Source organism: Nomia melanderi, chromosome 1 (assembly GCF_051020985.1).
Source record: "Nomia melanderi isolate GNS246 chromosome 1, iyNomMela1, whole genome shotgun sequence".
NCBI lineage: Eukaryota > Metazoa > Arthropoda > Insecta > Hymenoptera > Halictidae > Nomia > Nomia melanderi.
The window spans coordinates 2427235-2561027 of record NC_134999.1 but is presented as its reverse complement, the minus strand read 5'-3'; the positions used below and the strand labels follow the sequence as shown (position 1 = coordinate 2561027).

Genomic DNA, 133793 nt, shown 5'->3' with positions numbered 1-133793 from the left:
GAACCAACAAATTTTTTACAGACAAGATTCATTAACATTTATATATTCTATTTCTCGATATAAAATTTGCAAACAGTTAGTGTAACGTGAAAGCAATGTATGCATTGCAGTTGCAATAATTAATGATTTTTCCACATCATGTTAAGATTTCTGTCGTCACATTAATAACTTTCTTCCACTTGTTTTCAAATGTTTTATACTAATTAAGAATTGATTAAAGTTTCGTTTCATTATTAATACGATATGAAATAAGAATAACTAGTGAAAGTTGCTTATTTTATATCAGAATCAATGTCGCAACAAAAATGATTAATTAGTGATTGATCTTTGTACACCATTACGTATTTAGTTTGAAAACCATGGAAAACATTATAATAGCATTACTTGTGTTTAGATATTTTCTCCTTTGCATAACACGCACAACATTGCATCAGGTCATTTTATCATTTTATATTTCTAAGGCACGTGTACGCGAGATACTGTATGCGATAATTAATTCACCATTTGTGAAATATCATGACACAGTAGTACGTTGTTCTAATCTTGCATGGATAAAGAAATTTGCCGATAAAAGTATTCTTGATATCGTGAGTTTCAAGATCATTAATTGCTAGTTAGAATCATATTATTATGAAGTAACGGAACTGTGCAACAAAGAGTTGATTTTAAAAATTTGCTTTGTTAAAGCGGAAAATAAACTTTCATGATAAAATAATTGAATAATGATAAAATAATTCATATTTTTACACTCGGAAAATAAATGAAGATTTTTTAATTCCACTTTCAAAAAATAATTCGTATAAATTTGATTCTCTTTTCAAGATATAAAAGTATATTTTAAGTAATGGGTACTGGTATTCAAAAAATTATTTACATTTTGAAAAATTCGTATGCAAATAAATATATATATAGAAATTTTTTAATTTACAGACACTTATTTAGCCTTTATTGCTAATCCTTTTTGCTGAACCAATTTGCAGCTCCTTATGGTGACTCATTGAACTTACGATGACAAGTATTACCGATAGCGTCACTGATATTACCACAAGTGTAAATATGTTGCGTCAAGAGAACAAAATTTGTTCAGTAGTTGTGCAGAAGTGGCTTGTTAAGTTACTGAAACAAACATGGAATCATAGTCATCATAGTGAAAGTGATTTTATCGTCGAGCATGTTCTTACCGTTCCCTTATAATTTGTTTTTCGTCAAAGATAGTGTTTTATGATTTGTCACTACAAAATTGCATGATGTGTTAAGAATTTTAGTTTTGAAAAGTGAGAATGGTTTATGATACTGCAGTTGAAGAATTAATTTTTGCGTTTTTACTTTTCCATGATTAGAGAAATTTAACATTAATCTTAAAGGAAAATTACATGCTCACAAGAACGTCTGACAAGCATCTTTAAAGTTAGCTAGCTGTTAGAGTGGCAAACACCAGATACTCGGACAATTCTATTATTATAGTTGGAACCAACACAAATTTAATCAACATGCATTGCTGATTTTTTTGGATACACATATTTTGAAACGAATATCATCTCGTATTACTGAAATTAATTTCGTTCATATATCTTAAAAATAATTTACTTGATTTTGAAAAATCATCTAATTCAATTCATCAATATATAAACTTTTTGTGATATTATTCCAATAATTCTAATCTTTTTTAATTAAGAGATAGAACATGTTGAGCTGAATAATAATTGATAAATGATAATTACTGATTTTACGATATTAATTAAAATTTAAAGGGTATTATTTTTAGGCTTAAAATATTTCATTATTATTTTAAATATCTTTCTGTAATAACTCTTAATATTCATAATTGACGAAAAACCATATCAAAGGAGCAAGAATGTTTTCCTAATTTTTTTCAACAATTCATAATATACACAATTCAAAGTGTTAATTTTCTAAAAAACGAGTAAGAAGCCATTACAATTTTATAACGATGTTATAAAATATCAAATTGCTATAATATAATATCGAATAGGAATAAAAATTCTACAATACAAATCACATTTCAATACTATACGTATGTATGTATTTAAAAATCGGGGATATAGAATCAGTAATATGTTTATTTATACATACACTTAATACATTTCGGTTATTCAACTGTAATCGTGAAATATACATTTTTTACTAAAATTTTGCTATACAAAATTTATATCATAAAATTCATTGTCAAAAATGAAATATTAAATTATAAGTAAAGTATATTCTTTTATTTGTATGCTTAACATATTACTATGAATAAAAAATTGTTTTGAAAGTATCTCTTGAACAGTATAAAATTGAATTCACTTGTAAATTTGGTGTTCCTTAAGAATTTGTATGGAGTTTCTATTATGTTATACTTAAAATATCGTATATTCTTCAGCTTCCAAATATTTTGGTAGTCAAATCTGTTTCTAATATATTATACATTCAGAATTCGAGTACCGAAACGACACTTTTTTATTCGTTACCAAATATACCTATACATTGAGAGAAGATGAAGCTATCTTACTTTAAAATTTAAACGGTGCCAAACCTTTCTTAAAGACTTATTGACTTTTCAACTTCGAATGATAGATACATAACATCGTGAAAAGTTTTTTTTTTGTTATTGTTTGCGTATGTTGGTAAAAAGGTTACATATCTACTGTTAAACGTATGCTATTGTGTGAAAGTATAAAATTTAACCTGTATTTGTAGTACAATAGAGTTATTTCAAATGATATGGATACAAGAAGTGTTTAAATAAACAAATTGTTGAATAGTAGAAGAATTATTGTATTGATACAAAATTTCGTTTTTGTAAACAGAAATCGTGAAAATTAACTATATATTAAAATATTTATAAATGTCATGTTTGTGTGGCTACTGAATTATATAAAGTTTTCAGTTTATCTGAATATTTGTACTACATCGATATGATTACAATTTATTTGATCAAGCCATTTATTACTTTGAATTATGAAATATTGAGATTGTTGAAAATTTGGATTTTAAATATTATTTGTACAACAGCAGCAGCAATAACAACAACAACAACAACAACAACAACAACAACAACAACGATTTAACGTTACTTTTAATCCAATTTTCCATCAATTTGAAATTGAATATTGATTACAAAATGAAGAGTAGGATTACAGAAAAGTAAAAGTGTATAAATGTTTCGAGTGCATCGATATTTCGTTGAACAATTAGGTGAACGTAATACCGTATAACAACAAGATAATGTTTAAATAGTGTTTTCACTTAATTGATTTATTCTTCTTAGAAACTGTTTTGACTGTACGTATATCATACTTTTGGTATTTCCCAAGAAAACACAAAGAATCTGAATACAAATGCCCACATTGTTCACAACCGGCAGGAAAGTTCAAATGTTTTTGTAAATTGGAAGTTCAGTGACCCTTGACACTGTGCTCGTGTACGACATCAGTAAGATGACAGTTAGTCTTAACCATGACCTCTGACAAACTCCTAGTCCTATCATCTTTGTTCCTTCTAGAAAATATGAATTCACATATTTTTACTTTCCACTTTCTTACAATCGATTCCCTCGTTTTCTCTGTTTATTGTCATAATCTTTAATATCATCCGTTTTAAACATTGCTGAGAATGAATATCAAGTAATTCACATATACATATAATTCACAAGGAAATAGTTCTTTTAATTTTCAATCAAGTTTTCAACAATTTATCCTTGATTACTGTATTTTCAAACAATATGTTTTCTGAGTATAATTTGTTCAAGTCTGAACAGTATTTTTGAAGATACATATATGCTTTCACACGGAGAGTCCGACTACTAGCGATCGATGATCCTCGAGGAACGAGCAGCTTGAAACAGAAGAGGAGAAGCTTCTAAATGTTAAAGAAGCCTTTGCTCTGGCTTTGTTGGATTCCGCAGGACTTCTGCGAATTTATTTTGAAATCTTATTATGATACAATGTACTTTGGACATGGATGTAAAATAATTGAGTACAACATTGAATTTAATATTAGAACTACCAAGCATTTGATATGATTAATATGTACTTCTGTTAAAAATTAAGGGTACATTTGTCTTAATTTCTGTTGATATTCATTGCGTTACGGTACGGTAGTTCCAGCGTTATAGTTGTCCCCTCGATTTGATACATTTCTCGAAACATTTTTCTCCTGTTAGTATTTCTTTCAGTTGAGGAAGATTCGTTGCAGTGATGGTAGATATGACTAATGTTGAGAATGAATCGCTACACAACAGGAAAATGTTTAGATATTATTCTTGGAGTTCGAAGTTTTTGAGGAAAATCTGTAATATGATGCTGTTTCGCTGACTCATCGAATCTACATTTTGTGAAAGATACTTCGTAGTAGACAAGCATTTCAACTTACATTTTGGGACGGACAGACAAATCGTCAAAAATTAAATTAGAGATTAGTAATTTATTTAGTACGTAGAATTCTTTATTATTATCATTGTTTTAATTATTTGTTTAATAATTATTCATTTATTTTAATCGTTATCTTTATTATTATTGTTTATTATTACAAATCCAATTTCTGGATAATACAAGTTGATGAATTTAATAGAAATTATAACCGGAGGAAATTCTTGCAACAGTATTACAATAAAGAACACGATAGGTGCAAGAACAAATTTAACAGTGCAACCGAATTTTACTTTACGTATAAATTATGTATAATTAATTATTATACATTAATTACGTATAATTTTATTTTATAAGTCAGAATTAAAATAAGATAAAAATCGGAAGTATTGAAATTGCAGTTTCGACTCTGTTTTTAAATTGTTGACGATTCAAATCCATCAGTAGGTTTCTGTCTTTGTTTCTCGCGTCACCGTTGACACTCGTACTGACCTACCTCGCGTTCTCGTCATTAGTGAAATTCTTTATTTCTCACAATCTGAAAAGAAAACTGAAACCGCAATTTCATCGTTCCTGATTCCCGTTTTGTTTTTGTTTGTAGAGTCATCGCTTAAGATATCTACTGTACATAATCGAACACCCTGTATAAGACAAAAGTCCCCTCGCATGAAAGAAACGCAAACAAAGGAAGATATATTATCTTAAATTTAGGAAGGAAAATAGTGAAAGAAATAGAGAAAACAGATTTCCATTGACTATTGCACTTTAAAACAACGGAAAGCTATGAAAAGCAACAAATACTAAAAAAATCTACTTATGTTTAACAATTACATACACTAAAATCTGTTTTCTTATATTTAAAATTTTTGTTTTTCTAAAATTTGATGCAAGAATGCGACACGATGCAAAAATAATATTTTTTAAAAATAATTTATATTAATGCACTGAAATTTTTTATATTTCTGTAATAAAAGTTATTTCAAATATTAGAATTAATGTCATTTGTTAAAAATGTCATATTTTAAGGACTAAATTGTTTTATTTAAAGTTAAAACTTTGATGTGAAATTTTTCAAATTATAAAATAGGAATTATTTATTGGGCACCTTATAAATTTTGTTTTTCCTTTCCTGAGAATCTGTAGTCGATACCGGTTGTCGTGTGGAGCAAAAATATTTATAATTAATTGCAATAGCAACAAGTGACCTTCGCAGATTTGAATCAGGCAATACCGATAGAAAAGGTACATCAAAATAAGACTTTATTTTTTAGTCATTTTAAAGAGATAGAAGAACGGTATGTTTTATGTCCATTCTTATTATTTTGATATAACGCACGTGGTTCTGTACACTTTTGTTTTTTGTCTTCATTGATATAATATCGGTAAAATATTGTTAACGCGTCATCACGTGTATTTATTGACATTGAATGAAAAAAATCGAGTACATTACGAAATGAGAGACAAATTTCTCGCGGCTCACGTTTTCTGGAATCCTTTCTTATCAAACGATAAACAACATGCTGAACTGTTCGATGTTTCTCAATAGCTTCACAATGTTAGTACTATATTTCAATCTTCTATATAAAAGTCAATCTGTATTGTGCAATTACTCCGTCAATCTTAGTTTCAAGTTCCGGTATTGTTGAATTACGATAGTTATTGATTTATGACGTTCCAGAGTTATCAGTATTATTGATATAAAAAGAGTTTATACGGTTTAGGTGTATTTTATTAATACTTTTTATTATTAGTGTTATTAATTAATTCCATAATTTTTGGTTCATGTGACATTATTAAAAGTAATTTTGATTGTTCAAAGAAATCAAAATTGAAAGACACTGTAGTTCATTCTTTTATGATTGTTACTTTATTGTTTCTCATTAATTACATGTATTAACGTTAGTTATGTAAAAGCGTAAGTATACGTTTGTATGCTGTATGACTGCAATAAAAAATTTTTATTTTTTATCAATTATATAAGTTATGAAATATTTTCAAATGGTAGTCTTTTTGTAATTTTATTGCTTACTAATATCTGTTGTATATAATTTTAAGTTAACAAAAGTAATAAATTTTGATAGTAATAAATGAATTACGATAGCCTACATAATTTAAATTGATTGTAAACTTAATTATTATTACGTGTGAAAAAATATTATAATTTAATATTTATATGTACCTATAGTGTTTTATCCATCAATCAGTAAATACATTTGCGATTTAAGTTATACTGTTTTATCGACTTGGAAAGTCACGACTGATCATAGCGTCCTCTTCTTATGAAGAGTCGATAAATTGTTACCACCGACGAGAAACGGGATAGAATGGACAGCTTATGAAACTTTGTGTCTGGTAGTCTGATATACCGATGGCGTAAAAACAAGCAGCTTTTTGATATCGCCTCTATGATTAACAATAGCGAGTTTAAGAATCACATTCTTAAGTCCCTCTCTCTTCTCTAACTGTCATAGTTGACCAATTTCGACTTTCCCGTTCTCTAGACCTGCATTTCATAGGTTGGCTCTAGTCAAGACTAAAAGTTCTCCGATTTACCCATTAGTTGGCCACTTGGACACTTATCCCCGATGAGATCTCGGCCCTAGCATCCCACAACAGACATGCCAATTTCGACCTCTGCCACCCCCAACATTCAGTCGTAAATTTCAGTGTGTCAACTTGATGCTTTTGAATTTGAACCATTTGTATCTCAAAGAGCATAATTCGAGCGTTAACTGCATGTACTGAAAGAGTGAAAAGCTTTAAATTGCTCTTAACTTGACAGGTCAATTCTGTATGTAATTGTTAAAATCAGTTATGATTTTCAGTATCTCGGAATAAATTCAATTTAAGCGATACTGAAACTTTAACGCTTTCTGCTAAGAAAAATCACAATGAATAGAATACATTATGATAAAAAATGTGACCTTGTAAAGCAAAGTCAAGATCAGTCGTGCCTGGATTTTTTGTTTACAAAGTCTTATATATAATTTCATTATACATAATTAATCTATAATTTTATTAAGGAGGTATGCTTAGTATTTAATAATAAGAAGAATTGTTTATTAATGAACTGACTGTATGACTAATAATTGAAATTTTTTTTACTTATAATATGAAGTATTATTATATTATTATATTATTATATATTTTTGGGAAATATTTTAACGTCTCTAACAGTAAAAATAATAAATTATACAGTAACATCACAGTAAAGGTTTTTCATTTTCTTTTCTAATTGAATTGAAAGAAAAGACTTACTACTTTCTTTTAAGCGTAAAAGGGAAGGACGAATAAACAGGTTTTGCGAAAATCGAATGGCACAACACCTTGGCGCGGTCAATGCAAACAAGATCTTTAAATCTGTAACGAGTGGAGTGATCACAGTGCAACTAACAAGAGAACCTTTTGAACCAGCACACGCCAATTTTGATGAAATTCATGTGAAACATAGTTTTCAAAAAAGCCTTTGACACATATTTTTTCCTATCGACCAACATCCATTTCGAACGGCCGCAAACACCCCTCAAAACTGAGGGTTGAAAGTGTATTTTTTACAATATCTCTGAAACTAGGGAGGTGTAGAAGAGAAATTGTTTCTTTAAATAATTCGCACTGAACTGAACAATTTAGATTTCTTTACTACACCCTCTAGTTTCAGAGATATTGTAAAAAATACACTTTCAACCCTCAACTGTGACATATTCAAAGTGGATATTGGCCGATAAAAAAAAATACGTATCAAATATTTTCTTAAGAACTGTATTTCACATAAGTTTCATCAAAATCGATGTGTGCTGGTTGAAAAAGTTCCCCTGCAAGTGCGAGATAAACACAGCAATTGTAACTATGTATTGACCTCTTGCTTTATGATTTCTTTCTGTACTGTGATCGACCTAACTACTGTGTTATTAATAATTTATTAAAAATAAAAAGAAATTCCAGTCTTATTCTATGTCAACGTGTGCTCTAAGGTATAATCAGTGATAACAGAGGAATATTATGTAATTTACATTTAAACAAATTGAATAATATTTATGTTTGTCAAATTCTATTTGAAATCTTCACCACGAATCTGACACGATATTGTAGGGCAAGGAGTTAATCTTCCAAACAATGTTGCAGAACAAATTTTGGTGCGTTCGTAACAAGAACAATCACTTTTTACCTATATAATTTTATCCTCAAAGAACATTAATGACACTTTCTAACCTTGCTAAAAAGATTTCATAAACTATCACTCATCATTTTTTTCATTGAGTTTAATTGCATTTAAATTATGTGACATTTAATGCGTTAAATAAGTGCATAACGTTTATCTTCGTCTACTGCAATTAATATTGGTTGAAATTATAATCGAAAGTTAAGAATTTTATAATTTTAACTTAAATGTAAATTGACTCTATCGTAAAAATCGTAACTGTCATCAAAGTAACTACTAAGAAACGATGAAGAGTTTTATACTTCCGTGCAAGTTGTAATTCGAATAATACGATTGTTGTTAAAAGAATTCTAAAGTACGACCACTATCGGTTAATTCCGATTAATTACAAGCCCTTTGAAGGCTTCTTGAATTCGTCGCAAATAATTTTTATGTCTTCCGTCGTACTTCGCATGTATTCGTAGCAAAACGCTTGGTCATCTGAAACCATTCAACCGTCTAATATACTCAAACGTCTCGTGTAAATATTCAGTCCTTTACTTTTACACTCAGGTCTCGAATAAGGAATGTTCAAAAACATCTACCCACTCGTTGTCAGATCATTCACCCTGAAAGGCAGAGGCGATGAACTTTTTCGTGTCGGATTCGCGAGTGATCCACCATCAGTTAGCGAGTTCTTTCAGTTGTCAATTGACTTTTCACCCCGTTACGTTGCAGTTGAAATTAGTATACAGAGTATTTTCTAAACTATAGAATTAGCTTTCTCGGTGACTTGTCACAAGTGACTTTGTATGGAAAAATTAATGAAAAATATAGAATAATATATTTTTGAAAATTTTTTTCAGTAAAAGTTTATCGAAAACTGAACGCGGTTTGAAGCTTTTTAACCCGTTAACTATGGAATTTAGTTTGAAAAATCTCTCGTTTTGCGCGCAATAAAATAAAAAAATAAAGTGTCTACTCATCAAACGCAGGACGAATCCACCTAGGGTATATTTTAATGAAAAACCAAAGCAAAACAAAGAAGGATTACATGTTTATCTAAAAAAAATAAATAATTCGTCGTTTAGGATAATGTTTCTATTTGTCAAGCGCAGTTATCTGGTTAAAGAGAAAATTTTTTTCATATCTTCTTTTGTCTTTAAACTAAGAACATTTCTTAATCAAAGTTCACATGGCCGTGACATGAAATGCAGATTGTTCTTTAACTTCTTTTGAACACTGTGTAGTAATTGAGTTGATATGCTTAAGGAACGAGGAAGTAGAGGAGGAAACTGCATGTGGTTTGAAGATTCTCAATATATTAGCTATGACGTAAGGTGTAAAGGTCAACAGTAGCTGGACATATTCTACGTACCCATATTAATTCTTTGTTGTACAATACCGAAATGGAAGTTGCAAAAATGGAATGTCATCATTTTGAGTTCCAACTGAATACTATTTTCTTATCATTAATTGTTGCGTTCTGAAATAACGGTGAATGTAAATGAATTTGTTATGAAAGAAATTATAGAGTGAAGTAAAATTCTTTTTAATCTAATATTGTTAGAACAGGACAATCGGATAACTGAGTCATATAGAAAATGGATCATGTGCAGATAAAAATAATTAATTCCACATTTTTAATGTTTTCGAAAGTTGGCATCAAAATGGTTCAAATATAATCAAGTACAATCATTGTTTATTCGTTCGCATGATAGAACCTGACAATTATATAATTAAATTTCTACTCACGTACACTGCAATCGATTCACAAATTCCTTTATAACAGCTTGAAACGTGTTTAATTAAATTTCTAGGTTTATAGGCTGGGGGAAGTCATTTTTTAATCTAAAACACGTTTGGGCTTTTAGCAGTTGCGGAAGATTCGACGTTCGATTAAAAGTGTTCGACAGTAATAATTGTCATTCCATTTTTGAATTCAGGTGATTTATAGTTGTGCCTGTCATTGTTAGAAAAATATCATGGGTAAACTCGATATATCTCGTTTTAAACGTGTAAACTGTACTATACACGGTGTGTGTTCAATTATTCAAATATATTTGCATTCGTCGTTTCCTATGTAGCATCATTAATTTGAAGAATTACGTAGAGGTACCGTGATCGTAATGTTAATTATAAAGACAAAAGACAAAGTATTTATTCTATTTATATGGAGAAGAAAATAGCTTTGAAAATAACAAAACTATCAGCGTAAGGAAAAATATTTCCAGTTTAGATTCTCATAGTTCAAACGAGACCTTCTGAATAAGTGGAATGTTGTTTGAATTTATCATGTACGCTTTTAAACTTCACTTAGTGGCACGAATTGGTTTGTTTTGGACTTTGCAATCAAACGTTTATATCCCCATTAGTAACTGTATATGCATATGTACATTTAACTCCCACGTTCTTTAACGTACTTTGTTTCCGATTCAATGATAATTAACGCGATTAATTTATTTTATACAAATATATAATTCAACTAATCTGTTGTAAATATTGTAAGAGTTATATCAATTATTATAGACACTGAAAAGAAATGTACATATTTTATGTTTTAATTGAAGTGCGAACAACTTAAGATAACATTACGCAAGCTTTTTATCTTTACTAATACAGACCCCAGAAGTGTTAATTGCACATCAAATTTTAATAATAAGTGACTCTAAATTATCTGTGTTTACAAGTGGAATAATGGTTTCATTGTTAAATACTTTTATTTTAATGCTCAATCAAATTTAGCACTTATAAGAAACGATGCAATATTCTCTGAAAGAATATTTAATTGCATAGTTCTGTTGCAACTATGTTAATTATGGTATATTGCGTAATTACCACAGTAGAATGCTAATTCTTTTAAGTTACAGGTGCTGAGGAGTAAGAAACTTTATTTTCGTCTCTATTCTTGAAACTTGCTCCAGTTTGAGGTGTACTTTCTATTTGATTGTATTCTAAGTCCTACCAATGTTTTCCGTACATTTAGCCAATATTTTGTTGTTTTATAAGTGAGGTGCGCCTAACTAAAAAATTATCGACTGTTAAGTGTTGAACATAACCATAACATTTCAATGTTACATCAATATTTATACTTATATAATTTATATATTTCCGAAATATTAAATAATCTGTTTTAAGGAACATAACAAAATATCGTGTTTTATCATTCATGTAGAGTTTACACTTCATTTTAATACGATATAGATAAAGTTTACGTTTCGCTGTAGTGACATAGTACATAGAGATATCGTAAGATACAGAAACAGCTGCACATTTCAGAAGATGAAATAATACTGAAGGAATTTCTTAAGGGGTCAAAACTGAGCGATAAGGATTTATATATTTTTTTTACCGTCATAAAACCGCTCCGCAAGGACATCGCGTACCTACGCGTTTGCAAGAAGGTTGAAAAAATGAACGAAGAGAAGGCTCGGGATTATCAAAATTTGTATGCAGATTTGAAGAGTATAATCAAATTTTAAATATATATAAAGTAAGAAAACTTTTAGAAAATGTAAAGAGAAATTTCATGTTTTTACGGTCACATCCTGTGCAACAATAAATGTGTGTGTGTGTGTGTGTGTGTGACCGAATTTCTTTTTAAATTTTCTAAAAGTTTTTTTGCAGGAAGTTTTGTTAAATTAGAAACTGAACAGATTATTGAATTGTTTATAACTGTAATATTATATGTTATATATTGTAACATTATACTTTATAGTATTGAACTGTAACTTCCTTAATAGTTCTGAAAAGTATGCATTCTAACAATCAAAATATCCTATGTAATAAGATTATTAAATTACTAATTAATAAATCGCTAAATTGATGATAAGTCAGTAGCACCTTTAATAATAAGCTTAAAGTTTCGGTATTGTATTGGTCCGAACAGCGACTTCAACTGAACCTGTCGGGTGTATTGTTATTCGGGCCAAAACTGGCGCTTAACAGCTTAAGTAAATTTCAGTCGATAAAAATAAGTAGCTATAATAATATTGTCATATCCTTCCTATTCAGAGGATAATATTTTTTCGAACTCAAAGTCATTGTATTTATTTAAATGGATTTAAAATACTCCTTAAGATATATTAATAATATGTTTCTCGTATATAATATTATTTATAAATTATATGTAAATCGATTTTAAGTATATCAATTTTAAATATATTAATATTAGTGTAAATCGACATGTATATAAATTCGAAGTGGAAATTATAATATTTTATTATCGAAAAATATTCATTTGTATTCCATTAAAAAAAAAGGGAAGAAAGTAAGAAGAGCATAAAAATTCAATATTTCTCATACTATAGTTACTTCGAATGGAAATTGTTTCATTGGAATGCGTTCGTTTCGGAAGAACGTTGAAATAAAGGTAAACCGAGTTTAGGAAAATTCGGAGATTCATTTAAATGTAGTCGATTGTGATTCATACACACGTCGCGGGTTTCTTGGTGGCATATTTTACCGTACCTGGAACATCTGCCATTTAGTCACGTTTCACGATTTCCTCGACCGTACGATGAATAAAAAAATCCGATCAAACATACGTCACCACCGTTACTAACGCCAAACCGTAATACAATGAGCTCTACCGGATTTCCATGATTATGAATTCGTAAGTTCAAAGGGGAATCTCTCACGAAGAAAATATATTTAAACCCTCTATAGCCCATGCGACTTTGAAGTCCTATACCAGTATATTGGTATCTTGTTGATTTTGATGAGGAGATAAACTTTGTTAAGTGAATCATCTGTTAAGTGGACAAAATATATTTAACAAAACGAGATTACACATTCTACGATCGACCATGCGACCATACGATTACAAGAAGAAACGCGTACATAACAATTGAATAACGAAACAAAAACGCGGGAATGGACGGGTCGAAGATGTCGCTCGATGTCCAGCGCGTGCTTATTGCCGCGGATTCTATGAACGGCTCAAGAGATTTATTTCATTTTGCCTAACAAAGTGACGAATGAAATTAAGTAATTAATTAACTTTTATACGTTCAGGCGTGAACGTTCAACGTCATTGTAATTTCAAAATTACATGGTATATTCGTTTTAATACAATTATTCGGACGATTGAATACATTGTTAATTTGTATTTATAGTTTGATATTTGTTAATTTTATACTACATAGCACCTCCAATGTTCCAAAACTTCAAAAAAAGTATCATGTTCAAAGATCTTGAATCTGTTACGTTTAATTTAAATTGAAAAATTCATTTCCCATTCTATTAATAAGAAATTCAATTGAATTGATAAATTTGTTGTTGAATATTACTACTCTTAAATATTATTTCTTAATTTAATAAAAATTAAATAAATATTGAATAAATTGATCAATTTAAGATAAATTTTATACATTTTTTGTAGTCACGAATAACAATTCGGTTTATAGAGGGTTAAGTATACACCTACCTCCCGATTTACACGGTACTTTATTTACACGATTTCTATTTTACACGGTTTATTTCTATAATAAATTACTAATTCCATTCGATTGGTAATACTGGCATTAAATCTAGAAATGATAACTCCATTTTTTGTATGTACACAAGAACTATTCATGTGAATTAGCGTAGTAAAGCTCAGTAAATGTTTACTAGTAGAAAGTGTGTGTCGTTGTACTTTTTCAAACGTCATATTTATTGGTCAGTGACAAATAATTATAGTTTCTATAACATTTTTATAATTTACTTAAAATTGTATAGGCTTGCTTTCTTGGTTCAACTATTAGTTGCACTTTTTATGGATTTTATATGTCTCGTTTCTATAAAAAGAATTATGTACTTTATATATTTGTCATTTCATGAATGAACTGATACTTTTATGTTTCCTATGGTATATTACTATCTAATCAAATATGTAACCGACTATATTATGCATGTTTTGGTTTGTTTTCGATTTACACGGTTTTACATACAAAAATCCACGATTTCGACTTATACTATGTAACTCGGAGGATAGGCTTATATTATTATATGGGTAAGGGAACTAAACTGAAGGAGAAAGGGCAGTGAGGAAAGAAGTGCCATAGGATAGAAAATAAAAGTTAAACCAAAGATAGGATTAAGGCAGAGAATTTAAAATAAACTTAAGAAATGTAGGGTAAGAAATAAATGGAATGTATGAAAGGAGAGAATGAATGAATCTAGGGTACAATTGTAAACAATTTTCTTGGCTGTGAGGCCGCGAAAATAAAGGTCTATATATATTATTATTAATACTAGGTTTATGGATGTTTATTGTACAATTTATTCTATTGTTGCTAGCGAAGTTGAAATTTGTTAACTTGGATCGTGGAAATTGGGAATTTAAAAACAAACAAATAAGATATATATTCATGCAAATGCATCAACCGAAATTATATGAATATTTACTAAATAATATTTATAAAATTTAATATGTAATATATATTTAATATCTTTATTTCGGCCTCGTTAGTCCAGAAATAGGACTTTGGCTTATAATTTTCTATACTTCCATATTTCGTTTCTTGTATTCCACAGCTCCTACCCATTAACAGTTAACTAGTTTATCTTAGCTAATCTATTATAACTAATATTCTCGTAAAGAAAATATATTTAAACTGTTAAAGTTTATTTGCAACATTCTTAACTTCTTATCTCTTAACACGAGTTTTTTACCGTATTCACACTTTTTTTTATAATCGTTAGATGTCCACGAGAACTTAATACATACTCATGCAGCTAACGCTATTGCTTATTAGCTAAAACTAATTTGTTACGAGTCACGAATGAAATGACACAAAGCTATTTGTGTATGTATAATAAATCAGAATCTGTTTATAAAACGTAGTTTAAGGAATTGGAATTCGTGAGTTCGATAATCTCTGCGTTAATGACTAATAAAATTTCTCGAAAAAAATGTCCGGGTTATATTTGGCACGTATCTGTCATGTGAAATATTAACTTCTGTGTGTATAAAAATGTATCCGAATTTGGTACTTGAAACGTACATAACGGAATTGGTTAAACCTTCTGGCGCCACGCTGAAGTTTGGAAACGTATAATATACATTTGATTGCGTTTGTGAAAGAGAAATGTCAAATGTATATCAAATTATTAAATAAATTTTTCCTGTACTGTTCGAATATTTCATAAAACTACATTTTGTACAAATGTAAAACTCGATAAATAGAATGATGAAGCTGATATTTTTTAGTTTTATTAAAAAATAGTATTTCATGTTAAAAACTGATGACAATAAAGTTAATGTTTCTTTACTTTTTAACGGGAAAATGCATTTTTTATTCAATTTTATTTTTACACGTACTAAGTAGAAGTATAACTGTATACGAAGAAATATGAAAAAATAAGAAAGATGATGAAAGTTCCACTTACAATATTAAAATTAGACATTTTCTAATTAATGAGTTTTTAAGAGATTTTTTAATAACTAAATGACATGCCTTGATTATTTCATTTATATACCTAAAATTATGTATGACTTAATTTGTAAGTCAATGATGAATTTGAAATTTCGCAAAGGAGTGATTCTGAAAAAAATATTTATTATTATATGTACTTCTAAATATAATGTAATTTACAATATTTATTATTATTGTTATGCAATTCAATTCTTATTATTATTGAATTGTTATGTAATAATTTTGTATAGAGTGATACGAAATTTGTGAATGACTCAATAAAAGTCGCTCTAACATATTATAATAATTGAGTTTGATTTTTACGAGCAAAGAAACTATGAAAGCTTCAGATCATAATAACCACTACACATGTATAGTAACCGATCAAATAACCGGTTTTTAAATGTGATTGAAAATTCTGCGTTATCTCTCGTTCATTCAACTTTGTATCAATTCCTATATTGTTTGATTAATGAGTTTTCAATTTTTATGTTTCCTTTTATTTCCGTGTTCACCAAGAAAAATTGATCTTCTAATTTGCTTAAGTACCGTTATCTTGCAACTAGTTATTTGATTGGTTAAAGAAGAGATAAGTATATACAAAGTGTTGGTGCGTTTAGTGTAATTTAAAAACCACTTATGTAGTGGGAATATTAATTAGACACATTTTATTCTTTATATGAATATTCATCATGATTTATAATACAACGCTTCCTCTAACTACTATTCTTTATGGTGATTAGATGATCACAGAAACATCACGACGTCGTGAAGATTTGTGGAACACATTGTTTCCTGAAATATGTTTTTGTCTCCAATGGCAGTTTCACGAACTCGAACGACAGTTTCTATTCCTTTGTTTTTAGCATTCTTCATATACGAAATAAAACCTCATTTATTTTAATGATTCAGTTCAAAAGAAGCACGTATGTTACATTTCATGCAAGTTACAATGTCACGTGAAAACAATCCACTGTTAATTGCAGCAATTAATTCATTAATCGTGAATACAAAATCAGGTATAAAAATAATTGTTTTTGATCATTTTTAAATATTCGATTCATAAAAGAAATCTTCCGTAAAATTTGTAATGTACGTCCTACTTCTAGACACTTATTTTTCGATTGCATGCGCCGTATTTTTCGTCTTGGACAAGTAAATTTTGGACGAAATATGAAAGAAACGTTGTAGATAATGAAGGAAAATGTATTTTATTAAAAAAAAGTTCAATTTTTAAAAATAAAAGAAATATTAAAAAATCCTATTATTTGTGGTCTGACCAAATACAATGAAATTGTAATTAAACTTCAGATAAGTTTTGCCTCTTAATATAACAGTTATGTGCAAAATATAATATTATACAAACTCGGACAAAATTCAAATTCAAACAAACATTCGTTTGTTCGTGATGAATTTCGTTGAATACGGATTGTATTAAAACGTTCCGCAGAGAATGCTCTCGTTTACATTACACAGCCATAAATTCGTTGGAGTGAGAAACTAATGAGTATAAGAAGTCAAGGAATATTTTTTTAATATTTTTTCTAATATTATCATTTTCTCAATCACATATAGATAAGTTTTTCAAGTAGTATTTGTGAAAACAGAATTCTTTAGAAGCTAAGAATTATTTGATCAGAAAAAGATCAAAAGCGAAAAACTAAAATTATTAAAAAGTAAACCGATTTTCAATGCATCGTAAACACTTAATTATGCTACTAACCTTGCACTCGTTTTTTCTTGTTGCATTAATTTACTGTCAAATGAAAGAAAAAGCGAACGCGTGTGCGTTATCGAAATTGCAAAGTTTGGGACTAAACATTCAAGCCTTTTGGAATTTATATTCACTCCAGTCGTCTGAAATTTTCTTGACCCATAATCTTGTCCTTTAATATTATTAGTTTTGTAATATTTTTAAAAATATTAGTATGTTTTAAATGATATATAAGATATAATAATATCTTATTAAGATAATAAATAAATATGTAAATATATATCTATATTCTATATTTTTTCTTACGAAATTTATTATTTTCTTCTTAGCATTCATTATTGTCACAAATTCTATACCCTTATCATATTAAACATCGAAATAAAATGTATAACTAGTAGCCTATTATTACTAGAACTACCGCAGATGTTAAATTACTGGGTTTTAGATTTCTTATTTCGTAATTATTGAAATTTTAAAACCATCAAATATTCGAAGTGATTTTGAAAATAAATAGTTTCATTGACATACTATGACAAATGTCTGAAGCAATCGAAGAAAAATGTATTGTTACAATCTTTGTGAAGATTACATATCAACCCCAATAAACGCTCGGTTTTTCTAGAGCCAATTGTTTCAATGAAATAACGGTCCATGTCACCATAAAACGTCCGAACCACGTGCACAACGTACCGAACAGTATTATAACTTACGGTAACTACTGAAACAATTGGTTAGACACCAAAGGTAAACAAGTTAATATAAGAATTACTATAAAGTTCAATGAACGAAAGAAAAAGCGGAATTTTAAATCAAATTTCAAAACCGATCATTTGACCCGTACGTTTAGTATTAAAACTGTTGTATAATGGAACACATAAGAGAAAACAAAATACTGGAAAGAAAAGCTGGTATAAGTTTTAGAAATAGACATTTATTTCACATAGTCAAACAAAAGAAATAATAATAATCACTTTTGAGAAAACAAAAGTACATTTTACTGGGTGTTACGTATAGAAACAATCTTCAACAACCGGTGTTTATCGATTTACCCAATGAGCAGCTCATGAAACACACCCCTTAATTCACGGTCGCCATTCGATTCACCCAAGTGTTCGGCAACTTTTTCTCAATCACGGGTGGCAGTAACGAGCATCCTTCGCAACGATCATTGAAACTCAGTACCGGTTGTGGCACTATCAAGGTCGATGATACGTGTACGCAGCAGCCGGCGCGGAGGTTTCGTATTGTCCTGTGAATATTTCGATCTCAGATCACGGCCAGAACCTCTGAAAGGCAGACGGTACTGCCATTTCAGATTCGTTCGGTGCCGCGTGAAGGAAAGCTCGCATCATCGTCTCCAGTACGCCGTCCGCGACGCGCGCTTGCGATGAGCCAGCTAATAAAGTTCCTATCGGTCTTGCAGTTTTGTGTCCTGATCGCGGCTCAAAGGACGGCACTGGATAGTCCGGGGAATTTAATGCTTTACGGACAAGTTCGTCGTCTCCTCTTCCGCGCTTTTGGTACGTAGATGAAGAATTTCGATGGTCTTTGTGTGCGGCTGCTTCGAAGTTTTCGATGAAACTCGATTCGGAATTTTCTCTGACAAGTTTATTTTGATTGGAGTGGATCGATGATCACTGGACTTTAGTTTTGACGTGAAACTGTAGATTCGTTTTTTCGAAGGTACTGCGTGTGGTTTCCTTTTGAATGCTGCGTAAGCTTAACTCTGCAGACGAAAGTGTTTCACTAGAAATATTCTACCTTTTTCAATGAGATACAAGCGACATTCTTTGAAACTAACTAATGAGGAAACGTATAGAAATTATGAAGCAAAGTTGTTTTCTTTCAATACTTCCCATATCGATGCATTATACGAAGTATAGCATTATATGTAAGCCTATAATTTTGTTATATGAAATCCAGTGATCGAGAGTCACCTTCCATGCAAAGGGTTAATTTGAATGTTACAATTAGATTCTTCTCTGCGTTTTTGGTATGTACAGGAAAGACTTCGAGTATCTTTGACGTTTGCATGGTGGCGCGAAACGGTGCACGTGCGGTGGGTATTAACGGATTGTACTCGAGAGGCGACACTCAGCTGCCACGAGATTGGTTACAGCAAAGTTATAAAGTATAATATTTAATATTGAGATTTGTATAATGCACTGATACGTGAGATATTGAGATAAAATAGCTTTTTTCCTTAATTTATGTGTATGTTTTTTGTTGAGTTAGTTTCAAAAAGTGTCGTTTATATCTCATTAAAGAATGTTAAATATTTATAGTGAAAAACTTTTGAATCCAAAGGGTTAAACCTGTGCCAGATAAAAAGTTTAAAGAATCTTTTAAATTTTCAATGAATCTCTAGCAGAGTTTTCGGGCACAAGTTTATTTTGAAATCCAGTTTTAATTCTTTGAAATCGAAAGATTTGAGAAATTTCAATTGAATTCATTGTATTGTATTGTTTTATACGGAAAATAAACCAAACGTGCACTCAAACAGGTTTCTTGTACGTATATTTTTAGTTTGAATGTTAAAATAAAGAAAGTTATTCAAATAGAATCATATTTGGATCATATTTTCAACACTTAACAGTGTTTCCGTTTAATTAACACTAAAACTATCGAGCATTTAATACGATTAATATGTAATCCCTACAAAAATTGTAACAATAGATTATTGCCGCTTCTTCAGACATTCAAGTGAAACTATTTATTTTCAAAATCATTTCATCGAGTATTCTATGCTTTTAAGATATCAATAATTGCGAAATAAAAAATATAAACCAATCATTTTGACTGATACGGTAGTTCTAGTGTTTTTGTTCAGTGTTCTATTAGATTTCAAAGGATAAATAGATTTAATGATGTTTAACAGTTTAGTAAGTGTTTAAATTAAATGCTTAAATATTCGACATCAATTTTTATGCAAGTGTTTGAAGACATATTTTAAAAGAATCATTTAACTTTCATTTCGTGTCAATAGCGCCCTTTCGTAATCTACGAAATGAAAGTTTACTTAAATTGACTTGTTGCTTCTGATTAAAACGGATTCTTACTTATTAATGAATAAACAATAGCGCCGTTTTTATTAATGAATAAATGATGCAGCCATTTTTATTGACGAATAAAGATTAGAGCCAAAATCATTATTCTTCAATTGTTGATTTTCGTCTCATTGTTACTGACAATTCAATCCCTTGCAGTTGATAGGACATCAAACAGAAGAAGCAGTGGGGACAATATACTTCCGAATACCCAAGAAGAAATTCCTGCAAATGTTCCTTTTCCATGTAACGTGACAGGTAATTTGAGATTCAGTTATTTTAATATTAAATTTCAGTTGCAATAAAGTATAATGGGAGATTATTTTACATGTTCGATTACTATGTTTAAATCAACGTGTGCATTACCTTACCTTCCTTGCACTTAAAAATTAGATGATCGATCCTTCGGAAATACTTGAAAACAATTATAATATAAAAGATGACTCATATCAAATAAAAATGATTAATTACGTAAGTAAGTTGATAATAGTGTAATGCAAAATAATTAATGATCGTTCCTACTTATCTTTAGTGCAAAAGAATAACTGTTACGTTAAGCTCTCAAGATTTTTATGGCACTTAACTTGCTAACCCCTTGCCCTACGATGTATTTTTGCACTGTGATCGATATAACTACTTTGCCATTAATAATTTTTTGAAAAAATAGAACAATTTTAGGAGTATTTGATGTCTGTATTTGCTCTAACGTATAATTATTCATAACAGAAGAACAATGTTTAATTTGAGCTCAAGAAGGATTAAGTAATATTTATCTTTGTCAAATTCCCTTTAAAATCTTTACCACATCAATTCAATTAAGGAGGAACCAAAACAGTATGAAACAATCTAAAAAGTTCATAAATTCAAAAACTTACAAAAGTAAATTTCCAAGTGAGAAACATTCGGCTAGTAAAGTATGAGATTTCTTGTTCGTGATGTAACAAGTTTAATTTTGTTTATAACTTTCATGGATAGGCGGCAGATCTCCGCGAGTACCGACTTCTGTTCATCGTTTGAGGCCAGGAGACATAGATGTGATCGGATCGATAGGTGATTCGTTGACAGCGGGCAATGCAATATTTGCGACCAATCTCCTTGAAATAGCGATCGAAAACAGAGGTGTCTCGGGGAGCTCCGGTGGCCAGGGGAATTGGCGAACTTATTTGACACTTCCGAATATTCTTAAGGTACTTAACGATTTCTATTTACGATATCAACCCTTCGTTATCCGAAATATTCTTGGTTTTTAATCCTGAAATTGTGGCTACATGACCTGATTAAACTACAATTTAATATTGTACTTTACTAAACTATTTGAAAATATTGGAAAAGCACTAATATTGTACTTATATACGAAACAATTGCCACATTGCGAGTAATTGTTACGAAAGTTGGTAAAATTAATGGTTATTCCAATGAAATGGTATATGGATACTAATAGACCTAACGTGAAAATAGATTTTTAATACTAGAACTAACAGTAATAGTCAAAATGACGGGTTCCTGCTTTTTTATTTCGCAATTATTGATATCTTCAAAGCATTGAATATTCGAAACGATTTTGAAAATAAATAGTTTCACTAGAATACTATTATGAATGTCTAAAAAAAACTAAAAATACTCTATTGTTAGAATTTTTATAGGGATTACATATCAATTATATTAAAAGCTTGGTAGTTTTAGTGTTAAAGGAGCTTCGTGTAACATAAAATTTCATAGAATTAACTTAGAAAGTTCTACAATTACATTTTTTCCCAAAATTCTAATAGTTCTGGCATTACTCTTTCAAGTTAGGTTTTTAAACTGAATTTTTGTTTCTAATTTATAAAAATGATGCTATTTAATTACCTACTGTACAGAATATTGATTTATAATGGTTTTCTTCTTATACAGGAATTCAATCCAAAATTGTTTGGCTATGCACTCGGAGATTCGTATACTGCTCACTCGGCATCGCAATTCAATGTCGCCGAAATTGGTGCAATGTCCCGAGACATGCCTTTTATGGCACAATATCTAGTCAACAAAATAAAAAAGGATCCCAGGGTTGACATGAAAAACCATTGGAAGGTTGTATACTAAATAAGAATTTTAAATACAACGGTAATTAATAGAACGTTTAAGATTTATGAACAGATTAATGTGAACCAGATAACGTTATAATAAACACATTTTCCTCGAGATTGTAACTTTTTTTATATACAAAGATTAACTATTTAAAACAGTTGTATGTAGAAATCTTTTCAGATTCTGTTTGCGTGGAAGTTGTAAATTACTTTAAAATGTTAAATATATACATATTTATATTAATATATATATATGCAGATGTTATTCACGGTGCAAGAAAAACTACTTTCAATTAGTTCGAAATAATTCCTGAAAACAAGAACAATAAGCCCATGTTGAAAACAAGGTCACTTTTGTGTTCTTGTAAATAAATTTAATACAATAATGAATTATGTACCGAGTAAAATGAGTACACTGAGTAAAACGGGTAAACGGGTAAACGGGTAAACGGGTAAAACGGGTAAAACGAATAAAACGAGTAAATTTAGTAAATTTAGTAAATTTAATTAGTAAAATAAACATTTTTAGTTCTTTATAAGCTATTCCATTGTGTTCAAACTGAAGAGATTCCTCGTACATTTTAACTAGGAATAATCATGTTAAAGAGATACGTGTTTGCAGATGATTACATTTATGATTGGAAACAACGATTTTTGTACGAACATATGCAATATCCCTTCACCATGGTCTATCGTTGACGACCATAAAAAGGATCTAATTAAAACCCTTCGATACCTGAGGGACAATTTACCACGGACATACGTCTCTCTTATTCTACCTCCACATTTAAAAGTGCTTGTTGACACAACGCAAGGAAGAGGCATATTCAGATGTTACGTATTAACAACGGTGGAATGTCCTTGCCTGATTGGATTGAAAAATCTAAGTAAAAGACCTCTGTATTACGAAGTGATAAAAAGGTTTGTTTGATTCGACGAATATACAATAATTATTTGGAATATAACGTCTTTTTTTATATAATATTAAAAATGTCCGCTGTCGAGTAACTTAAATTAGTTCAAAATTACACACAAAATGGTATAATAAAATGTTACTAATGAAAATGTTCGATTGTAGGTAGCACTAATTTTGTAATAACAGTATAATTCATTTCTTTTCTCCTTTTAAACAAATAAGTCTATTTCTTTCAGTGTTTTCTTTTAATCATTTGAAGTCTATATATATATATATATATTTGAGAAACGATTTTTACATCAATAAATGTTTCTCGATAGGATTTTTAGGACGTAATTTTTGTGTACTATTTACGTAAATTATAAAAATTAAGTTTATTTCGGGTTGTCTACTATGTAATAGCCCGGTGACTACATATATTATTATTGACTTTACTACGAATTAATCGTGTTAATGAATACGAAAATCATACATTACAAAATAATAAGGTAACAAATTAAAAGCAGTAAATGACTATATAATGTTTTACATATCAATATATATTGATATATCTCACATATTAACATATCTTATAGTTGTAAAGTAAATCTAAAAAAATGTTATATGTGGGACCATTTTGATTATTTACAACCTAATATTATTCACATATTGACTAGTTTATTCTTCTGTTTCTTCAGTCATTTATTTTAATGTCTCGTTTGTAGTTGGCAGAAAATGGAAGCAGACGTTGCAGAGTATCCAGAGTTTCACACAGAAGACTTCACAGTTGAAGTTTTACCCGGTATTAAACAAGTAACTATACCACTAGCTGAGGATGGATACCCTGATCTTTCCTACATGGCTTATGACTGTTTCCATGTATCTCAAAAGGCAAACGCATTATGTAAGTATAGTGAAGCTCGCTTAAATTCCACAGAAATCTGCTCGGCTAAATTCCACAACACTAGCGCTACTCTTTCCCTACTCACTGTCTCGAGGTCAGTCTGACATGTTATCCCAGTAGACAGAAACAGAAAATGAATACAATGGACAGAAACAGGATAGACGTAAAGTGCGTTATTGACATGAACCCAGCCGGCCTGTGACTCAAAAGTAAAGAGCGACAAGTGGATTTGGCCGCATACACCACCTTAACTCGCGGCTCGGCCAGTAACAAAGTCGTGCCGAAACTAATTTCGCTATTACTATCGGGCCGAGCGCTCCAAGTGGACGTCACTCCTTGCCCTTCTTCACTTTTGAGCCATAGGTCGACTGGTATACAGGGTCGAGGCGTGGGACTTCAAAGCGACTCCGCACGCGTCAAATATACTCGTATAATGGGGAAAATTTCAATTACAGTAATTTTAACGTTACCTTCTCAAGTGTGGTACCGATAGATTGCTGACATTTTTCTGATTAAAATGAGTGCAAACACGACGCAAATCGGTCTAGTTTTATCGATTTGGGGGAAATGAACCTTTAAATTTGTTAATTACATTAAGTCCGTAAAACTAGTCCGATTTCCATCGTGTTTGGACTCATTTCAGTCGAAACAATTTCAGAAATTCACTGGTACTATATTTAAGGAGGGAAGATTAAAATTACTGCAATCGAAATTTTCTTCGTTGTATGTTTGTATTTCACGGGTGCGACGTCGCTTTGGAATCCGCGCCACGACTCTTGGTGCTCGAGGGACTGCGTGTCATCTGTTTCTACTCATTGTATTCATTTTCTGTCCCTGTTTACTGAGATCACATTACACTGAGTTCGAGGCAGTGGGTAGTCAGGGAAGAGTAGGGATGGTGTAGCGAAATTTAGCCGAGCAGATTTTGTGGAATTTAAACGAGCATCACTATAATGACCTCTTTCCAGCGCGATGGTAATTTGTGGATGGCTGCATTTCTGTTGAATGATTCATCTTTGGAAACTTGAGATGACATTATCGGACAGAACTTTCCGATATTCTATTTATCACCTAATATTCGTTGATTTTAACTTATTTGTTGCCAGATGGAAATATTCTGTGGAACAACTTGATGGAACCACATGGTAATAAGAGTACTGATTGGTATCCTATGATGAAGAAGTTCCTGTGTCCTACTGCAAAAAAACCATACCTAGTAACGCGTGAAAATTCACGGAGAAGTAACAATCTTACTTAATGTAACACTAGAACTACCGAGCGTGTAATAGGATTAATATGTAACTCTTATAAAAATTGTAACAGTAAATTTTTTCAATTTCGTCATATATTCATTATAATATTCAAGTGAAACTATTTATTTTTAAAATCATTTTGGATGTTTAACACTAAAACTACAGGACAGGTAAAATTGGCCCACTTCAAAATCTTTATTTTGCAAGTATTTAAATTATGAAGGCGTTTTTGCAAAATAGTGTTAATTAAATTTCTGTATTTGTACAGATACAAGACTAGGAGACTCTTCGAAACTCAAGAAACATATTGTTCTAATTTTTATAATAAATTGGAAACAAGTTATTCTAACTGCTCGGTAGTTTCAGTGTTAACACTTTTGAGATATCAGTAATTGCGAAATAAGAAAATTGAAAACCATCCATTTTAACGGGTGCAGTGGTTCTAATGTTAAGGCGAGCTTTTCTAACTATAAGATTCAACTGTAGAAAATATTTTCAGTGCGTAAAATAGTAGCGGAAAATATTACTAGACTGCGGATCTTTATGCATTTATGGGAAAATAGAAAGTGCAAAATTGTATTGAATGCATACAATATGAAGAAATGTATAAAATATCTGAATTGTAGTGCTTTTTATGACATTCGTTAGAAAGAACTATTTCCTATCGAAATTATGTTTCTTCAATTACATTTTTATAAATTTAAATTTGCATAAAAATCCACAGTCTAATCATTACGATATCTCCCACGAATGATGTAATCATACAAATTAATCATATAAAAGAAAGCATTATTGCATTCCAATATTTATGTACTTGGTACGTATACAAATAGAAAACGTCCACGTTAATTGAATGTAATGTCGAAATTAGCATTTGCAATATACAATTTGTTGAATTACGATTGTTACAATTTTCATACAATTGGGAACAGTTGATGTCGATATAAAAAATTTATTTGCTTTAAGTATCACCTCATTACACATCAGAATGTTGCATAAATTGTGGGACATATTAGTTTAACAAAATCGAAGTGCCATTCTAGTGACCTTACACTTATTATTTATTTGTAATTTTTAAGAATTTATTTGTACGACTGCTATAGGGCCAGTTTTATATAAAATCTAAGGAAACGATATAATATGTAATTGTATCATAAGAAGGATTGAATAATATATAAATATAAAAAATTTACAAAAATCTACATAATATAAAAAATTTAAATGTGTGCAAGCAGAGAATGTTATCGAAATTGAAGACTTATCACAAAAGTTGTGAACGGCATGGTAAGTTCTCACATCTATGTAACCCAATATAAATTAATAAACTGTATATAATTCTTATTTAATTTTCCTTGCATCTTCTACGCTTGTAAAAAAATCTCTGGAAAAGTTAATCTAATAATACTATGTGTCAATAGCAAATGACTATTAAATTTTTTCTTTGTTATGTGGTACGCAACGTAGGTCGGAAAGAGATGGTCCATTTTAAAAACAAAAACTATTACACCATAAATATCAATAATACCTAATCAAAGTATTTTAATTAATTTATTTTAAGTATTATATTTAATATCTTCTAACCAAGATGCAGTATATTGCAAAAACAATTGAAAATATAGATATTTGACAATCTAAATGCGATCGGACAATCTCTCCCACTAAGCCATTTCACCAAGAAGTACCCTATAGAGAAAAATGGAAAGTGTGTCCGGTTGCCAATGCACGCTCAATCTTCCTCGCAATTTTGTATGGAAAAATGTGATACGTTTATTTATTCATTTTTTAATATATTAGTGAGCAAAAGTGAGACAGATAATATGGAGAAAATGTGAAATCAGAAGAATCTTGTACTGATAGAGGTATATTTTCTAATGAACAGTACGTTCACTCAACATCGCAAGAAAGGCACTGGAATCAGAAAATGATGACACATTTTGTCGGTATTTTCAAGGTCACCAACGTTTTTTAAGTGAAACTGCATATTTTTTCCCGTGTATAATTGTAGCCGACATCTAAACAAATTCAGCCCTGTACACGATGTGACCTTTAAATAACCTTCAATTCAGAAAAATAGAATAAATAAAGTTAAACGTATAAGGTTTATTTGCTGCATTTCTGTTGCGCTAAATGTTTAAAATTATTTCCTTGAGCTGCGATCTTACGCCTCTTCATTTCCATCTGTGGAGAAAACTGAAAGACGAAGTTTATCATGAACAACCAACCACTCTAGAGAACATGAAAAAAAGAATCATTAGGGATTGTACATCGATTCCCTGGGAAATGAATTACAGAGCAGTAAATTCTATCACTTTACGGTTATATAACTGTGTTGCAAATGTCTCGCAGAACACATTCATGTTTATCTATCGATTAATCTTACCTATTTACCTAATCACCGATACCATTATCATGCATAGCTCGCTACAAAAACAGACTTGTTTTGTAAAAGTAAAATCAGTCTTCGATAATGTTCCGGCACGGTTTATTTGGTTGAGACACAGCCATCGGTACGTAAAGATTTATGGTATGACCAATTACACTCGGTCATGTCTAAACACAATCTAAGTAAATTTTGGAAGCGTTTTATTGCTAGCTGCATTTTTACATCGGGTGTCATAAATAACCAGCAGCTGACATATCATAAAAAAACGGCAGCTCAACCACTTAAACCCCGAGCGCATAGCCATCGGTACCCTTGCAGGTCAGAAGGACCGACGTACCCCCTACCTCCACTACAAGTAATGTGGGCGTAGGCTGAAAAACTGTAATCAGCAACACGCCGATCGTTTAGCCTTCTGATTTGACACTAAGGACACTGCCCTACATTACTACATATAAATATATATACTACATATATATATGTAGCGCGAGACAGCATGGAGAGAGACATATAGACAACACAAGTTCATTACTAATCACGCTGTACTCACTGGACAACAGACACACTTCAACTTTGTACACACGTACACACTCCTTTCACTCATTATCAATCAAGAAATACAGTCCACTTTCGACCGAAAAGAGGAGAAGTCTTTTTTCATCATTCCAACTATTTCACACAAGGTTAACTCGGCGTGTGAAAGTGTTACGCCACGTCCACTGATATTGCCTGGACAGCGTGCACGAACAGATAATATATATTAATCCCAGGAGACGAAACAGTCTCGTATTGCTTTGAAAATACTTCAAAGTGACGTTAGATCACGACGTGTAGCTTTGAAAGGTAGACGGTTATACAATTCAAAATTCGTTCGGCGTTATATGGAGGAAAGCTCACATTATCCTCTAATAGTAATTTCTCAACGCACGCTTGCGATGAGACAGTTGATAAAGTTTCTATCGATTTTGCAATTTTGTGCCCTCATCGCAGCTCAAAAGACGGAGTTGGACAGTTCAGCAAACTTGGAGCTTTACAGTCAACTTCGTCATGGTATCCTCCGCTCTTACGGTACGTGAACTAAAGACATCGACAAGTTTTATCGAGTTTACACGGTGACGCGAATACTATGCGTACGATAAATATATTTCTTTTAATTATCCCTTTTGTGAGTTACATTTTGTCGCTATGCATTAGAAGCTAGTTTTAATAAATGTTTATGGTCACACACTCAGTTTATTCTCATTTCCTCACGATCAATTTTAAATACGTGTGACTTCTTTGAAATTTTCAATAAAATTCGATTGGAATTATTATGGAATTATTATGGAATTATATTACATTGGTTGAACGACAGTTTATATATGTGCTTCAGTTTTGATACTTTTAAATGGGTAGATCTTTCACATGAAACTATTGTGCACCTATGATTTTCAACGATATTCTTTGAAACTAATTAAATTTAAATTAAATAAGAAAACATACATAAATTAAAAAAACAAATCTCTACTTCATGTCAATATTTTAAGTAATCAATTTATTTGAAAACTATTCATCACATGACAGTTAACAGAATATCAAACAAAGGAAGTGGGAGTGATGTATTTCCAAATACCCAGAAAGATGTTCCATCAACAGTACCTTTTCCATGTAACGTAACAGGTAAATTAAAGTTCAATTGTTTTAAGATAAATACAAAATTATCTGCAATAAAAAATATTAGGAACGACTGTATAACTATATGTTCTATTCCATTTTTAACCAAGGTGTCCTGCATGTTATTTTTGAAATTAATAAAATAAATAAAGTCTGGATATTTGTTTGTAAAACGATAGACATGATGCAAAAATTTATTTCGAACGAAATTTACAAAGACGAAGTATACCTAATAAAATACCATTGAAACATTTAACGCTCGATATAGAGTGAAATAACTCGTGATATAATATCCTGTTTTTTATGTTATAACAGTTATAATTTGGTTTATAACTTTTATGAGTAGATGGTAGATCTCCGCAAGTACCGACATCCGTTAATCACTTAAGACCAGGAGACATAGACGTGATTGGTGGGATGGGTGATTCATGGACAGCGGGCAATGCAATATTTGCGACAAATCCGTTGGAAGTACTGATCGAAAACAGGGGTGTCTCGGGGAGCTCCGGTGGCCAGGGGAATTGGCGAACTTATTTGACGCTTCCCAATATTCTCAAGGTTCTTGATGATTTCTATTTACGGCACCAACCCTTCATATCTAATGTAAACACTGATTCTTAAAGAAGTATCGTGTAATATAAAATTGCATATAATTAATCTAGAAATTTATATAATTAAATTTTATTATGAAATTTAACTTCCTACTGTACAGAGTATTGATTTTGAATTGGTTTTTTCTTGTACAGGAATTCAATCCAAAATTGTTTGGCTATGCACTCGGAGACTCATTTACTGCTCACCCGGTGTCGCAATTCAACGTTGCCGAAGCTTTCGCAATGTCTCGAGACATGCCTTTCATGGCACAATATCTAGTTGACAAAATAAAAAAGGATCCGAGAGTTGACATGAAAAATAATTGGAAGGTAATATACTAAATAAGAATTTTAAGAATAACGGTATTTGATATATCATTTAAGATTTATCAAGACTTAATGTGAATCATGCAACCTCATATTGAACACATTTTCCTCTTGTAGAGGATTCAGATCTTGTAGATGAAACTAAGTTTCTATTTTAATACACATGCATTACTAATGCATTGATAAAAACTAGTCTCAACTACTTTTAGCTAATTCCTGATAATACAAACAACAAATTGCTGTGCAAATACATTGCATGTTAATTGTTTGACGATTGATTTATTGTTGGAGTTATACGAACGTAGTTAATTACTTCCTGCATCGAACATACTAAAAATAAAATAATTTTTACGTTTTCGTGAATACATTGAATACAAACCGAACTAAAGAATTAATCGATTAATTATTAGTCAATTAATATATTAAGTGGGTGCATATGAAATGTCGGTTTTTCTTTACGTGTGAACTTTTGTCTCCCTGTTTTCGTTATGCTTTTGTTTTTGGCATAACCTAGTTTATAGTCGTACTGTCCATTGGCAGAGTCACATTTCAACAAAGAAAATTTTCTTAAAACTGTTCCCTTTTGTTATTTAGCTTGAATTTTATACCGATATGAATTCAACCGATATTCGTGTAACTTTTTTATATGAGTATAAACTTGGTAATAATGCTGCAAAAACTGCACGCAATATAAACCAGGATTTTGGGGAGAATACTGTTAATGACCGAAAAGTGCAGCGTTGGCTTGAAAATTTTCGGTCTGGTGATTTTTTCCTACAAAATGAACCGCGTAGAAGACCCAAAACGTCTGTGAAAAATGATGCTCTGAAAGCATCGGTGGAAACGAATCCAACTGTATCTACAAGGGAACTTGCTACCACCATGAAAGTTGACCATACAACAATATTCCGAAACCTTCCTGAAATTGGCAAGGTGAAAAAAAATAGATAAGTGGGTACCGCACGAACTAACCGAACGAAATAAGCTGAATCGGTTGAACATATGCTCATCATTACTAACCCGATTTCATCAAGTGCCATTTTTCGATCGGATTATTACTTGTGATGAAAAATGGGTTCTTTACGACAGTGGAAAAAGGTGTGCTCGGTGACTTGATGGGGATGAGGCTTGTGCTCATACTCCAAAGCCATCACTTCATCCACGGAAAATTTTAATAACAGTTTGGTGGAATGTGATTGGAGTAATTCACTACTCATTCCTTCGAACTGGGAAGACAATTACAGTCGAAAAGTTCTGCTAGTACATTGATGAAATGCATAAAAAATTGAAAATTATATGCCCATCACTTGTTAATCGGCATGGCCCAATACTTCATGACAACGCTCGGCCGCACACGCCGTACCAAACAATTGCGAAATTAAATGAATTAAAATATGACATTTTGCAGCACCCAGCTTATTGACCGGATCTTTCGCCATCCGACTTTCATTTTTTTAAATATTTAGAACAGTTTTTACGGGCTAAACAGTATGAAAATGAAGACGGCCTGAAAAATTCCGTATCAAAGTTTATTGATTCTAAAGATCAGAATTTCTTTAAGACAGGCATTTATGCATTAAAATCTCGTTGGGAAAAGTGTATTGAAGAAAATGGAGCATATTTTAATTAAATAAGCAGCTTTTAAAAAAAGATATGCAGTTTTATATATTCACTTAAAAATCCAACATTTCATATGCACCAACCTAATAGTTCGAAGATACCGACTGTATTAACATAAATTGCAAAGCACGCGGTGAATACTTGCACAAGTTGACAGGTTAAGTGTCACAAAAATCGTGAGTATTTCTTGTAACATTTATCAAGCTACTTAAGTTACTAATGAGTTTTATTCAACATTGACCGTCATACATATTATAAAACAATTAAGAAGCGACAGTCTTCAATTATTGTTTTGGCAGTCAACGTGTTAACAAAATATAATCATTTAAAACTGATATGTGTTTGCAGATGATTACGTTCATGATTGGCATCAACGATTTCTGCACGAATGTGTGCAATGTTTCTGCACCATGGTCTATCGTGGACGATCATGAAAAGGACTTAGTTAAAACCCTTCGAATCTTAAGGGACAATTTGCCACGAACATTCGTCTCTCTGATTCTGCCTCCACATTTAAAAGCACTTGTCGATACTCAGAATGGACGGAACATAATGAAGTGTTACTTTTCTACGGTATTTTCCTGTCCTTGTCTGTTTGCTTTAAAATATCTTGAAAACAGACCTCTATATTACGAAATAATGAAAAGGTTTGTTCTATTCAATGAATGTAATTATTTTCAATACAATGCTACTTTATTTATAACTGGGAGTGTTCGTTATCGTAAATGGTTTAATTTAGTTCAATATTACTTGTAGAATGATTTTTATGACTTTGACTGGCAAGTATTATTATTTGAATTGTTATTTATTTGCAATTTGCTGACCTAAGAAAAATCGCTGCTTGTGATTATGTTGAATTAATGTTGCAATTATAGGTGGCAGAAAACAGAAGAAGATATTGCACAATATTCAGAGTTTCACAAAGAAGACTTCACAGTTGAAGTTTTGTCCGGTATTAAAGATATGATTATACCACTTGCTGATGATAGGTATTCCGATCTTACCTTCATGTCTTACGATTGTTACCATTTATCTCAAAAGTCACACGCATTATGTGAGTATGACTTTAACAACATTTAGCATTTTATCAATTGGAATTAATGGAATACTATTTTCAAAAAATAGTAAGGAAAAATGATAATCAGTTATTTAAAAAAATATTTAGAAATCTGTACTGCAGTCTATATACTCATCCATGTAATTCAGAAAGGTATAGTTAAGTGAAAGTGGAAGCTATTTTAAACGATTTCTTACAGATAAATGAAAAATGAGAAATGTGCATATATTCTTCGATGATTCGCGGGGTTATGTATTGTTAAACGTAGAATGTATTTTACAATTCTTTATTATACTATTTAGTGAATGATCTATTATACTATATATTAACTAATAATCGTTGGTTTTAATTTATTTCTTGTCAGATGGGAATGTTTTGTGGAACAACTTGCTGGAACCGCACGATAATAAGAGTACTAATTGGTACGCGATGAGTGAAAAGTTTCTGTGTCATAGTCCAGAAAAACCGTACCTGGTGACGCGTGAGAATATACAAAAAAAAGATTGAATTTTGCAGACCAGTTTGACTGTGCATTCGGAGACTCATTTACTGCTCATCCGGCATCGCAATTCAGCGTTACCGAAGCTGGCGCAATGTCTCGAGACATGTCTTTCATGGCACAATATCTGGTGAACAGAATAAAAAAGGATCCCAGGGTTGATATGAAAAACCATTGGAAGGTTGTATATTAAATAAAAATTTTAAATACAATGGTGGTTAATAGAACGTTTAAGATTTATCAACACATTAATGTGAAACGCGTAACATTGTACAATACATGTTCTCTGCAAGACTGCATAATTTTTATACACTAAGATCAACTATTTAAAATAATTATATTCAGAGCGTGATGCATTACATAATGAAGTTGAAATGGTTATACGTTTTTATACATGAATTAAATACAGACAAAAATATTTAATTAATTGATTAATAACACTATGGAACAAATTTAAACTTTTTTCGTGTCTTGCAATAATCACTAGGCGATTCTTATAGAGTTCCTTGTCCTAAATATGAATCCGAAAACCAAATTGCTGCGTCACGTTCAATTTTTAAAAAAACGGGTTTTAGTAAAAACAGTCGAATTTTTCAGAAAAACAAGTGTTACTTTTAAAATGTTAGATGCGCGTACATTGTATGCACTTCTGTTACATTTCCACGAAAAGTGGGTTGGCTAGCACGAATTTGCTATGCACCGCAGAAAGCGTGAGAATGGTTTTTCTTAAAAAACCTTAAATTAAGGAAAGGTTAAAAAAATCTCTACAATAATTATGTAAAAATGACACGTGGTTACTGACGATTACAATTATGGTGGGAAACAAAGATTTCTGCAAGAATATCTGAACTGCTCCTTCACCATGGTGTATGGTGGGCGATCATGAAAAGGTCGAATCCTAAGGGACAAATTTCTACGAACACTCGTCGCTCCGATTCTGCCTCCACATTTAACACTAGAACTACCGAGCACTTAATATGATTTATATGTAATCTGTATAAAAATTGTAACAATGAATTATTTTAATTTTCTTCAGACATTTGTTAGATATTCTATTTATTTTCGAAATCATTTTGAATATTCGATGCTTTTAAGGCATTAATAACTGCGAAATAAAGAAACCGAAACCAGTCATTTTGAATGGAACGGTAGGTCTAGTGTTTACCGATGGTCAGAATGGAAGGAACATATTGAAATGTTACTTATTTAGAGTAGCGGAATGTATCTGTATGAATTCTTTGAAATATTTACGCAACAAATCTCTATATTACGATGTAATGAAAAGGTTTGTTCTATTCAACGAACATAATTATTTTGAATATAAAGTTCTTTTCTTAAATATTGCAAATGTCAGTAATGAAAATGTTCGATCATTTTTCACCGAAGTAAATTCACATTTTGTATATACAGTAGAATTAGTCTTTTTATTGTTCCAAGTATTCGATTAACATTTGGATCGAATACTCTTTATTTTTAACTATGTTGTAAGAATCGTTATTTTGTATAAATTTTTTACTTGCAGAAACGTGTTGAACTTTTTTATTTTCGACGATATTCATAAAAAGAAGTTGTTCCAAATATCGATTGCAGCGATCTATTTTAGAATTATTAAATCCGGTGACAGAGTAGTTAATATGTAAGATTGTTATAGACCATGTTTATTTCTTCGTGATTTGATACAGGTTTCATTGAAAAAGTGCATATTTCTCATTTTGGTAAGCTTTTCGAATCAGTTGTTCCATATTAGGTACCCGTTACCCTACATCTTATCGTTTGTGGGCTACAATTTAGAGACACCCTGTAGCAGCAGACGTGGCAGTCTCTTATTTTCCTGTAAATAAATGGATCATTCGTCACCTCACGACGTATTTCTTTAACAAATCAGGTAACCCTACCATTTCACAATCGCTTAGTACCGCGACGCGGTAAGCTCGCATTATCGTCTCTCAGTACGTCTTCTGGGTCACGCGCTTGCGATGGGACGATTAATAAGCATCCTCTGGACCCTGCAGCTCTGTGTCCTGGTCTCATGTCAAAGAACGGAATTGGATAGTCCAGCGAACTTGGAACTTTACAGCCAACTTCGTCGTGGTATCTTCCGCTCTTACGGTACTTGAACGAAAAATATCGACGATTTTTATCGATTTTTCACGGTAACACGGAATGCTGTGTGTATGATGAATAGTTATTTTTCAATTATCTCATTTGTTAGTTACATTTTGTCGCTAGACATTAGAAATTCGTTTTAATAGATGCTTACAGTCACATACTCTCAGTTCATTTTCATTCTCTCACGATAATATTAACATGTTAAGTGCCGCGTGTAGCGTTTTTGGTACGTGCTAATTTCTATAAGCAAACATTTTTTGTGTGACATGTTGGCATGGATAGCGATACGCGTTACGAAGCATCGGAAATGTAAAAAAAGGATATGAAAATATATGAAAATCATTAAAACTTTGAATATAATTTAATATATTATTAATAAAATGAGTGCGGTTTATAAGCAGAGTATAACCGAAATTTCCGGTGGCACGGAACGTGTTAAATCGTGCGTAATTGATTCGAAACATTAATGAAATTCGATCACAACTTTCGTTAAACAAGTTTGGTTGCTTATTTCTTGCTGTTCACACCTTTTTGTCAAGGTTGAAAAAAATAAACCATACATATCAGTTTATCTGTAGCTTCAAATAACATAGGATATGGGTGATAGAATTATGCTACGTTAAAAGCAAAAATAAGGAGAATTATAAGTAAAGAGCTTTTTGCGTTCACCATACACAATACTTCGTTTTCTTCTAATTTTCTTTGTCAAAAAGATTACTATGATTCACGAGAAAATATACGTGCTATATGCATGCGTTTCAAGAGGAAAGAAACATATTACATAATCGTGTAAAGCACTTTATTGTTTTTAAAATTGTTTTTCCAAGAACTGGTTATAACTGAATATTTTTAATCCACTTTTCGTACTAAAATTGGCAATAAAAGAGAAAGATTTCTGTTGATGTACTTTTAAGAATCATAAAATGACAAGAAAATGTATATTCTTTTTTTTGATACTTTTGACTGACGACATGGTTGCATTAACTTTGAATTAGTTATATCACGCGTTGATGTTTTTATACCCTATAATTTGAATACTATGTTAAGAACATGATATCTAATATGAAATGTAAATGTTTCCTGAGATGTAAATATTGATTGCAAAAAAACGTTATACATATACTGAACATTGAAAGATATTCAAATTATCTTTTTTTTTTTCAAAGGATTATTCTGACGGTTACAAGTTAAAAATAAGGTCTTAACATTGAGACTAAAAGTACTATTTTATAAGATACATGGTGAATTGATAAAATCTAAGAAAACGAGATAAATAAAATAAAGAAATAAGGAAATTCAAGAATTGTTTGTCTTTGTATAAGAAATAATTTGACGTGAATAGAATTTTGATATCAATAATCCAGTATCTGGATATCTACTTGATTTTTTGTTTTCCAGTGAAAATTTTTGAATTGTTGCCCGGATCATCACGATTTGAACCATCTTGAAGTGAAATACCTTTTCCATGTTTTCTTTTCGCCTCCAATCGAATTATTTTTTCAGTTAATATTCACATAATCTTTCTTAATACCAGGAATACTGACTGAATACCACAGGTGTGGAAGTTTTAACTGCCTATCGTTTTTAATTTTCACGTAACACATGTTTCTCTAAAAAATTCGACCGCTTTTACAGAAACCCATTTTTTTCGAAAACTGGCCGCGACCCCGCAATTTGGTTTTCGGATTCGTATTTGAATTCTATAAGAATACCTAGTGATTATTGCAAGACAAAAAAAGTTCAAATTTGTTCCACAGTGTAACTTCCACGTGGTAAACGTTGCGCCTTTTTGTGATCTACCAAACGTGCAGTCAAGCAAGCAGGGTCGTCGCTTCCATTTAAAACGGACTTTGGTTTAGCAATTTTGCTTTGTAGTAATGGTTATAGAATAAAATCAAAATCTGATAGTGTAATTCCTTAAAACTTCCTACTACTTATTCGATATATCGGTTTCGGTTCCGATTCTTCAGAACTGGTATTATGTCGGTTCTGATACGGTTATACAACTGTTATTTTATAGTTCTTCATTTTAGTTTTCGTAACTGTTTCAAAAACCGAAAAATAACGGTTATAGAACCATCATTATATCGGTTCTGAAAAACCGGAACCGAAACCGATGTACCTAATAACAGTTATATCTTTATATCGGTTCATAATACTTTAATAATTTAATAATTCGGTTATTTATAACTGTTTCGATCGGAACCAATATATAACAGTTTCAAACAGTTATTTTCGGAACCATTTCAATCCTTGCAGTATTCTTTTAATACGTTCAAGAATTAATATAATTTATTAATAAAACTATTTATTGCATGGCAGTTAATAGAATATCAAACAAAGGAAGTGGGAGTGATGTATTTCCAAATACCCAAAAAAGAGTTCCACCAACAGTACCATTTCCATGTAACGTAACAGGTAATTTAAAATTCAATTATTTTAAGATACACAGTTAGCTGCGATAAAAGATAATGAAAAACGATATTATATGTATTTCCATTTTACACCGAAGCGTCTATTACTCTATTTTTCGAAAAAATCAGATAAATGAAAATCAGATGCTTATATGTAAAATAAAACAGAACTGAAACAGACATTCATCTTGAAAAAATTTATCAAGTTAACACGTTGACTGCCACGAGAATTTCGAACGTTTTATTATAATAATATTTATTCCTTCGTAATAATGATAAATAGTATTAGAAATAATTATTAATGATTCGGTATTACAATATTCACATTACGCTATTATCTAGTCGCTTATGTTACTAAATATTTTTATTTGATATCAATTTTCTCATTGTAGTTGTTTTTAAGCAATTCGAAAGCTCCGGTCATCAGTGACCACTGTGGTATTCAACGTATTAAAGTATATCTGATAAAGTATCATTTTACCGTACATCGAGCGTCAAATATTTTAATAACTCGTAATATAATTCTTTTTTATTCATGTTGTAATAGATATAATTCTATTTATTATTTGTATGAATAGGCGGTAGATCTCCGCAAGTACCGACTTCCGTTAATCGTTTGAGACCAGGGGATATAGACATGATCGGGTCGATGGGCGATTCGTTGACAGCGGGAAATGCAATATTTGCGATAAAACCGCTAGAATTAATTGTTGAAAACAGAGGTGTCGCAGCTACATCCGGTGGCCAAGCGAATTGGCGAACTTATGCAACGCTTTCAAATTTTCTGAAGGTTCTCAATAATTTTTATTTATAATACCAATCCTTTGTCATCCGAGACAAACTCGGTTTTTTATCCCGATTTTCGATTATCGTAACTTAATTAAATTACAATTTAACATTGTACTTGACTAATTTATTTGAAAACATTACAGAAGCACTAAGACTGTACTTATGTATATGTATGAAACGATCGTGACATTACGATTAATTGTCTCAAAAGTTGGTAAAATTAGTGGTTATCGGAATCAAATTGAATATCGAGTATTTCAGGGCGTAATACCATGGAATATCAAATTAGTAAATGATATCTGTGTGACACAATACACCTAATGTGTCTATGAAAATTGATGCTTAAAGAAGCATCGTGTAACATAAAATTGCATACAATTAATTTCGAGAGTTTCATAATTAAATTTTCTTTTAAAATTCCAATAGTTCTGGCATTACTCGTTCAAGTTAGGTTTTTAAACCGAGTTTTTATCCTCGGAATTGATACAAAATAATGCTATTTAATTTCCTGTTGTACAGAATATTGATTTTAATTGTTTTTTTTTATGCAGGAATTCAATCCAAAATTGTTTGGCTATGCACTCGGAGACTCATTTACTGCTCACCCGGCCTCGCAATTCAGCGTTGCCGAAGCTGGTGCAATGTCTCGAGACATGCCTTTCATGGCACAATATTTGGTGAACAGAATAAAAAAGGATCCCAGAGTTGATATGAAAAACCATTGGAAGGTTGTATACTAAATAAAAATTTTAAATACAATGGTGGTTAATAGAACGTTTAAGATTTATCAACACATTAATGTGAAACGCGTAACATTGTACGATACATGTTCTCTGCAAGACTGCATAATTTTCATACACAAAGATCAACTATTTAAAATAATTATATTCAGAGCATGGTGTATTAAATAATAAAGTTGAAACAGGAATATGTTTTCCTAAATGAATTGAGTACAGACTGAAATATTTAATTAATCGATTACTATTTAATTCTTTGCACTCGAGAGACGGCTATCAGTCGACGTTTGATTCAACACAACAAAATTCTAAAATTCGAAATACAACGTCTGTATTTATGTAAAGTTATGCTTTACGTGTTGCATTAAGGTCTTTACAACTCTTTTCTTTAATTTGTTAAATAACTTTTATTAACTTGCGTCTTTCTCACTAAACATTCGTCGTTCGTTCGTTCGGATCCTCTTTATATATACATGCATTCTCTCTCTCTCTCTCTCTCTCTCTCATCCGCACTCACCTCATTCGCTTGGACATACACTCACTCAGTCGCGCTAATTTTGAACGGTCCTACATACATACGTTACTTGCAAAAAATATCATTGATATCTCATCAGAAAATAATAAATATTTATAAATAAGAAATATCATAGATTGCACAGAATTAATCAGTCAGTTAAATTAATTAGTTTGAACACATCGTTTAGTTTAACAGAAATTATAAAGTACGAAGTGAACATTTTTAGTTCTTTATGAGTTGTTTCACCGCGTTTAAAAGGACACTCCGTAGATAATAACTAAAATGATGATGTAAAAATGACACATGGTTACAGATGATTACAATCTTGGTGGGAAGCAACGATTTCTGCACGAACTTGTGCTCCGCTCCTTCACCGTGGTCTATCGTGGACGATCATGAAAGAGATTTAGTTAAAACCCTTCGAATCTTAAGGGACAATTTGCCACGAACATACGTCTCCCTGATTGTGACACCTCATTTAAAAGCGTTTGTCGATACTCGAAAAGGAAGGAGCGAAACGAAGTGTTACTTCTATACAATGCTGGAATGTACTTGTCTGCTTGGTTTGAAATATCTACGCAACAGACCTCTATATTACGAAGTAATGAGCAGGTTTGTTCTATTCAATGAAAATAATTGTTTTGAGTATCAGGTTCTTTTCTTTATTATTGAAAATGTCTGTAATGACAATATTCGATGATTTTGTTATCGTTAGTAAATGGACATTTTTTACGAACAGTAAAATTAGTATTTTTGTTGCTGTAAATGTATTTATTTGGTCAACATTTATAGCGTTATGAATAAGCTAAGTGATTTATAGATTCTTACTAGTTTATTTATTCGTTCATTCAGTTATTTACTTCAACATAACAGTTGTTTGATGATTAGGTTGCATTAATGTCGGAATAATAGGTTTCAGAAAGTGGAAGAAGATGTTGCAGGGTATCCAGAATTTCATAAAGAAGACTTCACAGTTGAAGTTTTACCAGGCATTAAAAGGGTAGTCGTACCATTAGCTAAAGATGGATATACCGATTTATCTTACATGGCTCATGATTGTTTCCATTTAGCTCAAAAGGCACACGCATTATGTGAGTATGATTTTAACAACACTTAGTATTTTATTAATTTTTAGTACTTAAGTCCACGCAATTCAAAAAGATACAGATAAGTGAAAATCGAAGCTTTGTTAACCCTCTGCACTCCAAAGTTTTTCTGTTAGAAGTATTCGACACATTTTCGGATGAAACGTAGGCAACATCTTTTAAAAGTAACTTAATGAGAAATTATACATAAATTAAGGAACAAAGCTGCTTTATTTTGATATTCCACATATTAGTGGATTACATAAAATTTAATATTAATTATCAAGCTTCATAACTTTTCTGTATGAAATCAAGTGCGACTGAGGAGCGCCTACGGAATGCAAAAGGTTAAACATTTTTTATAAATAAATGAATAATTAGAAAAGTGCATCTATTCTTTTTTAACGCTGAATTTATTTTAAAATTCTTTCCTATGCTATTTAGTGAATAATTTATTATACTATTTACTTATTAATATTCTGTGATTTTAATTTACTTGTTGTCAGTTGGGACTGTTTTGTGGAACAATTTGTTGGAACCGTACGGTAATAAGAGTACTAATTGGTATTGGATGAGTGAAAAGTTCCTGTGTCCTAGTCCAGAAAAACCGTACTTGGTTACACGTGAAAATTCACGAATGGGTAACAATCTTTCTTAATTTAAGACGAGTCTCTCAAGGTATATAATTCTGCTGTAGAGCATATTTTTAATACGTACTATAGTCACGTAAATTATTATTATAATATTTCTCACGAACGATGTTAGTGTACCAAAAAATCATATGAAAACAACATGTTTACTTATCAATATTAATATTTCTTAATATGTATGTAAATACATGCATTCATATTGTGGAAATGGATGTATTTGAATGTGTGTACAATAGATGAATGACGCGACTGTGTGTGTGAGCGCGTTTTGAATGAATGTTCAAAGCATTGGAATATTCTAGACTATATTGATTTTCTCTATATTGATTTTTATGTTAATAATGTTCGTTTTTTATGAATCTAGAATATTCTAAATATATGTGAAGTTAATGCATGGTAATGAAAAAATTTTCTAGAAAGTGTGCGAGTGAAACAAGAGCATCTGACTGTATAAATAGTGTGTGCGTTGTTTGATTTTGTTAGTGTTTTATCGTAAGTTGTCAAGAAATAATTATACTGTTTCTAATAAAATTCTCTCTATCTATTAATGATAGATAATATCGAAATCAGCACATGCAATTTTGTTGAATTAAATTTATTCACAATTTCCATAAAATTGTGAAGAAATTCACGCCAGGGTTGTTACATAAATTGTAAGATGCAGTATTATAGTAGAATTGGAGTGTCATTGTGATCAAAAATTTACGCTTATTGTATGTTTGTAATTTTTGTGAATTTATTTATGTGATTAAGATAAGATCAGTTTATATGTCAAATATTAAATTTTATCTATATATTATCAGAAATGATCACCAAAGTTGTAAAAGGTAAATATAACTAATGTAATTGAACTGTATATAATTTTTGTCATTAAATTTTATTTACATTTTCCTCGTTTGTAAAAAGATTACTCCGAAAGAAATATTTTTCAGTTCATTGTTAATAAAACATCAGTAAAAATCTTTTTTAAAACTATTTGGTAATTTTTTTTCGTTTCATTTCAGCAATGCTTTTCGATTTTATAATACTTTAACAATTTTGGAAGAATATTTTTTTATTTAAACTAATCTTTTACTTTCATTTAAACTAATAGTACTTGTAATAAAGTTAATAGTAAAACCCAGTATGAAAAGAATTGTTCATAACACACAATGGTAATTCTTTGAAAAAAATTACTAACTAACGAATTACCCGATGATGAATAAATTTTGGTTCGACTGACTCACATTGATAAATACTGTGTATTTAATCATTATCAAGAGTTTCATTTGCTAATTTTTGTTTTTTATCAATTATCGCATTAAAAGTTCACCTAATGCTGACGTCGACTATTTCGAGACAACAGATATCTTCTTAACGTGTGAAAAACTTAATGACCAATTCTGTTTTGTCGTCCTAGAATGGGACAGTTATATAATATCTTATAATCATTCGCGTAAGACCATATTATGCCAAACTATTTCCGTATATTGTACAAAAGAAACATAAAGCACCACTTTTTAATGAAACACCCACTATTAATTTTCTTGAATAAAATTAGATACATAAACATAAAATATTTATTATTTGAATTTATTTAAACAAAGTGTCTTTTACTATCATATAGTTGCATAAAAAGCTCTAAACACAAGGATTCGAAATTTATGTAGATTAATAGTCAAAAAGATACGGCCTTCATATATATTTAAGGAAGCTCATAATCTTCTACTTAAATGAATTACATTTACTAGCGAAGTGGTAATTGCTGTGTTATACAAAAATTTCTTTATCCAAATACTTTTGTCCTCCATTACCTCCACTATATACAGAAAATTACAAAAATACTATTTGTTAAATGTGTAAAATAAACTAATAAATCAAATAAAATAAAGTAATAGCAGAAACTATATAAACATTTCTTTTATTGAACAATTCTTCATATAGGTGTTCGTTAGTAACTACTGGTCGTATTTGTTATTTCTCTTCATGGTCTTTGAAGGTTTAATTGTAACGGAAGACCCTGGTGTAATGAAAAGGATTTAAATTAAATAATAGTTAGCTTAACAATAATAAAAGCTAGATTGGTTTCTTTTTGGTTAAAAGCTTACGTAACCAGCATTGAGATGTATGTTAAGCAATATACGATTAAAAAAGATATTTACATTCGGTTCTTACATATTACTTGATTTTTATCGCTCCTTTTCCTTGATCTTAAACTATGTGGTAACATCATATTCCGGTGTGGATCTAAAATACGCTAAAGCGTGATATATTTTGGACCTACTTTCACAATGTTTAAGTATACAAAATATTTTTTCAGGTTTACGGTGCTGCGGTAACTTTGAGGGTCAATGTACTGTGTGCAAAAAAAGGATTTGCTTCCTAGTATCGTAATATTTCGTGCCTCTCACAGCTAGGATCAAAACAGGTCGATCTGCGACATTTAAAAAATGACATTTGATTACTCTGTGTGAACACTTCCAGTTACCATTCCCATGATTTTTCGTTTCTATAATTAGTAGAGTACAATAAGCAGAGAAGTCGATTTAATTAATTGAGAATAAATGCATTTTTAAGCATTAATTTAGTAAATCAATAAAATGAAGGCTGTTTTGATGAAAATAGAGTTAATGTTATGGCTGGTATATGAGAGTACAAATTTTTATATATTTTTAGAAAATGTTACGGAATTAATGTTTATTTTAGCTACCAGTTAATAGTTCTGTTAACAAACGGTCTTTGTAATTACAATATTTTATTAAGTCAAATATACCATCTGTATGGGTCAAATTCAAATTATCTTGCACAAAATGCGGATGTGATTAATTTGGAAGAAACTAGAGAAACAAGATGATGCTAGAGAAATGAGAAAGTGATTAAGTCAAATAGACTGGAGAACGGCAACAGGGTTAAGATAATTAGCTTTTGGACATCTTCTGTAATAATTACAAAATTAATATGTACCATTATATTAGTTTTACTGTAAAATTAATATACACCGATAACCGGATCTTCCAAATTGCTTAAAAGCAACTTCAGAAAGAAAAAAAGATGTCAAGTCGAAACACGTCGTAACAGAAGTAACGAAATAACAGTGTAACTTAAGAACTATCATACCGATTCATTAATAATTAATTCTAATACCGTTTGCCCTCGTTACGAAAGAATAACTTTAATATTACACAAACCGCTAAAAATTCTCGCGATAGTGAATATGTTAAATGAATTTGATTATAAAATTAATACATACCGATAAATTAACTTTATAGGAAAAGTCGATAAGGTCAATTTAGGAAAACTGATTAAACGCGATGAAATAATTTTCAGTGTAAATTTTAAAAGGTATCTTAAGGTTATAATTAATCTTAAAGGTTTACGTAAAAGTAATTTACTTAGCTGTTTTTATAAAAAGTACGAAACAGTTGTCACGAATGTGCGACATAGGTAACAAACGTGTTAATCCGTTATACGACACTCTATTGCACCTTGTTGTTGATGTTTATGTACAATAAAGCCTCATTACCTGCCGTAGAAGAGACAACAAATATGATGGATGGTTTTTAGTGACAACATGACGCAAATACGTGTTAGCGCCACTAGAAGGGTAACACTTCGGCTTGGCCACTCTTACTCACGTACGATGGCTTTGTTACCGTAAAAGAATACGAAAGGACACAGGTATTCCGTTCAGAAAAGAAAAGTAGAGGGGCCATCGATGGACAAGCGTAAGTCTTCCCTTGGCGGTCTTCATTCATGTCCTGTGCCATACTCTGTGAGTATCAGGTGATTATCGATGAAAGGTGATCAAGTGTATCGTACGTGACCGGTAACATTTCTCGAACGACTAACGAAAATCAAACGACAAAGTGGCAAAAGAGTGTGTGCTGAACGTTCCAATGATGAAACTGGATTTTGCTGGTGAATAATACATCCTTGAAGTTTCTGCTGCACTTCAGGACCATGAAAAATGCGACAGAAACTGAAGTAACAAGTAATAAATAAATGACAACAAACACATGGAAATAGAAATGTTGATATTAGTGTAAACGTTAGCATTAAAGATTTTGAAGAAAATAATGAAAAAAGATTCTTGAGTGGGGATAATATCGACGTTTATTCTGTCGTCACTATATTAGTGAGAAGATGAATCGGGAGAGATTAAGAGATTATTTTTTTCAACACTGTTCAACATTCCTAGTGCCGTTGATACTTCATTTCTTTACCCTGGATCGATATACTTTTTTTCGAATTTGGGTTTTAAACTTTATTGACGGACGTCGAATATAATACTGCGAAGTAATGTTCTTTTTATAAACGCGGGTTTACTATAATTATTCTGTGATAATGCAAAAAAACACATTAGTTGCGTCAAGAAGATTATTGAAACGATTGACGAGATACAATGTATAGGTCGGTAGCAGCAAGGATGTCAGAGATGTATATGTAGATGCATAGTAATATCGAGAATTCTGAAAAAGAAAATATTTTCTTGATTTTTCGGCAGCATGGAAGAGAATAATTAAGAGATAGACGAGCAGCTTGACTAAGTGGTTTCTTAAATTGAAAAAGTAACCGTAAGAAATCAATACGTAATTCTGGTTCGTCATCTGTGATTAATGAAGGAGATACATATGTAATACAGCTTTTATGTTTTTTGTAGCTGAAATCATTTGCGGGAATCGTATGTCACCTTGATTCATATGACACATAAATAGATGAAAAATGTTTAAACAATTAGTCTGGTTGCAAAAAATGTGTTTATTACTTATTGAAATTTTAATAAAATCTGTATATTATTTTAACGTTCAAATATTTATCGCTTTGTTTAAACGAATATAATGTTTAAATTGAAATAACACTTTGATCTTTAAACAATAGAAAATATTATTGACAGAATTTTGCATTGTATTAATTCAAAATGTGAAAGATTTTAAAATTGGCGTGCTTCTGTAGGATATATTATATTCGGTGACTGACCTACTCAAATTACAATTTTTTGTTACGTAACCCGTGGTAGCATTAATCTTTTATATTCAGTTTGAAGGGAACTAGCCGAAAAAGAGTTACATAATGTGTGTCCTTTAAAAATAACTGATTTGTGAATATACCGTCAACATTCTTAGTGTCAACCATTGCTCATGATACTTGAATTGTTGACATTTTTTATCGGGTCTCAGGAAATATTTAACTTTCAATGATTTACTATTTATCTTTGTTTTATATTTTTTGTAAATACATTTGCAACATTGTTTCGGTAAAATAAAATAAATTGATTAATGACAATGTTAATTATAATACGTTTAGTTTCTATTAACGAACTGTTCACTAACGGCCTTGTTATTTTTATTTACATTAGAGATTCGTAAGAATACTACTTGATAACAATTTTTTTTATTCTACTTTTTTAGAATTCTTTAAGTTCTCAATAAGTAATTTACATCTTTGAAACGTAGATATTAAAATTCCATATAAACGTCAAGGTTAATAATTTCATCTTTGAATTATTAATATTATTTTTATTTAGTATAAAACAGTTAAGTAGCAAGATAAAGATAATAGTAAGGTAAAATCAACGTTTGCAACGAAAAAAGAGAGCATGTCAAGAAAATTACAAAAAATTTCCATTGGAATACACGTAAAAGTATTAATTGAATTAATTCAGCGAATATAAAAAGTTGTTGAAAATTGCTAAACAAGAATCAGTAAATAATTTTCTTACCAAGAAATACATACATACACTTTTTTACTGCATAAATCTTTGCAACATTCTGTATTTTGAAATTTATACTCGTTAAAAGATCTATAATTTGTTCCAAAATTATATAGATTATATATTTAATATATACACGGTGGCTAGGAAAGTAATATTAGTTTCTGACTTTCGCATATAAACAGATGCCAATGTCCCATACATCTTTCTATAAAAATGAAATCGTGGGAACCAATGAACATTACCCAACTGATTAAGTACCAGAGTAAATTATTGATTGTATATATTCATTAAATCTACATTACGTTTTTCTTAATATAATTTATAAGTGGAATTTAATTTAAGGGACCAACACTATACTTCACTTTTTCGAAGCAGCTTCTTCCGTCAGCAAAAGAACGGAAGAATTCCACCTGAATTAAAAATTCACCTGTGAACGACGTAAACTTTGTTTTAAATTTTGTTGCTGCCATTACGTATTCAGCACGTATATACGTACCTGCAAAAAGGATCCGGACTACTTGTGTAAAAGATTCACATTCGAACTTTTCGAATGCAGTGACTTTGATGGGAAGGAATAGTGGAGAAAGTTTTATTCGCTGAAATATATCCTCAAGAACAATGATTCTTTCAGAAACATGGAAAAAAGGCTACTTGTCAATTGAAGTAAAAGTGTCGTAAAAGAATTTTTCTTCACAATTTTCCCGGGAAGTTCGGAAACCTTCTCCACGTGGAAAAGGTTAGCAGGCACCATGGGGATGAAGAAGATGAATTTGCTGGTGATATTAGTCTTAGTGTCAACGGTGACAAGTTCCTTCACTGGTTTATTACGAAACGTGCTTCAATTGGGTAAGGTGAGTATTTCGGGTCAAGATTATTAAGAAATACTTCAGTTAAACAGCAATTGTTGATTTCTTGAAACCCATTATTCTTTTTATATCGCATTGTCTTTCGTAAAGAGAAATTACAGGTGATTTCTAATCTCTGAACGACAATATATAAATATGTAATCTGGAATGAAATATGTAATCTGGAATATTTCTTAAAGTTATGGTAATTCTGTTTTTATGTAGTAATATTCAGAAGTTCATATAATAATTTTAATAATAATTAATATAAGAATATTAATATAATATAATATAATATAATAACACATTAATAGTAATTTCGTGATTAATAATTACTTTGTACAGTAACAAGGATACTGTTAACTAAATGTTTTAACTTTCTGGGAAGATTTCTCTCGTTGTAAACATTTTAATTACGGTTGTTACCCTCGTAAATATATTTTGGTCGTGAATACTTCGATATAAGTGAAAGTTAATACATTGACGAATCGGATTCATCATTGTTGGCTAATTTGGTAACCCGGCTGACGAGTAGAAAAGTTGCTCGTAGAGATCGCCGGAAAAAAATGTTTTAGCATGCGAGGACTGAAACTATGCGAAGAACCGAACGTGATTGGAGAGCTAATTCCGATGCCGTTAATCAGATGGTTCATGGTGTCCTCCACCTTGGAATCTTCCATTTATAATAGTTTTTCTTTTTTTAATGATTTCAAGAAACACCGAGATCGAAATAATCTAAATGTGACTCATTCATTAAACGTTATTTATTGTGCTAATAAAGATTAGTTCTCGCTACTGGTTTAAAAACTTACTTAACGATTTTTCGGAAAGAATAACCTGAATAAATAATATCCGTTATGATAGTTTTAATAAATATTGAATTATCTTTTTCATTAGTAATTAATTAAAAGAAACTGTTCTTAGAGGTATTAAATATACTTAAATTAGTTTCGAATATTTTTGATTTCACATTATCGGGATATAAAGATAATAATCTCACAGTATTCATTATTCTTTAATAAAGATTTCAAATTCAATCATTTTTACTTAATTATAACAACGATAACACTAAACCGATGAAAGTGAAGAGCTTTACAAGAGCGATTAATTTGCGATTCATTTATCAAATTTTAAGGTCGTTAATGAGATAATTTCTAATGTAATAAGAGATAAGAATAAAATATAAAGTATAAGTTCTATATAACAAAGGATAAAATAATAAAAAAAAGTCCAATTGATAACGGGACAAATCGTGACGCGTTAATCTCACGAGCCTCGCTGCTCGCGTTATTATCAAACCGGAAGGACGACCAGGCGATCGAAAAGAAAAGTGCTTTGCATACGGAACAATTGGAGAAAGGCCAGAACTTTTCTTTTCGTTTGTCTGCGGACTCGATAGAATGGCTGGCCTCGGTCTGGCTTCAATTGAACTGGAGTCCCAATTTGACTGACACGCGTCACTGGTGATGGTTAACAAGCAGGTTAACAAATCCGACAAATAAGGAAAATATTTTAAAACATTTTACTGAAACACTAGCTGAATGTAAAACTAAAAAGATAATAATATTCGACGGATATTCTGACAAATAATATTTCTGACATAATTTGAAATGTTAGAAAAACAAACTTGACTTATTTTCAAATCGATTTTCAAAACATTTTCGAAACATTTTCGCCATTAATATATAAATATTTGCATTTTACACGGAAATAACGAAGAACACATTATTTAATATATTTCAATTTCAGGTAAGACAAATTATTTTTAACCATTTTCTCATGCATAATATCAGTTTCTAACAATACTATAAATAATTCAGAAATAATCAATTGTTTTTGACTTCACAATCTTTCAGAATATGAGGCAAGAAATGATCACTTTATTTAGATCAATTTAAAATAAACGTTTATAATTCGCAACGAACAGAGAAATAGTCAATAATTTTAATATTTATTTATTACAAGCAATATACGTATGTATCATTCATTTATTTAACAATATTTAAACAAAGAAACCGTGACACAATGCAAATAAAAGAAAGCAAAAGCAACTGCGTGAGTCGTGTGCCAAACTCAAATACTTCGGCGATCAGCAAAGGCTGAAACTGTGACGAAACATGCTAGCTAGTATACCGGACGTGGAAGTGTCGGTACCGGAAACAAGCATGCTTTGAAAGTTTCACGTTCTTTGTGGAGTATGTTGAGTCGTCGTAACATAAATAAATATTATAAAAAAGTGTTGTTTTCTTTTAAATCCTTCTCCTACAATATCGTGTCAGACTGGCGATACAAATTTTCAACCGATTCGACAAGAATATTATATCAGGTCAAGTTATAACGTATACATTATAATATAAACCTACTAATATATCAGGTCAGGCTATAATGTATGTATATTATAACTTGATCTGACATATATTCTTGTCGAATTCGGTTGAAAATATACATATGTAACAGATATATAAATAAGATATATAAAATATATCTTTTCGTAAAGTTAATAAATTACCCCAATTTATTTGAATACAATTAATTTCAATGTCGCATCCTACAGATTACATTTAATGAATATTTTAAGCTATGAAAGTTTGAAGTAGTGTGATTTAAGTATTACATATAGTTAAGAAGAATTTGAACAAAGTGGCATGATCATTTGAATTTACTGAACGTATAAAAGTAGAAATATAAAAGTGTTTAATGTTGGTAAAAAATGACTTATTCAACACGAGAACTTTAGTTTTATTTGACATGAGTTCATTAATCACCTGTTCTCTATTTTTATAGAGTCTATTTTTAAAGAGCACAGTAGTCAGTTTGTAAACACGAAACAGAATTACGAAAACAATTATTAACACTGAAACTACCGTACAATAGAATTGCTGTTTTGTAATTTCTTTTAATGAAAACGCTAAAAGTGCATCTATTGAGATTTCGACTGACTTATAATTCAGTTTCCGTATTATGAAAACAATTTTTCCAACAACTTCTCAGAGAATAATTTGTTATCATTTCAAAATTTGAAAAAGAAGAAATCGGGAGTAGGTCATTTTTTGCCCATCTGGTAGTTCTAGTGTTAAAATATTTTCAACTATAATTTGTAATAAGACCGACTAATGGTAGACGAATTAAGGTATTTTATCCTACTATTCCTCGCATTGGGTTGCGCTGAGTAATCTTGCAAAAATATTTATTGTAAAATATGTGTTCCAAATTGTCAAGATATACGTACGTCTTACATTCGGTTATAATAAATATTCATAGGCATTCATGCACAACTAGTAAAGGATCGTTAACAGCAAATCATTAAAATAATATTATTTATAAGGCTATCTAAAATTTATTTTATATAAATAAAAGCATATTTACAAGCTAAAACTACATACTTAAAAATAAAGTTTATATGCTTGTGTAACTTTTGAATAGAATTATTGTTTCAGGCTGAGACTGATAGCAAAGGGATTACTTATCCAATTCTACGCAGTGGAATAAGAAGTCAACCCCAAATTCCACATTATATTCCCTTTCCCTGCAACGTTACATTTGGAAGGTATATACGTAATTGAATTTCTCTCAATAGCTATTATAATAACGTGTTTATAATAAAACATAATATAAATATGATATTATATTTTATAAAATAGATTTATTGAAATTCTTATTAAATTTCTCAATAAAAGAAATTCATTACCATGTAACTTTTGTTTCTTTGAATTGGTTTGAGAAATTTTTATTTTTCATAAAGATCCGCTGTTTAATTATTATAGTTATACGTGGGGTGTTCAAGAAGTACCGAAAAATGTAAATAGAGAAACAACAATTAGAATTCTTTATATAAGATTTATATATCATTTTATATAAGTTTTATATAAGCTTTGTTTTCAACACATGTTCCATTTAAGTAAAATATAAATACCTACTGAAACAAATCTCAAAAGTTTACGCATATATTTTATTTATTATTGTAGTAAGTATTCTATTTTCAAATAATCATTGTCTGAGAACTTTTTGAATTCTTTTTGTACATAATGTAACCTCCTTCGTTATCTATTTATTTTGTTTATTTATTTTTATATTTATAAGAATATTCTTTATTTTTCTATAATCTTTTCTATAATAATATAATTTCTTTTATTTATTTATATACTTCTTACATTAATACAGTTCGTTCTTTCGTATTTAGGTCTCGCTCTGCTCCTGACAGTGTGCATCGTTTAAGACCAGGCGACATAGACATTGTCGGTGGTTTAGGCGATTCTTTGGTCGCAGGAAGCGGTGCTCTAGAGGAATACGCAATTGGAACGTTTATAGAAGCCCGCGGAGTTAGCTGGTGTGTGGGTGGACAAGGTGATTGGAGACGGTTCTTAACCGTTCCTAATTTATTAAAGGTATTAACCGCGTTAAGTGTGTAATCTCCGTAAAATCAACTTAAACGGAATAACATAGTTTCACGACCGTGACCGGCATGCCTTACAGTTAGAAGTTATTTCTGTGTTTACTACATCTTTATAGTTTACATAGCAACAATATTTTACTAAATTTAATTTATGTTCTTTACAAAATATTTAAAAAATATAATAAGGAGGAAATATCGATGCTTTAAATATTCGCCGATGTGTTGTGAATTTGATTAAAAACCTGTAGAAATATTTATTTTACTTTAATTTGTAACTTGTTAATTTGAAACTTTTATTTTCAATTTTAGAAAGTTTTACCTTTACTTTTCATTTTTCGAATAGGTGTTCAATCCCAATTTGTCAGGTTACTCGACGGGCACAGGCGAATTTATTTCAGGTAAAGCGAAACTGAACATCGCTTTTCCTGTCGCAGCTACGGAAGACGCGTTGCAGCAGGCTCGAATTCTGGTGCAAAGGATCAAAAGCGATCCAAAAGTCGATGTTAAACGACAATGGAAGGTATATACTCGGAATTCAAAATTGTTTAAGTCAAGTGGGAGTAGTTGTATGCGACAAAGTAAATCATAATAGAAATGAATGACAGTCATGGTATTTAATTTAATTAGAAAAAGCAACCTAATCTTACAGAAACTAATCAATTTTAATGAATTATTGTTAATTATTTTAGTAAATTTTTCTGTACGTAATATTTCCAATTATTCTAAAATATTTAAGTTATCATCAGTGCTACTTAGGGGTACTAAATATGATACTCTTTAAGTACTGTTTAAAGCATTTAGTTTTTATTTTTTCGAGACATTAAATAATTTGATTTTTTAAGACACTTTTGCATTTTACAGCTCGTCACCATTTTTTTCGGTGCAAATGACATATGTTCTGCGCAGTGCTTCAATCCGGCACAGTTTTCACCAGTTCGTTATGCTCTTCATTTACGAAGAGCGCTGGACTTTTTGAAAATTGCTTTGCCTCGTACACTAGTCAACCTCGTGCCAGTTATAGGTAATTAATTCATACACAGGAGTATTACTGTATAGTTTACTTGTAAAGTTTAATATTTTATGTTTATGTTTATGTTTAATTTCACGTTGTTCGTCTTATAATTTTGTTTGCTCATTTTGATTAATCGGAATATATCTATAATAAGTAATGCCAATAATAAGTGAGATTGTATAGTTATTGGTATTAAGCAAGAGTACTTTTTTACCACAATAACATTAGATTTTCCGAATGCAATTATTCAGAAATTATTTATTATTTATTTATATAGATATTAATATTTCCTAGTTCTATAAACATTAATAAATTCCTGCGCTGCCTTGTTAATAAAGTGGAAGTAAAATTTGTATTGTAATGTGAAAAATTGTGTTGTTTCTTTTTAGATACGACAAATTTATTATTGCTTCTATAAAATAATTCAATTGCATTATGAGGTGTTCGGTAACGATGGAATATTGTAACTATCGGATATTCATAAAGCATCTGCATTTCATATTTTATATTTTATTACGTTATGTTTTTCGATGGTATAAAATATATATCAAAACAATACTTAATAAAATAATAAAATTACTAATTTCAATAATGTAAATATCACGATTAAATAGAATATTATTAATAAGGAAATACTCAAATAAAACTACCAATCCTTGTTGCAGATGTTACAGTATCCATTAGAGTTCCTCGAAGTGCTATGTGTAGCATTCTGCATCCATTATATTGCGCTTGCATGCATAGAGGCAGTCAACCGAGCATTACAGCCTCCAAAATGGTACATCTTTACCAACAAGCAGTAGAATCTCTAATAAGTTCAGGAAGGTAAGGTTCTCTAAGAAATCTTAAGTCACATTTGTAACCCATCAAGTTAGATCTATTTTTAATTAGCGAATTTAATTTAAATGTTCATTCAATTAAAAATTTATTTAATTAATTAATCATTACTATTAACATAAAAGGTATCAATTTCTTTAGATACGACAAATCAGTGGATTTCACAGTCGTGTTACAGCCATTTATTAAATTATTCAATGCTCCGAACGCAGATCCAAACAAAGCGTCGCCAATTGATCCCACCTTGGTCACGTACGACTGTTTTCATTTTAGTCAAAAGGGGCATGCACTGGGTAAGATCCAGACGAACTGGTATCGAGAATTATCTTCGTTTACCAATTGTTGCTGTATTATCAAATACCGTTATTTATGAACACGTTGATTACCACGGTGGTCACCGATAACCGGAGCTTATACGTTACTTGAAAACAAAGTCGTGAATTCCAAAACAATAAAAGTGCACTTTTTAACGTTATACATACGAGTTATTGATTTTACCATTTTTAACTTACCCAGACCCATTTAATAATACTAAAAATGTACACACAATCATGATGTATGTGTAGACAATGTTTGCAGCAAGAATCAATAAAATAGATAATTAATGATTGAACACGGATGAAAAGAAAGATTAATTTTCTCGAAATGTTGATTGGTTGACTTGTGCTGTTTTGAAATCCATGGCTTCAACTATAATTTGTAAGATAACTGATTTCGAATAAAAATGTTTCATATCATAATTAGGTGGATAACAGTGTAACGTAAAAATTTCGATGCAGTATTCTCGCGATTATGTAGCACCTGGTACGTCGTTTAGTTATGACACACTGTTCAGTGGTGGTAGATATCGGCGAGATAATAACGCCATGATAAAACTTTGTTGCAAGGGAATTTTTGTAAATGAAACTTTTATTAACACATTTGCGAGATTCTTCTGATCAAAACAAAACTAAACATGACATACTTTGAATCAGAATTTACTAGCAGATCGTACTTTATCTATAGTGTTATAGAACTATTGTAATTTATCTAATAAGTAAATATGTTCTAAAATATATCGTGCTTGGCCTCGTTTCAATCAGAGAAATTTCACAATTCAATTGATAAAAGTTTCAATCAATAAACGTGAAAAATAAAAAACTTTAACATTGTATTTATGTCCATTCATCTGTTTGCTTTGTTCGTTGCGATGTTCGGATCTCTTGTTCTTTGATTCGTACCGTTCTTTTCTTCAAAAGACAAACAGTTGAAGTCCCGATTTTCGGATACTAATTGCGAAAATACTGTATCTAATAATTAATAATTGTTCCCTTTTATCTTTCCTACTAAAGAATAAGCGATACAAAAAACACTGAAAATTTTCGTGGCAGTCAACGTGTTAATGAAAGTTAAATCTATTACTCTGGTGTTTCCATTTTCTTAGGAGCCAATCTGTTGTGGAACAACATGCTCGAACCAGTCGGAAGCAAAACGGATCACGGTTTGCCGGAGATATTCGAAAGAGTTTTATGCCCAAACGAAAATGCGCCGTACATTTTTACGAACGTCAATTCAAAGTATTTCAAAATGACAGGAAGACAGGATGGTGTTTTGCCCAGATAATGTACAAAAGCATTAGTGATACTAATAATTTTACATGTGATAGTTCATATCAAACGCGATGAGAACGAAAGAACATACGGACAATAGGAATCTTTTTAATGACTGACATTTTTGTGAATCAACCGAACATTCGTGTAAAATATTTTAATATGAACTGACAATGGTGTTATCATTTAATTGGAGAGAGAATAATAATAAATAGCTATATTGGAAATAAAATAACATTGTATTGAGTCTACACGTAAATAACTTTTCCCTTCTCTTTTCAAATTGTTTCAAGCTGTAACATTTTATTAATAAATATTATCCTGATTTTAGGAATAATGTAAGTATTATTTAAATAGCAAGTACTAATTTAGTAAATAACCACTATTTTTAACGAAAGTCACTTCAACCTCAGTCGAATATTTTAAGTATGTAATATTTAAAAAAACACTTTATACAATTTATACGATTGTGTAATTTTCCAATCTGTTTTCACATATTCTAATACTACAAAAATGAGAATGAAATCTATTTTACTAATTAACAGCTTCATTTGTTGTAAGATCATTTGTTAAAATTCTTCTTTCATTGTTAAATACATGTAATCCGCGGTCTGATTAGAAGTAACAATAAATTATGTATCAAAATAAATTATAAGAACATATATTTAACATGAGAGAAAATGAAATAATTAAAGTAAAATAAAAATTTATCTGAAATATTTTATTATACAACTGTCATGTGCAAAATCAAATATATTTATGAAACATATGAGAAAAAATATTTTTACGAGGTCATGTAATTCGATACTGCGTTTCGGTGAAAAGTAGAAATGTTCAGATGCATCATGTATGCATGTATTTACTGTCAAGTGTATTTTCGGCCAATTATGGAATTCGACCTTAAATCTCGTGATCATACAATGCAGGTCAAGGTATCCGTGATTTAAAAACGAAGGATTAAAAATACGAGGAATAAGGAGCAATTTAAGCGAAGGTCATGTCAAGAGTAATTTTCAACGATGAGTTCAGTTAAATGTAATGTACAGAATGATCCAGCTTATTTACCTTTTCTTTCGTACTTAACACTAGAGCTACTGTACCCGTCAAAATGACAGTTTTCAGTTTTCTTATTGCGCAATTATTGATGTGTTAAAAATATTTGAAATAATTCCAAAAATAAATAGTTTCACTTGAATATGACGGTTTTCAGTTTTCTTTACTCGTAATTATTGATATCCTAAAAGTGTTAAATATCCGAAATAATTTAAGAAATAAATAGCTTCACTTGGATATTATAATAAATACATAAAGAAACTGAAAAAAATTAATTTTTACGATTTTCATAACGATCACATTATTATACATATACTTATATTAATCACATTAAACGTTCGGGAATTCTAGTTAACATGCTTCCAATAGTTTTGACCTTGCCAAATGACCAAAAAATTATTATTTTGTCGTTATATATTAATAAAAGATTTCGTCTAATGAAACAGTTACATTTCTCTGAAAAAGTCCATACTTTTCCATCTCGAAAATCTGTCGTGATCATTATAAAATGAATAAATTTTATGCATTTAAGTAGTTTAGTCATACGACTGAAGTTACAGGTAACATGTTTTTACACGTACAACATTTGTGCAGTTCCTAATTCAGAATATATTGACATAATCGTTAGTAGTACGTATTGATAGAAACACATTTTTTTTTTTTAATGAAAATAAAATGCTTCTATCATGTACAATTTTTCATGATCAAATCGTACCAGAAAGGGTTAAAGGAATATTCATTTTCGAAATAACCAATTCTGTAGGTATACATTACTTGCATGAAAATTTTTGAAAATATCATTTGTAGTATGAATAGATCCACATACCAGAATAAAGTATGTACACACTTTACGAGGAGATAGGAACAGCTAACTGGTTAAACATATGCAGTTATAGGAACGAAAAATGTGTCCGGATTGGCGAACGTTACTTTATTGATTCAATGTTTACATTAACGGGAAGAGAAATGTACATTCGGAGCTAAATCTGATAATACTCGAAGACGACCGGCACGTTTTCAAGTAGACTGTCGTACTCGTACGTTACTTTAGGGTCAGGCCTCGGAATCTTCGAGTTGATTACCTCCAGGAATTCTCGGAAAACGTCGTAACTGCGGTCCTCCACCGTTTGTATCACGGTCTTTTTAAATATACCGACGATGGCTTTGAGCGCGAGATTCAATACTTTATCAATTGCGTGACCTTCGAGGGCTATGGCGATTTTTCTGAAAAACAAGGAAATTTGATCGTTAGAACTGTTTTTTCTTAACCCTTTTAATATCAGCCCTGACTAACCAGCATCCCTATAAAAAGATTTGTTTTCTTCTTTGTATTATTCCGACTTTACTTCAGCAAAGTAGCGATCTTATAAAACGTAATTATGAAGTGTGATTTTAGAATAAAAGTTTCATAATAATATATAGTTATAATATATAATTTTACAATAAAAGTTTCATTATAAAATATAGTTATGAAATATAATTTTAGAATAATAATTATACTAGAAAATATAATTATAAAATATAATTTTAGAATAAAAGTTTCGTTATAAAATATAATTATGAAATATAATTTCAGAATGAAATTTTCATTATAAAGTAAAATTATGAAATGTAATTTTAGAATAAGAATTATTTTATAAAATATAATAAAATTATCATATAGAATTTGCAGATAATAATCGTTACAATAATTACCCCACACTGTTGACCTTGATCGAATCGAGAATAACTCGATAACTCTTGAGATCCACCTGCAGTATGACACGCATGCGTACGTCGTTAAAACGCGCATCGAAACCTCCGTTTCGCTTGACTAAGGAATACTTCACATCGTAATTGTAGGCGATCTAAAAGATACGGGAATCAAAGTTTTCGGTTCACTTTGTGTCATTATCTCGCGAAAATAATACTCGTGCATCGTCTTACGTCAAGAACGTCAAATCCTAGATCCATGTCCACGCGCAGTACTTTATCTTTGTAAGATATGTTGACGTCGCCGCTGCGTTTTAGAGAGGACATCCCTTGCATCCAGCCTTTGGTCAGATGGATGTACCCACCTTCGCTGATTGGTGCGTCCTGCGCGGATGAAAGAAACATGATCGTTGTGTTATATTAATTGTTTCACAATTGTATTAATTACTTCAAAAAATATTGACATTGTCCAATAATGGGTAAGAACGAATGAAGAATGATATACCAGAGGCTTGTAGAGTTCCTTCATGCTCAGGGGATCCAATCCTTTTTTCAGAATGAGGTCACGTAAGAAGGGTAACGAGTCATCGAAAAGTTTATTGATGCTAACCGGTTCTCCTTCATATTTATTGCCATTAGTTCTGAAATGGAAACAAATCTATCGCAAATTCGAACATTGGACTTAGTTCGTGATTTTTTTGTGATGAATGGAAAAGTATTTCTTAATCTTTATGAAATGGTGGCAAGGTATATTTTTTGATTATAAAACGGGATGCTGACTGTTCGTGAATATTTTTCCTATTTCTTTTTTGTTGCATTTGAACACACGCAATTATGTGTTATTAAAAGTATTAAACTCAACAATATTTTCCTGAGAATATGTTATTATAAGATATTCATTGGTGAAAATGTCGTATAAAAATCAATATCTATTCTAGGGATAGATCCTCCAAAACTTTTATTAATCTAATATAAAAGAATCGTTAAAATTTCCTTATTATAACGGAGTTGAAGCGTCATTGTACAAACCTGATTTAAAACACAGAGAAAGATTATTTAACGGTTAAGAAATTTGATGAAAATAACTGATTTATTCAAAAAATTCAGATTTACATTGAAATTAACAATTCCTTCATTCGACCTCAAACTCAAATTAAAATTAACAATTCCTCCATTCGACCTCAAATTCCAATTCAGATTGATAATTCCTCTATTCGACCTCAAATTCCAATTCAAATGAACAATTTCTTCATTCGATCTCAAAGTCAAATCATTAATTCCTTCATTCGACCTCTAAAAGTGACAGGTTTAAGAGGAACTACTCGTGAACCGACTGAGAAACACTGATACAGGTATACTTACTGAACCTCAGCGGGAAGCGCGAAACTCGTGTCCAGCAGAACGAACGCGAAAAGCAAGCATGCGAGCCGAATAGCAGCGGCCATGATGCACCTCGTCAGAATGAACGCGAGCGGCAAATCGCAAACAATCTCTGACTACCTGTTCCCCGTGATCCTCACCATTTTTATTGACAGATTGCTCGATTATCGGTACGCATCTTATCGCGGTATCAACGTTCATAACAAGACAAATGTCAACGAGATACGAGCCGTGATACGGATTCTTTCACAGATTATGGTGTACAGATCAATTGCCGATTAACACCTGGGAGAGAGAATGAACCATAACGGAAACAAGTTCGTCTCGAGTTTTTAAATTCCTGTGGTCTAATAAGGAGCTCAAGGAGACTTCGACGCTCGCAGTCGCGCGATTATCTTTTCCTACAAACTGTCGTCTACTGTTGTCAAACTATTATTAAATTTGAACCATTTGCACTTGAGAGACGACTATTAATCGCCATTTGCTCTAGCACAGAAAAATTATAAATGTTAAAATTCAATAATCAAATTTTTGTACAAGGTATTTATCAACGTATGAAATATAGAAATGAAATAGTTCTGATCTTTGGTTTATGCAAGATTTTTCTTCATGTTAGTTGCAAATAGTTAATACTGTTTATTAACTGTTATTGATACTATTGATAATACTATTTATTACTATTAAATATTGATAATTGAATATTTCATCGGAAGATAATGAATATTTGCAATAAAAAATATTGTTGAGTAGAAAGGTTCAACAGTCGGACAGCGGAACTTAATGGAGAGTTGACACTTCAGAGTGCACAGCGGCAAAGGGAACTTTTGCAATGCGCTTTGTTTGCAGTATTGATTAATTACCATGTAATTGTATTGATATTACTGTCAAAAATGAGTGTAATGCTTCTAGCAGTGAGCACGTTTGGAATGTGTATTTTCCTTAGAACAAATTGTATAGAAATAGTCATGGTGTATGTATCTGTAATTTATGTAGAACAAAAATGTTTGCAATAAATATCTGGGGTAAATCAATAATTTGACGATAAGCTCATAGTCTCTGACAAAAATAAAGTTATATCGCATATCCAAATAAAAATAAATCTTGTCTATCCAAATTATAATACTTATTGGGGAAAACTGTTGTTTATAGTAGTTTTACTTTTTCTATTATGTTGTTAAACATTTATTATCTCTTTATACTAGTACTGAGCAACCTTTATCTTGCTACAGGCTAGGGTCGTAAACGTAATTCTCTTTGCGGGCTGCGCAGAATTTCCAATGACAGACTTAACCCCTTACACTATGATTTATTTTTTAGCTATGATCGATACAACACTTTATAGTTGATAACATTTAGATTTCTCAAATTACGTTTGAAATTTTCGTCACGAGTCTGACACGATAGATTTAGAAATTGTTTCTGTCCAAAACTCTCTGTCTCTGAGTGTGACATAAGTCGAAAGGAATACGATAAGAAGAATTCCATACATCATTTTTCGTAGTTCTCAGTTTTCAGTAGGGCTTGAAAACAGTTATGATTCTGCTTCTTAAAACAATGATGGAGAACTAAAATATAGAATCGAAATGCAGAACTGAAAGATAACAGTTCTAGAACCGATATTTAAATGAATACTCTATAACGCGATTAAAATATTCTGTGTTACAAGGTTTCAGGTTTACGAATTTCGCATGAGATTTTCCCTTTAGATATTGGTCCAACTTGTATCAACACATTGTTGATTGGTCACGAGTTAACACTCACCGTACCGGTAACCGCTCAAATGACCGGATTTATAATTCTAGGTTTTTTTTCTTCGTATACGTAACATTAATATCAATTCCTATATTGTCCGATTACTTAGTTTTTCAATTCTTGTCTTTCCTTTTCTTTCTGCTTTCACTACAAAACATTTATCATCTAATTTGTTCATCTTTATTTTACAGCCACTTATTTGACTGGTTAAAGACAGTAAAAGTACCGGTACGGTTAGTGTTAACTCGTGTTTGCACTTGTATTAGCTACTTTAATTTTTGAAATGCAGAGCGATATAGAATATTGTAAAAGCCAAATGTTCAAAGTTATATAAAAGATATGTCCAAAGTTTTATTTCAATTCATTATGAATAAATAAAGTATATTGAAGTTTATTTAGATTGTTTCACTTTCATATCTAATTGCGGAATAATAACTGGTGACACGGTGACGAGTAATATTCACGATATTAAGTAGGCTAGACAAAGCAATGCAGATCTGATTGAAATCTCAATGTCTAATTATTGTTTAAAGCCTAATAGTTTTAACTTTTTTCATGCGTACTTTCGATATTGGCTAAAAATGTCATATTTATAAATCGATGAAGCGCTGTCCAACTTGTCATCTCTGGAGTATATCTACTTATCTCTGATCGTTTGTTATTTTGCGTGTCCCGCATGTTTGACTAATTATATGTTTGTGAATTAGATGTTCTTGTTAACGAAACGCGATAAATTTGGATCGATGACCGAGCAAAGTCGATGGTTTTTTTATCACTTTCGAATTTAGCAGTGGGGTTGTTAGAAAAAAGAATCAACTGTATCGAAGGATTTACTTTGGTCCCTGATCTTTTTTGAATAGATATTCCACGAGTTCGATATCCTTGGATTCCAATTACAATGCCATTGGAATATTTACTTACTTATTTATTTATCTATTTATCTATTTATCTGTTCATCTGTTCATCTGTTCATCTGCTCATCTGCTCATCTGTTCATCTGTTCATCTATCTATCTATTCTTTTATTTATTTATCCAAAGATTTACTAATAGTAAGTAATTTAAAAAATTTATTGGTAAATTATGTAATTGATGTCGCAATTCATCATGAAAGTTCTTAAAAACTGATAATTGTATTTAAATATTAAGTATTAAATTGTATATGTCAAAGGACAACTATTACAAGAGAAAACATCAGAAATAATTGGAAAAGAAACGAAAGAAAAGTAGTTCTCTAAGTTGTACGTGTATTTACTTATACCATTACTTATACTTTTTTATTGTATATATATATTTTTTTTATTTGTTGCATTATATTATATTATATCTATTGCATTATACGTACATTATATATTTATGGTTATATTTTCTATAAACTCACTGTACCTTATTTGCGTTTATCTCATATATACTACTACTATATAAACTACTTATTCAATATCAAATATTGTTAGAGAATGGGGGAAGATATCAGACTGGATAAATGGTGGGTAATGGATCACTGGCAAATTCGAAACAAGTTTGCAAAACAATAATTGAAGCAAACTATAATAAAAGAATTCATTTATACTAAAATTGGATCATAAATAAAATTTTAATGCATGTGTAAGTGTTGTGCAGTACACATTTATCTATATTATTTACGTATCGTTCGCGCCAACCTTGAACTTTCTGAAAGATCTTATCACAAATCTTGCTTATGTTTATTACGTGTGAATTAATTTGTACTTTAAATAGAGATATATTCGGGAAATGAAAACCAATAAATGCAACCAGTTTCATATCAAAGAAACCGTTAGCTTATCGTACAGTTTTATTATTGATACATCACATTTGATGTTATATTGAATTGATGTATCGTATAAAAGAAAATTCATTCTAATTCGGATATAGTAATGATATATACCATCACCATTAATTAGTTGGGCAGACAAATGTATGAAAGGAATGCTTATCTGAACCGTCGGTAGAAGTAAGTAATTAATTAAAAATAGAATTACTTCTCAGATAATAACCAGCTGTATTTCACCCTCAAGGTAAAGTACTTGAGAAATTAATTAAAAACAAGCTACTTAAATTACATATCTATATCTTTTACTGTATAGTACAATTGGTTTTTACTTCAACATCTTAGTTTTCAAAATAAATTAAATAATATAACCTAAAAAATTGATGCGTGAATGTTTAATATGCTGAGTAGCAGTGGAAGAACATGTTGCACGCAATTTATGACTTATATTCAGTTTTTCAATAAAATAAATAGTTATATGTGTTTTGTAAGTTTTGCTGATTTTTATGAACTTTCATATTACACCGGTGTACTTTCACTGTAATTAGAACGTATACCATTATTTATAGTCATATAATGTCAGAAAAAAATTGTTTATAAAAATCTACATATACCATTATTGATATATATTTACTTATCTGCATGTTGCAGAGAATCTTGACATTTCCATTTGATTGTGACAATTGCTTTTTCCTAACAACATTAGACACTCTGTCATATAAAAAAACTGTAATATCACAGCAAAAAAATGTTTTTTATTTATCATTTGTATTTACTTAGACTCCGTTGGTAACATTGTGAGCGTCTGGAGTATGGTAATGGGGTCACAGTATGTATCTAACCTCTGAACCATGTGACAAAAATTTACATCGATTGTCCAGTCTATCCTATCTATTGTTAGTGGTTTCGCGTTATTTACTGATTTACCATTGTATGGTAGATGTCACTCAAATAACAAGGCACCTGTAACAGTATCGGTAATACAGAACTGTAAGCTAAAACTCTTGAAAATAAATAACAATGAATGTCTTTACTATAATAAAATTAATTAAATAAAGCAATTAAATTAAACTTAATTAAAATTAAGTAAATTGTAGCTAGACTGTTTATATTAATTTATATAAGTACATGTTTTCTCCAGAATAAAGTTACAAATATAAAACTTCTACGTTTCGCTACTCATGTATAATAAATATGTGAAATATACACGCTTATATGCAAGGTATGCACATACTTATCTGAGGTAAGTAATGCATTTATGCAATTGCATATATATTTTTAATTACACATATCTTATGAATATTTATGAAAACGTAGTTCAAGCTTAAGCAATTAAAAAAAATATATTATACTAGAGGTAAATAGAATTAGCGTAGAACAGCGTACAGAGGAATTGTTAAAAAATTATTTCAACAACGGTATTTTACCTCTGATTTGAATAATTACAATAATATCATATATTTAGGAATTTTTATCAAAGATTGTCAATTTACCTGTAAAAATAAAATCATTGTTTGATTTTTTATTTAATCTAAAGTAATAACGGAAGATTATTTAATGTTTGAGGAAAATTTTTTTTTAATTTTTTAATGGTTTTTAGTTATTGATCCATTACAATATGTTGTATATAAAGGCGATTTACTTGAGTTCACAGTTGAATTGTCCTTGTGAAAACGCAATGAACTGATAAAATACCATTTACTGTTTGCATAATATTCATAGTTACTATTACGTATTCCTCTGATAATTTTTCGAAAGCATGTACATAAATTTATACACAAAACACGATATCTTCATTAAGAGAGATTATGACAGACCTTAATCTCTTTTTTAATACGAAAATTAAATTCTATTTTAATAATTATTATTTCCAAGTTTCGTAAGATTAATATTTATTATAAGTATAATTCAACCAGTTAAGCAAAAGTAGGATTTCTGTTAACATAAATTTTTAAAAATTAATTAGAAAATACAAAGTAAGTAAACTGTATTTTCCTAACTCCGCGTGATTCGTTAAATATCCTTCTTAAAACTCATAGTTTGAAAATTCATTGAATTTGTATAATGTTCATATTAATGTAATATGAAATATCACACTATTCGAAAAGAAAGAAAAATTCTTTTTTTAATTCAAATAAACATTTTGAAAATAAAAATATTCATCCATTGCTTGCATGAATTTTTGCCATATACATGTGTAGATGAACACAAAAACATTTATAACTTCGAAACACATAAGTAATCACACAAACGATCAATTTGCGACTAATAAAAGATTCGATATTTTAAATCACCTAACATTTTTCTATACATACATAGAATATTGTTTCTATATCTCGTATATTAGATGAATTTTCTTCCTTTCAGAGTAATTGACGTCAAACATGTTCTCGTTTTTACTACAATTATGATAGAATTTTTCATTTTTTCTTGCTTCCATAGTTTTCAAATTTATTGACCATGTAATTCGTATTTATACTATAATAATCTCGCTAAAATGATTTCACATTTAGACAACTTATATTAATTTCGTGACAATATCATTGACTTATCATTAAACCACCAACATAGGAATTATGTGGTTAACTACAATTAAGTGGAAATTGGGGGTCAAAGTGTTGATTTGTAGTGGTCATAGGGGCAAGGCAAGAATTTATACCATTGGTGTCGCTTAGGCTATCTTACGACGTTAAAAGATGTTCTCACACGATATACATTGAACACATCAGCTGTATATGATGTAATACAGCGCAGTGCATTCTAACAATAAAAATTCCATGTGGACAAATCTTTTTAAAAATGTAAGAGAAGGTCAGTCGTAAATCGAAATTAAGTTTTAATAAATGAGATGTATAATTTAAGGCACCACTTTTTTAGATTCTCATTACACCTATTACACGAATAAAAATATTTAAACTAAAGTTAATAATTACATTAAAGTTAATAAATTCTCAATAAAACAATGAATGTTATGGTTATTATGTAATAACTTATTATCACAAAGTACCGTAGCTCGTGCAGGCAATTTGTTAGTTATACTAAATGATAAAGCAACTTTGTGGTCTGACATAATAAGATTTCAACTGTAATAAAAAACTTTTAACGTAGAATGGAATGACTATTTATATGTTTTTTGCGCCCAGTTCCAATTCAGTCGTGTATCAGAAATAAACTATGAACTTTAGAGATGTCTATATTTTACGTTACAAGTGTCTACATATTTTTTGCGTGTTTAAATTTTTTGTAGAAGATTTAATTTTGTATATAGAAATGCAGTTTATTTAGAAATGTAACGTCTAAAATGTATTAAAGACAGTATTGATTAAACTTCGTGTCAGATTTGAAGTTTTACGTTAAAATGTCAAAGTAATTTGCTGTGACACGGTTATAAATAAACAACATGTAACCTTTTCTGTTGGCATTGAACCAGATAAGTGACAAATGGATGGGCAAGGCCACGCGTAAATCATCAAATAATTCAATGTCTAATTAATTAAATCATCAGCGGTCTTAGTGCCTATTCTAATTCATATGTACTTAACTGCGATGTTATTCCTAAGGAAAGCATGAAAACAGACAAATGTAACTATGTAAATATATTCAGTACATTTTGATGTTAATTTAATTGAACTGGAAAAATATTTGAATTTCGAATATATTAAGTTTAAACCTTCGACTTTTACACATTTTACTTGCAACAATAATTTAATAAAGTAGGCCTAGTTGCATCTACAATAATTTGATTGTAATCGCAATCACGATAAACGACACAAAAGACAAATTTTTTGTATGCTCTGATGAAATTTGATACGATAAAAATATGTTCGTAAAATATCATAGTTATATCCACATTATTTGGCTTCAGTAATTTCATATTTATAATTGGTAATAATTTTGACATTTTTATTAAAAAAAAAATTGAACAAGTTTCAAAGAAAATATGTACAAAAAATTGTTACATTTCGCTTTGAAAAATTGCGTTTTCAATTTTTTATAATTTTTTATTTCTGCAACTCTAATGTATGAAATGTTTCAAATATCTTTGTATGCGATTAAAAAAATAAAAATATAACAAAAATTGATAATTTGATTTTTTGAACATTGACACTTTTGAAGATTTCAATAAGTTTCATCATTAGTTCAATTTGATTAAAGAGGCCTTTCAATTACTTTAGCCGAATATATATATTTCTAAATTACAATTTTTATACATAACATAATGTACATTGTACGATATGTGTTACATACAAATTATCCTATGACATTTATGCGTTAACATGGTAAATGTATGAGCGAAATTATTCTACGTGGACATAACTAATTGTATTAAACGTCTAGTCAGATTCTATTCGACAAGTTACTTATAAAATGTTTTTTATATTCACATTCTCAGATTATTGGAGTTCTTACTAACATTACAGACATGTTATTAGTTTGACATTATTTTAATATACTATTAGTAAATTAATACTAACATTATTACATGGTTATTTTTATTATTAGTTATACTTATATTTATATATTTTCATATTTTTATCTTACAATGAATATATGTTAAAAATGATATTCGTGTCGCAATAAGTAGGTAATTAACATATTAAATGAGTTTAAGCAAAGTGTGTTAACGATTTAATTAATCTCATTTATTAACAATAAACCTAGGAATACAGTCAAAAATCGTTTGATCATAATGCATTTGTTATCTACTGTTATTAAGAAACACTTTTAGAGTTCATGGAATATTAATGATGTTTGGAAAAGATATTATTTCCCTGCAGTTATTGTTGGAGGACGTATATTAGTCAATTTTGAAGGAATTTTAGTAACTTTCTTCATATTTGTTACAATTGTTTGAATATGCTTTTGTGCAATCGATATATTAATATTTATTGATGACTACTATAATTTTCTAAGAGTACGAGAGAAAACTGTATTTAGCCTTAGTGAACATATTACACTTTTGACAATGCTCATTTTCATGTCTTTATGAAAATCCTTATACAGTTTCATTAAAATTCTTCTTGTTAGATGAGATAAAAATGAAATCGAAAAGTATTTTGATTAATTCCGAGGAAGATGAATATTTTCTAGCATACTTTCTTTGAAACGCATTTAAATGAAAGCTAAAAGATTTAGAACACCAAATTTTAGTTTTAAACAAACTTTAATTGCTTTATCACAAAAGAATCAGCAAGAATTCAAATTACAAATTAAAAAATATCAATTGTAACAATAATTGTATTAATTATTTATAGATGGTAATTGAAGTGGCCATCCTTGTTTATGAAATTATATAAACTAACATTACTGAAAAATTTCAGACGTTGCATATTATTGAAATAAATTAATTAAACATACACTTATATTATTAAAACTATGAAAAAGTTGTAATTAGATAAAAATGTTTCTTCCACACAAAAATTTAACACTCAGCAGTAATTGATAGTTATAAATAGTTTCTACTAAATTCATCAATGAAAATTACTTCTATCGAACAAATTACAAAAAGAACTTCCAATATAGGCATAATTACCTGGTTCTGTATTAGTGAATATGTGTTCCACGAGGCGAATAGATATTTATGCAATCCAATTTTATATAATTGCCAAGAAATCTTTATTTCTTGCACGTACGTAAGGAAAAACATTTACGAACATAATACTTTTTGTTGCAGTTGCATGAAAATATAGGTACCTATCATCTTGCGACCTCAAAATATCAAGTAACGGATTTTTGTCTTTATTTTTAGCAGTAATGATGATCAAGTAATTTATACATTTCTTGGAAATCTTACTATGAACATAACGGTTGCAACAGAAAGTGAAGATTCCGAACAAAAGTTTGAACATTTAAAAAATGAATTTTATGTCCAATTTTCGTACTATATTCATAATAATAACACTATTATAATATTTTAAATCAGTCAAAACAGTCATAGTTTGGTTTTTTACAGCATCTATTTACGAATACAGAGTCACAACCTTTTTAAATTTATCATAGACGAAATAACAAATAGATAATATTTATCAACATCGTTATAAACGTAACATTCGTTTTACTTTTTGAAAAGAATAAAATTATAGTTTCAAAATTAATATACATCAAAATATATTAAAAATATATATACATGTATCAATCAAATTGATATCAAATTAAATATTAAGAAGAAAGACAAAATAAAACAGAATATAGTAATTATTTAAAATATTTTTGAAATATTAAATATTATTATTCATTTAAATTAACTTTAATTCTTGTTCTGTTAATTTCCATATTATTGCAAATAATTTCTAAACCATTTTATAAAAACTGTATAACATAATCTAAGACTTAATATACAAGGTATTTCATATGGCGGAGTAAGGAAGGAACAAACTAAAATTATTTCGAAATAAATATATTTAATCTTACGCAGACTTAGTAAAATATAAATAAATTACATTAGTTGCGTTCGCTAGTTCGTATTCACAAGATTACTAATTCGGTACTTAATACTGATATACTGACTAGTAACATAGGATTTACAACATGCATCATAACAGAGTATACAACAATTGAAACGCATTCCTCAGGAATATACTTTTCATGGCATAATGAAAGTATGTTTGTATATCGAAAGTTTAAATGCATGTGGCCAGATGTAATGAATAATATGAAGTATAATAGATCACATGAATTAAGTGCGAGGTAGATTTCTATGAAAAATGTTGAATGATACGTAAAGTAACATTTTGTAATCAATAGTTTACTTTTCGCTAAATTAAAAATTGAATTTGAAATGTAGGAAGAATAATCAACGAAAGAAAAATTATTACAATGACTTGGATTTTATATTAATAATTTTGTTCTTCTTATTCGATATAATCATTGGTCCCTATTTGAATATTAGTCTAATTGTGTGATGTATTTTGGTTATTCAATCATAATTGAAAAACACTTATAATAGATTACACCCTGTGAAGGGCAAAACAATTCTGTAACTCTTATCATCCGTTTTGAATTTTACATTTTTATCTGGCATCATTCTATTCGTTTTCTAAACCTCCATAAATTTTAAATTGCGTCATTCATTTGTTAAACGAAACAAGCTCGTTTTCATAGCTTCGTAAAAGTGTCGACATTAATTCATTTCTAACAGACGCGATAGATTACTTTTAATGGTATCAAATGTGACGATGATCCATTTCTTTCAAGACTCTAAACTTCAACCAATTTTCACGCTTCCCGATTCGAACACGTATTTCCAGTCATTTCAATATTCTCACGAATCATTCACTTCATCGGACCTATTTCTGTCTTCAATTATCCGAGGATATTATCTTCCTATCTCTCATAAAGAATCAAGGTATCAAAGCCTGCTTGCACGCACGATCGCTCATCCGGTCCCATTCTTTGATCAGCGGGCTATTAAAGGCCGATAATCAATTATCTCCTCGGAAACTGTCTCAATAACCCCATAATTCCTTGAAGCCGACTTTCCAGCGATATCTCTGTGCTTGCTCGCAACATTAGCACACTGGATCGACAGGTTGACTAGGACCACCGTGTCACAGAAGGCTGACATCATTTTCCCTTCGTTGTCAGTTCAAAGAGCCGAAGGTATAAGCAGAAGAAAGCAGTCCTTCCTTCCGCAGTTCACTTTCTGCCCCACTGAAGAACCCGGTGTCCATGAGAGAATCTGCTCAGGGATCCGTTGCTGCCTTTAGAGCTGTTGCTCCCTTTAGAGCTGTTACTGCCTTTAGAGCTGTTACTGCCCGCGCTGCAGACACTCTCCGACCTCCTGATAGTCTTTCGCGTCGGATCCAGCAGTTTGTCCAGCATCTGACGAATAGTACTGTGCTTTCTGTTGAAGGGATTAGTGTACATCTTGAATCCTTCTTGCTTTTCACAGTTTCAAAACTATCAACGATCAAAAGCTCTGCGATTTCCTTCCAAAAGGATGACTCTAATTATCTTTCCAAGACGACCAGAGATCTTCTAAAGCAGAGATTGCTACTGTTCAGAAGTGGACGATTGCCCCGATCTTCTTCCAAAACTTTTTCAAGTTGATTGAGTGTGGCGTGGTCTACTTCCGAAAAATGGAAGATTTCTGATTGCGGATCGAAGCTTTTCACTGATGAATGATGACGGTTGAAGAGAAGATTTGTGGTTTACTGACAGTGCAGTAGACAGTTTTAGCGATGATCCCCAAAATTGCTTTTGGGGCACTGTTTGTCACTTCGTAGATTTTTCCACTGAGAAAGTTCTCTTTTACAACACTGTGCGAAAGTTCCGGGGAAACTTGAACTACTCGAGTTACTTCTATCGTGAACCGAGTCTGTTGTTCGAATGATTTGAAGCGTCGGTCAGTCGGCTTATATATGGTGGACGTTCGGTGACCTTCGTTCGAGCTCGGATAACATCGTCTAGCGACTCGAAGCATGGAAATAATTGTTACCACAGGTGCATTGATGCAAGTACGGGGAATTGGCGAAAGTCAAGGGTGAAAGGTTGCAGTTCGCGTGCGAACGTATTGCCAAAAATTGCAACCTTTTCATCGTTTTTCTTTGAATTTACGTTAGGAATTCAACGGATTTTATTCTGCGCAGTCTTGCCTAAAATAAGCTTCTCGCAATTGCGATCTATTTAAAGTGCGATCAATTGATCGTCTCGCAACGCAATTTTTATCTCAAAGGTGTTGGCCTTAACGATCGTGTAAAGGATGACGCGACATATACATATTATTCTTCCACTTTTCGAGGAATACTTGAGATTCATTTTTCCTGGATCATCCTTCACGGATCGCTTTTATATTTTTTATTCCTATGCATTGTTTTTCTCATTGAACAACATATTTAATTTTCATATTTTTCATTGGATAAAGCGTACGGTGTTTGAATAAAGTGAGCGATATGAAAACAAAAATACAAGGTTGTGTTATTCACTCAGTTTTACGCAATTTTTGAATAATATTTAAATAGCGCGTTTTATCTGTACTTTAGTAAATAGAAATTAATTGGAAGATACAAATTTAATCTAGAACTTGATTACGATGTTTTGAAAAGCTTTTTTCCCAGATGAACAAAATGGGTTTCTGAATTTTACGAAATACACTAAATTATTCAGTATTGTCCATCTTTTCCTCCTGAAACCTGCAAGAATTAAAACAATCATAAGCAAAACTTCGTTTTTCCCCATTGAACCGATTATTCTACGTTTTCAGATTTTTTTAATCCCTTGCCTTATAATAACCTGTCAGACTCGTGGTGAAGGTTTTAACACGTTCGCTACCAACGCTACGTATCTGTGACTGTGATTTTACATAAAGAAACTGAGATTACTCTCATAAATATTTTTATTTAAAGTTATAAAATACGACATTGCATTTAGGAACGCAATGACTCGCTTCAATTTCATTTTTTCAATATTTCGTTTTGAAGGTTTGCTGAGCCGAATAAAGTATTACAATTGAGAAGTTCGTCAGTGAAATAAATGTTGGTAGCTGACTACAATTTAACAAGCATGAATATTACTCGTTTCCTTTAACTTAAAATTAAATATTATTCTTCTGTTATTGATTATTATACTTTACAGTAAACATGGGCACAGAATATGTCCAGAGTGTTTTTCCTGGTTTAATAAATTTTTAATGGCGAAATACATACGTCGATGACAGTTGGGAAATATATTATATGGGTTTGATTTACTTATAAGGGTTATAAGGTTTGCATTATAAGGGTTTAATTTGCTTATTCTTGTAATTTTCTTACGAGAGTTCGTCATTATGTCAACGTTTTAATGCGAAAATGTACGTGATACTTATCCATTACCAGAGAGATGGAAGAGAAATTGACTCAGGCTCGAGGTCAGTAGCCGATGTTGAGGTCGATCGATCGTAAATGATACCATGTCACTTTTCGTTCGAAAAGACAGCAAATTATTCAACGAGAGGAAGGTCGAGTGAGAGGAGTAGAGAAAAATGGAGATAAGAAAAGGATAAACTTCAACTTATGGAAATCCCAGGAAGGAACATTACAGATAGTTCTAGGTAGACCAAAAATAATATAATATACCATTTTTTCTACATTTCGAATTTAATCTTCATGAAAATTTATCTATTCACTTCCGTCGAGTAATATTAACATCGAAGGTTATCAAAAGCTTCTGCTTAAGTGCAATTGCTATGTTCAATAAATTTTATTGATCTTACTTTACAAGAAAATAAACTGTATTAATTTCTCTTACTTGAAAATGGTAAATGTTACAGAGAAATGTTAAAATAAATATTATTCTAATTCCTGAATTAATTATTAACTATTAAATAAATAAATTATTATACAAATAAAATAAAATATCAAAGTTATTATACATGTTCAATTAATAATTTTTATAAATTTTATGAAATTTATTACAGAACTAGCAGCGTTGGCAATATGCTAAACTATTGCATGCTTTGTTACCCAAATTTATCCTGTTCCAGGATTTCCCGTGTCGATAATGTGAGTAAAGTACGAAAAATCGAAATAAAAGAGAAACGTTTCCAGTGAGATCACAGAAATTCCACGACACAGTTTCCCGGTTAATTCCGCCAGTGGTAGACGTAAACAATCACCTAATGATCTTATTTGTTACCGTCAAATTGTGAGACGAAAAAACTGCTTCTAGAACGTTCGGCCGAAGGAGAAAAACGATTGTTAGCCTGCAAACATAGATTGTTATCGTCAAATCATCAGACAAAATAGAAGAACAATTTTTCGTCTACAAATGCAGTGGCAAATAAGATTCGATAGTGTGTTTACTTACACGCGTCGGTACGACGCCAGCCATGTAATCCGGGGAACCCCGCCAGATGCGGCCTTCGTCTTTTGCTGTACGGTTTCTTCCCGTAAATGACCTTAAGAATGCGTCAGTAGACCAGAAGCGAGGTTTTGAAAAAAAGTTGTTGTGGACGTTACGAATAAACCTTGGTTTTTCTGGCGATCATGCAGTTTTCTATGTGATCACTTGTACTTCGGGGATTGCCATTTGCATTCGACTTTTGTTACAAAAGGTTTAACCCCTTGCCTTATGATTTATTTCTTAACTATGATCGATACAACTACTTCATCGTTAATAATAATGTATTAAAAATGGAAACAATTTTTATGCTTATTCCATGTCTAGGAATCTTTGGTTTACTTCAAAGGTTAACGATTAATAATAGAAAAATAATATTCAATATATATTTAACAAAAATAAATAACATTTAGATTTGTCAAATTCAGTTTAAAATTTCCGTCACAAGTCTGACACGATATTGTAGGTCAAGGGGTGAACATTAAAATTACCGAGCAGTTAAATTGACTTTTCGAAATTTCTCTATAGAAGCTTCGAGGATGCATCTATTAAGACCTTAATTGATTTACAATTCAGTTTGCATAACAATTCAGTTTCCCCGAATAATTTCTCAGGGAAACGTCTGTTACCTATTTAATCATTGCAAAAAGAGGGAAGCAGGGATGGGTCATTTTGATCTGTTTGATAATTTTAGTGTTAATGGGTGATCTTAATAGTATTTCTCATGCTGAATTCGAGTATATAATCGGTGTTTCTCCACCAGTCACAATTGTTGAGAAAATTAATTTTGAAGAAAAACTCAATTTTTTAATGTTTAACATTTGTTTGTTCCTTAATTATGACAATTTTTCAAACTTTTCGTACACAGTATTATTTTATGAACCTTCCTGAATAGAATGATGTACATTTTAACGATATTATAAACATGTATATATGTTTAAATAATGCTGAATGGCAAACCAGTATCCGAAATATACCGATTTTTGCGGATATTTTTTAATTTATCTTAAAAACTAAGAGTCTGGATGAAAATCTAATTTCAACATGCGATAGGCACATACAATAGTTTACCTTTAATGATGAACAAATCTGGTGCATAGCGTAAACAGTGTCTGCGTTTTTCTTATGAAAGAATTTATATGTGTTCAAGATTGTTCTTGAATAAATATTTACGTGTGACAGGTATTTCACTTTTTTTACGTTCGTTCAGTTTTTGTACAAAAAAGTAATATTAATGTTTCAGGCTAATATACAAAAAAATTATGTATAATTATGTAGATCTCCAAAATCCTATGTTGTGTGGCATGTATGCTCGAATTCAGCATAAAAAGGACTCTTAAGGTCACCCATTAAACCTGCTATAACATAAAAAAAAGTTATATATTGTAGACCAGCGTAATCTGTATTTCCATATACATACGTTTCAGCAACAACTATTAAATAGATTTTATGTATTAACACTTTGACAGCCGTACGTTTTATTTTAAAACGTATGACTTGTTGCAAGCGTTTCCTAGAAACTCTTGTTCAAGGTATTGACAACAGCAAACGTAGATACTTTTTACTTGGAAGCTAATAAAAACATCGTTATATTGTGGTAAATAATGTGGTAGATATTATAACCAGTGAATAGTGTGACTGTTAAAAAAATATTAACCCTTTGAGTGCCACAGGGATTTGCTTCTTTTATTTTGCTAAGCAGGTAGTAACAAGAATGGAAATAAGTATTTAGAAAAAATGTGATTTACGACTAGAAAATGATCTAATGTTAAAGTCTGTAGTTAAAACTTGCTGCGTATGTTCATAGATTATTTTCTTCATGAGAATGGACGTATAGAGGAAAGAATATTCACACTACTCCGTTTTTGTCTACTTGGCGATAGCAATGTCTGCTTCGACATCATAAATCTGTCACACACTCAATACCGAGATTCTATAGATTCGTATTACGTATAGTACAAATTTCAGAGGAACTTCGTCTCTCAAATCAATTGTTATCGATAACATTTATTTGTGAATGGAATTGTTGTAAAAAAGTTTAATAAATCATTTCTGTTATATTGACACGTAAGAAATAACGTGTTTGAAAATGGTATTTTATCATATACTTCTGTCCATTTATTATTGCCTTTAGTACATTTCATTCTATTTCACTACATGCGCACTGAGGCAATAAAAATAAAAAGAATTACCTAAGTGGCTGGTAGATTATTAGTACAATAAATAAATGTAATTTGTATAATGCATAATCCATTTATATGTAAATAAATAATTAATATGTTACTTAGCAAAAAGAAACAACTTTTTTGTTTATCAATATTCGACTTCCCTCTATCATCCGTCTTATAGTTATTCGTGAGTATAGCATATGATTCGTTTAAACTCTCTAACTTATTTTTTACAAGAATCTTTGTTTATTAAATATGTTTCAACTCAAAAATATCCAAAGAAAGGGTATTTAAAAGGATTTCCAAATATTCCAAGCAGAGCATAATAAATTTTTACGTTAAATTGGAAATAGTTACCCGGGTATTTATCCGGTTGTGCATATAAGGGTTAACAGGAAATGTTGGTTGATTGTCAGATGTTAACCATTAGGACTCCAACCGATTTTGAAAGATATCAGTATAACTCCAAGGTATTTTTATAGTGTCCTTGGTAAAAACAAAAAAAACATTCTATTATAACTACTTAGATTTTTCATTTTACTTCTTAGGAAAAAATTTGCAATAATCTTAGGGCAGTTTCTTCAACTTTGTTCACTAAAATATTTAGTGTTATAAATAATGTTGTACTGGAGCTTACAGGCTGTAAAGGGTTAAAAATTTATAATTTTAATAATCATAGTATGAGAGACATTACGTGCGCGCAATGTCACTGGCTGTCAAAATATTAAGTGGAAGTAATGAAACAGTTTACTGATATGTGAGTACGAAAAATCGCGAAATTTTAACGAACAAAGATATAGGAGCAAAGTTAAGGCATTGTAATTGTCGATAATAAAGCGACAGACACGTAACAACTTTTACGACGCAGTTTGCAACTAATTTACACATCGTAGTACGTATACTATATGTTTGACATCTTGTAAAAAAAGATTTATAGTTGATAGCCTTTAATGAAATAAATACAAAGAAAAAATGTTTTTATGTTATGATTCTCTTGAAGTTAACTCCAAGTTGAGATAACACTAGCTAAACCACAATTATAAATTTAGATTGTAGAAGACAATAGTGTCACATATTATAACAATCTGAATAATTTTAGCAGTATTCTAAAGATTTAACATTGTGTTCTTTAATAAAGGAATGTTTCTGATAGATTAGTAATTAAATTCTGTGTGATATATAATATTAATGTATAGGAGAATGCAATAAATGCAATAAATGCAATAAATGCAATAAATACAATACACATGAGAAATGTAATAAATAAATGAATTATTATTCACACAGACATTTTCTCGATTCAATTTTTAGAGCAACAAATATACTGACGCTAATATAGACATTCGAATCATAGTGTTTTTTGCAGAAGATATTTAATTTTAAGGATGACGCAGTATTCTAGCATCATTCAATAATTACATGAACGATGTAAAAATACATTTCAATCGAAGTGAGTTACTGAAATGCAATAATGACAAATGGATTTATTTCCCGAAATAATCACCGTTTTGTATTCCAGTATCGTATACATAAATCTAACTTTAAATAGAACAAGCAAGGTTAATGAAAATACATCTGCTAAATGTATTCTGATTCTAATTAGAATTTAATCAGATCTGAAGCAGATATAAACTTAAAAGTCAGTTAAAACTGTTTACGAGTTGTAATTTTTGCTTCAGTAAATTACAATATCCACTCGTTCCACTTCGGTATTTATATGACTTCTGGAAACTCCGCCATTGATGAAATGAATGTAAAAAAAGATGATTTACTTACTTCAGAGACCATATAACGGTCTATCGCTATGAGAAATAATTTGGTTTACTTCCTATTGGTTTGGCGATTTGATTTATAACGTTGACAGTAATTATTCGCAGTTTAGCACTTCGGCAAATTCTAAAAGAGAAAACATGCAAATCGACTGAAACCTAATTGGTTTTTCGGTACTTATTTTTAGATTTTGTATTTTATGCGTGCTTTTTAATTCAAAGAAAACAAACAATGGATGCGATCAATATCTCTACACATCTTTAAGTTTGAATACTAACTTTGTAGCTTACTAAAAATATCACTAAATATATATGTACCAAAATATAAAATATAATATTATTTATATATAATACAATAAATACGTATGTTGCGAGCAATATAACGAAGCGGAGGTTATGTATCCTTTTCGGATTAATCGAATTTACTGTAACATCTATATAATTTATACAAAAATAATATATAAAGTTAATATATTAAAAAAAAGTATTAATGATTTTCGGTATAGGATAACCTAACCTACTTCCGTTGTTCTTAATAACAGGACAAAACGTCTAAGCAAGAAACATTTATTTCATAAATTCGAACGTAACAGTGAAAATGCTTTTCAAATTGATTTATAGTGTCTTGAAAAAAGTGTTTTTCGTAGACATTTGTCCCTTTGAATTATAGATATTAAATATTAGAAGATAAAAACCAGTTTTCGAAGAACATATTTTGACATAAAGAATTCTTATGTTTCTCAGTAAAGAAAAGTTTGATTAGTGTTGGTGGTTTCGCAAACAATTCATAACTACGAACGAAATGTTCTGAACAAATGTTTCCTTTTATCTCTACCCATAAGTTCTTTGTGGTCCCTTATGTGGATCGTAACATGTTTACTTATTTACTTCCGCTAGAAAACGATGGCGAGGAAATTTTAATTGCAGCGTACGTCGGAACGTCTGAGTTTTCGTTAGAAAATTGATCTTGTTGCGTCAATATTAGAAAATGTCTGACGTGTATGTGAAGCAAAACCAGACATCTTCAGCATCTCTGCGTATTTGACGTCATTCGTAGCGTGTTTCCAACGCGAGCCAAGTAAACATGCCACAACCATTTTCTGCACGTCATTAACCGGGGATTCTTTGAGAGCGTTACGAGCTCCTTTGAACGCCAATAACGCCGACAATTACAGCTTAACAGATCGAAGTTGTTCACAGTCAAAGAAACCGTAGCACAGTTTCCTAGTTAAAAGGAATTTGAAATTTGAATAACTGTCTGAAAGAAAGACTCGTGTTATATATTTTTCAAAAGCTCCTTTTTTTGTGGAAGAGGATAGAGTGCGATGTAAAGAACGTTTTTATGACGTTTTATTTCATAATTGTTACTTTGGACGTTAAAAGTCAGAAGACGGAATCTACACGTTGAGATTTTTAAGTTGGAACATGTTTGTGTATGTTTAACCATAGATTTTGGACTGTTTCGCAAATTAAAAGAAAGCGTCGATTTTCTTAGAGGAAAAAGTTATTCAAAATGATGACCTAGATAATGTATTTCAATATCATCATAATCGATACTGCATGTATTATTATATATACAGAGTCGGGGATAAAGTAAGTGGACAGGTAATAGAAATGACAATTAATGATGTTTAATGAAGATAATTGTATTGTTATATAACTAAATTTTATTGACTACGTATTTTCATTGTATATACATTATTCAAGCAATAATTCAAAGTAATATTTACAGTTCTGTATAAATAAATAATGTTTAATCAATAAGGCAACCAAATGCGTGGGGAGAACAGTAAGTGGACACATAATGCATTAGTTATAAACTGCTATTGTTATTATAAATAATTAATAATTAATATTTAGTCCTATTGCCCTTTGTTTTTATAACTGCCTCTAAACGGCGCGGCATACTATTTACTAAATTTTCTATATAATTTTGATCAATTTCTGGAAACACTGTAGATAAAGAGTCAAAAAACTATTTTTTATCATTACAACTAATGGTATTTTAGAATGTAGCAAACTCCACAAATTTTCAATAGGATTTAAATCCGGACTCTGTGCTGGCCATTCGAGTAACTTAATACCTGAGTCTTGAACAAATTGTTGAGCTTTCTTTGCAGTATGCTTTGGGTCGTTATTTTGTTGAAATATAAAATCTTCATCTAAGCCCATTTTTAGCACTGATGATTCCAAATTTTCGTTTATTATGTCAATAAACTTGTCTGCATTCATTATACCATTAATGAGTACTAATGTTCCAATCTCATGATACGAAGAACACCCTCACACCATCAAAGATCCACCACCAAGTTTTACTGTTGGCGTAATAAATTGTTTCTTATATGCTTCATTAGGTTTCCTCCGCACACGCTTCTGCTCTTTCAATTGCTGTAACTCAAATTTGAGTTTAATCAGTTCAGATTACTTTTTTTAAAAAAAAAAAAACAATGGCATATTAATGTGTTTTTTGCAAAAACAAGACGTTTCTTTCTGTTTCTTTCACTAATTTTAGGTTTACATCTAGCCCTGCGATTCTGCAATCCACCTTCACCTAGTCTTCGCTTTACAGTTTTCGTCGATGCATTTAATTTTAATGATTCCATTAGTTTTCAGGACGAAGTCATTGGATTTCGTCGATATTCGCGAATAATTCAGTAGTACATCTTTTCTGCCCACAAAGTTTTAAATTACCTACAATATCACGTATTAAAAATTTCTTGTTTATTTTGTGCACTGCACTTTTCGATACATAAAACTTCTCTGCTATCGTACGATAACTCACTCTTTTGCGGCAGGCCGAAATAATTAAATTTCGAATTTGCAACGAAAGTTCTTTGATTTTTGGTATTCTGATAATATTAGCAGACAATCCTACTGTCACGAAGACAAATTTCGAACTGCTGGAAGTTTGTTTACAGTATGTGTATGAGTCACACGCACGCGACGTTAGTTTCCATTTCTTGAATTCAAATAACATTGTAACATTTCAAGTATCCACTTACTTTTGTCCCCACGCATTTGGTTGCCTTATTCATTAAACATTATTTATTTATACAGAACTGTAAATATTACTTTCAATTGTTGCTCAAATAATGTATATAAAATCAAAATACGTAGTCAATAAAATTTAGTTATATAACAATACAATTATCTTTATTAAACATCCTTAATAGTCATTTTTACTACCTCTTCATTTACTTTTGTCCCCGACTGTACATATTTATATTATATATATGTATTTTAATTAACTTTATATGTACGTAACTTATAAACTAATGAATTCCTAAACTTGAAATTTATAATTTGGTCTTTTTTCATCGAATGCTATTGATATATATAACAAGGCAATGATATTGTTAATAGAACGACAACTTTGTATTTGGAGGAAGTAATAAATTACTTTTTAACCCTTTGACTACTGTAGACGCCTAAAGGCGCTTAGAAAACTTGCGCTTGTGACATTGTAGGCGCCTATAGGCGCATAAAAGTATTGCTTTATTAGATTAACAGATATATCGTAAACATTAATGCCAATGTTAAATTTTTAGTATGTACACTAACAATTCAATGCAGAATACAAACAAATAAATAATATCGCTTTAATGTATAGAAATGTAGTGTTCCGATTCTTTGAATATACTTTCTCAGAAATGTATACGTAACGAAAAGTTCCGCCATTTTCTGTGTACGTCGCGAACGAATTCCTATTGCGTGGTGCAGCTAGTCCGTCTTAACGTCTGCCGTAATTAAAGGGTTAATGCTTGAATTATTATTTTCATTTTTCCATTTGGGAGAAGAGCACATGTTACTCTAGTCGTCTGTTTAACATGTTCACAGAGGCATTCACCGGTGGTACACAGTTAATTTGTAACACTAAAATAGATCAACGTTAGCAAGTAAATTATTTACCAAATTATTTATTTACATTTACCTACAGTTAGCAATTGAAGTGAGAACACAAATAATACTTTATAATATAACCTAATTTTATAGGGATATAACAAAAGAATGAACTTCGATATTATTTTTGCAAACATTGTTATTATTACGAACCATAATTAAATATACACAAACATGTACTGACGTAATTGTGTTAATCGCTAGAGTAAACAATAATTTATTTTTCCGCCATTTTCTAAAATTTATGAAATATAACGTTGGCCTTTCTTCTAATCGACCTTCTCACCGACCAATGAACAATGACTCTGCGTCATTGTTAATAGTGTCTGCGCTTCAAGATACTTTATTAGACAACCTGCTCGTCATGGATTTTTTTCACGTCTACACGGAAAAATGGAAAAAACTTGATTGCACTTACTTCGCTGATCTTGCATTTTCCATTTTAACTGTGCTAGACCAGGAATTATTGCATAATCAGTTTATTCAAATTATTTTGCTAAATCAATAAGAACTAAGTTATCTATGTAAATTACGGCAACGAGATTTCAATTCGTAGAAGGAATTATAAAAATATAGAGAAATACAGTTAATTATTACAAAATCGGAAATATAAGATTATAAAAATTTGCAACATGAGAAGTGTTAGTAAAACTACAAAATTTATAAAAGTTTTAAGAAACTTATATCTCTACAATGTTTAATACTATTTAAATATTAATAATAACACGTAATTCAAGGTAAATTTCATCTATTGCGTAGCATCCACTAATAAAATTGTTTGTACTCAATTCCAAATTCCATTTATATTAGTTTCCTTTTCCTTCCTATTTCTTTCCGAATTCATAATTTATTTCAACCTGCGGTAAATCACAGCTTTTACTTCCTGACACGTGTTTTAATTAGAAATTCACCGTAGAAACACACTTGATATACCAAAGAAAGGTATGAATGGAATTCGAAAAATTAATGCAAAAATATGATCGCGATTTGCATGAAACACGTGGGTAAGTCGACAGAATTTTGGAAAGGCATGACAGGTCGAACAGCGAAACTACGTATGAATTTGTAATAGCTTAACAGATTGCAATATATTTGGCAAAGTGATAACTTGTTTTTCGAAATGACTGTACTTCTTATTAACCGTGTCACTGCACAAACGTGTGAAAATATTTAAACAGCTATTCGCTGGAAACTAGACTTGGCACATAAATATTTATTCCTATTCTTGATACGAAAAGTATTTAAGTTTCTTCTGTGTATACTCAATCTTAACTGGTATAATGGGAGAAAACTAGTAAAACAACCATTTAGCCGTTCACTGGCCAAATCGATTAACTCCACTTTTAAATTTTCTTAAGATTTTATGATTAAAACGTTTCATTGGCTCTTAACTTTTTACATTTAAAATAAATTTCATTAAGACTGGGCTTGATACCACAGACTAATGAAAAGTCTTTATTGCTATTATTTGCAATAATAATAAAAATTACTTGAAGGTTATACTATTTTATGCATTTTACATGCTCGATAAATTTAAACTACACCTGTAATAATAAAGTAAAATATATTCTATAATGATTATTTGATTTTTCATTTAAAGGGAAATTTTGAAAATCAATATTAAACTATAGCATCACTTTTCTTAACTTTTTGTTTTATGAAGTTGATCGATTTGCCCCCTGAGTGGCACAATTGGAAATGTTATAAATATTCAAAACGGTCGTCCAAGTTCAAAGCATTTTTTTTCATGTGTAATCAGAAACATTTTTTTTGTATATATCGATCTGTTTTAATCCGTCTAAATCTGATTAAGAATGAAATTTATTTGTTTCAAATATTTCCTTTTATAGACGTAATATACTAAATAAGTATCACCCAGTTATAAAAATGAGTCATTTAAATAAAATTCATTTAAAATGTACTTTGTTTTATCAGTGAATTAGTAACTTCACGTCGTTTTCTATTTTCCTTTTTTACTAAATTATGAATATCGTAATATAGAGAAGTAATTATATTATTCATCGTAAATGTAGGTGTACGTGAATCATAGTCGCGATTTCTTTCAGGGATATTTTCCATTATATCATAATATGATTCTTTGATATTATTCGTTTAATATTGCCAATATTATATTATTCAGTATCATAACGTTATTTGACTTCAAAATATTTTTCAGCAGCAAAAGCTTTCGACACTGGACATTGATTATCGGACACTGTTACTTTCCGTGTAAACAAACGAAATTCTTGGCAATAGAGATAGCAACACAAAGTAAGTAAGATTTGTAACATCATAGTAGACTCATTCAGTTGAAGGTCCATGTAATCATTCCAATAATTTCTGGAATTTTATGAACTTCAGATTCAGACTGCTACGTTACTTATTGTCTTATTTTAAATATAGTGTTATATCGATTTACTTTAGTAATTTATAGTTCTATATTTTTTTTATATAGAACTTTACATATATTTATTTCAAGTAATCTATATTTCTATATCCTTCCTATACATAGTCTTTCTTCTATAGATTTATTTGAATAATCTATACTTCTGCATCCTATAATAATCTAACTTAATTTGTTTGTAGAAATAATTTTGTAATGCTAAGCTTTATAATAACGAACTTTAGAACCGAAAGTAAAAGTAGAATCCTTTTAAAACGTGCAACGTAGAATGATACATTTCTTATTCCTTCATTAGCAGCTTTGTCTTTGTCATAACCTTCGTAGATATTAAGGGTGATATGGTTTGTATAATAGAACAATTTTTTGCGCTTACAGATAAAAACTAACCGGTACTGAACGATGAGAGCTGTCAAATAAATTGTAATGGATCGCATAGATTAATTATTAATCAGTTTATAAACGGAACATTTAAAATTAATTGTCACCTTTATATACGGGGTGTTCCCTCATTTGCTAACCGGCGGTTTTGTCATAAATATATTTTGTGATTAATAGCTTATATAAATCTTTTGTTTCCAACATTATTGGAGAAACGAAGACGATCTTTCTACTTTTTACATGAAAAAAATAGATTTGTGTTTGCATGATTATGCCAAAACAAACTAAACCATGTAAGCTGTTCTATTAAACTTTAAGAACTTTGTTTACAGTTTCCATCACACTTTTTTTTGTAAAGAGTATTAAAAGTAAAAAACTAGATTTATTTATACAAGTAATATGTTTCCAAAATTCCTTTAACTTTTTATGCGTGTCTATGTTTAGTGTTTATGGTATACAATATACAGTCAGCCATGCTTATACATAACAATCGGGCCGAGTGCGGCGAGTGGACGTCTTCCCTTGCACCTCTTCACCTTTAAACCTATGGTCGGCTTGATTAACGTGGGACTTCCACTGTACCAGTATATATGTATGCAGAATATTCAGATCAATTCGATTAATTAATTCCTGACAACTAAATTGCTCCAGATTCATTTCGCATTCACACCATTTGCATAATATACGCAAGAAAACTTTTTTGTCAGTTTTATGATGGGAAATGTAAGAGGTAGAGTAAAACTATCTCAATTCTTGGCGCGTAGATTTGTTTACTACCTCAATTCGTGGAATCATCGAGACAGTTAATTTTTTGTCAAATATTTTTCAAGCATCTATAAATAGTGTTAAGAATAGTTCGATCATAAGTTCGTGACATTACTAGCAGTGTCAATGGTTATGATTATTGATTATGATCCTTGATCTAATATTAATGATTGTGTTTATAAATTTCCATATTTTATTATACAAGGTGTCCACAAAAATCTCCTCGATTTTAAAAGATGACAAATTCAAATTTGCTGATGACAGCAAATATTTACAGTAACTCAAAATATTTGACTGTGCGCAGGGTAAAGATGTCTAATATGAAACAGCTTCTAATATGGAACACTACAATATTTCGGAAAATAAGTAGCTTGATTTGTTAGTTACTATGGGAAACACTTAAATAGTAATAGAAAACAATCCTATTAATGGTTGGATACCAATTAAGAATTTTTCATTGAATTTTACATAACATTATTGTGTTTGGCAGTACGTTAAATTTTCTGGCAAACGAGTTAAATGGTCAAATTTCTTAATATAGATAGGCCAAAGAATTTTATTTTTCCATGATTTATTATTGAACATGTTTGTTCTTCACTATTCAACAGCAATTTGCAGCAAATTTATTTTCTTCTTAGAATAGTTATTATTTTTCTATCGTAATACGTGGATTCCTAATGTGAAGCACATTCCATATTGGGTAAACATTCTTTGTTAACATTTCATATTATGTTATATTTTTATTTTATGGTGACCATTACAAAAATGGTAATAATGGGCAAAAATATGTCCAATGCATTGTGTTCACGAATAATGTAATGGTCCTGACGTGTTATTCATGTATCTAACGTATAAAAGAAAAAAATGAACATAATATAAGTTGAAGAAAGTGGAAAATTCGTTTAGTTATCCTTTCTAATTTCATAAATATTCATTTTTCCTGATAAAAACGAGTTTTGTTTGCAAATTACCGAGATTTTCTATATTCGGATTTGATTCAGATTTGACTTTATTTACATTTTTTACCGCGGTTTAAAAGCACTTGAGTTTTTGCATTGTTATCAATCAACGTATGAATATTTATCAATTTATTCATATTTTAATGCAGGTTTCATTGCAAAAAATGCAAATCTCTTGTTTTGGCAAACTTTTCAAATCAGCTGTTCCATATTAGATGTCGTTACCTTACTTCCCCTACTCGCAATTATGCATGATCTGTAGGAACGCATCAGTGAAGCTATAAACGCGATCACGCCGAATATGATTCGCAGAGTCTGATCCAACCATGTGTAATCAACAGATAACTCATGGAACTTTATGTGTCGATGAAACTGTAGCCACAAAAGTGAAAGAATATTCCAATAAATTATAATTTTGTAACCATTTGAAATAAAGACGCGTTTTTGTGGTCACCCTGTACATATTATGATTATATTATATATTTTATTTATTATTACTACCGTATAGTATAATTATATCATTATATATATATGATATGATACATTATAAATTATAAATTCATTAGATCTACTAAAAAGTACTGTGCAATAATGTCATCTCAAGTTTTCAGAATTGCGTCATTCTATAGAAATGAAATGTCCAAATTACCATCACTCTGGGAAGAGATCATCAGTAACGATGGAAATTATATTATTCAATGTGCATTGAAAACGTTACACTTACTTATCACGTTACCTTTCAACGTTATTTTTACATTCTGACATCGAACATTTCCAGTTTGGTTAGATATGGGGAAAAGGTACGTAACTTGTTCAAGTGTGTCCTCGAGCGATGCACCTTCTACAGTTTACTGTCACCTGAATTGCCGTCTATGTAAAGACAAGACACCATTTTAACATGAGACAAGCTGTCACCTAGATAATAAGGAATGACAGAGTAATAGTACTTATGTCCTTGCTTATAATGATTCGTAACAAACGAAAAGTTGTCACAACTTTATCAGTTTCCTTGTTTTTAACTGTTTACTAGCGACGTAATGCATCGATAGAAATTGTGTTTATCGCATTGAGTAGGTCACGATTAAATTAAGTAAAAAAATATGAAGTGTCTTTGAATGTTATAAAGAATTCTTCGATTTACTACGATGAAACAGAAGTATAGTTTCTACTTTTACACCTAGTACACTGAGAATTCCGAAAGATTTGATTTTGCTAACTGGTAAATTGATTACCCAAATTGAAATATGAATTTCTTGTAGTTATTGATATTTCATCATGTCCAAAATAATTTAGTTTTAGTTTATATTAGTTTATGTGAATTTAGTTTTTGTACGGTTTCACAGACTTCTATATAAAGTATCGTGAATTCTGAAACCAGTGAAATTTTCGTTATATAGTTGATACTATTGCTATGTAGAGATATTTAAACAAGTAAAAACAAATAAATGTAATAAATATTTTAGTGCTTGCTACAAATGAGAATATTTAACATTAATCGGTAATTATCGGACTTCCATACTTAAAGGTTAATTAATATTATCAAACAGTCAAATTTTTTATGTACACGAACTTTTCTTGCCTAACGTACTTTTCTTTAAAATGCAACGATTGCGCGATAAAGCAATGTATTATTTGAGGAAACATTAAAAACTATTATTTTACATCTAATTTGCTTAGCTAATTAATTCCCAACAGAAGCAATTTTAAATTCGATATTAACTATAATTATACTTAATAAGTTACTTTTAGTCAAATAATTAATAAAATAATTATTATCGATTATACAATATTATAGTCACTAAAGACTATATCATTACTATACCCGAACGAAATTGCAATGATTTAAAAATCAATATAAAATTCGGGGAAATGAAACATCATTCAACACATTAATAGAATACATACATAAATACATTATTCATTTACATTATTTATGTATATTATTTATTGCGAAATAATTATCAAACCTAGATAATCTGTTCTATAATTGCAAAATCATGTGAACTTCATGGTCAAGTCCGGTAACTTCGTAAAAAATAAACGAGAATATCCGGTTTGAACTCGAATACCATAGGATATGCACTCGTCCAAAAAAAAACCACTAACAATAAGTACAAAAACGTAAACCCCCCTTGAACCGGTCCTCTGATTTTCCTCGTACAATAAGAAAAGGAGACCTGAAAAAGCTTACAGAGTCCAGAGGCGTAGTATATAGGTACAAAGTCTTGTTACAAAAACCATAAAATGGTCTCCGAAAACATTTGAAATTCGTGAGAATTATTATTAAGAAAGAAACACTTGTTTCAGCTTAATACTCGAAGTATTTAATACAACACATTTTATATACAGAATAATTTTGTTACTAGAATAAATGTATACAACTTCTGAAAATAATTTTTGTAATCGTGAATTTAATCTTCAGAGAAATCTTTTCAGAGAAAACTATTTATCAAATTTTTTTTTCATTCTGTCCGGAGATAACTTGTAAAATGATACAAACAAAATGAATCATTGCATATGCAAGTATTCATATAAACATGCTAATTATTAATAAAAAATAGTGATCACTTTTGGAGTATTGCATACAAATTATTATTTTATGTGTATACGTTTGAAAAAACACAAGTTCCGAGTATTTTTAAATTTAAAATGTAATAGTAGATTCAGATAAGCACAGTGTAGCAGCAGTGAAATAATCATTAAATTCTACTGAATTATTTACGAAGGTAATATGTTGAAACTTTCATTCAATTAATAGTTAAATATGTGTTTATTAATTTATTAAATTTAACCAACTTTCACGAAAAAATTTGTACAACCATATTTATTTATCCAATAATTGCTAGGATTATTTATCAATTGTTTTAAGTTTTCTCAGCGATAATCAAACTGACCAAGACAAATCCTTTTACTAAAAGTATCATGAATCTCACATCATGTACGTCCTTTCAAGGATCACTTCGGTCATTAAACTCACTCTAGTAAACCAGTTGAGACGCTTATAAATCGCATGCGAGGTTAGTACTGATTTGCATTTTTCAAACGATTTTTGCGTAAACTTGTAAGTTTGCTTTTGTTTGATAAATTTATTTCATACATAAAAAATCTAACTCAGCTAACGATATGTTCACTTCTACGCAAATTGTTAACTGTAAATTTGTTACTACAATTGATAAATCGTGGGATTTCGACAATAAATTCGTCTGCATACACACATACAAAATGACAATAAAAATAGCTAAATATTAAAGGTTGTTCAATATTTAATAATTTTGTTAACAAATTATACGTACACTTAAATGTAAAGATAATTACTTATTCGAAGCTATATATAAAAATCACATAAATATAATAATTATATATACTATTACATATTTAGAATCTGAAATAAATTCGTATAAATATTAATTTAAGTATGGATATAAATACAGTATACACAATTATTTCGTTAAAAATGATATTGTCACAAAATACTGTAAAAATGAGGGAATAGAACAGAAAACTACAGGTACGAAAATATCATATAATACAAAATGATCAATTTACGGTGAACAAAATTATAATAACACAATAAGATTTTACAAGATGAAGCGAATACTTTGTTAACACCATAAATTATATTAATAATCATTATAACACTATATATAAAATTTTAAAGAATACTTCTAACAAAATAAATTGTACACATTAAGCATTCATAAAAACTGGTTGGCAAGAAAGTTGTTTGCAGGACATTTTGCATGTTTTAAGGAATTCGAAATGCATAATTATTTATTTGGGACAAGAAGGGAAAGTTATAAAAAATAAACCAGTTCCAAAATTGGCCAATTTTATTTTATGTAGTTACACTAACAAATGACCATCGTGGGAAACGAATCCTGTTGGAGTAATGATTCATTAGAAAACACTGTTATCAAGTAAATGCTGCCCGACCGTAAGATAATAGGTTAACGGTTTTCTACAAAGCATACAGGAATTGCTTGCGGAAATACACAAATTCATTGATGTCGTGCCGTCAAGTTTGTCTAACAAACGTGTAGCCTTCTTACAGTGAAACTCGTCGACTTTCATTAAAAAATGATCCTTCGTTCAAAAAGGAAATATTCATTTGTTGCAGAAATTCTGTTTGACACTTTTGAATCGAGTAAAAAGAAAAATGGCACATTCTTTTATTTCATATATTACAGTATTTAATACTAGGTTTACAATTTGACGCATGTTGAATTTTTTAATCTCACAAACATTTCTAAACATACATAAGAATATAATAAATACAAATACAATATAAATTATACATAAAAATTTTATAAACATTCTTTGGTAAACGTTTACGTTGATTTTAATTGATGCAATTACGCGGACCTAATTCAGGTTTCCTAATAAAAATAGTACATTTTTAAACACCTAATTTCCAAAATCTAAATGTATTAAATACACTGTACAATAAACGTCTCTAAACCTAGTGTTAATATCCATTATGTAAAAGCAAATTAAATAAAAATTATTTAATAAAGTTACTTTTGTAATAATTTATTTAAATGTTGTGTATAAATAATGAAGTGCTTGAAGTAGTACATTACTGAATATACTTACATACGTGCGATAGGCAATATGACTTAACTAATAATTCGCAGTGAAGTAAAAGTATGTACTCATACGTTTCTCGAAGCTGCCGTTGGATTGGGTCCCTTTTTTCATTGGACAGGAGTTCAACAAATGTCCCTGAACTGGGGAACACTCAAAGTCACTGTCACCGAGATGCATCATGTAATCAACAACTACTTTCCATTAAAATGTTAAATGAGCCTGCCTCAATGTTCGCGAAAGATCTTTTTTTATGATCCAACTCAACCTTCATCATGAACAATTAGCCAGACATCATTGTTCCTGAAATGTTTACAATCTCCGCTCGCATCTGAAAGATTCTACCTTTGAAAAAAATGGATCCCGAGAATTATGTGATGCACGCGTATATACTCGTGTCAACAAGATGCAAAACGTGCGCTCGGTGAATATTCAAATGAGATTTTTTCGAAAGCCTTGTATGAAAATATTTTACGTCACACTACCGAGGAAACACTTTTCAATGAGAATATGCAAATAAAACGAGCTGCATTGACCATATTATAAAATGGACTCGAGTGAACACTAATGCTATAACCTTTTCCCAAAATATTTATTATTTGTAAAATGAAAGTGCTGGAATTCTATATTTTTTAGAAAAATTATTTTTTTCTTACTGTAAAATCAAACAAAGTGTCGTTGGAATTGGACATTTGAAATACTCTGTTCATAAATTGCAAGATGTTTCTAAAGTCTTTATATTAGTCTATATACTATTCATGTTTTGATTACACGAAAAAAAAGGAATATCTACATTTTCTTTTTGAAATTGTTACTATCGTACACTATTTTATTAGAATTCAAGGAAATTTAGTGATTACAAATAGTAATATAAATCTTCAATCATAATTGAAATTTTTGTTCTTTTCTGTTACACACTTTTGTAGAGCACAATTGTAATAGTTAAGTTCTTCTGTATGTGACGAATGCATTAGAGAGCAGATGTGCGTGATTGCACAAGAAATTCACACGATTCCTTCGAAGAATATCAATTAATTATCATTGGTGACCACTTTAAATGAGAAGGTCAATTATTTCATTTGCTTCGGTGACGCACCTACTTCGCATTGAATTTAAAGAATCAAGGACATGATTGATACATTTAAGAGCGGAAAACGTGTTCCCATAGTAGTATATAAATTATAATTTTATATTACCAATAATTTTTCTTTGTTATCTATAGATCTGTTGAAAATTACTGATACATAATGCCGCATAACGTCACGCGTTTCGTTCGTTCGATTTCTAAATGATTGATTTGACATAAATTAATAAATTACATACGTAATATGACGAACTAGAAAAACAGCATAAATTATGATCAACGAACTTCTGCATAAGTAATTTACGTCAAAGGAGAAGTAATGCTGACTTGTGCCAATGAAATGTTTCTACTAAACGAGCTGTTAAGTATGTAAATGTCACAACAAAAAAGAAATTTCTTTTGCAACGTGTTCATTCGAAAAAATCAAAATCTCATATACGTTTATGTATCCACTAACATTAGTACATACATGAAAATAAGAAAATTTAGAATATTTATATTACTATACGCTGTTTATAAAATTTATAATATTCATTAGAGGTTATACGTTGAAATGGTTATTTCACTTATGTTTAAGGCACAAATTCAACAAAACCAAGTTTACGTCTTATTGTTGGTCGAATTTAGAAAATGATTATTATCTTTCGGTTAAAAGGAAACACAAAGTTATAAAAAATTGTCAGACAGTGATAACTGTACTGTTATAGAGTAAGTATATTTATTATGTGTAAGTATAACCGTAGGAGTAAATAATAATAGTGATAACTGTAGTGAAAATTTCCATTTTTACAAGATTAAACGGATAAATATAATAACTAGAAACTTTTGACCACTGATTGATAAACACGTGAATATACATATTTATAGTGTGTGGGGATGCACAAGAAAATGCCATGTTTGCGAAAGTTTTGACACGTGCTCCTTCGTAGACATAACATATTCTCGAATCTACTCAATTGCGTGAAATTATTGTTGCAAGCTATGGAAGAAATAAAAATATAAAATCATAAAATTTATGAAATATAACGTGAAATATAATAATATGAAAATAATAATAAAATGTATTAATATGAATACCACTAAAAATTTAAATATACACAAAATACATCAAAAGTATACCTACTACAATTCTGTCAAACTGTAGAGCTCTTACTCTGGGTATTGTATTGGCATTTCACGATGGTCTTCAATTGGCTTCAATAAACTATAATCTTTTCGGCATTGATATAATTAAATTCTCTGCAATAGCTACAATAATATCGTTAGTCGCTGCTTTTCATCAAATTCAAATTCAACACTTCTTTTATTCGAAATAAACAAATTATATATCTTTAAATAAATGTAACATAATTCTATGTGGACGTGCGTTTTTCAAATATTGCGTACTATTTATTATTGATTATTTCTGTGTGCATTTGTGTGTATAAACAATAACAATAACACTCTAAAAAAACAACTTTTTCCACTTCACAATTTTTGTTTTTAAATAGAATCATTTTTCTTTCCATTATGTCGTGCGTTAATGAAGTAGCATGAATTTTTAATAATTTGAGATTGAAATAGATACTTAAAGAAGACTTTTAACATACTTTAACCAAAGCAAAATGGCATAGTGGTATACCACATTTCTGTGAAAATGTTTATGCTTTTCAACAGTATTATATCACCATTTTACAGGAAGTTATTTTCATGCATATTCGATGTAATAAGCTTGAATATTAAACAAGCAACAGTTTTTCTTAGATAAGAAGACGAATTTTTGCAGACTGAGTTATCGAGTCTGGAAAAATGTGGGTTATCAAGGTATTCCGATAACACGAAGAAAAATCTGTTAAAAATTATTCGTAGCACTCGAATTATAAACTGCTAATGATAATTGCAATTATCAAATCCATGCTTCAACTCAACCATACGATTGCTTTATGCATGAATGCTGGATAATTACGTTTTATAATGCAACTTAGATTCACTATTACATTAAAAAAAAAAATATATGAAATTATTCGCCAGCATAACGCTGGTTTTCATTATCAATATGTAATTTATAGAATAGTTGTTTATAGAATTACGCAGTGCAATATGAATTATCTAATAAAGTACTATATAAAGATACACATTGAATTGACAGGTAATCAGAAGAATAACATACGATATTCAACGATGTATCGAAAAAATACATACGCAAATCATGTACACGCCAAATTCACTTGCAACACTTTACGTCAATTATATTAATTACCATTTGTCCAACAGTTGTGACGTACCGGTAATGTACGTCGCCTGACAGAAGCACAAGCCGCGACCCACCGCTAGTTGAAAAACCTGACATGCACCGATAATCACAATAATTGTCCACCCAACCCCGAGTATCTGAATGATATCACTTTTAATACTAGAACCAACAAGAGTTTAATGACATTAATATGTGATTACTTATGGAAATTAGAGAACCGCCATTTTGGGAGCGGTAATTCCAGTATTAAATGACTACAAAAAGTGTACAAATATTACGATCAACGATGTAATTAAAAAAAAATAGATTACAATACTGAAACTCGAGAACAAAAGTTTCATTCGCCAATAGAAACGAGTTAAGTGGAGTTAAATAATTAACACTGACACAAAAAATTACAAAATTTATACTAGATTTCGAAAAACAAGATAAAACCTTCGAAAATACAAAGAAATTTCTAGCAACAAGTTCTTTTAACAACATTTGTAGACACGATATTCAAGTATAATATTTATGACATTTATCAGTAAAATACCATTTATGTGATAATACGAGGGTCAAAGGACAAAGCCATCGCGTGGTGTGCATTGCATTATCGACGCGGACCTAACACATTCATGTGACATTGAGACCAGACAACTATGTCGCAATCATTGCAGATAGTATAACTATCTTTACCCTTGATCGCTTTAACTACTCTCCAATGAACCACTATTACAAATAATTTTATAGAATAATTTTCTATACGCTTAAAAGGGAAGTATTCTTATTGAGCTACAACAATCCTATACACATTTAATTAAGAATGTATATTATTCTAAGAATTAATATTGTATAATCTTACAGTTCAATTCTATTTTTTATCAGCAAGACAAATGGATTTTTCAATGATCTCATCTTTAGAATTTTCTCTTTTTCACTAGAGAAATAATTTATAAACGTTAAATGAAAACATCTTCTAAGGAGTGAGAAAAATTTACAACTGTACGATAGCAGGCATTAGTCGTATAAAATGTCAACTATAAATTTCGATTTATTCGTATATTCACGTTGTGTGTATACATATGTGTATATCTACCTAATATCGGCATGAAAATATTTTTTATTGAATAAGTTTTTTCCACTCATTAAAAGAAAAGTAGTACCCCGATTATATTATCCATTATCTAAAATTACAGTATTGTCGAGGTACTCGTTAAATTATCATTGCATTACAATGAACAATCAATTTCTTGCCTCCTTAATATAACCGACAATTAAAAACGATCGCTTCTTAAACTTCGAGTGGCGTGATTTAACGTACCAATGAGAAAATTACGAATTCACGGTATGAAGAAAAGTTATCGAGTAAATACGTATGTTATTATAAAACAATAGATAACACGAAAGATAAATTAGTTAACTAGTGGTATAACAATATCGTACACAAAATGAAGAATAAAACAGTTTAATACTGTCGCTATAGCTTATTCGTCGTTCAGCTTGTGATGTAGAATCGTTACTGACAAAACGAAAGATTTTTCATGTAAAATTTTGTATCGAAAATGATTTTGTATATATAATTCAAAATATAATGTTACAGTTTTATTATTATATATTTAGATAGAATCTTAAGAAAAAAAAATTAAACATACGTATACACTTTAACTATTATAACCATACTGTCCTTCCTTAACAGTTTTTATATAAAAGGGATCATCTAGAAACGGCATTGTCTTTGAAAGGGAAAATAATTAAGATAAACGGAAAATCGCTAACTTTTCGAGTTCGAAGGAGAGGAAACTTGTTAGATGCGACTTATTCACAAAGTATGGACTTTACAGATTAGTGATTCAAAAGTTTATTGTATTGTATGTACCATAATAGTGAACAAATTTGAGCGTTTTCCCACGGATGGCACCACAGTTATTCCGTGTAAACTTCTACATTGGTAACGTTTGTCTACCAGTTTGAGTGTGTTGCCACAGATGGCGCTACCAGTTGAAAACTTATGGTTAATGTGCTACCATAGTGGCTATTATGCCAATTATAAATCAGTTTAGAACCTGAATTTTATTTCTTTTATTTTTGTTATTTTATTTCTTTCTATACATATTAAATTGTTCTATTCTAACTTAATGTATAAACAGAATATTGAATAAAAGAGGAAGCTCTTAAATTAAATTAAAAACAGGAAGTAAAGTATGAGTAAAAGGTCATTATTTTGTACGTTTTGAACTGTTTAAAAAGGTAAATTCATAAAATGTAAGAATGGAATATAAATAAAGAACATATAAAACGAATATACAATGAAAGTTTGAGACGAAAAGTCATGAACTCTGTAGCTTCAGTCACAGAATATGTAGTTCCAAAAATGGAACATCGTCCATGTATCGGTATCGCCCGTTTGAATCAGCAGTGCTTAATATAAACGTTTACATAAAATTGTCTGAGATTTTCAACCATTTAAATTCCACAAACCTTATGTCTATGTATAAATAGAAATCAAGACTTAACTACACTTCAATTAAATTCAATGAATTATTTGTATAATTTAAATGGCTTCTCTATTTTTTTATTTAGTATCATAAGTAATTTACTAATTCAATTCTTAATTATTTAAATTTAAGATATATTAACACTATTTTACCTAAAAATTATAATCAAATTTTACAATATATTTTAATATAAAGTTTATAATATAATTGGAGTAGTATATATACATTAGAATTCCTTCCAAATCTGATAAATGTATTTAGAGAGTAAACGTGTGTGATGCATAAGAAATTCACATGATTACTTAGAAGACTATTAATTAATTATCATCGGTGATTACTTTAAGTGAGAAGATTAATTGTTTTATTTGCTCCGGTGGTGCACCTATTCCTTACATTGAATTTAACACTAACTGTATCGCGAACCGGTTAAACGACCAGTTTTTCTTTCGTTCATTTAAATTTATATCAATTCTTATATTGCCCGATTAATTTAAGTTTCTCAGTTTTTGTCTTTGCATTTGTTTCTGTTTCCACTAAGAAAAATGTATCATCTAACTTCTTTACCTTTCTCTTGTATCCAGTTATTTGACTGATTACGATAGGAATGAGTATGTACAAAGTGTTGGTACAGTTAATATTAAAGAATAAAATACATAATTGATACTTACATTTAACAGCAGAAAGCGTGTTACAATAGCAGTATAAATTCCAATTGTGTATTGCATATAAATCTTCTTCCTTTTATTTATATTCTTTTAATTTTTTATATCACACAACGTCATACGTTTCGATAGATTCGAAAATGACCGATTCGAAATAGAACTAAATTTTAGTCATAATATCGTGAATAAAGAGCTTACACGAATTATTGCTCATAAACTAATACATAAAAGATTTCGATTAGAAGTAATGCTGACTTGTCTAATCAAATCTATAAAAGAGTCTAATGACGCTAACTATTACGTTGACGAAACATTTGAATAATATTTTTGTAAAAATACGGTTTACAAAAATACACAAAGAGTGATAACGAAGTGACAGTAATAAGTCATATCCAAGTACATCAAAAATGTTTATTTTCTCAAAATTAAACGAGCAAATATAATGGCTGAAATCTTTGACAGCTGTTTAAGAAACATGTGAGGAAACATATTTATAGTTTACGTAGATGTATGAAGAAATACCACGTTTGCGAAAGTTTTAACACGTGCGGTTTTGTAGATATAACATATTCTAATCATGCTAGAGTACATGCAATTATTATTGCAAAGGATAAACAAAATATAACGTTTGCGGAATATAAATATAAATTTTTATAAATATAATAAACGAACATTTTTAAAACGTATCAGGGTAATCTTTCAACCTTTCTCTTTTCTTAATTTTATTCTTAAGTTTTAATAAATTGCTTTTGTATGACCTTATTATAAACTTCAAAACTTAAACATTTTTTATATCTTTTTAAAATCCTTAACATTTAACGTTACTTTTTACGAAAATATTCTTAACTAAATTACAACTTTATATTATTTTATATTATTATATTTCGAATAGAATTTATAGTTATTCACTTATTTCCGATTCTACCTTAACTTGATAAATGAATATATTAATTTAAAAAAGGATAATGTATATAATTCTAAATTAAAGTGACGTATTGTTCAAAAGAATATTTCACGTGTCCTTATTCCGCATTAGAAGTGCTAAGATATAATTTTAAGGATGTAAAATAATGAATTCCTTGAACTATTATTAATGAAATAATTTTATTTCAATTTCGTGTTTAATAAAAATGGGGGTAAATGCACGTGTTACCAGGATAGGAACATAAATCACGCATGCGCGAGAGATGCCTATGGAAGGGGTAAAGCTGTCGGTCTTGCAAAACCCATGGAGGCTGAGAATAGATTCATTATTTTGTACTGTATCCTCAACAACATTTGTGCCAAATTAGACATTTTTTACTTATTGTCATGTGAACAAAAAAACAAATTTTTACAAAGAAACATTTATAGAAGCAAAAATGCTTCAAAATTTAAAGTGAAACTCATTTTTACACAGCAGTATTATCATTATAACAAAGTGGTGACAACTCAGTATTTTATATTTTTAATAAAACATTGAACGACGAGACTGATTGTGGAATATAATACACATTAACATATCGACTGAAAGATTCTATCAATTATATAATAATTACTTCATTGATACATAATTCACTTTTTAGTGAAGAATTATTTCACAACAAATAACAGTATTATAAGTACAATGGTTTAAAAATCTAAGCCAATTAGGTACTTAAATATATTAAGTTTTAATTGAACAAAGTTAGGAGAGGTAATTATTTAGTGGAAGTGATTTAAATACTGTGATACCATCACAAAAAAAAATTTTATAAAATCACATTTAATTCAGAACATTAAGTTTGTACTCAAATATTTTCATAAAATAAAGTATTGAATGGAATTGACTAAAATTTTGTAACAACAAATGTTTAAACAAATCGAATTTTTTCATAATGTACAGAGTATACAAAATTATTTTATATTTAAGAAATAGTTTGTCAATACAATGAGTAAAACTGAAAAAATTTACATCTGTTTCTGAGTGAAATTTACTTAGTAGATACAAAATAAAATTGAAATTATGTATAAAAAAAGGAATTTTATCTTTAATATTGTTTATTCCACATTAATTGCCTATCAAATAAAATTAAATTAAATTAATGATTTCATTTACAAAGAAATAGAACAATCATATCATTCTTATCATATCGTTATATTTTATAAAGTTTAAATTTTTGACTATTCACCTGTTATGTAATTCATTGGTCTAATTCTAAACTTCTGGTACTAAACTGGTTATGAATTTATTGCCAAAGAAAATATCAATAAAATAAGCGTATATTGATATTCAATGTAAATAACATTATACATATGGGTTTCTCGAAGATAATTAAACGTTTGCTATACGCAAACTTTGCATCTTGTAGTTCTAAAGTAATAGGAGTATTAGCACCGTTAACAATACCACCTTTGCATATTGCATTTTTATATTATTTTTGGCAAGAGTATTCGAGGGATGTGGACAAACAATATTGTTCATGTTCATGCTGGGACACAGTATTCAAAGGTAAGTTTGTATTATTGTTAGAAAGTTACTTTCAAAAAATATCAAAGATATTTATTTCAGGATCATATGAATCTGGTATTGCTTCTTATAAACATATGTACTTTAATGCCACTACGAATACTTTAAAAATATGGATAACCATTGTAATTGGAATAATCATGTTTTACGAAACAATGAAACATTTAACATGGTTAGCGTTTCAAAATCGCCTTAGATTCAGTATGATGATACTCTTTTCCACTGCTATTTTCTCCCACTATTACACTTGGTGGGTTTATATGAATTACTGGAACGATGAATTCTATTCTCAGTGGTATCATCAGTTATTCTTCTCCATCACTGAACTGATATCTACTATCTTGGTTATCCATTTGGCAGATAATAAAAATCCAATCACACATAGGAAAGCCTTTGGCATTGCTGCAATAGCTATTCTACATATTGTAGCAGGTGGTTGGGATCAGTTTGTTGCTAATGTTGTCAGAGGAGAAGGTTACGCACATCAGGTAATACTTTCTATAATTTATATTGATTGTACAACACCAAGATATTTCTGAATGGATATAACTACCTAAGATGTGTATAGTTGAATCGAAAAAAGGTGTTGATCTTACTCATTAATTTTCTACTGGCCATTAATGGTCAGTTAAAAATCTTATTTCTTCATAACTTCATTATAATTTTTAATTTCTATTGCAAAATGAAATGAAAATTTGGCCAAAGTGTCATTTGTATATTAAATTAGAAATTATAATAAGTATCTCAAAATATTTTCAAATTTTTATGGTGCTCGCAATAATAAAGATTAAGTCTGCCTATAATAGGTCTATATTATTGGCTCCATTGGTGAAAAACCATATTGTCGGTGGAGGGTTAAAATATTAACTCTCTTTTTTTAATAAAAAAATTCTGATACATGTGTACTGTAATAAACTCTCATGACACCAGCACTAAAAGCACTTTTAAGTACATTTTCAAGAAGGAAATACTAAACACTCTCTGAAAATACCTTCCAGCATTTTCATGATATCTTTTAAAGACATCAATTCCCAGTTCTTATATTTTATTCTCTATATAATAAAATTTAATGAAGTTTACCAAACCATGTATAATATTATCATTCCATAAAAGATTCTCTTATTTCTTCAGTACAAACATAAATTTAAATATTCAGATAATGAATTATGTTTGGTAGGTGGTACGTGACCTTGGGTTCATGATCCCAGATATTCTGCATGTTGGTATTCCTTTGTGGGCAGTTAAATGGAAAAATATATACAATCTTCCTGGTTCAACCAAAAGAGATCCTAGTATTAAAAGAGATTTGGCATATATGTTAGGAATGATATGTATAGGATTGTGCATTTGTGCCATATTGTAATGTTTAAGCAGTTGCAATGCCTAAGAATTGTGTCTTACAGATTAACGAATAACACTTCACTTGATTTTTCTTATACAAATTGATAAGGTGGTTATACAACATTAAGTGAATTTTATTGAGATGTTTAGTGTCTGAATTAAAAGTAGGTACAAATTTAATTTAGTCAGTTGACCCTTAAAACTACTTCTATTGTGAACTTCATCTCTACTAATGTTTTCATTTGTAATAGGTCACATACAATTTTATTTATCATGAATAATGTGGTTTAAAAGATGATTTCAAATGACATTAAACCCTTTTTATCTAGAATGTTTTTAACACATTCTCATATCTTGTGACCCATCAGTGGGTTACGCCTGCGTGAACGTATTATATACATGAATAAATTATAAAATAGTATACAAAAATTGAATGTGACCTTAATATCTTTAGCAGGTGAAAAGACTTACTAAATTAAATTATTCATTATAGTTAATAGTTAACTGATTCACTAACACATTATTTATTTTCTTGCATTTCATTAAATTTAATTTATTAATTTCATAATTGATTAGTAGATACATTATTTGATAATATTAAATTGGAATACCTGTAGAGTACAATTTTGCTTATTAGATATAGTCAACCTTTCTAGACTGTCCATTTTTTATTTTGATTTTTATTTAAGTTTCTACTAAATAATAGGTATTTTAAAAGAATTATGATAAATTCATTAAATACAAAGATAGAGTATCCCACGTAAATGACGCAATTAAATTTCTAGATTTCCTCCAATTTTATAAAACTTGTTGCAGATAATGTTTGCATTATTAAAGTATCTAGCAAATACATATATTAATCAGTATTTCTTTATATACATTTTTTCAGAGACGTAGACGTGAATCTTAAATAAAAATATCTTTGTAAATGTATTTTATTAAAATAAGTCATGAAAAGTTGAGCTACTATACATTATACGACTAATAAAAATTATGTAAACTTAGATATAATTCAACTTGAGTTTTAAAATTTCGTTGCTACGTTCACGTGAAGTACCTTGTATAAACACAAGTTTATAGATTACATTTTAGAATAATTGAATTTATACATTTACAGTTTCAAGATGCCTATATATATTTTAGAAGCAATACATATCTTATTCTTTGGAATTGCCTAATTTTAAATATCAATGAATGTATTTTTCATTTAGACTTAGTAGTACTTACAAGAGCCTAAACCATAATTTAAAAATTCTTCAAATGAGATTAAAAAAGTATGTATTAATTTATTTTCGCATATTAAATGCACCAGTTAGATATCAAATACTTTCATGCCTTTATAGTACTTAAAGCATTTGTTCAAAATGTTGAATGGGATATAGTTCAAAATTATATCAACGTAAAACATATCATATATATTGTATGTAGCATATTTCTTAAAACTGGAGACTTATTATGCAAGAAAAATATGTATAAAACTGAATATTGGTAGAAATGGAGTGTCTTTGCTAATGGGTATAAGGCTAGAACAAAGTGCCTAAATGCAACGTGTGTTATGTTCATAAATATTATTATTTGAGATATTGAATACAATATTTAATATGACGATAATAGTAACTGCGGATTTAGGTTTTAGGAATAAAAGAATATTGTCGTATGTGAGAATAAAAGCAGATTTTAGTGAATTCATTTTTATATATGATAGATACAAATTCATTTTCATTGTATCTTAAACATAGTGATTTCAGTTAATAAAAATCTGGATACTCAACTTTTGTACATATGTATACATCAGAAACGAATTACTTAAATGTTGTACAAAAATTTAATTTATTATATTTATACGTTGTTATTTCGAATTAATGTGTTCATTATTTGATTATACATTTCTCTACATAATGTAAAGTAAGATAATATCACATAACACTTAAATATAGTTTTTTATATAACTGATAAAGGTTAGATTATGGATACTTATGCATTTATAATAATACCCAATAAATTAAACAATTTCATATATTTAATAACATTTGCATTTTATTTTCAAGTAAATAAGCTTTTTTATACAAAAAATAAATTTTTCGGTACCGATTTTTGTAATGGAATATATAAAATTATAAATTTGCATATACATCCACAGTCTGCTAAGTAATAATTAATATTGATATTCAGCATATCAAAATTTGTGATAGAATCCATTTTAATGTCTTAAAGTATGAAACATTTTATCTAATTTGCTTCTGTATAAGTTCTACATGACAAAACTATTAGGAAAAATTAGCATTTGAAATTAAATTTTGTGAAATTTAGTTTCAAGGCTTTGATACAAGTAACACATGCAGTAGAATAAATTTTGCAGCAAATTAATTTTCTTATTTAAAGCGATTTATGTATTTCAAGTAATGTGATTTCGTTTAAAATGCATTACACAGATAATTGTAAATAAGTTTTAATTGTAATTGGTAATTGTAAATAAAATTTGTAAAATTTGGTTTAAAAAAATTAATAAAGTGATGTATTTAAATATTACTATTTTTACACGTTTTAAATTCTTTTTGCTCTTAATAATATGATTTCTAATGCAGCCACGAAATAAACTAATACTTAAAAGTATAGTAGCAATTAATATATTGAAATAAAAAAGCTACTTTTGATTAAATATTGAATGAATCAAATTTTATAAATATAGATTGTTCTGAGCAATGTGATTTGTTTAATATAAACATTTATACAATTTACATAGTACATATCTATTATCGAAATCACTGCTTTTTAAATATTAAAATTAAAATTTCATTTAGTTTACAAATTTATTCTGAAATAAATTTACTAATTTACTTAACCAACAAATGAATATAAGCTATTATGCATGCAATAAATATATGTAGCATATTAATATTTGTTAAGGTCAGGTGTTTATTTTATTGATTCGAAATATAAATAATTTTTATAAAATAATTTTGTAAATTACGCGAACATTAAACAGGTGTTGGATTTATATAGTGTACCACCTGTTGCCATATACAGGGTGTGGCAGGATGCGTGGTTCAACCGGGCAGAAGGTAATTCTAAATTAAAAGTGAACTAGAAAAAAAAGAATAACATTTTTTCATTTGAGGTTTTATTTTAAAAAAACCTCGAACTTGAAGATTTATGAAGTTTATGAGTGTTTAATTTATGAATTATGATCTAATATTATGATGTAATATCAAGTGTACACCTTATTGTAAACAGGTTTTTGTATTAATGCTTCTGTGTGGTTAAGTTGGAATATTTACGTTTTTTAATCTCTTGCCTTGCAATAACGTGTCCGATTCGTGGTAAAGATTTTAAACATAATTTAATAAGCGTAAATATTACTCGATCTTTCTGAATTCAAATTAAACATTACTCTTTTGTTACCAATTATTTTACTTTAGAGTAGACAGGGACATAAAATATGCCTAGAATTTTTTTTCTCAATAAATTATTAATGACAAAGTAGGTATCGACCATTGCTGAGAAATAAATTGTAGGGCAAGGGGTTACAAGATACGGTGATATCTGCAGATTTGGTTTTGTCTACTTTCAGTCTGTTTCTACCAGTGATGTGGTGACGATGGCGTTTTGTAGCAACTCCAGTTAATACGTATTTGCAAATGTTCGTATAATAGAAATTTTTTACTCAAAAATTAAATACATTATTGTAGAATTCTTGAACGCCGCTGTTCAATAACAAATATGGAATTTAATTGTATTTGATAAACCGATAGTCATCGTGACTTCTGGCTACTTACGATGGACCACAATTAATTGACAAGCAGTTGAGTTAAATATTTATTGAATAGGAGTTAGTTACAAAAAGTTATCTTTATATTATTGTTAGCTTTTTTATGGATATAATTAATTTCTTCTAATTTTTTTGTAATGTTTGTGATTTTGAGTTGGAGTGTTCATAGTAAACTGTAATTAAGAATATTGTTAACAGTTAAGTATTTAGAACATGGTTTTTAAGTCAATTGGAGATCTGTATTAAAATAGTAAGTATTACATTATAACCAAGAAGAATTATTGGTGTTAATATGAATTGTTTAAATATTTTTATTTATATTGACTTTTTTATCGATATAATATTTTAAAAAAGAATCGTTTACTTTAATACATTTTACTGCTACTTTTTAAAAAATTAGAAAACCAATTTAAAATTATGAAATTGTAAACATTTACAATAATAATAAACATTTTTTATTTTATTATAACTACAAACATGTATAATGAGCAAACTGATTATACGAAATAGAACGTTGTTTATCACATAAGATACTTTCTGTACTTTACAAGTAGCAAAACGGATAATAACTATTCTGAAATAAATTATCGTTTATAGAATCAGTTGTTCACCATTATTACCATTATTCATTACTTATCATTACTACATTGATAAGCTTCGAATTAATTTACGAACTAAAGAGAGGATTTTCTAAGAAAATAATAAAATCTTATTTATGAATTATTTAGTAAAATAATGAAAAATCATCGAAAAAATTAATAAAATTGTTTAATTTTGATGTGTTGTAATGAATTTTCAATAAAAATACCAAAGGAACATTGAATTTCTTCTAATCACCAATGAATACTTCGTACAATTTTCAAAGAATAGTATATCAATTTCCACATAGTAATGTTTAAAACACCGTTGCGCATGTCAAATGAAAAGTAACAATTCTGAAAGCAGCTTTAGAGTTACAGAGAAAAGCGCAGGCCTCGAATCGATCCTTCACCCCTAAAGTGTCCAAAGAACAACCCCAGCCGGCGACTCTCTTCTCGACCAAACAACAGTTCAAAACCGCCTGAAAGCAAACATGGCACTCGATTTCGCAGCTACTTATAAAGTTCTGATGCTCGGTGACTCGAACGTCGGTAAAACCTGCATTGTTCATCGTTATTGTGACGAACGTTACTACGACACGTATATTTCGACCCTAGGTGAGAAACCCATCGACCAGATCTCACTGCTTTTTTTGTAATAGATCTTTCAGTATTTAAACGATCATCTGATGGCCCGTTTACAATTATTTCTAGGGAATTCTTGTGATTACCAGTTGCACCTTTCTGTTAATTGGATGTTATTAATTTTTCAGTGGAACGAGTTTCGGAATGTTCGGTTGATTTATTCGTGATGACGTTGCAATGCTTCGACCGTGATGACAAGAAGGAGGTTTTATTTCAAATTATATTCTTTATGCAAGAGAGTACCTTTATTCATACTTTCTTGTAATGATGTGCATTTAATAGAAATTTTCATTCAACTAGACTTTTCGACGTCTAATTAATTTTTTGTGATAAGAAACATTAGTGATATATCAATTCCTATTGACGTGTTAGGAAACTCACACTGTTATTTTACGTGAAATTTCACAATTTTTAATCAATTCTATTTATTTTTGTTTGTACCATAATATACTTTGATTCGTAATGCTTGCAGTATAATGTTTCAATTTTGTTCTTCACGATTTACTACAATGAATTATAATGTAGAGGAATTTTAACCCTATATCGATGTTGACAATTGTGCATTTTTCTGCGTGAAATTTTCTAGTAAAATTGTTAGGTGATAATCTGTGATTATAAGGAAATTTATTTCAACAGAATACTTGCATCATTGTATTTGTGTTCTAAAACGAATACTCGAAATTTGTTGTTTTCTTTCTTATTTATTTTATATGGAAGAAGTGCGACAATGTAATTTCTGATTGATGATACTGGAAAAGCAATTTTCGCACTACAACTTTTCTGGAAATTAAGTTCTTTCCTTTAGTTGATATCTGACATGCAATACGAAAGTGGGATGATTAATTATTGATACGTACTACTGTGAAGAAGAAACGATCAAATATAGAATCATGAAACAGTGTTCATAATACTGGAAAGAAAGTAAAACACTAAGGAGTAGAATTTAAACTAAAGTGATTAAATTATATTCTACTGGAAAAGTATATTACACTCAAAAATTTGATACAATCTGAATAATTGTATTACACATATACAGGGTGGAAATTATAAAGCGTTACAGTCGAGTATCTCCGAAAATATTGATTACATGCAAAAATGTTTCAGACGAAAGTTGTGCAATACCGAGGGGGATATCACGTGGTGGAACTTTTATTTTTCCTGGTGGGCACTCCAAGGTGAGGTGAAGATAAACTTTCTTTTTTTAAATGGAATGATACGTTTTTTTATCCATCGTCAAATAGTGCGTTTTAAGACGAATTCAACGACCTATGACTCAAGGTCATTCAAGGTCAAACTTGCAAGGAAATGAAGAAAACGTGTGATCGTTTTATTTGTACTTTAGTTCGAGCCTTCGAACATTCACACAAAAACACAACATGTGTCAATGTCAGCATTACTCAGGACAACATCAAAATCATTATCAATGAAGTGAAAACAAACGTATTTACGTATTACTGTGCTCTTCTGCAAGATAGTCAGTTTACTTTCATTACCATTCGTGCTAAGATATCCTTCGCTGAACGGCAGTACTTAAATAAGTGGTGAAAATGGAAATGTATCAAGATTATTTTGATATGTTTATGGCACTAGGAAAATGCAGGAAAAATTACAAAATGGCCGCTCCGTTCGCCGGATTTAACACTAATCGACTAATTCCTATGGAGTCACATTAAACACTGCGTAATATCCTCTAAGCCTACGACGCATGAAAACATGAAAGTCAGAATACGCGAAGCTTGTGCTAAGATAAATGTTGAAATGTTGAGCAAAGTTAGAGAATCATTAAGATGAAAAATTGTTAAGTGGATTGAAGTAAGAGGTATTCATTTTGAACACATACTAAAGTACAAATAAAACGATCACACGTTTTCTCCATTTAAAAAAAGAAGGTTGACCTTCACCTCGCTTTGGAGTGTTCACCAGGAAAAATAAAAGTTCCACCACGTGATGTCTCCCTCGGTATTGAACAATTTTCGTCTGAAACATTTTTGCGTATAATCAATATTTTCGGAAATATTCGACTGTAACGCTTTATAATTTCCACCCTGTATATTCTGTATAATCAAAGCTGCTTTACATTAAAACAAAATTATTTCGTCACAACATAATTGAAATACTTGTAACGAATTGTATGATGATGATATAATTTATTAGAGTTTTTAGAATACATTTACATTTACTGATTGTAAGTGCTTAAAAACCGAATTTCGAGCTATCTAAATGTTTAATGACATCCGTCACAAAGTTTACATAATATTATACTTAATTTTTTAGTATAATTTTACACTTTTTGCTACATGATACTTATAAATAGTATTTTAATTGAACTATTTCATAAACCTAATGCCGTTTGCTAAACATGAATCAACAGGTGTCGACTACAAACAAAAAATAATTAACCTGGATGGAACGCCAATTAAGCTTCAGATCTGGTGAGTAATATGTACAGTCAACCCTCGAATAACACGGTACTTGAGTTGCACGGAGTCTGGACTAAAATTTTGTATAATTAACCCTTTGCCGTACAATAAAAAGTGAGACTAGTAATAAAGACTTCTACATTAATTTAATACAAATCAATGTTGTTCATTGTCCATGGGTCAAAGCAAAAAACTATTTTATTACTACCAATTTATCATTTTCTAAGTAAATTTGTACTTACAAGTGGAATAGAAAATTTGTTTGCGTTTCTTCCAAATTGTCGATAGTAGCGAAAGTAAATAATACGCTAAGGGGTTAAGAAGATACATTCTGAAGTTGTACTGTACTCTGTACTATACTTATATTAGAAATTCAACTGTATCAATATTAAAACACATACTCGAATAACACGGTTTTCAATAACACGGAACCAATTAACTGTGTTATTCGATGGTTGACTGTATATACATATTACATTTTTATTACATTAATTTAATTCTTCTTAATGACATGAGTTTTTAACAATTGAATTAAATTTAATTATAAAATTCATTAATCTTATAAAATATTGAAATAAAGTAGGATTAAATACACTATTACTAATTATTAAATATTATTTGTATAAATATATTTATGTAATTTGTCTTTAACTCTATATTTAGTATGTTAATGTTTGAAGGCATCAGATGGTTTAGGTTCAATAAATAATGGCAAAATGGGCAATGGCTGTTATTATATCATATAAACAATCATTTTATTTTAAAGACACAATAAAATTATGTACAATTAAGTTTCAAGTACAAAATATAAATTCGACGTTCAACAAAAAATGTTTACCTGCAAAGATTTAATATTTATTTGGTGATTAAAGTTGAAGATTTGTGATCAAATTAGAAATATATAGAGTCACGTGTTTGGATATGTTTAAAAGAATTCATTTGATGCACTGTGACATAAATAATTATTTTTATTAATGATTCGTCTGTTAAAGGGATACTGCGGGTCAAGAACGATTTAGAACGTTATGTTCAGCGTATTATCGTGGTGCTATGGGCATTCTTCTAATGTACGATGTTACTAGTTTGGACAGTTTCAATCATCTCTCATATTGGCTGCAAAGCATTGAAGAGGTGAAAATATTAACTTTACGTTGCAGTAAATAAATAATTTCATTATTTGTCAAATAAGGAACCACAAATCAAATTATTCTTCATATCCTACAGCACGAGCTAAGAATATTTTATAGAAATGAAATAAAAATATTGACTAAAATTTGTTTGTCTGAGATGTCACTTAAGGGAAAAATAATTTTATAAATCTTTAATAAATATTATTAGGTTTTAGATAATGAGTCAAATGCGGATTTTTATGTAAAATGTTTCATATGTTTTTTGCATGTTTTATGTGCATAAAAATTCGCAGTATAATAATAAGTAATAATGATAGGCCAAAAAAGTTAATTGTTGAATGGAGAAAATAGTAACCTAAAGTATTAGTAAGATTATGCTGTTATGATGTGAATTTTATATCACAGACAATTATAAAAATATAATAATAACCAAATACAATCAAGCAAAATTCGGTATGTTCCATTATTTTATTCATTTATAATTCATTTATAATGAATATATATACAAATTTAAATCCAAAAAAACAAAAGTAATATAGCATTATTAATATTTCAAATAAACAAAAGGACATATAGTAATAATACATATCGATAAATCGAATTCTATTTAAATTAATTTTTTGGCTGTTGAAATTGTAAGATTACATGTACCGCATTGAAAATAGAAAATAAATGTTTCTGGAGAATTTAATTATTTGATAATCGTATGATAATGACATGTTGCAAATGTCACCCATAATAACATGTAATTTAAAAAACAAGTATTTAATATGATTTTCAAAGATGATTTTCTGAAAAATAAACCTTTGCCCGCCAAACTGTTAATTTTTAAGTGTACTTTCAAATATTAAATATCAAATTTGTTAAGTTTGTTATTTGTTCTAAATATTAAATTTACATTTATTATTTCTCCTTATCTGCGCAGTATGCTTCATCGGATGTAGTGAAGGTATTGACAGGAAACAAATGTGAGGTTACCACACAAAGAGCTGTTGACGCGGAAAAGGGACAAAAGATAGCAGACAATTTCGACATGCCTTTCTTCGAAGTCTCTTGCAAAGAAAATATTAACATCGAAGAAGCGTTTCTTACTCTAGCCAGAAGAATACGAGAACAACAAGGGCGTTCGGTATCGTTATTTCTATTATTTAATAATAGCTATCATAATTATAAGTCCACTTCAGGTCAAATAATGAGGTACATTATATCTTTAAATAAAATTCATTCTATATTATTAAATAAAAATGCGAGTTCAATCAGTCTTGTAACTACATACCATAAGAAATATTAAAGTGATCGGGATTTTTTAAAAATCAGTATTTTTGTACTCCGAAAATTTTTGATAAAATTTATTAGTAGGAAACATATGTTAAACATATTTTTGTACTGAAACATACTACTAAAGTAATTAACAGGTAAATCCAATTTTATTACATTTCATTATTTCATCCGAGAACAGTAATTTTTTAGACACATAATACTGTGTTGCATCTATAATTCATTTAATGTATTTTCATAATTATCCATACAATATATTTTTTTATATGTGACCTAACCAAGACCTGTTTTGGGGGGGGGGGGGGAATGTAGTTTCAAATTCTGCAAATAATATTGCTATCGCTTTTAGTCTCTTAAATATCTCAAATGACTAATCATTTAGTAAAACATTATCCCTGCATGATTTGCAAACGTTTGAGTAATGCTTCTTTAATCTATAGCCGCAATCTTTTGTATGATTTAAACGTTATATTACAGATTCAATGTTATTATTCTATTCGCTACCCAAACAAGTAGTAGCGATAGTTTTATTATTTTATAAAGGTCGATTATGATTTTTCGTAGAACAGAATGCCTTATTTTATTTATGGATACGTGATAATCAACAACAAATTCGATGAGTTGCCAGAAGTCTGTCAAAATTACTAAATATGCACAAAAATGTTCTACTTCATCTTCAACATCATTTTTTTATTAACATGTTGTAATGACATAGAAAATTAAATGGACGCTTTATTTACGTTTATTAGTATAATAATCATTAATAAAAGTATCTATCTACAGTCCAAGCTTCAAATTTTCAAAATATTACATAATATGACACATATTTTTATAGATAAATATAGTATTAAAATATGCTAAATAAACAAACTAAATTTTTAAGAATCTGTCATTATTTATACTCTATGCAGGCATTTCTGGTGGAAATTAAAATTTTAACCATATATTTGTTAGAAGATGATTAATTATGAATTGAATAAATATATAGAGATACAAAATTACCGACGTGTAATTTAATTACTTGAATAACGAAAGATCTATGCGTATCCCTCCTTTTCTACCGTGTAAAAATTCTTTACATAATTTAGACGCCTTTGTTGAAAATTTTTACTATTTTAAAAAATCCTCAATCCCAAAGGGTTGATTGAATAAGAATTTAACCCTTTGAGTGCTGAATATTGCCAGCCGAAACGTTCCGCGTGGACGGAATATTTGTTTTGCTCATCTGAAAAACGATAAATTATGTTAATTCATACAATCAAGTAAGTTGTAATTAAATCGTAGTTGTAATTCCTTAGTTTCACCGAATTGAATAATTGAATAAAACTACCAGACGGGTCAAAATGACACATTCCGGACTTCATCCTTTTAGAAAGGTAACAGATGTTTCTTTAAGAAATTATTAAAGAAATTGATTTAGCAATACGCTAACTGAATTTTAAATCAGATAAAGTCTCAATAGATGTATTCTTGGAGTTTCTATAGAGGAATTTCAAAGAGACAATTTAACTGCTCGGTAGTTTCAGTGTGACAGAGATCGAGAAACGCATATATGCGTCACAGCACTCAAAGGGTTAACATCGAATCTACGTAGATCGAGAAGCTTTACAAATCGATGATTCGTATTTTCAGGCGAGTTGGTTCGCAGCTTCGGAGAAGAAAGGAGCGAACAGTGTGATCAAATCTCAGTCGTCATCCAAGCGGAGCGACGCATGGAGCTGCGGGTGTATATTTTTTTGCGCATGATGCGAATGACTTCGAATTAACGAATTTCACACATTGCTTACCAGAAGTAGCATTCTGTGCCGTTTACATCGTTAGCCTAGGTGAATATTTGACGCAAAAGCATCAACAGTTCGTTATTCACGCGAGCCAAGCCGGCCTGTGGTTCAAAAGTGAAGAGGGACAAGGGGACTCGGCCACACGCTTCACCTCAGCTCTAAGCTTGGCCATTAACAAGGACTTGTCGAAACTAATTCCGTCATTACTATCGGGTCGTTCTCCTTGAATTCTGTTTAGTTTAGAGCCATAGACCGGCTTGGCTCACGTCCGTAATGCATTCTACGTGTATACATTACAATTACACAAATTTTCGAAATAAACCACATAAAATTGAGTATATCCTTCTTTTTAAATATTCCACTCTATTTTACTCTTGGTAAACTTATGCCTAAGTTCATACTATGCCGCTTACAGCGTTAGATTGGGTGAATATTTGAAGCATCTACAGTGCGTTACTCGTGTGAACCCAGCTGGCCTAAAGCTCAAAAGTGAAGAGGGGCTAGGGGACTAGGCCGCACGCTCCACCTCAGCTCGCAGCTCGGCCAGTAACAAAAACGTGCCGAAACTAATTCCGCCATTACTATTGGTCCCGCGAGTAGACACTTCTCCTTGCACCCTCTTCACTGTAATGTATGTATGTCCTTCACGGGACTTGTCATCCCCAAGAGGCTACAGCGCGTTATTAACATGATTCTAGCCGGCCTGTGGTTCAAAACTGAAGAAGGGAAATAAATGTTACAAATAACAATCTATATAAAACGACATTAAGTAAAATAGTATTAGGTTGGTGCGTATGAAATGTCAGATTTTCAAGTGAATATATAAATATGCATTTCTTTTTTCAAAGGCTGTTTATTTAATTAAAATATGCTCCATTTGCTTCAATACACTTTTCACACTTTAATGCATAAATGCGTGTATTAGAGAAATTCTGATCTTTAGAATCAATAAACTCTGATATGGAATTTTTCAGGCTGCCTTCATTTTCGTACTGTTTAGCCCGTAAAAATTGTTCTAAATATTTAAAAAAATGAAAGACGGATGGCGAAAGATCCGGTGAATAAGCTGGGTGCTACAAAATGTTATATTTTAATTCATTTAATTTCGCAATTGTTTTGTACGGCGTATGCGGCCGAGCGTTGTCGTGGCGAAGTATTGGGCCATGCCGATTAACAAGTGATGGGCGGATAATTTTCAATTTTTCATGCATTTCATCAATATACTGGCAGTACTTTTCGGTTGTAATTGTCTTCCCAGTTCGAAGGAATGAGTAGTGAATTACTCCAGTCACATTCCACCAAACTACACTCTGTTTGACAAGAGCGTGTCCGGCAAAACTCGAAAACTATTTAGGATATCGGGTTCGAAAAAAATACACAAATTCTTTATGGTGTATACTAAGATGCTTTATTATTAATATGCTGTCCAGTCACTGCCATTATCAATAATTAATTTACATCTTCGAGGCATACTTTCTACTAATGTAATCGCATAATCACGAGATAAGGACCTCCATACCAATCGAATTTGACGAATCAGCTTCTTGATCGTGTTGAGCTTCTTTCCTCTGAGCTTGATCTTCATGATTGCCCAAACATTTTCTATTGGATTTGCATCCGGCGACTGTGAAGGCCAATCTAGTACATCGATGTGATTTTCCTCTTTCCAGGCTGTACAGTGTCGACTTCGATGTTTTGGGTCATTATCCTCTTGCAGTAGCCAATGTTTATTATTTCTTATAAACCACCTCTGGGCAGATGGTAATAAGGCTCTCTGATAGATTTTGACCATTTTGGCAGCGTTTAAATTGTCAGTGAATACGTGCAAAGTACCGAAACCCTGCTTCGAGAAGCAACCCCAAACATGCACATTTACCGGGTGTTTAACGGTTCGCTGAAGGAGTTTATTGGCGTGGGTACACCAGGTATGGGTTATAAAAGTATGTGCCCAAAAAGAAGTTTCGTCCGAAAAAATTACATTGTCCCAATCACGGTTCAAATTTTCATTCGCCCAAGCAAGTCTTTTTGTGACGTGTTTCTCGGATAGTAGAGGTTTCTTTATTGTGCTTCTAAATTTCACATTATTTGCCAATAATCGTCTTCTTATCGTATCACATGACAATTTCAAACCCTTTCTACATAAAACTGCCTGTCCACTACGTAACGATAGACGGGGATTCTTCTCGAATTCGCGTAAAATCAATTTATCCTCTTTCTTCGTCGTCTTTGACTTAGTGCCACGATTTGGTAGGTCATCGACGTTTTTGACCTCCAAATATCGTTTCACCCACTTACTAACAAATGTCTTCGATTTCTTCATGTATTTAGCAGCCGCCGTGTATGACATTTTTGGTCCTTTAGGATGGAAACACAGAAACACTGCTTCGTAACGTGATGCGTACGCGGCACTCATAATGAAATACGTCGTTTTACGAATAAGCTCGATCAACAACTGAGGGTTTTTTGTACAAAGCATCTTAGGGAAACATTCAAGTTACCTGCTTGAAGTAGAATTTCCTACCTAAGGCATCGCAGGTAAGAGTTTTGCCGTACACGCTCTTGTCAAACAGACTGTATTATTAAAATTTTTCGTGGATGAAATGATGGCTTTGGAGTTGAGCACAAGCCTCATCCCCATCAAGCCACCGAGCATACCTTTTCCTATTGTCGTAAAGAATCCATTTTTCATCACAAGTAATAATCCGATCGAAAAATGGCACTCGATGAAATCGGGTTAGTGACGATGAGCATACATTCAACCGATTCAGTTTATTTCGCTCGGTTAGTTCGTGCGGTACCCACTTATCTATTTTTTTCACCTTGCCAATTTCAGGAAGGTTTCGGAATATTGTTGTATGGTCAACTTTCATGGTGGTAGCAAGTTCCTTTGTAGATACAGTTGGATTCGTTTCCACCAATGCTTTCAGAGCATCGTTTTTCACAGACGTTTTGGGTCTTCCACGCGGTTCATTTTGTAAGAAAAAATCACCAGACCGAAAATTTTCAAACCAACGCTGCACTTTTCGGTCATTAACAGTATTCTCCCCAAAATCCTGGTTTATATTGCGTGTAGTTTTTGCAGCATTATTACCAAGTTTATACTCATATAAAAAAATTATACGAATATCGGTTGAATTCATATCGGTATAATATTCGAAACAAATAACAAAAGAGAATACTTTTTAGAAAATTTTCTTTGTTAAAATGTGACTCTGGCAATGGACAGTACGACTATAAACGAGGTTATGCCAAAAACAAAAGCATAACGAAAACAGGGAGACAAACGTTCACATGTAAAGAAAAACCGACATTTCATATGCACCAGCCTAATATTATATATTCGCCAAATCATTTGATCAGTGCTTGTGTCATTATTTCATCAGTATTACAATTGAATAAGCTAAAAGTACACTCGAGTGTGAATGGAAAAATAAGTAAAGGAAGCACTGACTTAGTTATTTATTTACAACTATTTACACAGGACTCTTTAGTAAATATACTGAATTATTAAATGCCTTATTCCATTAAAAGAAATTGTTTTACTGTAATAATTAGATCTTATTTTGTTAGAGTATAATACAATGTTAAAAATATAACTGTTATCTTATAATACAAAATATTTTTCTCGTAATTTTTTTTATTTTTTTCACGAATGTATTAATATTTTTCAATATTTTACAGTTTTTTTGGAAAGTATTTTATTTAGAAATATATTATCGCTAAACAACACAGCTCAAAGTTTGATTTTTAGACTAGTCGTAGTACATTTTTAAGCTGCAAAATAATAAAAATATCACGCGTCGAATTAAGATAAGTTTCCACTCTGAGCTTCAAGTACCCTTCCTATTATTTCATCTTGAGATTTTAGAATGAAATATGATGAAATAATGAAAATTTTGAAATATTCTTCAAATTAATATGTTTCTATATCAGCAAATCAATACTTTGATTATATTCGTATACAACTACTAAACAGAAGAGACAAAAGTCGACCATTTCAATTTAATAATTATTAAAAGCGAATATATAATTGAAAACTGATATTCTCCGTCAGAACAAAAATTAGCTTCAGATATGTATTTTAAGAAAATATTATACAAAATGTTCACTGCCTCTGATATTGATGAAACGATATTTTTAATGTCATCATATCTTCGATAAATGACGAATTTCTTAATGTATAATGAACACGTTCACTGCTAACAAAAAAGCGCGAAAGGAACGTTCTAATATCGAAAAGAATTGCCATTCTCCGAGCCATTACTCTCTTAGATTTCTGCGTAAGTCTTCAAATCACATAGTGTAAGAAACATACGAAAAACTTTCATTTTTCTATTTCGACTTTTTTACAGTATATCAAGTATTGTTCTACATAGACTGCAAAGGTTCATACAACATATTTTTTGTATACAAATATAAAAATACCGGAATAAAATAAAATTCTATTTATTACAAATTTAATAAATTAAAAACAAATCGGTGTTGCATTAAATATTATTAAAGTTTGTATTTTATAAATTTCTGAAGTTTCATATGTGCTGTAGAACATAATAACCGGAAGTATCATGTGTTTACAAGCTGGTGATACAGGTGCGACGTCTTCTTTTGATAGCTGCTGGAAATAATTTTGATACAGGCCATATGGTGGGGATATGTAAACCGAGTACGTGCTCTGTATACATAAATGCGTATAGAACGGCCATTCCATTCCAATCACGAATCGATTTCCGGTAGTAAAGCAGCTACTACACGTGATATACTGGCAACGATAAATTTAAATTTAATAAAAATATATAGATCTTCCGTGAAAAACAAAATGAATAATATATGACATCAAAACGTAGAGTACATGTAATGCCAACAATTATTATTTGATTATCCATCTATATGTATATCGTTAATAATTACCCCTTTGAACTCGAGAATATTTTTCTCAACAAATATTCATTATTTTCTGATGAAGTATCAATGATACTTTTTTACAACTAACATAAAGATATATCTTGCATTAATTAAGGGACAGAACTATTTTATTTCAATGTTCCATGTGTTGATACATTATACAAAATTTAATATTGAATTTTAAATTTTATAATTCTGCTGGATTAAATTAAATGGCGACTGAAAGGCATCTCTCGAGTACAAAGGGTTAATTGCATCGTATAAAAGTTTCTAAAATAAGGTCAAAAATATGATTTCGAAAACATGGCAATTATTGAAATTACAGATAGCCTGTTAATAAATAATTAGAGAAAACTTGTTGCGAACATCGCAGAATAATTGGTCGATCAGTTTTTAATGTTACTTTCTCAAAAACAGTTGATAGTTGTTTTACTGCATGACGATTCGAGAATTTGATAAATACGTGTACTCGCTTTCTTTGAGATGTGTATGGTTCTAGGGAAGGATAATGAACTCTGTGTTAATGTTCGAAAATAGAACCGGTTGTATAATCTTCTAGAATCATTCGTCTAGAGTTGTGTTCATTACAGCGACTATTTGTGACGTAAATGGTATAAAGTAAATCACCAAATACTATCTGCTTTCTATTTTTTAACCAGTTGCCCAGTATCATTCGATATCAATTCAATTCAGTAACATTCACATCAATCGATTAAAGTATGTTTAAATTTATAACCCTAACAATAACAAGATTTAATTGTAAAGTGCACACATTGAAGGACCCCGACATTCCTCTAATCTCTTAAAAATAGTTTATTTTTATGTTTACTTTTTTTTAGATAGATCTCAGATTAGCACAAAGTAGAGTTTGTTATTTAGTCAAGCCTATAATTATGAATATCTCTTACATAAAAAAATTTATAAGTATTTGAATTCATCTTCTGATTTCTTTGCGCATTTCTTAAGAGTATTACATACTCCGAAAGTTAGACCCCAGCTTTCTAAAGGCAGAGTATAAACAGTTAGAATATTAATATATACACATGTGCAAAATGAAAAATCGTACATTGGACGGTTTTCGAAAAAAAGTTCAGGATAAATAAATAATAATTAAATAATCTCTAATTATTATTTTACACGAAGAATTTAAAGAAAGAAGTAAATATAATGTATGTCATTTAGAAAGGTAATAGTGATTTTGAAAGTTTTAATCTTCCTCTCACCAGGAAAAAGCTATTAAATTATGAATAAACTTTGATCATTTTGCTTGATGTAGTTTTCCTATTCATTGTTTTCTAAGCGTAGAGGGCAGAGTAAAACCTCTGATTTTTTTACACAGTCGGTAATTCAGAACATGTGACACCGAGTTTCATATGCTTGCAATATCTATCCTATACCTTGTCTGTGCTCATAATCAACAGATCGTACAATAGAAATTTATATTAAATGATAGATATATTACATCTTTCGTTTGTAATATAAAATTAATCATAAAGACAAACTTAAGATTCTCATAGATGTTAAATCGAGTGTAATTTTATGCCTGTGACTCTGAAATATCGACGTTGCTAGGAATGTCCTAATGCACTAGCGAAATTCATCTAAATGAAATGGTCAACTGCTGAACTACATAAGTCAGCAACCACTGATTACTAACTTAAGGTAAATATATATAAACTATAGAAAGGTCTCTTTCGAATTTTGTTTAGACTATAGAGAGGTCTTATGATGCCCATGTCATTTTAACTTTGTGATAATTCATGCATTGAAATTTTGTAATACGAATCCTATGCATATGTACATTTGAATAATGGTAATACTATAACATTTACTGAATGCATATAATTGCATTTAATTATTGTTTATTATGTAGTTTTAAAACATTCTTTGGGAAATGGTATTCCAAGTTTTTCATTTTTTATTTATCGTATTATTATACCTGTTTCAGTTTTTGTATTTTTTAAATGAATTTTTGTATAGCTGTGTCCTCATTTGTGTATTTGACTAACATTAATTTTAGTGAAACTTTTAAAAATTCAGGACTGAAACCGTAATATACTCTTAATGATCATATTTTTTTAGTTGTGGTGTGCTTTTTTTCTTTACAGTAATCATGAAACTTTTTTCAAATTCAAATTACAGTTTAATGTAGATATCGAATTCTTACTGTAAATGTAAATATATATTTTAATTATAGGAAAATCTTGCACAAAATAAATTTCCATCTACGAAGGCGTTACCATTATTCGAACAATTCATTTTCTTGTCTTGAATACCCCGAGGTACCATTTTATAGAAAATATTTTTATATTTTCACACAGATTTTTAATGATAATATAATCCACATCGTTAGTTGATTCATAATGTATTTAGACACGTTATGTCGAGGAAAATATTTTCAATTGTTTCATATTATTTCCACAACATAATTTTGAATTATGTTGTGTAATAGTATTTAACAGCATTATTATAAAAACATTAATCGAATGCATAAGGTAAAAATTATATATACGTAAATATTGTGACTATTTATAATTACACAGTAACGTCAAACATTCGAATTTTATTTTCAACAATGTATCTTGCTTTTGCAATTTATTTGTTATTTCCTTAAATCATCTTTTTAATATAAGAATAACAACCGTGACTGTGACAACTGTTTTCAAACATTCATTCATGATACTTTCGAGTTATATTCAATTAATCGTTATACTGAATTATTCGTAGCACTTCGACATTATCAATATTTGTCGACGACGTTATTGGTATTAGCACTTCCAAGAGAAAGGTATGATATAACCAGCCAGCTTCCGTGAATTGTTTGGATCACAGGTGTGTCAGCGGAAAAAGGGATACTCGATTAATTTCAAATCATACAACCGATCGTAAAGGCCGTTGTATGTACAAAAAGCGTCTAATTGAAATACCTGAGCGCATGGGACGCCATTAGGTCAATCGTTCACGAGCGCCGACGCTAATAACGCACGCGAATGAAGCCGGGGAGCGTGACCGGGAGCGTAGAAGCGCGGGACGAAATTTCTTTCTACCGGTAGGTTACATTCGTTCATAAAACAGTAATATATCTACCACGGCTTGAAGAACTTCCATTGTGACGACGATAACTGGCGTCCGTTCGAATACTATTAAATCGTCCGAAAAATTCGTGTCGCTTTCTGTGCATTGTGTTTAGTGTTCTTTATTATCCCTCTAAGAAATTCTACTCCTTTTTAATTTAACGAGCAGGACATCCACCAGAAAAGTTTCACGTTAAATGCCCCCCCTTTCCTATTTACTTTTCGAAACTAATTGTTTCAATAACGAGGTGCACGAAGTTTTAGCTATGTAGGTAGATACACTGTCCAGCCACCTGCGTAGGAGTTTCCCTTTCTAGCTATTGTGCAACATTGTTATCAACGCTATTATTATGTAACTGTACAAATGAATTCATAGCCCTCGCAATTAAAATCAGTTGTAACTGTATTTCTAGTACAGATATACTTCCTCTAGCGTTTCTATTTCGTTGTTCTAAATTTCAGAATAAGGAAACACGAAACAGATGAATATCTTTGTTTACATAGCCAAATAGAACAGTCTTCAAAACGATGTCGAAATAGCATAATTTGTTTAATTAACATAAAATTCTTTAGCAACAAAAAAGGGGAATAAAATAACAAAATATAAGTTCAAAACGTTTATGTTAGTAAGGTTCGATAACGGATCCGCGTGGACCCAAGCATAGTCAGTACGGTCACCGGAATCACTGACACTGTAAGGGTTAAATTACCGGTTTTAAAAGTTAAACTAATTCTTTTAGGAAATTTACAAATGGAAAAGTGTCAGCTAATACAAAATATACTTCGCTTATATGTATTATATACAACATTTTAAAATAAAATCATTTATAACAGAACTCCATTTATCAAAACGAAAGTTAGTTAAGTGCACTGCAACTCCAATGTATATTTGTAAAACGAAAGAAACTTTCGAGATAATCTGATGAATTCCAGAAAAGGTGAATTAAGAATAAAGATCCGCAGCCCACTTATTAGAGCTACGGTTCACCAAGATCGGTAGCTTCGAACAATGAGTTGCGTTCCTTGTTGCAGCGATTTCGTGGATCATGAACGGGGCGGGGTCGCATAACGCGGTGAAAACCATACCGAACGTCCCCGGTATCTCTATCTGTCTGTCGCCGTGCCGTGGAAATAGAACTCGGGAGTACTCGGTACCGGAGACAAGATAAATTACTGAGGTGGACAGGAGCGCATCCCGGCCAACTGGTACCGTGGACACTTGATGGAATCGTGCACGACGCTGCTTGGCTAGCATCGAATCTAACAGCGAGCGTCGCACCACCGAGGCGAGAGGGCCCGAATGCTAATGGCAGATGCGATGCTCGATCCCAGACGGAACATTCCAGCCGTGCTGAGATCGTCTATCGCTTCGACCCTCTTCGTTAGCGCTGCTGCAAAGAGTGAAGCCACTCGGTTGCCGCGAGCCTTTGTCTAAACCGGACATTTTCACCGGTCGGTCACTTCCTACAAGAACGTGATTCATTCGTCGGTATTACGTCGCCCAGTGCGTATCTGGCTGGTATCTTCGCCGCGGGACCGCCCGCGCTTCCACTGGAATGCGCCAACCGCGGACTGCCGTAACAGTAGGCTATCTTTCTCTTTCTCCCTCTCGCCCCTGTTCCTGTCATTTTTCCATTTCAGAGTCCCGGTCGACGATCCATTCGATAACTTTATTCGACGGTTCCGATTGTAATGACTTGACATCTAGGTAGGGTAAATGCAACTAATATGGCCACTTGTGATATCCCGTGAAGATAGTATTGAGATTTGTCGGTAATGAATTGAACTACATAGTGCCTAAGCGTGTCCGCGAAGACATGCTAATATAATTTTACGGTTATACGAGCAACGGGCGGATGAGAAGTTCTTTTTAGTGGATTTTGCTGGCGTAAATGTCTGTTTAATCGTGACAATATTATGTCATGTTGGGAGAAGGTGAGTATGGAGATATTGCGCCTTCGCACACCTTTGTAATTATTTACTGCAGATACTTAGCTAATGATACAGCTTAAGCAATTTCAAGGGGGAAATGCAATTGGTTTCAAGAATACGATATTATGGAACTTACAAGGGAACCCTTTCGAGCAGCACACGCCGATTTCGATGAAAGTTATGTGAGAAATGGCTCTTAAGAAAATATTTGACATGTATTTTTTCTTATGGCCAACATCTACTTTGAGGGGCTGAAAACACCCCCCAAAGTTGAGGATTGAAAGCGTATTTTTTACAATATCTCTGAAACTACGCTGTAGAAAAGGAATTCTTTCTTTAAATTGTTCACCTCGAAAGGAAAAATTTAAGTTTCTTTTCTATGCCCCTTAGTTTTAGGGATATTGTAAAAAGTATATGCTAAACCCTCAACTTTAAGGCGTGTTTTCACTCATCAAAAAGAGTTTCAACAAATTTAGTATGTCGAATTTTCATCGTTTTCGGATACATTCAACGTTCAAAGATGTTGCGAAAAAATCGAACAACAAATTTTAAATGGATATTTTGAAGGTCAGACTTCAAAACTATAATTATAGATATACAATACATTTTTCAATGTTTTTAGAGGTATTTGAATTCTTATAATTTATGAGAAGAAAGGTATTCTCAGTTTTTCATATGTTACATGTAAAAATATCTTTAAAAAACAAGCTTAGATCTGTAAAATCACAAGCTCAACGGTTTAAAACAAGTCTAGGTAAATTGTTATACGATTTTGTTTACAAAGTTATAATACTACTCCTGACGAAATGTTTTAGACTAAACGCAAAAATATCAAAGTAACGGGAAAAATCTGTATTAAATTTTTCATTAATTATTTTCTGAATAAAATGTCGAAATTAAAAAAGAGATTATTAAAATTTTAGAAAAAGATATCCACGATCGTGTATAGTGTGAAGCTGTGCGACAATTCAAGAAATTAGAGGAATGTGTTTCATTAAAAACTGTTACAATTCTTTCAAACATCATTTAACTGACGGAATATACATTAGCATGTTAGAACATTTTTTAATACAAAATTTGGAAATAATTCAGGATTACGTACAATTTTTTTCTTTCAACACGACTATGGAAGTTGTTATAAAACTAAAAATCTAAGAATTACTTACAATAAAAAAGGCATATGAACTACAAAATGGTCAGCAAATAGTACTAGTCTAAATCCAATTGATAACACTGTTCAATACAATTTCTGTTTTGTAATAACCGCTGGGTGATCCTTATAGAGTTCCTTGCCCTAAATACGAATCTAAAAACCAAATTGCTGGTTCAGTTTTTGAAAAACATGGGTTTTTTTAAAAAGTTTTGTAGAATTTTTTAAAGAAACAAAAGTTACGTGAAAACCGAAAACGATAGGTAGTTCGAATTTGTCGTAAGAAATAGAGTAGGGATACTCGAATAAGTAGCTATAAAAATTTTGAATATTGCTTATCATTTAATGCTTGTAAACGATGATCAAAGTTTAAAAAATGGTAAATGCGCGTACTTTGTACGCACTTCTGTTACATTTCTACGAAAAGTGGGTCAGCTAGCATGAATTTGCTATGCACTATTGGATTCTGCAGGCATTTCTGAAGAGGAACTCCCCTGCAGAAAGTGTGAGAACGGTTTTCCTTTCAGACAGGTTAAGAAAATCTTCGTCAAGAACGCGTGCACAGAGCTTTGGCGCCACACGGCCATCGCTCGTCGACAACTGCTAGTCAGGGCCACGATTACGCGTTGTATAAACCTAGACTCCTGTCACTTCTTATATGTATATGTCATGTTTAATTGTTTTATAAATTTTCATAATAATTATGAGAAAGCTTTTCAGGTGTGAATACACATATCCAAGTAGTATTATTACGATGATTAACAATAAAACTATCGAATCAGTCAAAATAATCGGTATAAGTTTTATTATCTTTCGATTATTGATATCTTGAAAGTATTATATATCTGAAATGTTTTTAAAAATTAATTAAGCTTACCAGAATACTATAACGAATATCTGAGGAAACCGTATTAAATAATACTTTTAGAAGGCCATTAGTAATACATAATCGTAATAATAAATCTGATGACTTTGTAAATAATTACATGGTTTAACGTCTTTATATCACTAAATCACCTTATTATTATTCATAATAATATTATTCGTAAATGTGTATTCACGTATTAAACACCAAATTATTTAAAACAGAACGACTGTGAAAAGTTTTCTCACACTTATTATGAAAATTTATAAAACAATTAAACATTATATATAAGAAGTGACCGGGGTCTAGACCTATACAGCGCGTAGTCACGGCCCTGAATAGCCGTGGCCGACGAGCGATGGCTGTGTGGCGCCAAAGCTCTGTGCACGCGCTTTTCACGGAGATTTTCTTAACCTGTCTGAAAGGAAAACCGTTCTCACGCTTTCTGCGGGGGGTTTCCTCTCCAGAAATGTCTGTAAAATCCAATGCTGCATAGCAAATTTGTGCTAATCAACGCACTTTTCGTAGAAACGTAACTGTCTAGCCTTTTTAAAACTTTGATCGTCATTTACTATTAATGATACGTAATATTCCAAATTTTCATAGGTGCATATTCGGGCATTTCTCCTCTATTTTTTACAACAAATTTAAACTGCCTATTATTTTTGGTTTTCACGTAACACTTGTTTTTTTAAAAAATTCGACCGTTTTTACACAAGCTCATGTTTTTCGAAAACTGGACACGATCCAACAATTTGGGTTTCGGATTCGTATTTAAGGCAAGAAACACCATAAGTATCACCTAGTGAATATTACAAGACACAAAAAAGGTTCAAAATTGTTGCACAGTGTAATTTACAGCCAATCTGGCAGATACACGAAGAAAGAAAGAAAAATAAGCAAAAATGTTTACAAGCCATTAACTTATGCTGGAAACAAATTTCCCCGTTGCAGTATAAAAACTTTATAATACCAAAGTGAGTAAAAACTACGACACGTGCATGCGAGAATGTCACAAAATATTCCAGCATAGAAATGTTAAATAAATTATTGTCAATTTATTAGAAAATTCATAATGTTCCGTGCCTTTCGCTACAATTTCAGTTCGTTCCACACTTTTTTCAGAGTGACATCTCGTTTATTTACATTCTGTGTTATGTAATAAACGAAACTGTCGATTATTTCTTCTCGTTTTTCCTTAAAAATAAATCGATTTTTCTTTTACAATTGATCTGTTATAATTGTACCCTTGCATCTTACAGATGAAAAACTCTGGTACATATTCCCTAGTTTTATATTTTTTTGTTTAGTTCCAAATTTTATGCCAGATGTAGCAGTTTAAAGTACCGACTATTTTTTTATGGAGTGTCTGAACACTTTCATGGATTATTGTGGATGTGATAAAAACCAAAATTAAGGTGCGTTATGTAGTATTAATCCTTAACAGTCATAAGGGACCATTTCGCAGAAAAGTAAAAATTTGTTCATTCTTATCTATTATATTGTGGTTTGAGGGACTTTTTCTATTTTATTATATTAAAAGTTATAATTTTTTCTTTTTAAGATTTAGACACATTATTCTTTTGTTTTGTAAATGAATGGCTATTACTAAAAAATGATAAATTATTAAAGGTTAATGTATGAAGCATTGGAAGAATTATTGATACGTGTAATGAACACAATTTCGCCGATTCAAATTCAACCCTAGGTTTTGTAGTACATATTTTTTAATTGCTTATAATATAAATTCGCATAGTACAAGCCAGCTTTGTTGGTACAGCTGCCGGGTTATACGGAGGTTACCTGTACAGTTATGTAATCGCTCGTCTCGTGTTTCACGCATTTCACCTTGGTCACGCACCTTTCTGATTATCACATGTGTTAAATCTGTCATTTCGTGTGCAATAATCCAGTATTTATAATTATTAGCTCTGGCTACATTAACTCCCGCTGCAATTAAACCCACTAATATACTGGAGAACGTGCGCAACAGTAAAGGCAAAAGAACAAAAATTATAGACGAAAATGAAAGAGGAATAAACAAGTAAGAACCAACAATCTTACTTGGAAAATTAGGCTACAGAAGACAATAAACGAGCTCGGAAAGGGGAACGAAACGGTTCCATAAATAACGAAAGAACTTTGTAAATTCTACAAAATAGCCAAACAAATAATTAGTAAAGTAATAAAAGTAAAACGGATTAGAAAAATAAATTAAAGTATGTTTTTATATAAACTTTACTTAATTATCTCATTGCTATAATTGTATGATATTTATATAACAAGTTGTGTCAAAAGAACTAAATACTATATAAAATACTTTATACTTTATACGTTATAAAACAAAGAATAAATATTCTGAAGTTTGTAATATAAATATATTATGAATTTATTCAGAATAATATATAAATCATTGTAATTACAAATTATTTTTTAAGCAGAGAAAATAGTAAAGAGACTAAAGTAATGTCACCAAAAGCAGTGGGTAAAAAGTGGATAATATTTTTTCCGTGGAAAATGACGAACTATTCTATTAAGAAGTAGAACACGGTAACGCAAACAAAACCGTAAAAGAAGTTTATATCAATTAATCACAACGACAACACAATACGTCTGGATACAGGTCAAGATAGAATATTCGACATACCGTGCATAGCAGACACGCAATTCACACTACAAGACAGCGAAGGGGTGATAAAGACCGTACGTAGATGGAAGACTTTAGGATTAGATATAATTTAAAACCTCTGATACAAGATTGAATGTATTTCACCTTAACCCATAAAGTGATAGACGCTATATTTGAAAAAATATATGAAACAGACATTTCTCTACAGTTCAGGATCACAGAAATACAGTGACTCAAACAACTGATCAAATGTTCCGGCAGTGTTTGAATTTTTCTTTAATTAAACAAATATTAATGAGGTATTTACGAAATATTTTGTTATAATACGTATAATATACATATATGTATAATATTTTAGTTATTCATATAATACAGAATTAACTGAAATATTTTACAGTTTTTAAACAAAATTCTACGAAATTAACAAATTACATACTTGATCAAATTTTTGATACTTCATATACCCCCCTTTTGCTTTCAATATCGCTTCTATTCTATTCAGTGCGGCGTCGTGGCATACTATATACTAAACTTCTACATTATTCAGATTTAATATGTAACTAATCATAATATCTAAAAGTAAAATGCAATGATACTATAAACTCAGTCCGACGTAGATGCATTAACACGAATGCGTACCTATGAACCACACAGATGTTCAACGCGTGGGAAATGTGTACATTCATATGCTATCGATACAGGATCGAACAATAAATATTAAGAACTATTTACAGCGCATGATAAAGGACAGCAAGGTATCAACGAATCAGAAGATAAAATGTCACATATTCAGAAACGGTGAACCGTAATATACAACAGTGTCCAATACTAATACCAACAAATTACTCGCTTAACCACAGCACAAGTGCTGACACATAAACTCAGTGACACACATAATCCGATACACAAATATGCACCTGAGCACGTACTATATACATGGAAAGCAAACAAGAACGAAATACTTACGTATACTAGTCTCGAAAAATAAGAATAGAATAGCACATGACAACAAGCAAACATTCAACAATTTATTGAAATATTAACCTATTTGCATTCACTTAATAAACCATAGAAGATATTTATTTTGCGAAATATTGAGCTGTTCTATATTAGGCGCTATTTTTTCAGATCGCCGTTTCTGACTTTGTTTACATTTTACCGCGGTTTGAAGGCATTACAATTTTTCCATTGTTATTGGTAAGTGTATGAATGTTTATTAATTTCTTCGTGTTTTGATGCACTGAATCGCTGAATGATTTCAGTGATTTCACTGAAAAGAATGCATACCTCTCGTTTTAGCAAGCTTTCTTGTTGGTTTTATAATGGAATAATGCATCAGTTTTCATTGATCTAAAACAACAAATGAACACAACGTCTGTTCGGTACAATTAATCGGGACGTAATGAGCTACTACAGTAACTTGTTTTATAAATATTATCATGGAGATTGTCATGATTTATCTTTTTAATTGATTATAATTTTACCAGTCGAATCCATAAATGGCCGTCATTGCCAATTCTATTTTTAATATTTTCAAGTCAGGTGTTCCATATTAGGCGCCGTTACTCTATTAGTAATTACATAATGTACAAAAATATTTATATATTTTTGTAAATAATATGTATTATACAACAATCACATTCTGATGTGGTTGGTAAAAGGGTCATTTACCTATTCTCATGGACAGATCTACGAGTTAGAGGAAAGATAATACAACGCGACGCTGTCCAAAGTGGTAGTATAAACTCGACTAGTGGAAGGTGGACTCACCTGTAAAATGTAGGCACAATGCTCGGCCATGTCACAGGTGTCTCCTCGTGAAAGTCCGCGAGGGACACGTCAATAGGTCCGGAACCCACCTACTGAGACAATGAGTAAAGAGCCATTAAATCGACCGGACACATTGTAATTGCGGTTTGCAATTCAATGCGTTATTAGGTGTTATTTTATTCGATTCTGATTTATACCGGCTCAAAAGCCTTTCACAGAATCAGAAAGTTTCGTTTGAGTTGGTGAAATTTCTGTTCGATGTATCCACAAAGTAGAAAAATAAATCAATTGATTACTTGAATCGTTACCATAATTGAAATCGAAATAAAAAATCTGACTATAATTAATATTAATTAGAACTGAAAACTAACTGGATTACCAATATCAATTAACATCGAAGCTAGAAATATTTCATTGTTGCCAAAAATTTTATGATAGATCTACGATCAGCTTCAAACATGTCTTGTCGAATCAAGGCGTTGATAAGATTTTGAAATAAATAATATTACGAAAGTATTATTTTACGTGCACTGATAAAAAAGTGAATAATAATCTGGTTTTTATTTAATATATGAAAACAACAAATATTATTCACTTAAGTTTGTCTTTTAAATGGCAGGGTGTATTTTTAAAATGAAATTCAGGATTTTGGAAGTTTAGAAGAGTATTTAAAAGCATGACGTGCAATTTTACAAGGTACGCTATTTCAAGTTAGATAAACTTCAAGAGACAATTCATACGCTTAATATGAAACGCATATTAAATAGAAGTTTCGTTATATATACATGATATCTGAGATCAAATAATTTCGGTGTAATACTTAACTACGAACTATTAATATATAATTCTACAAACCGATTAAATCAATCATGATATTTAACAACTATTTCCTTTAACCATCATTATCATCATTCAATCAATGAAATCAAGATTTTTATTTATTAATACTCAATTCCGATTGAATAATTACTTTATTCTTGAAATTATTATGTACGTATTAAATTTAGGTATGTCCGACGGATCTGAATGTTATGTACAGATTGATTACATCTAGAATAATATATGTCCCTAATAATACAAAAACATTTACTGTATGATTCTTGTACAGTTATGCACCTTGTTATGAGATTGTCGAATTGAAATCCATTTGTACATTTATTAAATCTCTCTTTAATAATTTAGCTTTTCGATATTTTTGTGACGTAAACTTCAAGCGTTATTTATGTACGATTTCTAACAGTGGAAAATATATGAATTGAATAAATGAAATACATGCTTCCACTAATTAGATTGAGCGATTCGGTGCATTAAAAAGCAATCAATTCGCTAATAACATTATAAATAAACACAGAAGGCAATAACCTCTCGAAAATCAATATGACCGAATATTAACGCGAGTCACTGTATATTGTTTACAAATCATTCGATCATATCAATCTACGATCTCGGAATGCAATCGAGGTTGCGGTAACCTGGGTACCGTTTTTATAGCGACCCGACTAATGGAAAACGACGAAAGGCATATTTCGCAGCGGTCGCTGTTAAGTTTCGGATTATATCCTTCACCTTCATTTTTATCGGCACACCTTGCGCATACCTGTCGTATCTTTCCATATAGTAGCTAAGTCATTGTCAGCCAGACTTTACGCCATTTCCATTATGAAAACGAATGTTTCTATCTGTACATGTAACCGTGGCATGTTGCGTGGCACGAACCTTTCCGATAATTTCTAACGTGTCTGATTGGGAATTTTAATAAAGAGAAATGTCCTCGTAAATACTGATACTGTGCAACCACTTAATGGATTCGCGAATACCGAAAGTACCTACTGCGCTTAAAATGATATAACGCAATAATTAACACATAATTCCTCGCTCGGAATCTTAATGTCCGATGGTGTGCAGTTTCTAACGTCGTCACTCCTTCCTGTCGTGTTTATTAAAATTTATAATGTTTTTGCTTTCAGAAACGTGCAATCGATCTGCCGCGAGATGATTACTCGTTTCGCGGAATCTCTTTCTCTGCAACTAAAAATATAGATGATTCGAATATAATTAGAATCATTTTCATTTATACGTTGTTAGCAACAAGCTTATCGGCTCGTGTTTTGTCATTTGAACTATACGCGAATGAAAATTATGTAAATAGGATGTCGGTACAAGAGAAAACAAAATATTGGAAAGAAAAGCTGGTATAAGTTTTGGAGACACATATTCGTTTGGCACAGCTAAACAAAAGAAATGATAATAATGACATTTCAGAAAACAGAAGTACATTTTATCCGGTGTTAAATACTAAATTCAGATCGCGTAAATTAACACTGAAACTACCAGACGGGTCAATATCACCCATTCCTGCTGTCTTTTCTTTGCAATTATTAATAGGATAACAAATATTTCTCTGAGAAATTATTATAGAAATTAATTTAGCAATACGTAAACTGAATTGTAAACCAATTAAAGTCTCAACAGATGCACTCTTGAAGTTTCTATAGAGGAATTTCAAAAAGTCAATTCAACTGCTCGGTAGTTTCAGTGTTAAGATCGCGTAAACTAAGATCGCACATAAGAACTATCTCGTAAACAGTGTTCTAATCTACCGTATAAAGGAGTGCCGCAGAGAATCAGGTATATGTAGTTTTGGACACTATAATTTTCTTTATGGGAAGCGTATATTTTAACTCTTTGTAGTTGAACGTCACTATAACTACGACTTGAACATTCATATCTAAAATTGATAGCTACAATTAAATAATTCAATTATCTAAATAACGAGACTTTGATACGTGGCTTTTTTCTAATATTCAAGATTTAGATGCGAATTTGACATTATTGCCATATTTGATCTATACATTCCTTCCAATAGCGGAGGATGGTCGTTCGGGGATGTAGTAAATCCCCGGTCGGTACAATGTTTGACGGATTCCCGTTAGGAATCCATGACGATCATTAACAATAATTTGATTTTACGAACCGATAGCCTGCCACTCTTAGTCAGTGCGGAGAAGCGCGACGCGTCGTTCGGCATGCAACTGGTTAATAAAAATCCATAGTTACACTTTGTCGAATCATGTAGCTACTTGCAGTAAATGCATAAAAATTTGCAATCTAATTATAAGCAGAATGATGAAGTCACTAATAGAAGTTTCTTACTCGGCCTTTTGGTGATCGCTATCGAGGGGCGGCCTGTAAGAAAGAAAATGACCTCGTTGACATCCCTCCGGTGACTTCAACGTATGATAATATCGCTGCCGGGTATCCACCATCTTCGTGTACGATGCGACAAACACGATGGGAAGGAAATGTCAACGAATGACACGGCAATCTCCACAGGGATCAGATGCATCGTGTTCTACATCGTATGAAACGCACACGTGCAACAATGTATCGATCCTCGATGAAAGTTCGCCGGCCTACGTCGCTGTACCCGTGAAAGTAGAGAAAACTTATTGTGCTGTTATTGTAGAACACGTCTGTTCAAGAAATACGCACTGTTATTTATAGCAGCGACGGATATTTTTGGTAAGTTAAATTTCATCAAACTCAAGTTAACACGTTCGCGACCACACGTCGAAATACTTTAACTGTAGGGTA

The 133793-nt window shown here is 30.4% G+C and overlaps 7 protein-coding genes across 13 annotated transcripts; 6 read left to right on the top strand and 1 right to left on the bottom strand.

Annotated features, from left to right (window-relative positions):
- The first annotated feature begins 18904 nt into the window (after nt 1-18904).
- LOC116430527 (phospholipase B1, membrane-associated) lies at nt 18905-27088 on the top strand. 2 transcript variants are annotated; one of them, XM_031984834.2, is made up of 7 exons: nt 18905-19142; nt 20829-20927; nt 21645-21856; nt 22563-22739; nt 23358-23656; nt 24356-24534; nt 25641-27088. In XM_031984834.2, the coding sequence occupies exons 1-7, from the start codon at nt 19010-19012 to the stop codon at nt 25790-25792; spliced, it is 1251 nt and encodes a 416-aa protein (XP_031840694.1). In that variant the 5' UTR covers nt 18905-19009; the 3' UTR covers nt 25793-27088. The 2 variants fall into 2 exon arrangements, with proteins under 2 accessions (XP_031840694.1, XP_031840783.1); XM_031984923.2 differs by lacking the exon at nt 25641-27088 and adding an exon at nt 25503-25537.
- A 1861-nt stretch (nt 27089-28949) lies between these two features.
- LOC116433013 (phospholipase B1, membrane-associated-like) lies at nt 28950-36028 on the top strand. Its single transcript, XM_076367552.1, has 7 exons — nt 28950-29235; nt 29731-29826; nt 30167-30423; nt 30567-30743; nt 32709-33007; nt 33236-33414; nt 33782-36028. Exons 1-7 carry the CDS (start codon nt 29049-29051, stop codon nt 33922-33924), a joined length of 1338 nt encoding a protein of 445 aa, XP_076223667.1. The 5' UTR covers nt 28950-29048; the 3' UTR covers nt 33925-36028.
- LOC116433055 (phospholipase B1, membrane-associated-like) lies at nt 35802-43023 on the top strand. The gene is made up of 7 exons (XM_031990789.2): nt 35802-36025; nt 38348-38443; nt 39018-39229; nt 39780-39956; nt 40796-41094; nt 41395-41573; nt 42074-43023. Exons 1-7 carry the CDS (start codon nt 35893-35895, stop codon nt 42223-42225), a joined length of 1248 nt encoding a protein of 415 aa, XP_031846649.2. The 5' UTR covers nt 35802-35892; the 3' UTR covers nt 42226-43023.
- Nucleotides 43024-45861: 2838 nt separating this feature from the next.
- LOC116431484 (phospholipase B1, membrane-associated) lies at nt 45862-56777 on the top strand. 6 transcript variants are annotated; one of them, XM_031987301.2, is made up of 9 exons: nt 45862-46114; nt 48285-48760; nt 52192-52301; nt 52935-53139; nt 53491-53667; nt 54009-54168; nt 54825-54984; nt 55138-55289; nt 56420-56738. In XM_031987301.2, the coding sequence occupies exons 2-9, from the start codon at nt 48659-48661 to the stop codon at nt 56596-56598; spliced, it is 1245 nt and encodes a 414-aa protein (XP_031843161.1). In that variant the 5' UTR covers nt 45862-46114; nt 48285-48658; the 3' UTR covers nt 56599-56738. The 6 variants fall into 6 exon arrangements, with proteins under 6 accessions (XP_031843161.1, XP_031843071.1, XP_031843256.1 ...); XM_031987211.2 differs by having other exon boundaries at nt 48252-48760; XM_031987396.2 differs by having other exon boundaries at nt 45862-46187; nt 48391-48760.
- Nucleotides 56778-58548: 1771 nt separating this feature from the next.
- On the bottom strand, nt 58549-60861 carry LOC116432544 (uncharacterized). Its single transcript, XM_031989654.2, has 5 exons — nt 60693-60861; nt 59836-59971; nt 59565-59714; nt 59334-59485; nt 58549-58862 (listed from the first exon to the last, which is right to left on the bottom strand). Exons 1-5 carry the CDS (start codon nt 60773-60775, stop codon nt 58619-58621), a joined length of 765 nt encoding a protein of 254 aa, XP_031845514.1. The 5' UTR covers nt 60776-60861; the 3' UTR covers nt 58549-58618.
- Nucleotides 60862-99644: 38783 nt separating this feature from the next.
- LOC116430610 (uncharacterized) lies at nt 99645-104913 on the top strand. The gene is made up of 3 exons (XM_031985056.2): nt 99645-100917; nt 100978-101423; nt 102113-104913. The coding sequence occupies exons 1-3, from the start codon at nt 100722-100724 to the stop codon at nt 102296-102298; spliced, it is 828 nt and encodes a 275-aa protein (XP_031840916.1). The 5' UTR covers nt 99645-100721; the 3' UTR covers nt 102299-104913.
- A 2088-nt stretch (nt 104914-107001) lies between these two features.
- On the top strand, nt 107002-115366 carry LOC116430677 (ras-related protein ORAB-1-like). Its single transcript, XM_031985187.2, has 5 exons — nt 107002-107241; nt 109640-109700; nt 110681-110819; nt 111744-111947; nt 113729-115366. Exons 1-5 carry the CDS (start codon nt 107118-107120, stop codon nt 113840-113842), a joined length of 642 nt encoding a protein of 213 aa, XP_031841047.1. The 5' UTR covers nt 107002-107117; the 3' UTR covers nt 113843-115366.
- Nucleotides 115367-133793: the final 18427 nt, after the last annotated feature.

Bases quoted from the DNA above. Each gene is read 5' to 3' on its own strand.
- LOC116431484 (XM_031987301.2), top strand. From the start codon at position 48,659: ATGGGGATGAAGAAGATGAATTTGCTGGTGATATTAGTCTTAGTGTCA. The intron at 48,761-52,191 runs GTGAGTATTTCG...TTATTGTTTCAG, and splicing joins ACGTGCTTCAATTGGGTAAG to GCTGAGACTGATAGCAAAGG. The intron at 52,302-52,934 runs GTATATACGTAA...TTTCGTATTTAG, and splicing joins TGCAACGTTACATTTGGAAG to GTCTCGCTCTGCTCCTGACA.
- LOC116430610 (XM_031985056.2), top strand. From the start codon at position 100,722: ATGGGTTTCTCGAAGATAATTAAACGTTTGCTATACGCAAACTTTGCA. The intron at 100,918-100,977 runs GTAAGTTTGTAT...TATTTATTTCAG, and splicing joins CTGGGACACAGTATTCAAAG to GATCATATGAATCTGGTATT. The intron at 101,424-102,112 runs GTAATACTTTCT...TATGTTTGGTAG, and splicing joins GAGAAGGTTACGCACATCAG to GTGGTACGTGACCTTGGGTT.
- LOC116433055 (XM_031990789.2), top strand. From the start codon at position 35,893: ATGGGACGATTAATAAGCATCCTCTGGACCCTGCAGCTCTGTGTCCTG. The intron at 36,026-38,347 runs GTACTTGAACGA...ATTGCATGGCAG, and splicing joins TGGTATCTTCCGCTCTTACG to TTAATAGAATATCAAACAAA. The intron at 41,095-41,394 runs GTTTGTTCTATT...TCGGAATAATAG, and splicing joins TATTACGAAGTAATGAGCAG to GTTTCAGAAAGTGGAAGAAG.
- LOC116432544 (XM_031989654.2), bottom strand. From the start codon at position 60,775: ATGGCCGCTGCTATTCGGCTCGCATGCTTGCTTTTCGCGTTCGTTCTG. The intron at 59,972-60,692 runs GTAAGTATACCT...TTTCCATTTCAG, and splicing joins GCGCTTCCCGCTGAGGTTCA to AACTAATGGCAATAAATATG. The intron at 59,486-59,564 runs GTAAGACGATGC...CGTATCTTTTAG, and splicing joins TAGGATTTGACGTTCTTGAC to ATCGCCTACAATTACGATGT.
- LOC116433013 (XM_076367552.1), top strand. From the start codon at position 29,049: ATGGAGGAAAGCTCACATTATCCTCTAATAGTAATTTCTCAACGCACG. The intron at 29,827-30,166 runs GTAAATTAAAGT...TTTTATGAGTAG, and splicing joins TTTTCCATGTAACGTAACAG to ATGGTAGATCTCCGCAAGTA. The intron at 30,424-30,566 runs GTAAACACTGAT...TTTCTTGTACAG, and splicing joins ACCAACCCTTCATATCTAAT to GAATTCAATCCAAAATTGTT.
- LOC116430527 (XM_031984834.2), top strand. From the start codon at position 19,010: ATGAGCCAGCTAATAAAGTTCCTATCGGTCTTGCAGTTTTGTGTCCTG. The intron at 21,857-22,562 runs GTACTTAACGAT...CTTCTTATACAG, and splicing joins CACTTCCGAATATTCTTAAG to GAATTCAATCCAAAATTGTT. The intron at 24,535-25,640 runs GTAAGTATAGTG...ATTTGTTGCCAG, and splicing joins TCAAAAGGCAAACGCATTAT to ATGGAAATATTCTGTGGAAC.
- LOC116430677 (XM_031985187.2), top strand. From the start codon at position 107,118: ATGGCACTCGATTTCGCAGCTACTTATAAAGTTCTGATGCTCGGTGAC. The intron at 107,242-109,639 runs GTGAGAAACCCA...ATGAATCAACAG, and splicing joins CACGTATATTTCGACCCTAG to GTGTCGACTACAAACAAAAA. The intron at 110,820-111,743 runs GTGAAAATATTA...TTATCTGCGCAG, and splicing joins GGCTGCAAAGCATTGAAGAG to TATGCTTCATCGGATGTAGT.